The sequence below is a fragment of the Heptranchias perlo genome, chromosome 5 (assembly GCF_035084215.1).
Source record: "Heptranchias perlo isolate sHepPer1 chromosome 5, sHepPer1.hap1, whole genome shotgun sequence".
NCBI classification, from domain to species: domain Eukaryota; kingdom Metazoa; phylum Chordata; class Chondrichthyes; order Hexanchiformes; family Hexanchidae; genus Heptranchias; species Heptranchias perlo.
The window spans coordinates 112,463,934-112,608,112 of NC_090329.1; the positions used below are offsets into that span (position 1 = coordinate 112,463,934).

General features: G+C 43.3%; 2 protein-coding genes across 4 annotated transcripts in view; one reads left to right on the forward strand and one right to left on the reverse strand.

Annotated features, from left to right (window-relative positions):
* LOC137322192 (adenylate kinase 9-like) overlaps nt 1–320 on the reverse strand; it is an 11,878-nt gene extending 11,558 nt beyond the window's left edge. Inside the window, exon 1 of the mRNA XM_067985305.1 lies at nt 204–320. Coding sequence (XP_067841406.1) covers nt 204–320 — 117 coding nt within the window. The remainder of the gene's footprint in view (nt 1–203) is intronic.
* Nucleotides 321–24,437: 24,117 nt separating this feature from the next.
* On the forward strand, nt 24,438–120,927 carry fig4a (FIG4 phosphoinositide 5-phosphatase a). 3 transcript variants are annotated; one of them, XM_067985021.1, is made up of 24 exons: nt 24,438–24,597; nt 28,229–28,369; nt 30,575–30,673; nt 33,976–34,099; nt 39,500–39,656; nt 40,985–41,035; nt 47,843–47,994; nt 49,370–49,504; nt 60,993–61,093; nt 61,543–61,705; nt 63,061–63,158; nt 67,906–68,039; nt 69,915–70,031; nt 70,706–70,751; nt 84,781–84,929; nt 86,623–86,789; nt 90,183–90,321; nt 93,369–93,427; nt 94,049–94,199; nt 101,766–101,849; nt 102,963–103,158; nt 108,370–108,449; nt 110,995–111,084; nt 120,283–120,927. In XM_067985021.1, exons 2-24 carry the CDS (start codon nt 28,307–28,309, stop codon nt 120,458–120,460), a joined length of 2,733 nt encoding a protein of 910 aa, XP_067841122.1. In that variant the 5' UTR covers nt 24,438–24,597; nt 28,229–28,306; the 3' UTR covers nt 120,461–120,927. The 3 variants fall into 3 exon arrangements, with proteins under 3 accessions (XP_067841122.1, XP_067841123.1, XP_067841125.1); XM_067985022.1 differs by lacking the exon at nt 24,438–24,597 and adding an exon at nt 24,703–24,789; XM_067985024.1 differs by lacking the exon at nt 24,438–24,597 and adding an exon at nt 24,894–24,911.
* Nucleotides 120,928–144,179: the final 23,252 nt, after the last annotated feature.

A 144,179-nucleotide genomic window follows, 5' to 3' on the forward strand; every position in this document is an offset into this window, starting at 1 on the left:
CCCCTCAAACTCATACCGTCAGGATGGGAGGCGCCAAAGCTGCATTCATCACTTCATCCGAGGACGAGCAACATCACCAGCCTCGCCAGGCACGCCGTCCACCTCTGTCACGTGGAGCTCCACAACACAGTGCTGCGCCACAGGCACCTGCACAACAGCACGGAGGGCAGCAACAGAGAGAGCGGCATCGCAGGAGGCACTACCCTCGCCACATGGTCTACAGACCGAGGCTCAGCTTCCCGGACCTCTCTGAGGAGCAGTGCAAATGGAGGCTCAGACTTAGTCGCCAGGTAGTCGCGGACATCTGCAGCCTCCTTCATGCCGAGCTGCTCCCGGCTGGCCCAAGCAGCATCTTCTTACCTGTCGCTTTCAAAGTCACCACTGCCCTCAACTTCATTGCCTCCGGATCCTTCCTGCCACCGGGGACATCGCCGGGGTCTCTCAGTCGTCTGCACACAAGTGCATAAGGCAGGTCACCGACGGCTTGTTTTGCAGGGCCTCGCACTATATCAACTTCCCCATGGATGACCTCAGCCAGATGGAGAGGACAGTCGGATTCCACGCTGTGGCTGGCTTCCCATGGGTGCAGGGTGTAATCGATTGCACCCACATAGCAATACGAGCACCTCCACACGAGCCAGGACTGTTCATCAACAGGAAGGGTTATCACTCCATCAACACTCAGCTCATCTGTGACGACCGCAAGAGATTCCTTCACGTGTGCGCCAGATGCCCTGGCAGCTGCCACGATTCCTGGAGTCCAACATCCCGCCCCTCTTCCACGTACCCAAAACCCGCAAGGGCTGGCTCCTCGGGGACAAGGGCTACCCCCTGCACACGTGGCTCATGACACCTCTGAGGAACCCCACCACTGAGCAACAGCGTTGATATAATGACAGCCACATCGCTACCAGGTCTACAATTGGGCATGCGATAGGACTGCTCAAGATTCGCTTCGGGTGCCTTCATCGTTCTGGGGGAGCGGTTCAATACTAGCCAGACAGAGTGGGATGCACAACATGGCACAATAGAGAGGGGTGCCCCTGGGGGAGGCCCCATCCACATCTGCCACCCATATTGAGGAGGAGGAGGAGGAGGCCGAGGAGGAGGAGCAACCCATGGGCAGAACTGCGGTTCACCTGGCTGCTTGTGAGGCCAGGGAGTCACTGATGTGTGAACGGTTCTCCTAACATCAGACAGTGTGAAGAGTCTCGTCCTCACCACCAGTGGATACACCAGCCCCCTCCCCTGCCCCCTGCACAAAATAGTCATGCTATTACACCTACACCCAATGTAGAGTGACCCAATGGGTGGCATCAAGTGTGGGTGTTCATGGTGAACCTCATGAAAGGGACTTATTGCAGAAGCCAGTCAACAATGGTCAAGACGTGGCAGTAGTGGTGATAATAATAAGATTTATTGTGAGTGGAAAAAAAATCAAATATAATTAAAAAACATGGCAAAGCCTCAAACACCCTTGTGCATCCCCTTTGCGCTCACAATACCTTTGCCTTACGCTTCCGACTACTCCTACGTGGTGTTTCTCCTGTGGCTGCAGCAGAGGTAGTGGCAGGTTGCTCTTGTTCATGCCCTGACCGATTAGGTGCTATGGGCCTACGCCCTCCAAAGATTGCTCCACATGCACCTGTGCAGGGGCAGACTCAACCACCTGGACAGGAGGCAGCATTGCGGGTACTGGTTGAGAGGGGGGCAACGGGTGAGACGTGGAAGCACTTTGAGTGGCGTCCCCACTTCCATGTCCCCTTTCACCATCATCCCTCTCCTGAGCCAGGCCCACATCACTCCTACCACTCTGCTGGACGACAGTTTGGAGGACATGTGTGAAGCCTTGTAAGGCCAGTGCTAGTGTATCTGCCTGCCTGTTTAAGGCGGCAGAAAGTTGCTCACCGAGTCCGAACAGCCATTGTCAGGGCCTCAATGGCCTCATTGTTGAGCCGTGCTTGAAGCTCCATGGAGGCTAGCCTTCCCTCCATCACAGACATTCCCGCACTTACCCGCGACACTATCTCAGAGATGCCCTCACATCCCTGTGACAGTATCTCAGAGATTCCCTCCTGTACCTGTGCCACCATTCCACTCATGGAGGAGTTGGACTCCTCCATCCTCTGCGTGATTGTGGAAAGTGCGCGTGGCACCTGTTCCAGCACCTCGCAAATGTGCTGCTGCCCCTCGATCATTCTCCTTTTCACGGATGGCCCCCAGGGTTCAGCATCTGTGTCCAGCTGAGCAGTGCCTGGAAAAGAATGTTCCCACCGACGCAGACTCTCCACAGCTGCCCCTGCCACCAGTGTTTGCTCGTGCTCACATGTATGTGGTGACTCACCATGTGGAACCCCAACTAAGTGACGACGGGGACCCACCGAGGTGTGTGTATCTGCATTGGTGGATGGCTTGCTCAGATGTGACGGTGCCCCCTCAGAGGCCGGCAGGTCCTCTGAGGAATTGCCCTCCACCCGTCATGGCAGTCGCTGAAGGCCCTATAAGAGAACAGAAGGCAATATTAAGCATGATGACAGATGTTGAGGTGCTGAAGATGGCAAGGCATGTTAACATCATTTGCTATTGTGAGTCCTGAATGTTAAAGTTCTGTCACCAGATGTTTGTAGGGTGTCAGTCTTGGCGTCCCCCACGGACAGGCACTCGAGGGTGCAGCTCAATTCGAGAGCCTCCTGCTCCGGATCCGTGAGGACGACCTGATGTTGCGGCCCCCCTCCCGTGCATTCTGGGCTTTCTTCTCCTATAAGGGGAGAAAATAGAGAGGCGTGACTGAGGGATAGTGATGTGGCCAACTCCTGAATGCATTGGTTTGGGTGAGGCTGACCATGAAAGTGATGCATCAGGGGGTGAGTATGAGACAGTGACATGACATTGTATGAGGATTGGGTTGAGTGGTAGTGGTGGGATGAGTACTGGGAAGGTAAGTTGAGGATGAGGTTTGAGTGATGTGATAGAGTAATGCTGGCAGTGCAGAAGGAGTTGTGGGGTGGGGGCAGTGATATGGAAGACGGAGTGTAGGAGAATGAGTAAGTTTACTCACTTTGGCTGACTTAGTTAGGTCATTGAAGCGCTTCCTGCACTGGATCCAGCTGCGGGATACGTTGCTGCTACTGCTGACCTCCTCTGCCACCTCGAGCCACGCCTTCTTGGTGGCAGAGGCAGGCTACTTCCTCCCTTCCGCCGGGTAGAATTTCTCTCTCCTCCTCCTCACCCCATCCAGTAACACCTGGAGTGAGGCATCATTAAACCTGGGAGCAGCCTTTCCCCTGGGCTGCTCCATGCTCCTCTTTTGGTTGTTTGCTGCAGGAGCAGCATTGGAGGACTGCCCCTTTAAATAAGGCTCCTCCAGGTGACAGCCTGTGATGCGGTTTGCGCAGTCCGCCCGCTGCGCAGGTTTCCAATGGGAAACCCGGAAGCCAAGGTAAGTGGCTTCAATTTACCTGCTATCAGGTGGGGAATTTTACTGGGCGGGTTACCCACACACCCAGTCGCCCCCCCCCCGCTGCCAACCCGCCTCCCTGGTAATATCGGGGCCATATTTTCAGTACTCAAAATCCATCCACATTCAAAATAGTAGTACTGGCAAGGTACCAGGAATCCACAAATTATTGTAACGGCAATAATCTCCTCATGGCATTGTAAACTGTAACAGCAAAATTCAAATGGTTTAAAACTGTCATCTCTTGAGATTACAGCCTTGCAGTCACTGTCATGGTACACATAATTTTTAAAAACATAAGATACTACTGAGCTCATGGGTCAATTAAATACCATTCTTTGGCAACCAGGGGTGCCAAGACAGAATGGCAACATCAAATAATTGACGATTGCAATCCAATCATCATAAATTTGCTGAGTGATAATCAACAGTGGACATATACTATACTTTTTGATAGATTTTTAATGGTAGAATTGACAGCACTTTACCAGGAATACATATTAGCCACAGTTAAACTACCATTTTTGTATCAATTGCACAGTATAACTCAGGGATTAGGTCTGTGATTTGACTTTCTAGCTATCAAAGTAAGAGATGTAAAATCACCTAAAGTAGATAATTTCACATTACTTGGATTGTGCACCTGATGTAGTATAACTTCAGTGTGAAGTTCAATCGCAGTATAACTTGGGTCTCAAGGCTGAACATCACACTCTACAGCTATCAGTCTTAACACCAATCTAAAGCGTATTACCTCTATAAATTTCAAAAAATGCCTTACTTTGAGGAACTTTGGTGTTGCACTGCTCATTTAATAAATGTATAGTAACAATAGAATGAAAACTAACATTAGGATACCATACCTATAATCATCACCTGCATAGATACACTCTTTTATATATGTATAGGAGAGGCCCATCAATTTAAAGTAACTATCGAAAAACATGAAAATGGCCTTTTTTGATAAGTATTTTGAACTGGACATTTCTACGAATTTACAGATTATCTATTTAAACAACATTTATTTTTATAGACAAAATAGTAAGATTACCACTTGCATCAACAAAATTGTTTTGATTATGCCTCAAAGCAAAATGGGTTGCATAAATAAGGTTGACAATTTGATTGTAGATCATCTATCTTTCAGCCTGTAAACTTGAAAACCAAAGATCCCTTAAAATCAGGGATCTTTTGCTTTGCTATGCACAGCATCATGAATATCCAAATAACCTAATATTTTAATTTTTATATTATTCTAAAATGAGTTGTTATGGTTTCCATATTTTTATTGTTCTTTTTATTGTGCTTTTAATGCAAAGGTTAATTAAATGTAGATATTATGCTTTCCCTGTATTTAAAGTCAGTTCTTTTGACTTTAATATGAAATTGCAATGATAAGCTGGGCCCTGGCCTTATGTCGGGGCTTTGTAAAGAGCTGAGCCTCTGCCCACCCCAAAAAAGGCCAATGGCATAGGAGAAGGCTATGGGTGGGGACTCCCAACACCAGGGCCTAAATTTTAATCCAGAGCCGGGAAGACGGCGGGAATTCCTGACGGGAAAAGGACGCCGTTTATTTTTTTTGTACGTTTCCCGCCTGACAGGCCAGCTTGATTGATGGGCTGGCTCTCAGTTGGAGGGAGTCAAGGGTCACTGGGGGGGGGGGGCTCAGTCATCGGGGTCAGGGGTCATAGGGAGGGTCGGAGAACGCAGGGGAGGGTCGGAGATCGGGGGGGTCAGAAATCGCGTTTGCAGGGTCGCTGCAGTTGGGCTTGTTGGGCCTGGGGTAAGCATTCCTGCTCCTCCGGGCCCACAAGCTGTGCTATAACGGCACTTACCTGCAGTTTTGGGGCTTCTCGCCTCCTCTCATGCGGTCCCCAGGGGTTAAAAGCAAAAAATCTGTCAAAATGGAGGCCCACAGCCTCCTTGAAAGTTTTTAATGACCAACCCGCCTCGAGAGTCATCGGGGGTCACCGGAGGCGGGGGGTGAGGGGAGGCTCAGTCATCGGAGTGGGGGGGGGGGGTGTCAGTCATTGGGGGGCTCAGTCATTGGGGTCAGGAGTCATAGGGTGGGTCGGAGAACGCGGGGGAGGGTCGGAGATGGCGGAGTGTACTGTGTGGCGGGGGAGTACACCCTCTTGAGAGCGGGTTGGTCGCCCACCCCTCGACCCGCCTCCGTTAAAACCGGAAGTGGCCAGGTTGGGGATGGGTTTTAGATTTTAAAAATTTGTACTGCCCCCTGCCCACCCATTTTTCCCATTTAAAATCATGCCCCAGGAGGCCCTAAGTTCTGCCTCTCAGTAGATAGGCAATGATCAGTAGTTGGTACACTGAGCGAGATCTAGAGAATGGCAGAAGTCAGACCCTCCAGGGAAGGGAGATCCAGGCACAGCTTGTGGTCTGAATGCCCCAAAGTGGCGCCAAATTTGCCATTCCCCTCTTAAGTCACTCTCTTAGGCTGAATCACACCATGCACAATATTGGTATCTTGTTCAACCCTAAACTAAGCTTTAAACCCCACATCCTACCAATCGCCACAAGCGCCTCCTCTTGCATATCAGTTCCCCCACTGCTGAAATCCTTATGTATGCCTTTGTCACCTCCAGGCCCAGCTACTCCAATGCTCTACTAGTTGGCCTCTCATCGTCCACCCTCCATAAACTTCAACTTGTCCAAAACTCTGCTGCAGCAGCCTGTCTTGCATTAACTCCTGCTTGCTATTCACCCCCATCCTCATTGACCTAATTGGTTCCCAGTCCCAATTCATTAAATTCAAATTCCTTGTCTTTGCCTATAAATCCCTTTATGTCCTTGCTCCATCCTATCTCTGTAACTTCTTCCAGCCCTATATCCCCTCCCAGATGCTCAGTTCCTCCTCCCAAATGCTCAGTTCCTCCGTCTCTGGCCTTTTGTGCATCCCATCCATCCTTTGCCCCACCATTGGCGACACAGCCTACAGCCATGCCATTCCTAATCCTTCTTTTTACCATTAGAAAGATATTCAAAATCAATCTCTTCAACCAAGTTTTTGGTCACCCCTCCTAAGTGCTTCTAGCCTTCCTGCCTCGTGTCCATTTTCCTTGTTCTTGTTTAGGAATTACTTTAGGACGTTTCATCATATTTAAAGGAACTATATAAATGAAAACTATTCTTGTTGTCTAGTCTAGATATTTAGTATCTTCCTTTTGGTACAAATTTGGAGTTTAACTTAAACACTTTGACAGTATAATAACTGGTATTTATCTCACATCAAGAGGAATAAAATATTAGGCTTAACGTATTGCTGTGCATACAGTCTTCTGAATTCATCGTTTATTTATGGCAAAAATTTATTTTAAAATTCTATTTATTCTAGACATAGTTTTAAAATAAACCACTGGTCTAATAGCAAAGCACTTAATCCTTCATCATCGCTGGGTCAAAATCCTGGAACTCCCTAGCTAACAGCATTGCAAAAGCACCTTCGCCACGCAGACTGCGGCGGTTCAAGAAGAAGGCACAACACCACCTTCTCAAGGGAAACTAGGGATGGGTAATAAATGACGGGCTTGCCAGCATCCCATGAATTAATTAATTTTTTTAATTTAAAATTCAGTTAACAGGTGGGTCTTTTATTTACATTGAGTTACATCAAAACTATAGCACAGAAACAGGCCATTCGGCGTTTATGCTCCACACGAGCTTCCTCCCTCCCTACTTCATCTAACCCCATCAGGATACCCTTCTATTCCTTTCTTCCTCATGTGCTTATCTACCTTCTCCTTAAACGCATCTATGCTATTTGCCTCAACTACTCCTTGTGGTAGCACGTTCCACATTCTTACCACTCTTTGGGTAAAGAAGTTTCTCCTGAATTCCCTATTAGATTTATTAGTGACTATCTTATATTTATGACCTCTACTTTTATACTCCCCCACAAGTGGAAACATTTTCTCTATGTCTACCCTATCAAACCCTTTCATTATCTTAAAGACCTCTATCAGGTCACCCCTGAGCCTCCCCTTTTCTAGAGAAAAGAGCCCCAGCCTGCTCAATCTTTCCTGATAAGCATATCCTCTCAGTTTTGGTATCATCCTTGTGAATCTTTTTTGCACCCTCTCCAATGCCTCTATATCCTTTTTATATTATAGAGACCAGAACTGTGCAGAATACTCCAAGTGTGGTCTAACCAAGGTTCTATACAAGTTTAACATAACTTCTCTGCTTTTCTATTCTATCTCTCGAGAACTGAAACACAGTGCTTGGTTTGCTTTTTTTATGGCCTTATTAATCTGCATCGCCAAATTTAGTGATTTGTGTATCTGTACCCCCCGATCCCCATTTAGACTCTTATTATCCAAGCAGTATGTGGCCCCCTTATTCTTCCTACCAAAATGGAATACCTCATACTTATCTACATTGAAATTTATTTGCCAATTACATGCCCATTCTGCAAGTTTATTAATGTCTTCCTTGACTTTATCACAGTCCTCCTCAGTATTAACTATTTCCCCCAATTTGGTGTCGTCCACAAATTTTGAAAATGTACTTCCGAACAAATCGTTAATGTAAATTGTGAACAGTGGTCCCAGCACCAACCCCTGTGGAACACCACTTCCTACCTTTTGACAGTCTGAGTAGCTACCCTTAACCCCCACTCTGTTTTCTAGCCAACTTGCTATCCACACTGCTACCTGTCCTCTGACCTTAGCCATGAGTCTACTATGCAGTACCTTATCGAAGGCTTTTTGAAAATCCAAATATATTACATCTACTGGATTACCCATGTCTACTCTTTCTGTTACTTCTTCAAAGAATTCAATATGGTTGGTCAAGCATGACCTTCCCTTCTGAAATCCATGCTGACTATTCTTTATTATATTTTCATTCTCGAGATGTCTTTCTATGACATCTTTGGGTAAAGATTCCATTATCTTTCCTACCACCGTGTTAAGCTAACTGGACTTTTTAAAAATAGAAATAACATTAGCTGTCTGCCAGTCCTCTGGTACTATTTCCTTTTCTAGTGAATTTTTTATATATATATATATATATATATAAAATAGTGCCTCTGCTATCTCCTCCCTAACTTCTGTTAATATTTGCGGATGCATTCCATCAGGACCAGGGGGTCTTATCCTCCCTAAGTTTGATTATTTTGTTAATTATCTCCCCCCATTCTATCTCAAATGTTTTAATATCTTTTTCAATCTCTTCATCTAATGTCCTACCCACCTTGTTAGTCTCCCTGGAAAATACGGAGGCAAAGTGACTATTCAATATTTGTGCCATTTTGCTACATTACCTGTGAGAGAATCTTGTGCATCCCTTAGTGGACCTATCACTATTCTGATTTTACTTTTATTATTTATGTGTCTGTAGAATTGCTGCAGGAGTTCCTCAGGGCAGTGTCCTTGGCCCAACCATCTTCAGCTGCTTCATCAATGACCTTCCCTCCATCATAAGGTCAGAAATGGGGATGTTCGCTGATGATTGCACAGTGTTCAGTTCCATTCGCAACCCCTCAAATAATGAAGCAGTCCGAGCCCGCATGCAGCACGACCTGGACAACATCCAGGCTTGGGCTGATATGTGGCAAGCAACATTCGCGCCAGACAAGTGTCAGGCAACGACCATCTCCAACAAGAGAGAATCTAACTACCTCCCCTTGACATTCAACGGCATTATCATCGCCAAATCCCCCACCATCAACATCCTGGGGGTCACCATTGACCAGAAACTTAATTGGACCAGACATATAAATACTGTGGCTACAAGAGCAGGTCAGAGGCTGGGTATTCTGCGGCGAGTGACTCACCTACTGACTCCACAAAGCCTTTCCACCATCTACAAGGCACAAGTCAGGAGTGTGATGGAATACTCTCCACTTGCTTGGATGAGTGCAGCTCCAACAACAGTCAAGAAGCTCACACCATCCAGGACAAAGCAGTCCGCTTGATTGGCACCCCATCCACCACCCTAAACATTCACTCCCTTCACCATCTGCGCACTGTGGCTGCAGTGTGTACCATCCACAGGATGCATTGCAGCAACTCGCCAAGGCTTCTTCGACAGCACCTCCCAAACCCATGACCTCTACCACCTAGAAGGACAAGAGCAGCAGGTACATGGGAGCAACACCACCTGCACGTTCCCCTCCAAGTCACACACCATCCCGACTTGGAAATATATCGCCGTTCCTTCATCGTCGCTGGGTCAAAATCCTGGAACTCCCTTCCTAACAGCACTGTGGGAGAATCTTCACCACACGGACTGCAGCGGTTCAAGAAGGCGGCTCACCACCACCTTCTCAAGGGCAATTAGGGATGGGCAATAAATGCTGGCCTCGCCAGCGACGCCCACATCCCATGAACGAATAAAAAAAAGAATACTTTGACTGGCGCGAATGTTGCTTGCCACATATCAGCCCAAGCCTGGATGTTGTCCAGGTCGTGCTGCATGCGGGCTCGGACTGCTTCATTATTTGAGGGGTTGCGAATGGAACTGAACACTGTGCAATCATCAGCGAACATCCCCATTTCTGACCTTATGATGGAGGGAAGGTCATTGATGAAGCAGCTGAAGATGGTTGGGCCTAGGACACTGCCCTGAGGAACTCCTGCAGCAATTCTACAGACACATAAATAATAAAAGTAAAATTTCTTGTTATATTCCTTGATAATTTAATCTTGTAGTTCCTCTTTGCTTTCCTAATTGTTTTTATTGATTTCTTTCCTAACTTCTTTGTATTGGTTTTTGTTACACCCTTGTTCAAAAAAGGGTGTAAGGATAAACCCGGCAACTACAGGCCAGTCAGTTTAATCTCGGTGGTGGGGAAGCTTTTAGAAATGATAATCCGGGACAAAATTAATGGTCACTTGGACAAGAGTGGGTTAATTAAGGAAAGCCAGCACAGATTTGTTAATGGCAAATCATGTTTAACCTAACTTGATTGAGTTTTTTGAGGAGGTAACAGAGAGGGTTGATGAGGACAATGCAGTTGATTTGGGTATATGGGCTTTCAAAAGGCATTTGAAAAAGTGCCACATAATAGGCTTGTCAGCAAAATTGTAGTCCATGGAATAAAAGGGGCAGTGGCAGCATGGACACGAAATTGGCTAAGTGACAGGAAACAGAAAGTAGTGGTGAAAGGTTGTTTTTGGACTGGAGGAAGGCATACAATGGTGTTCCCCAGGGGTCGGTACAAGGTCCACTGCTTTTCTTGATACATATTAATGACTTGGACTTGGGCGTACAGGGCACAATTTCAAAATTTGCAGATACCGCAAAACTTGGAAGTGTAGTAATCAGTGAGGAGGATAGTAATAGACTTCAAGAGGACGTACTCAGGCTGGTGGAATGGGTGGACACATGGCAGATGAAATTTAATGCAGATAAATGCAAAGTGATACATCTTGGCAAGAAGAATGAGGCAAGGCAATAGAAACTAAAGGGTACAATTCTAAAGGGGGTGCAGAAACAGAGAGACCTGGGGGTATATGTGCACAAATCTATGAAGGTGGCAGGATAGGTTAAGAATGCAGTTAAAAAAGCATACGTGATCCTTGGTTTTATGAAAAGCCATATAGTACAAAAGCAAGGAAGTTAAGTTGAACCTTTGTAAAACATTGGTTTGGCCACAGCTGGTGTATTGTGTCCAATTCTGGGCACTGCATTTCAGGAAGTATGTGAAGGCCTTGGTGAGGGTGCAGAAAAGATTTACTAGAATGGTTCCAGGGATGAAGGACTTCAATTACATGGATAGACTGGAGAAGCTGGGGTTGTTCTCCTTAGAGCAGAGGAGGTTAAGAGGAGATTTGATCCAAGTTTTCAAAATCATTAAGGGTTTAAAGTAAGTAAAGAGAAACTTCCCATTGGCGGAAGGGTCGAGAACCAAAGGACGCAGGTTCAAGGTGATTGGCAAAAGAACCAAAAGTGACATGAGAAAAAACTTTTTTACGCAGTGAGTAGTTATGATCAGGAATGTGCTGCCTGAAAGGGTGGTGGAAGCAGATTCAATCAAGGCTTTCAAAAAGGAATCGGATAAATACTTGCAGGGCTATGGGGAAAGAGCGGGGGAATAGGACTAACTGGATTGCTCTTACAAAGAGCCAGCACAGGCTCGATGGGCCGAATGGCCTGACGCTTGCTCCACTTCATTCCCTGGAACTAGATCCAGCAATGCCTTGTTGAGCCGGAAACATACTCCTTTTTTTTCCTTCCATATCTTTCCTGAACACCTTGTATCCCTTTTTTGAGCCAGGTCTCTGTTATCGCCACTACATCATATTTCCATTTGGCTATTTGCGCCTGCAGCTCACCAACCTTATTTACCATGCTTCATGCATTTACACACGGGTACTCTAAACCTATCTTAGACTTTCTCGCATTCTCTCTGAGTCTGATCCCACCTAATACTGTACTATTTCTTACTCTAATGCTATCCATCTCTCCCAATCCTTTGTGCACCTTGTTTCTCCTTTCTAATGCTACATATTGGTGCCCATCCCCCTGCCAAATTAGTTTAAACCCTCCCCCACAGCACTAACGCTCGCTATGAATTATTGTCTCCAGTTCCCCCGTTTTGTTTTGGACGCTGTGCACATTGCTGTACAGGCAACTTAATTTATTTTTAGTAATTGTTCCCACACCCCCTTTGTTTTTAACAATCATTTTGCACTTATGTTCTATAACTTGTTGCCTGACTGTTTAAGTTACCCTTATTCCTTAACTTGGTCTGACCTTTACTCTCATTTCCTATTTCTTTTTTCTTCAGACTTATGTTATCTTCCCCAGATCCTTCCTCCTGTCTTATCAGTTTAAAGTCCTACTGACAGCCCTATTTATGGGACAGCCCAAGTCCCATTCCAGTTCAGGTGAAACCCGTCCCAACGGTATAGCTCCTTCCTGTCCCAGTACGGGTGCCAGTGTCCCATGAAATGGAACCCCTCTTTCCCACACCTGTCTTTCAGCCACACGTTCACCTTCCTGATCTGTTTATCCATATGCCAATTAGCATATGGATAAACAGATGTTGATGGTGGGAGATTCGGCGATGGTAATGCCGTTGAATGTCAAGGGGAGGTGGTTAGACTCTCTCTCTTGTTGGAGATGTAAGGAATCTTACAACACCAGGTTATAGTCCAACAGTTTTCTTTGAAAATCACAAGCTTTCGGAGATTATCTCCTTCATCAGGTGAGTAAGTGAATGAGAGGTTCTCAAATCGCATATCTTATATTAGGCTGGGACACCATCACACCAATCAAAGGTGTCGTTGGTGTTCAGACAGGTTAGCCACGGAAAACAGTAGGTCCCAGTATACTGAATACGATGGTAGTCATGATGTGGAGATGCCGGTGATGGACTGGGGTTGACAATTGTAAACAATTTTACAACATCAAGTTATAGTCCAGCAATTTTATTTTAAATTCACAAGCTTTCGGAGACTTCCTCCTTCCTCAGGTAAATGTTTCAGGAGCTCCTTGAAGCCTACGCATTTATACATATAGAACAATACATGGTGTTTACAGACTGCCCCTGCAACTGCCCGTTGCCAAGGCAATCACCGTGTTCAGACAGAGAGGTGTCACCTGCAGAACCCCCGAATACACATTCAACAAAAAAACAAACAGGGAAAAAAAACAGAGAAAAAAAACAGAGAGAGGCAGAAACATCCGGAAGGCAGAGAGAGCCAGCAAATGACCCATTATATTAAAAACAGATAACATTTGTTCGCTGGTGGGGTAACGTGTAGCGTGACATGAACCCAAGATCCCGGTTGAGGCCGTCCTCATGGGTGCGGAACTTGGCTATCAATTTCTGCTCGACGATTTTGCGTTGTCGTGTGTCTCGAAGGCCGCCTTGGAGTACGCTTACCCGAAGGTCGGTGGATGAATGTCCATGACTGCTGAAGTGTTCCCCGACTGGGAGGGAACCCTCCTGTTTGGCGATTGTTGCGCGGTGTCCGTTCATCCGTTGTCGCAGCGTCTGCATGGTCTCGCCAATGTACCATGCTCTGGGGCATCCTTTCCTGCAACGTATGAGGTAGACAACGTTGGCCGAGTCACAGGAGTATGAACCATGCACCTGGTGGGTGGTGTCCTCTCGTGTGATGGTGGTATCTGTGTCGATGATCTGGCATGTCTTGCAGAGGTTACCGTGGCAGGGTTGTGTGGCGTCGTGGACGCTGTTCTCTTGAAAGCTAGGTAATTTGCTGCGAACGATGGTCTGTTTGAGGTTGGGTGGCTGTTTAAAGGCGAGTAGTGGAGGTGTGGGGATGGCCTTAGCGAGGTGTTCGTCGTCATCGATGACATGTTGAAGGCTGCGGAGAACATGGCGTAGTTTCTCCGCTCCGGGGAAGTACTGGACGACGAAGGGTACTCTGTTGGTTGCGTCCCGTGATTGTCTTCTGAGGAGGTCTATGCGATTCTTCGCTGTGGCCCGTCGGAACTGCCGATCGACAAGTCGAGCGTCATATCCCTTTTTTACGAGGGCGTCTTTCAGCGTCTGTAGGTGTCCATCACGTTCCTCCTCGTCTGAGCAGATCCTGTGTATTCGCAAGTAATCCTGCGAATACACAGGATCTGCTCAGACGAGGAGGAACGCGATGACTACCGATTTCAGACAACGCTAACATTGCCGAGTTCAGAGAATACATAGCATTGACACTACCGAGTTCAGAGAATGCATAGCGCCAACACTGCCGAGTTCAGACAACGCACAGCGCTAACATTACCGAGTTCAGAGAACGCACAGCGCGAACACTACTGTGTTCAGACATCGCACAGCGCTAACTCTACCAAGTTCAGAGAACGTGGAGCACTAATACTTCCGAGTTTAGAGAATGCACGGCGCTAACACTACCAAGTTCAGACAACGCACAGCGCAAACACTAATGAGTTCAGACAACACACAGCGCCAACACTACCGAGTTCAAAGAACGCACAGCACTGACACTACGGATTTCAGAAATTGTGCAGCATTAACACTACTGAGTTTAGAGAACGCATAGCACTAATACTTCCAAGTTCAGACAATGCACAGCGCTGACACTACCGAGTTCAAACAACACACAGCGCTAACATTACCAAGTTCAGAGAACGCACAGCACTGGCACTGCCCATTTCAGATACCACACTGAACTAACATTATGGATTTCAGAGAACGCACGGCGCCAACACTACTAAGTTCATAGAACGCACAGCGCCAACACTACCGAGTTAAGAGAATGCATAGAGCTAACACTACCAAGTTCAGACAAGGCACAGCGCTAACACTACCTAATTCAGAGGACACACAGCGTCAACACTACCAAGTTCAGAGAACGCACAGCGCCAACACTACCGAGTTCAGAGAACGCACAGTGCTAACACTACCGAGTTCAGAGAGCGCACAGCACTAACACTACTGAGTTAAGAGAATGCACAAAGCTAACACTACCAAGTTCAGACAAGGCACAGCGCTAATTCTACCTAATTCAGAGGATGGTAGCCATTCGGTGGTATATTCGGTGGCCCTGTAGGTGACACATCTCTGTCTGAACACTTTGATTGCCTTGGCAACGGGCAGTTGGAAAGACTATCTGTAATCACCAGGTATTGTTCTGTGATTTATAAATGCGAAAGGTTCGAGGATTTCATTTCCACATTCACCTGAGGAAGGAGGAAGCCTCCGAAAGCTTGTGATTTTCAAATAAAATTGTTGGACTATAACTTGGTGTTGTAAAATTGTTTACAATAATTCAGAGGACACACAGCGCTGACAGTACTGATTTCAGAGAATGATGTGGAGATGCCGGTGATGGACTGGGGTGGACAAACGTAAGGAATCTTACAACACCAGGTTATAGTCCAACAATTGGACTATAACCTGGTATTGTAAGATTCCTTACAGATTTCAGAGAACACACAGCATTAACACTACAGACAATGCACCGCGCTAACACTCTGTAGTTCAGAAAACGCACAGCACTAGCACTACAGAGTTCAGAGACCGCACGGCGCTAACATTACTAAGTTCAGACATCACACAGTGCTAACATTACCGAGTTCAGACAATGCACAGCGCTAACACTACCAAATTCAGAGAACGCACAGCGCTGGCACTACCGATTTCAGACAACAACAGTGCTAACAATACCGAATTCAGAGAACGCACAGCTGTAACACTACCAAGTTCAGACAATATACAGTGCCAACACTACCGAGTTCAGGGAATGCACAGTGTTGACAATACCGAGTTTAGGGAATGCATAGAGCTAACACTACCGAGTTCAGAGAACGTACAACGCTGACACCACCGTGTTCAGACATCGCACAATGCTAACAATACCGATTTCAGAAAACGTACAGCGTTAACACTACCGAGCTCAGACAATATACAACACTAACACTGCCGAGTTCAGACAGCATACAGCACTAGCACTACCAAGTCCAGAGACTGCACAGTGCCAATACTACCAAGTGCAGACAACGCACAGCGCTAACATTACCGAATTCAGCGAACGCACAGCGTTAACACTACAGAGTTCAGACAATGCACAGTGCTAACACTACCGAGTTCAGGGAACGCACAGTGCTAACACTACCGAGTTCAGGGAACGCACAGTGCTAACACTACCGAGTTCAGGGAACGCAGAGTATTGACACTACCGAGTTTAGAGAACGCACAGAGCTAACACTACCGAGTTCAGAGAATGTACAACGCTGACACCATCGAGTTCAGACATTGCAGTGCCAACAATACCAATTTCAGAGACTGCACAGTGCTAACATTTCCAAGTTCAGACATCGCACAGCGCTAACACTACTGAGTTCAGAGAACACACAGTGCTAACAATACCGAGTTCAGAGAACGCACAGCGCTGCGCTATGGATTTCAGAGAACGCACAGCGCTGTCGCTACCGAGTTCAGAGAACGCACAGCGCTGACACTGCCAGTTCAGATAACGCATAGCTCTAACACTGCCAGTTCAGATAACGCATAGCTCTAACACTATCAAGTTCAGAGAACGCGCAATGCTGACATTCTGGTGTTCAGAGAACACACAGCGCTAACATTACCGAGTTCAGAGAACGCTGTCACAGAAGATGTCACTTATGACTTTGATTAGGGCTGGAACCTGATCGCGGAGGTTCAAACATGGATTTGCGGGAAAGATGGCAGACAGGTATGTGGCCAACAGACAGCAGTATTGCCTTCTACTCCACAGCTGCAGATAATGCAATGTCTTTTGGAATACAGGCGATAGTTGTTGGGAGTTGCAGGCAACACAAATTGCACAGTGCCTCCTCTTGACTCCTACAGCTGCTCTGCCAGTTAGGTTATGTGTATCTATGAATGCTGCTCATCCTCCTTCCACTGCTCCTTCTCTTCCTCATTCAAGAAAAAGAGATCACAAGATAACTATGGATGAGCAAGACCATTTGGCTCGCCTTGAATCAAATGTGTGAAGAATGATTTCTTGATATCATTTCTACATTTGTATCTATGTTGTTTTCTCCTACACTAGTGGTGGCAATGGCTAAATGCAAGCACACAGAGGTGCGATTCTGGAACTCGGATTTGACAGGGAGTCACGTCTACTATCTTGAAACTGCAGTTTCTGAGTAATCAAGGCTACCTTGTAAGATTTCCATCTATGGAACATAACATAAGAACATAAGAAATAGGAGCAGGAGTAGGCCAATCGGCCCCTCGAGCCTGCTCCGCCATTCAATAAGATCATGGCTGATCTGATCCTAACCTCAAATCTAAATTCATGTCCAATTTCCTGCCCGCTCCCCGTAACCCCTAATTCCCTTTACTTCGAGAAAACTGTCTATTTCTGTTTTAAATTTATTTAATGATGTAGCTTCCACAGCTTCCTGGGGCAGCAAATTCCACAGACCTACTCCCCTCTGAGTGAAGAAGTTTCTCCTCATCTCAGTTTTGAAAGAGCAGCCCCTTATTCTAAGATTATGCCCCCTAGTTCTAGTTTCACCCATCCTTGGGAACATCCTTACCGCATCCACCCGATCAAGCCCCTTCACAATCTTATATGTTTCAATAAGATCGCCTCTCACTCTTCTGAACTCCAATGAGTAGAGTCCCAATCTACTCAACCTCTCCTCATATGTCCGCCCCCTCATCCCCGGGATTAACCGAGTGAACCTTCTTTGTACTGCCTCGAGAGCAAGTATGTCTTTTCTTAAGTACGGAGACCAAAACTGTATGCAGTATTCCAGGTGCGGTCTCACCAATACCTTATATAACTGCAGCAATACCTCCCTGTTTTTATATTCTATCCCCCTAGCAATAAATGCCAACATTCCATTGGCCTTCTTGAAGCAGTGACTGTTGCCACTACAGAAGTAACAACAACTCTTATACTCACCTCCTAATGTCTGGCTGGTGGCTACATTGATCACCTGGTCTGCCACAATCGCCAGGGTCTTCCTCCCTTCATATCCTGCCTCCCTCATTGCACTGCAGATAAGGTTCTGGACTCCTCCAATTGTCCGGTCATCAGCACCATGAGAGAGGAGAGTGTCTCCATACCTGCATGTGAGACCAATGCTCCTGAATCATTGATCTTTAACAGCCTAGGCCTCTAGGATCTTGGTCTTAGAATTCCCAGCTGAGGCCTCTTGCTTATGTCACCTCCAGGGAGAGACAGATGTCTCGACAGATGTCTCCTCAAAGTTGCCTACCATCTCCTCCTGCTCACTGCTGATTGGGAATCCACCCAGTAATATCTGCTCTGTGTCAGTAATACCGCCTCCCTGAACGGGTGTATCTGAGATGCTGCATGAGAAAACAAGATAGCACAACAGAATAGATGGATCAGGTGCAGATGCTTCTTTCTCTAAGCATTCAGCACCTTGGAGGGATGCAAATGACAACCAACTAACCTGTGCATCATAAGGTTGTGCCGCTCTTCAGTATCACAGTGCGACCCTGCACCTCGTCAAGAGCTGACTGCAGCCATTATAAAGGTTTTACAGTGATTCTCACAGAATTTTGGCCCTTGCCCAACCGGAGGTGGGTGATAATTGTTTAAGTGTCACGCACCAAGATACTAAGAGACTGTAAACCGAAGTACCCACTGTCACTAATCACTCTGAAAGCTGTAGTGATTGATGGGGCATTGTGTGTGGGGCATGGATTGTTTTATTGTTCTCAGGTTTATTGGCTAGAAAGTGGGAGGACACCTTCTACATTACAAAGCGAATAGTGACACTGTGTCCTAACTTCCGGATCTCGGGCCGTCCGGTGACATCACTTGCAGTCCATGCACGAGAAATCAACTCGCTGCCACGCATGATCAAGGTTTAAAAGCGGTGGTGGTGGGGTGGGGGGGGGGGGGGGGGGGGGAAGAATCATGATCCAGGTCTAATAGAAGGGACGGGGGGTGAGAGGTAGAATGTGATCCAGGGCTAATGGAAGAGGGGAGGTGAGATAGAGAGAACGTGATCCATCACCCCGTCTGGATCACGCTCTCCCTCTCAGACGTGAATCATGTTCTCCCCACTCCCTCTGCTTTCCGCCCCATTCCCCGTGCTGTGCATCATTCACCTCCCCTGTGCTCTGCATCGCCCCCCAACCCTGTGCGCTGCATCACCACCCTCCCCCCACCCCGTGCTCTGAATCAGGCCCTCCCGTCACCCCCTTGCTCTGCTCCCTCCGGCTCGGCTTCATCTCCACCCCATCCCTGTGCTCTGCATCGCTTACCCCACCCCGTGCTCTGTATCTCCCCCCCCGACCCAGCGTTCTGTATCCCTCCCCCCGCCCTCTGCATCCCTCCCCACCCTGCACTCTGCATCACTCTCCCCCGCGCTCTGCATCCCTCACCTCCCCGCGCTCTGCATCCCTCATCTCCCCGCGCTCTGCATCCCTCACCTCCCCGCGCTCTGCATCCCTCACCTCCCCGCGCTCTGCATCCCTCACCTCCCCGCGCTCTGCATCCCTCACCTCCCCGCGCTCTGCATCCCTCACCTCCCCGCGCTCTGCATCCCTCACCTCCCCCGCTCTGCATCCCTCACCTCCCCGCGCTCTGCATCCCTCACCTCCCCGCGCTCGTGCTCTGCACCCCCCCCCCCACCAAAGCCGCCCCGTGCTCTGCATCGCTCCCCAACACCCTCCCATGCTCTGCATCTCTTCTTCCCTCCCCCAACCGCGCTCTGCTCCCGCCGGCTCGGCTTCACCCCACCCCCCCATGCTCTGCTTCGCCATGCTCTGCTTCATCCCTTCCCAACCCCTGGTGTCTGCTTCACCCTCACTGACCTCTGCATCACTCCCCCTGTGCTCTGCATTGCTACCATCCCCTGTGCTCTGCCTCTCTTCCCCCACTCCGTGCTCTGCATCTCTCTCCCACCCACTGTGCTCTGCCTCTCTCCCCCACCCACTGTGCTCTGCCTCTCTCCCCCACCCACCGTGCTCTGCCTCTCTCCCCCACCCACCGTGCTCTTCTTCACCACCCCTTCCCACCCCATGCTCTGCTTCTCCCCCCAACCCATGCTCTGCACACACCTCCCCCCAGGCTCTGCACTCCCCCTCCCCCATATTCTGCATCACCACACCCATGCTCTGCAGCTCTCCCCCCCCAACAGCGTGCTTTGCTTCACCCCCCATCCCATGCTCTGCTTCCTCCGATGCTGCACCCGCCCCCCCCCCCAGGCTCTGCACTTCCCCAAACCCCCCCCCCCCCCCCCCCCCGTGCTCTTCCTCCCCCTCCCAATGTGCTCTACATTCTACCCCCCACCCCCCGTGCTCAGCATTCCACACCCATGTGCTCAGCATCTCTTCCCCCTCCCCCCCCAGGCTCTGCTTCGCCAACCCCCGTGCTCTACTTCGCCACCCCCCGCCTCCCACCCATGCTGTGTTGCTCCCCCCACTTCCTGCCCTGCTCCCTCCGTGTTGTTTCACCCCCGTCCTCAGCTCCCTCCGGGGCTTCAACTCCCCGCTCCCCCAACCCCCCCACATTATGGCTTCCTGCATTAGCTGCATTTCAAGTTCAGATTTTGGGTGAACGGCAGCAAGGAGGGCTCAGTGCAGTTCGGAATTCCGATCTTGCCGCGCATACTTATCCGCTGGAACCTTGAAAACCAGATTTTCTCATTCCCTGGCAATGTTCACTCCTGATTTTTTCCCCTCACATATGAACCATATTTGTACTCTTAATTTTTACAATTATTATTTGTTCGTCCTTTGACATCGAAGAAGACAGTCAAGATATCTAATTTACTGCACTGAGTTCTTTGATGACTGAGGAGACCGATTTTTTGCTAAGAATGAGCGTCAACAGAGTGAACAGTGGATCCCAGGTTGGGGGTCTTCATTTTTCAGGTGAGTCTTCCTCAGCTGGTCTTTACAATCAGTGTCAGCTGCTTGACGGGCCTTATAATAGGAGGTGCCTTCATGGATGGTTTCTCGCTATGCTATCTTAGCTTGAGCAAGTTGTTCCCACTTACGGACGTCTATTTTAAACTGTTTCAGATTCATTTTCCAGCAGCCTTCATATCTCTTTTGCTGTCGACCACAAAATCACTTCCCATTTGTCAATCCACCATAAAAGATCTTCTTCGAGAGATTTGTTCATCATTCAGCCAATTCGATTCACTCCACGTGATATCAAGAAACGGCTGAGTGCACTGGATACAGCAAAGGCTACGGGCCCCGACAACATCCCGGCTGTAGTGCTGAAGCCTTGTGCTCCAGAACTAGCTGCGCCTCTAGCCAAGCTGTTCCAGTACAGCTACAACACTGGCATCTACCCAACAATGTGGAAAATTGCCCAGGTATGTCTTGTCCACAAAAAGCAGGACAAATCCAATCTGGCCAATTACCGCCCCATCAGTCTACTCTCAATCATCAGCAAAGTGATGGAAGGTGTCGTCGACAGTGCTATCAAGCGGCACTTACTCACCAATAACCTGCTCACCGATGCTCAGTTTGGGTTCCGCCAGGACCACTCGGCTCCAGACCTCATTACAACCTTGGTCCAAACCTGGACCAAAGAGCTGAATTCCAGAGGTGAGGTGAGAGTGACTGCCCTTGACATCAAGGCAGCATTTGACCGAGTGTGGCACCAAGGAGCCCTTGTAAAATTGAAATCAATGGGAATCAGGGGGAAAACTCTCCAGTGGCTGGAGTCATACCTAGCACAAAGGAAGATGGTAGTGGTTGTTGGAGGCCAATCATCTCATCCCCAGGACATTGCTGCAGGAGTTCCTCAGGACAGTGTCCTAGGTCCAACCATCTTCAGCTGCTTCATCAATGACCTTCCCTCCATCATAAGGTCAGAAATGGGGATGTTCGCTGATGATTGCACAGTGTTCAGTTCCATTCGCAACCCCTCAAATAATGAAGCAGTCTGAGCCCACGTGCAGCAAGACCTGGACAACATCCAGGCTTGGGTTGATAAGTGGCAAGTAACATTCGCGCCAGACAAGTGCCAGGCAATGACCATCTCCAACAAGAGAGAATCTAACCACCTCCCCATGACATTCAACGGCATTACCATCGCCGAATCCCCCAACATCAACATCCTGGGGGTCACCATTGACCAGAAACTTAACTGGACCAGCCATATAAATACCGTGGCTACAAGAGCAGGTCAGAGGCTGGGTATTCTGCGGCGAGTGACTCACCTCCTGATTCCCCAAAGCCTTTCCACCATCTACAAAGCGCAAGTCAGGAGTGTGATGGAATACTCTCCACTTGCTTGGATGAGTGCAGCTCCAACAACGCTCAAGAAGCTCAACTCCATCCAGGAAAAAGCAGCCCACTTGATTGGCACCCCATCCACCATCTTAAACATTCACTCCCTTCACCACCGGCACACTGTGTACCATCCACAGGATGCACTGCGGCAACTCGCCAAGGCTTCTTCGACAGCACCTCCCAAACCCGCGACCTCTACCACCTAGAAGGACAAGAGCAGCAGGTACATGGGAACAACACCACCTGCACGTTCCCCTCCAAGTCACACACCATCCCAACTTGGAAATATATTGCCATTCCTTCATTGTCGCTGGGTCAAAATCCTGGAACTCCCTTCCTAACAGCACTGTGGGAGAACCTTCACCACACGGACTGCAGTGGTTCAAGAAGGCGGTTCACCACCACCTTCTCAAGGGCAATTAGGGATGGGCAATAAATACTGGCCTCGCCAGCGACGCCCACATCCCATGAACGAATAACAGAAAACATGACCTGACCCTCTTAGGCCATGCCTTCGTGATCAGAGCATTTATGCTTGACATGTCAAAGCTTTTAAAAACTTTGGTGTCAGAGAATGTGTTTTGTCATCTGATCATCATTAGTTATCTCAGGCAGCTTAGGTGAAAGTGATTCATGTGCTTAATGTGGCATGCAAATGTTGTTCAAGTTTCGCAGGGATAAAGCTGGGTCATCAGAATGGCAGCCCTGTATACTTTGAGCTTGGTCTGCAGGCTGATGCCTTTCTTGTCCCAGAGGCACTAACATAGTTTGCCAAGAGCTAAGCTGGCTTTGGTGATTCTATATCGATATGGACTGCTCTAGACAGGGTCCTACCCAGGTAAGTGAATCTGTCCACAGCCTGAAGCTTATGATCACCGATACTAATGATAGGTGGAGTGTAATTCTTGTCTGGGGCTAGTCATGCCAAATTGCAGGCAAGCTGTTGCAAGGTGGTTCTTGATAGTTTGCATATCATCCTGGGCAAGGGCCACAAGAACATAGTCATCAACAAATCGGAGCTCATAACAAACTTCTTCCAGCCCTGATGCTTTAGCTTGTAGTCTTATAAGGTTGAAGAGCTACCCATCAGTCCTGAATCTGATTTTGACTCCAATTTTGAGATTATTGAAAGCCAGGAGGAGCATTGCAGTAAACAAAACGCTGAAGAGTGATGGTGCAAGGATGCATCCTTGCTAAACACCATTTGTAATGGGGAAGGAAATGGAATTGTCCCCATGCATTGCCCGAGGGGGTGGTGGAGGCAGATTCAATCATGGCCTTCAAAAGGGAACCGGATAAGTACTTGAAAGGAAAAAAATTGCAGGGCTATGGGGATAGGGCGGGGGAGTGGGACCAGCTGGATTGCTCTTGCAATGGGCCAAATGGCTCTTTCGGTGCTGCAACATTTCTATGATTCTATGGTCCATCTTTCAAGCCAACATAAGTTTGTTAGCTTACAGTTTCTCTCGATTACAATACAAAATGTGGGATGCAACATTAATCAATACATGCTCACACAATTTATTTTAATACTTAATATACCTTTTGTTTTCCTTTACTCAGAACTTTCCTTTGATATTTTTACTTAGCATGTTATGAAAATAGTTAATTTGCAGAATTCATTTAAAAATCTTTTAATTCATCTTCCAACTGACTATTCCAAGTTTAATAATCCCAGTACTCCAAGAACATGTCTCTTGACCTTTTGTAAACAAATAGTGCTAAATAAAAACTATGCATGTTTGTTTACATGTTACGTTATTCCATGAGAAATCAAAATTTGGTCTATTAAAGTTGCTCTCAGCTTTTCGCGTAATTTAACAAGATGTGATACAAAGCATAAATAGTTAGCTGTCTATAAGTTGCATGCAATTCATGCAACATTCTAATTTTTAATAACATTGCATGATTGCAATTATATTTTTACGCGCATTCGACCTTTTTGTTAACTTACAGTTTCTCTCGATCGATATTACCTCTTCCATAATCCGCGTTGCACTGATTTTGACTCGGTAGCTATAGAAACGCTAGCACTGGATGCGAAACGAGTCGTTGCGCGTGCGCATTACCCACATTGCCCTCTGGGAATTGTAGTTCTGCGGCTCCACTCCGCCCACAAAGTTGGACCATTGGACTACAGTTCCCAAAGTGCACTTTCTTTTTTACTATTTCGATTCCCTCTTTAACAAAATTCTTACATTAGTAAGAATGTTTAACTTTAGAATACCCTTTTCGGGCAATGTTTCGATGGTTTGGAGAAGTAGAGTTCCTTCGCTATATTCTGTAAAGGGAATAAAAACGACATTTCCCCCCTCGCCCACCGCATTCAAAAATTGCGTTTCGTACCTGGCATAAGTTTGCCTCGTGAGCGATCCATAAAACGGTCAGCCCGTCGGTGTTTGTGGGGGCGTACGATGCTTTTCTGAGATTGGCTTCCCAGAAAATGTTTACAGATTTCATCGTGAGTAGTAGTGTTGTGGCTTATTATTTCTAGGAAGTATTCTGAATATGAACCGGCGAGCAGGGATCGTTTTCAATTTCCGCTCCTGCAGACACAGTTCAACTTGTGAACAGATCAGCTTGCTTGTCGTGAACCACCACCTTTCTCGTCGGGGATTGTGGCTCTTTGGTTTCCGATACACCCCACGTGATAGTTAAGATATCAATTAAATTATGAATTATTGTTATATGCAAGAGACTTGAGTTTCCGTTCGAGAGGTTCTTCTCGCTGGTTACCGGTTTCGATTCCCCACCCCTTCTTCCTTGTCTTGTTAGGTATGAATAAAACGGGAACTGGCTTTTGCCATTGATGGCCTCGTTGCTTCTTCGACGCCAAGTTTTCCGTTAAGAGAAGCTTGAGCGGGTTCACGGACCGTTGACAGTTTGGAGGCGCGTGACTTTTCAAACCTTGGTCTCGAGGAGGGTGACAGGCTCTACGTTGCATGAGGGCGACTACTAATAAATACATATAGCGAGCCAACATGGCACTGGGTGCTGCATCCGTTTTACTATCTTGAGTCTGCGGGCGAATTTATTGAGGCTCTTTTATGTAATTCATGGAATTTTGCAGAAGGTAAAATGGGCATTGCAATGCCCACGCTGCCTCTCAGGGGGAAAAAAACTATCCCATTCTGTGCAGCGTGTACCATAAATTGTTCTTGCAATCCAGTTTTCTTTCTGGAGTTTGCAGCATTTTGAAACGATTTGTTGCACCAAGGTGGAACTTGCTATCACATGGAATAGTTGATGTGAATAGCATTGATGTATTTAAGGGAAAGCTAGGGTTAGTATATAAGGGAGAAAGGAATAGACGGATATGTTGATCGGGTTGGTACGGTGGGAGGAGGCATGGTTGGGCTGAATGGCCTGTTTTAAAATCTATGTATGCATGGATGGTAAAGCAATGGTCACTACTGATGAGTAGCATGATCAGAAGTCATTCTTCTTTGGGTCAATTATTTGTGATGACAAAACAAACCATAGCAGATACATGAAGATGAATGGTAAGATTGCAGATTTAGGGACTGGACAGTACAGCATACATACCAGTGTCTCCAGGAAGAGCCATCAAATGTAATATTTCATTAATTGCACCCTTCTCTGGTCATGGGAGGAAAGAGCAGAGCTCGGTCCACATGTAATTAAATGCATGCACAGAACTCTACATGTCTGCTCACTGGCTGAGATTTTTTTTATTGACTATCCTGTTGGCTGTCTCATTACTCTTTATGGAACCTTGATGTTTCCTAATGTAACAACAGTGACTACACTTAAAAAAAATACTTCAGGATGTTCCAAAGCACTTCACAGCCAATGAAGTTGTGAAAGATGCTATATAAATGGAAGTTCTTTCTTTCTAACCCCAGTGTAGGTTCACTCTTGGGTGTTCCCTGATGTGCAGTTTACATTCATGATACCTAGACTAGGTACACACTAGTGAATTGCCTATTTCAAAATCACAGGATTCTTACTAAACCTTTAGCAAGTTGCAAATTTAACTCACTCATGCTCTTGTGGCTTTTAGCATTGACATGCTACTTTGTAACTTCCTGCCAGCCTTGGTGTGCAATATAGATGCAGGAAAATTATGACTTTTTCCTCTCTACACATCCAAGTCAAGTGTTATCTTCTGATTAAAAAATAATCAGCTTTTTCTAAGAAAAACATTGTGGAAAAATTGCCGATTACATTGAATTTAACACTCTCTAATGTTTTCAAAGTATGACCAGAAATTGTTGTTGATGGTGTTGGTAGACAGAGCCCATATTCTTGTATAAGAAATAGGAGCAGGAGTAGGCCATACGCCCCCACCAGCCTGCTCTGCCATTCAATAAGATCATGGCTGATCTTTGACCTCAACTCCACTTTCTCGCCCGATCCCCATATCCCTTGATTCCCTTAGAGTCCAAAAATCTGTCTATCTCAGTCTTGAATCGTAGAAAGGTTATAGCACGGAAGGAGGCCATTTGGCCATCGAGTCCACGCCAACTCTATGCAAGAGCAATCCAGTTAGTCCTGCTTTCCTGCCCTTTCCCTGTAGCCCTGCAAATTTTTTCCTTTCAAGTACTTATCCAGTTCCCTTTTTGAAGACCATGATTGAATCGGCCTCCACTACCCCCTCAGGCAGTGCATTCCAGTTCCTAACCGCAATATACTCAATGACCAGTCCACAGCCCTCTGGGATAGAGAATTCCAAAGATTCATGACCCTCTCCAAGTGAAGAAATTTCTCCTCATCCTAAACGGCCGACCTCTTATCCTGAGACTATGCCCCCTAGTTCTAGACTCTCCAGCCCGGGGAAACAGCTTTCGGCATCTACCCTGTCAAGCCCTCACAGAATCTTTTATATTTCGATGAGATCACCTCTGATTCTTCTAAACTCCAGAGAGTATAGGCCCATTCTACTCAACCTCTCCTCATAGGACAGCCCTCTTATCCCAAGAATCAGTCTAAGGCAAGTATATTCCTCCTTGGGTAAGGAGATCAAAATTGTACACAATACTCCAGGTGTGGTCTCACCAAAGCCCTGTTCAATTGCAGCAAGACTTCCTTACTCTTGCACTCCAACCCCCTTGCAATAGAGACCAACATACCATTTGCCTTCCTTATTGCTTGCTGTACCTGCATGTTAACTTTGTTTTGTGTACAAGCACACCCAAATCCCTCTGAACACCAACATTTATTGTTTCTCACCATTTAAAAAAATATTCTATTTTTCAATTCTTCAATCTGGTTAAAACAAATTAGCACCACGGTACCGGGATGTGTGGTAGCATAGTGGTTATGTTAGTGGATTAGTAATGCCGAGGCCTGGACTAACGTTCCTGTGAACACGAGTTCAAATCCCACCATGGCAAATTGAGAATTTGATTTTCAGTTTGGAAATAAAAAGCTGGTATTCAACCGTTTCACTACAGGAAACCTGCTGTCCTAACCCAGTCTGCCCTATATGTGACTCCAAACCTACTTTAGAGAACAGTGAAGAGTCAATCAAACAACTAGGGATGGGCAATAAGTGACAGGATATGTGCATCACTATGGCTGAAAGTCAAAAGCAAAATACTGTGGGTGCTGGAAATCTGAAATTAAAAACAAAATGCTGGAACTACTGAGCAAGTCAGGCAGCATCTGTGGAGAAAGAAACAGTTAACTTGAGCAGTACATTCTGCCAAAAGGCCATCGACCTGAAAAGTTGCTGCACAGGTGCTGCCTGACTTGCTGAGTATTTCCAGCATTTTCTGTTTTTAAGCCAGTTCAAGTGCTGGGTTGCTCTGGGATTAAAACATGCAACCTTCTGGTTTGGACTACTTAAGCTATTGGACTGAAGGCCAGCTTTAGAATCATACAGCATAGAAAGAGGCCATTGTGCCTGTGCCAGCTCCTTTGGAAAAAGCTATCCAGTTAGTCTCACTCCCTTGCTCTTTCCCCATACCCTTGCAAATTTTTCCTTTTCAATATATATCTAATTCCATTTTGAAAGTTGCTATTGAATCTACTTTAATGTGAGTCTTATTAAATCTGCAAAGAGTGACTGCTTGACTTGTATGTGCTATGAGATACTTACTGTACTTTTTGTTTCTTCACTGTTTTAGGTACTATGCTATCCAGTAATCTGATCTAAGAGGAATGGTGATGTGGTAACGTTGTCAGGAGTCAGCTTTGTTGCCACCATGCCAACGGTGCGACCAGTCATTAGCTGTATACAGAAACTGGTTCTGTATGAAACTCGAGCAGTACGTTCAATTTTCAATGTTTGCATGCTTTGTCAGTGAATTTTACAATTAGTACGTATTGTGCCTATGTTTCTGCTTTCAGAGAGGATTGAATAGTACAACTCATAGAGTAAATAAGAGGAAGTGAGTTACCTAATTTACTACTGGGCAGGGTTTCGATTTTTTTTGCATAAACCCTTGGCATTTAAGTTTCCTCTATTCAAATTTTTAGTTAATATTTAAATCACTTGTTTGAAATATTGTGTTGCTATGGCTCCTCTTGTGCTTTGCTCTCTCAGCCATTCTTCCTGGGTAAGACATAAGAATGAGTATTGGTGGTATGAGTTATTGCACATTTAGCCAAGATAGGCGACTTACAAGTGTCAGCCTCCTACTAGCTGCTTAGTATTTTGGATTCACTGGGTGTTGAATGAGAGCAGGGCAGATACAGAGACTGGTGTTGCACCAGTTTATTAGAGGACTTTCAGCAATACTTAGTAAGCACCTCTGTCACTGGGATGTTCTTTCTGGAATAACTCTTTCTGGTGGAAGTGCTTAAAATGAACCAGTTTGCAAATATTTTGGTTGGTTGTCAGTGTCCAGGGTTCTACAAGATGAATTCCTGATGGGATACCTGAAATTGGGTAGGAAGTGATCTGATGGTATGAACCTCTCTATGGGAGAATCGAAGCCAATTTTAGTCAGCCAACTGGGAATCAAACTGTGGACCTTCCTGATCTACATTATCCAGTGCATTTTACAATAAGCTGGAATTTTTCTTTAAAAGATCTGTCAAGCACACCTCAGAGGACTAATTTTAGTAGTAGACAAAATAGACGAGTACAGTTGTGGCTAGAGCTAGCTTTTGTGAAGTTGGGTCTTTTTGTTTCTCTTCACTGCCAGCTACCTCCAAAATATTCCATGGTTACTAGAGAAAGTGGCTTACTTTTAGTGACCTATCTGAGAGAGTGGTTTGGATGATTGCCCTCTTTCTTCCCATCCATCCTTAGCCCCATCTCCCTTTTTTTAAAAGACAGCAAAATGGTCTTAATTTTATGCTTTTTTTTTATATGACTGGGCAAATCCACAACTTATGGAAATTGTAAAACCTTTTTGGAACCATTGGCCTTTGGTGCATAACTGTTAATTTAAACATTGATGAATATGTGCTTAATATGAGAAAGCTCAACAGCACCAATCAAAATAGCACAACATGTATTCACTGTTCCGAAGAATGAATATTTTCATGGTGCTAAATTTAAACTTTTGATACAAACTAGCTATAGATTGAAATTCAACTACTTTCATATTGTTTAGTCTCTTCTAATACTTTTAATAATCTTTCTCCATAGCTGTTTTTAAAAGTTGGCAAATCTAATTTTGCAATTACCTCTAAGAAATTAGAAAATCCAACCCATCTAGTTTGTTGTCAGAATTTTCAGTGTCTCCAACTGAGTATTGTTTGATTAACCATTATTTTAAAAAAAAATAATTTTAATGTTTTACATAGCAAGATAGTGTTGGAATTACATGTGAATATTTGTTATAACTACATCAGGAAATGCTGAACCTGCTGCGGTTCTTTTCTCTAGCAAAGAGATGGCTGAGGGGGTGACCTAATAAAGGTCTTTTAAAATTATGATGGTGTTTAATAGGGTAGATGTAGAGATATTGTTTCAACTTGGGGGAGAGGGGAGTCCAAAACTAGGGGCCATAAATGTTAGCGTAGTCACTAATAAATCCAATAAAGAATTCAGGAGAAACACTGTACCCAGAGAGTGGTTAGAATGTGGAACTTGCTACAACATGGAGTAGTTGAGGCGAATAGCATAATTGCCTTTTAAGGGGAAGCTAGATAAGTGCATGAGAGAGAAAGGAATAGAAGGATATGCAGATAGGGTGGCAGGAAGCTCGTGGAGCATAAATACCAGCATAGACCATTGGGCTGAATGGCATGTTACTGTGCTGTAAATTCTATATAATTCTTTCAAGTTTAAATTTGAAAAATATTCATGTTTGGATGGTAAAGTAGAAGTTTTGTTTGGCTACAGAGCTTTGTTAGCACAAGGTCTCAATATGTGGAGTTGGAAATCAATCCCAGGATTTCTTCAATGCAAGACTTTTTTAGTCTTAAAGGGTTAAGCAAAAATTGAAGACAATAAAGCTACTGTGTTTTTAATGTGAATTGAAAAAAAACATTTGATTTTTATTTTTTCCTTTTTTTAGAGATATTTCCTGGTTGGGAGCAATCATGCAGAAACCAAATTCCGTGTCCTAAAAATAGACCGTACAGAGCCTCAGGACTTGGTGGTTATTGATGACCGTGTAAGTGCTACTAGAGGGAATGGGGATAATTTGTTTTGTTATGCAGTGTTGCCAAAACATTTGTGCACTTCACTAGGGTGCCATTACAGGTACTGGTCTCACACTTGCAGAGTGCAAAGCACAAATGATTTTTTTCTCCACAATGTTGCCCATCTCTGCAGCATTTCCCTAATTCCACTCTACCTCAGCCCCACCACCACTGAAACCTTATCCATGCTTTTGCCACTCTGAACTTGATTTTTTTTTTCTCGTATGTTCTGACACAAAAACAGAAAATGCTGAAAACCCTCAGCAGGTCAGTCTGCATCTGTTGAGAGAACAGACAAGTTAACATTTCAACTTGTGCAGTTGCACCCTTGTGCAGCGTTTTGCTTCTTGTTTATATTGTTTAATTCACTGCTAGATGGGTCTACACCTGAAACATTAGCTTGCCCATTCTCTCCCCAAATGCTGACTGATCATCTGCACTGTGTTGCTTTTTCTCCTAAGTCCTTCCTGCCAACCTCCCATCTCCGCCCTCCATAAACGCCAACTTGTCCATCTCCTGTCTTGCACTTAAGTCCTGCTCGCCCATCACTCCCACCTCTGCTGACATGCATTTGGCTTCTGTCCTCCAACACACTGGCCCAGAATTTGCAGTCAAAATAATGGTGAGGCTAACAGCGCTTTAGCCTCACTGTTATTTATGCGCAAATCGCACAGCAACTTCAGGCGAGGGTAGATGCGCAGTTAAACGCAAAAATCTTTAAGTTGCTGTACAAGATGCGTTCCTCTGCCGTTGGCTTCGCAAAACGGCATCTCGCTGTGTGACTCACCATTCAAATGCACTAAACGGTGTGAAGTTCCTATACTTGTGTGGTAGATACGAACTAAACTCCCCACAGAAAGTTAGAGCTTGTCCATTTCAGTCTTAAGTACCCTTTTTAATGGCGTGATAAGTCTTAATTACTGCCAAACAACCTCTCTGGAACTGAAAATTAACTATTGTAAGTGTGGAGTCCCATTCCTTCAGGTTTTAATTTTTTTTTTATTCATTCATGGGATGTGGGCTTTGCTGGCAAGGCCAGCGTTTATTGCTCATCCCTAAATGCCCTTGAGAAGGTGGTGGTGGTGAACCGCCTTCTTGAACTGCTGCAGTCCGTGTGGTGAAGGTTCTCCCACGGTGCTTTTAGGTAGGGAGTTCCAGGATTTTGACCCAGCGACGATGAAGGAACAGCGATATATTTCCAAATCAGGATGGTGTGTGACTTGGAGGGGAACGTGCAGGTGGTATTGTTCCCATGTGCCCACTGCCCTTGTCCTCCTAGGTGGTGGAGGTTGCGGGTTTGGGAGGTGCTGTTGAAGAAGCCTTGGCAAGTTGCTGCAATGCATCCTGTGGATGGTAAACACTGCAGTCATGGTGTGGCGGTGGTGAAAGGAGTGACTGGATGGGGTGCCAATCAAGCAATCTTTTTTTAGGAGTTTTTTAAAATTTCTCTTTCTGTACCTGATTGACATTGAATTCACCATTCTAATTTACACTTCCTTGTTCAGACTCTGCGCTGTTCGTTTAACAATCCTTCAATCTGATTGGGTAAAGAGATACACAGTTGCTTTCCCTGTTCACATGGATCCCAGATGCCCTGTAGAGGGTGCTGAGCAGTTTCCATCTCGCAGATTCAGCAACTTGCAGTGCAAAATATCGGGGAAATTGAACAGGCAAGTCTAATTAACGGAGGGTGCCATTTGTTGACTGGCTACAGCAAATTCTGGGCCATCGAATTTGAAGACCTTGTCTTCAAATCTCTCTGCAGGCTTACAGCACCCTGTCTCTGCAATCTGCTCCAGCCTTCTAGTCTCTCCTGCACACTTCTTTAGAAGTAAAAAAACTTGCATTTATATAACTCCTTTCACAAACTCAGGAGGTCCTAAAGTGTTTTTCAGCCAATTAAGTACTTTTTGAAGTGTAGTCACGATTGTAATGTAGGAAACGAGGCAGCCAATTTGTGCACAGGAAGGTGGTTAAGGGATAATTATTGACCAAGACATGAGGCGACCTCAGCGCAACTGCTGCTGAAACCCTCATCCGTGCCTTTGTTACCTTCAGACTTGACTATTCCAATGCTCTCTTGGCCAGCCTTACATCTTCCACACTCCATAAACTTCAGCTCATACAAAACTCTGCTGCCCAAGTCCCGCTAATCTTTCGCCCCTTTCTTTGCTGATCTACATCAGTACTCTGTCCCCGACACCTCAAATTTAAGATTCTCGTCCTAGTATTTAAATCTTTATGGCTTCATCCTCTCTAACCTCCTACAGTCTCCCCCGAACTCTCCGTTCCTCTGACTCTATGCATCCCCCCCCCCCCACTCACTTCGCCATTGCATTGGTGGACATACCTTCAGCCGCCTCGGACCACACACTTGAGATTCCCTCCACCTCTCCTCTCTCTCCTCCTTCAAGACTATCCTTATAATCCACCTTTTTGACCAAGCTTTTGGTCACCCCTCCAAATATCTCCTCTGGCTCGGCATGCATTTTTGTCTGTTTATCCTGCGCAAAGTGTTTTTCTACATTAAAGGTGCTATGTAAATGCAAGTTGTTGAGAAGTGAGAGGGATGCTGCTCAGTGGTGGGAGGGTATTAATATTGCTGCTCATTGAGGGGGTGGAAGAGGGATGTAATTAGAGCATGACAAGTTTACATAGGCAGTTTCTATTGTAAATGTAGATAGAATTTATAAGAAAAATATAAATGTACAGACAGAGCTTATGACTTTATAATGACTGAAGTACATCTGTGCACTCTAATGCAATTATCCCCCACCCTCTAACCCTGCTTCATCCAAAGACTGCATTTGGTCTGGACTCCCCATGTGCAATGTCACAGGAGATTGACTAGTGTCAAATATTTAGGTGCAAAATATTCATTCAAACATCTGATATTAAAAAAAAAGTAACGAACAGGTAACTGAATTCAATGAGCCAATAGATGTGAATTTGGGAACATAGGATTTGCTAGATTAAAAAAGACCATGGTTCATCTAGTTCGCCTTCTACCATCCGAGCAGACGAATTTTGAGGATGTGTCCTCAAAAGGTGCATGACCCTCATTTCCATGTTATGACCTGTGCTCATTCCAGGCAGCCACTATGGCCACAAAGAAAGCGCCCTGACAAATTTAGCAGCGGCTCGGACACACACGCAAATCAAGTGCAAGCCTTCCCACTGCTAAATTTGTCATAGTTGATGCCAATTTACGCTCATAAAATGGGCACAACGATTTTGAATTTCTACCCGTGATTCTAAAATACTTTTATTTTAGCATGTATACAACCAGCAAGAAGTTCGGGAACTTTTGAGTCGTCTTGATATGGGTAATCGAACGAAGATGGGGCAGAAGGGATTATCTGGCCTTTCACGAGCTGTTTCCGCTTTTGGCATTGTTGGTAAGAATTTGCAAAAATCTATTTCTACAATGACCTTGCTTGGAAAAGTCTCCATCCCACTTTTCAGTGCAAAGAATTATCTGGAACATACAGCACAGAAAGAGGCCATTTGATCTAACAACAGGTCCATGCTGGTGTTTATGCTCCACACGAGCCTCCTCCCACCCTTCATCTAACCCCATCAACATATCCTTCTATTCCTTAATCCTTTGTGTGTTTATCTAGTTTCCCCTTAAATGTATCTATGCCAGTCGCCTCAACTACTCTTTGTGATAGAAGGTTCCACATTCTAACCACTCTGAGTAAAGGAGTTTCTCCTGAATTTCCTATTGGATTTATTAGTGACAATTTTGTATTTCTGGCCCCTAGTTCTGGTCGCCCCCGCAAATGGAAACATCGTCTCTACGTCTTCCCTACGAAAACCTGTCCATACACCTATCACCTCTCGCCTCTATCAGGTCACCCGTCAGTCTTTTTTCTAGAGAAAAGAGCCCCAGCCTGCTCAATCTTTTCTAATAGGTATAACCTCTCAGTTCTGGTATCATCCTAGTAAATCTTTTTTGCATCTTCCCCAGTGCTTCTATATCCTTTCTAGAATATGGAGACCAGAACTGTTCACAGTACTCCAAGTGTGGTCTAACCAAGGTTCCATACAAGTTAACATAACTTCCCTGCTTTTTAATTATATCCCTTTAGAAATGAACCCCAATGCTTGGTTTGCTTTTTTTTATGGCCTTATCAGTCTGCATCCCTACTTTTAGTGATTTGTGTATCTGTTTCCCCCCCCCCCCCCCATCCCTCTGCTCCTCCACCCCGTTTAGACTCTTATTTTACCAAATAGTGTGTGGCCTCCTTATTCTTCCTACCAATATGTACCACCTCATACTTCCATATTGAAATTCATTTGCCAGTTACACGCCCATTCTGCAAGTTTATTAATGTCTTCCTGTATTTTGTCACAGTCATCCTCTGTGTTAGCTATACTCCCCCAATTTAGTGGCGTCTGCAAATTTTGAAATTGTACTTCTGATTCCCGAGTCCAAATCATTTATGTAAATGGTGAACAACACTGGTCCCAGCACCAATCGTTGTAGAACACCACTTCCTACCTTTTTGCCAGTCTGAGTAACTACCTATAACCCCTACTCTCTGTTTTCTGTTTTGTAGCCAGCTTGCTATCATTCTGCTACGTGCCCTTCACTCCATGTGCTCTGACCTTAGTCATGAGTTTACTATGTTGTATCTTATCAAAGGCCTTTTGAAAATCTAAATATATTACATCTACATTACCCTTGTCTACTCTTTTTGTTACTTCTTCAAAGAATTCAATAAGGTTGGTCAAGCATGAAATCCATGCTGACTTCTTTATTATATTTTTGGTTTTGAGACTTTTTCTATTACATCTTTGAGAAAGGAAAGATAATGGAATCCTACCACTGATGTTAAGCTAATTGGTCTATAGTTTCCTGGACTTGTGATTCCTATATTTTAAAAAAGGAGATAGAACATTAGCTGTCTGCCAGCCCTCTGGCACTATTCCCTTTTCTAATGAATTTTTATATATATGTAATGTGCCTCTGCTATTCCTTAACTTTAACTTTAACTTTAACTTTTAATATGCATGGATGCAATCCATCTGGACCAGGGGTTTTATCCTCTCTAAGTTTTAGTTTATCAATTATCACTTTTTCTCTTTTTTCCCCCCCCCCCCCTTTCTATCTTAAATGTCTTTTTATCTTTTCTGATTTCTTATGTAGATTACGTAACTGTGTGATAAAAGCAAGCCTGTTGCCAGTGGACCTAGTGCTACAGAGTGCAGGGTGACGCTTGATCTGGATACCCTATAGGCATTACTATGCAAAGTTTTATGATGAGGGTTTTTGCATAATTATTTTTTGACCTGCTGTGTCTATGACCACAGGCATTGCACTTAATATGCAAACTGTTATATTGGGACCTAATTGGCACAGATTCCATAGTCATAAAACACCAGAAAATTACCCTTGATGTTGGGAATATACCAGGCAGCAACTGTCAAACAGGAACAAACACTATTGAAGTTCAGAGCCTACCAATCAAAAATGGTCATTTAGCCAACAGCTAACAATAACAAGGAGCAGAAGGGAAAACCATGAAATTCACAAGAAAATGCTTAAACATGTCTCTATTAATCCTTTTGTGGTAGGCTTGAATTGTCTCCTAGCAATCTTTTTTTAATCAGAGCCTATTCTGAGCAGCCTAAGGCTTGAGATATGAGGGCAGAAATCACTCCTGAAATAATGGAGAGCTCAACAGCGCTCTCCATTGTTAGTGCTGAAATGGAGGAGCAAGTTCCGGCGTTCGCTCATGCGCAGTGAATCGCAGAAATCTGGAACTTGCCCCGAGTGGTTCGCCAGTGATGTGACAACTTCGAATTAAAGGGAAATTGCGCGCTGCAATCAGAGAAATTGAAAAAGTGCAAGCTCGCATATCTGCCCAGCTGGAAAGTAATTAATTACACCACCAAATAGGTATGCTTAAAAATACTAGGTCTAAACTAAGTTTTAACGGTCTTAATGACTGCCAAAAAATTAACTTTTTAAAATGTGGAGGAGGATAGCCTCAGTCTGCAGGACGATATAGATGGGTTGGTCAGATGGGCGGAACAGTGGCAAATGGAATTTAACCTGGAAAAGTGCGAGGTGATGCACTTTGGAGGGACTAACAAGGCAAGGGAATACACAATGAATGGGAGGACCCTAGGCAAGACAGAGGGTCAGAGGGATCTTGGTGTGCAAGTTCACAGATCCCTGAAGGCGGCGGAACAGGTAGATAAGGTGGTAAAGAAGGCATATGGGATACTTGCCTTTATTAGCCGAGGCATAGAATATAAGAGCAAGGAGGTTATGATGGAGCTGTATAAAACACTGGTTAGGCCACAGCTGGAGTACTGTGTGCAGTTCTGGTCGCCACACTACAGGAAGGATGTGATCGCTTTGGAGAGGGTGCAGAGGCGATTCACCAGGATGTTACCAGGGCTGGAGTGCTTCAGCTATGAAGAGAGACTGGGAAGATTGGGTTTGTTTTCCTTGGAGCAGAGGAGGCTGAGGGGGGACATGATTGAGGTGTACAAAATTATGAGGGGCACAGATAGGATAGATACTAAGGAGCTTTTTCCCTTCGTTGAGGGTTCTATAACAAGGGGACATAGATTCAAGGTAAAAGATGGGAGGTTTAGAGGGGATTTGAGAAAGAACTTTTTCACCCAGAGGGTGGTTGGAGTCTGGAACTCACTGCCTGAAAGGGTTGTGGAGGCGGGAACCATCACAACATTCAAGAAGCATTTGGATGAGCACTTGAAATGCCATAGCATACAAGGCTATGGACCAAATGCTGGAATATGGGATTAGAGTAGACAGGGCTTGATGGCCGGCGCGGACACGATGGGCCGAAGGGCCTCTATCCGTGCTGTATAACTCTGAGTGTTGGTTCACTGCTCTATTTCTACCCCATGGGGTTCTACAAAGCTATTGCCCTGTCAGCTAAATAGAGGGTCAACAAGGTAGCAGATTGTATCTCCCAGAATACAGCAGTATAGTAATTTGCACTACAACTCCCAGAATGCAGCTTAAGGTAGCCTCCCCAAAGTCAAATAAATACTACTGTACTTTGGAACTGGATGGGCAGGAAGCACAGCACACCAGGATTTTATAATTGGCAACATAATTGGCCATTTACAAAACATACCAGGGTTTGATCTTGTAGTGTAAATGTAGCCTATGTGATTGTGTCTAAGATTGAAGTGTTAGACCACACCATGCTGTTTTTCTTCTCCCTTCCCCTCCTGAAGGCAGCAAGTTGTAGTGCTGCCCTTGGTACCTCACCAAAGTGATAATTCTTCTGACAGTTCTTCATGAGGCTGTTTAACAGTGCCAGGCACCACAGATGTACTGTTTTTTTTAACCTTAACTGATGGATACATACAGAAGTCCCTGGATGGTAGTTAATAGACATGACATTACATAGGCTCAAGAGTAGGCTATTCAGCCCCTTGAGATGTTCCACCTTTCAGATCATGGTTGATCTCTACCTCAGATGAAACTGCATTTACCCGCCTTTGATCCATATCCCCAGATACCCTTACCGACCAAAAATCTTATCAAAATCGGTATTGAAAATTTCAATTGACCCAGCATCCAAAGTCTATTGGGAGGGAGGGGAAGAGGTAGGGAGTTCCAGATTTCCACTACCCTTTGTGTGTAAATATGCTTCCTGGTTTCATTTTACTTTAAGATTGTGCCCCTTTGTTCTGGATTTCGGACCCCCCCCCCCCCCCCCCATCAGAGGAAATAATTTCCAAATCTATCCTATTGAATCATTTTATTATTTTAAACGCCTCTATTAGATCACTCCTCAACCTTCTAAACTCAAGATACAAGCCAAGTTTATGCAATCTGTCTTCATAATTTAACCTTTTAAGTCCTGGTATAATTCTGGTCAGTCTGCACTGTATCCCCTCCAAGGCCAATATATCCTTTGAGGTGTGGTGCCCAAAACTGAAAGTAGTACTCCAGATGGAGTCTGACCAAATCTGTACAACTGAAGCATCACTTCCTTCCCTTTGTATTCCAGTTCCCTTGAAATAAAGGCCATCGTCCTATTAGCATTTTTGATTACCTTTTGTACCTATCCACCAGCTTTTAGTGATTTGTGTACACGGACACCCAAATCTCTCTGCTCCTCCACAGTCCCTAGTTTCTCACCATTAAGAAAATATTGGGATTTGTCTTTCTTGGATCCAAAGTGGATGACCTCAGACTTTCCCCCATTGACCTCCATTTGCCATTGTTTTGCCCACTCATTTAATCTGTATGTTCCTTTGTAACTTCCTGCCCCCATCTGCACAACTTACCATGCCTCCTAACTTAGTGTCAACTGCAAACTTGGGTACATAACACTCATTTCCTTCATCCAAGTCATTGATGTATGTGGTGAAAAGCTGAGGCCCCAGTATAGATCCATGGGGAACTCCACTTGTCACATCCTGCCAATCAGAGTGTGTTCCCTTTTTAACCTACTCTCTGTCTTCTACCTTCTAACCCATGTTACAACAGCTATTTCCAATTTTGTGCACATTCATTTTTCGCCCCTTCCCCAATCCGAGATATTGAGGCTAATTGTTACACTTGAACCAATGTCCTGGCTGAAAGCAGGTAACTTGGCACAGATGAGCCAGTGAATGTGTGATCTTCCTCCTCTATATGGCTCAATACCATCCAGTGCCATATTTTTATCCACTGAGCTATCAATTTTTATTTAGACTAAAATTAAAAATGCAGTAAATATCTTTTTACATGATTTTATTTTTGTTATGATACAAACCATTATGTTGAAGGCTAACGATTCATATTTTTTGCACAGGGTTTGTCAGATTTTTAGAAGGATATTATATTGTATTAATAACTAAAAGAAGAAAAGTTGCAGATATTGGTGGCCATTCAATTTATAAGATAGAAGACACCAACATTGTCTACATTCCAAATGACTCTGTTCGAATTGCCCATCCGGATGAAGCCAGGTAAGTGAGCACCAAACAATTTAGGACAAGTACAAGTTTTTGATCTATAATACAAAAGATGTGAAACCATTCTGCAGTTAACCTAAAAATTAATCACTGACTCACATTAACTTAAAACCCTATATCCTATCCATCAGCAAGACTACTATTTTTACCCACCTTAGCCCTTATCTCATTCCAATCACTGTTTCGAAACTCTCATGTCTGTCTTTTACACCTCTAGGCTTAATTCCTTAAACACTCTCCTTATTGGTTCTCTATGCTCTCCCTACATAATCTCCACTGTTTACATCCTGTTCCACACCGTCAGGCTCCACTTTCGTTTCTGTTCTTGCCAACCTCCATTTGGCTCTCAGCATCCCCAATGCATTGAATTCAAAATCCTCATCCTTTTTTTACAAAATCCTTCCAATGTCTTTTTCTCCCACTCTTATTTTTGGAATCTTCTTCAGCCCTGCTTGAAAGCATGTGTCCTCTACTTTTCTTGACAGCCAATTCCTTATCCACCTCCCAACTTCACCCTGGGATATCTACTACCTTCAGTTTGTATTGCAGTCTTTTAATGTGAAACTTTGTATCAAAAGCTTTCTGGAGTAAGTAGCGTAGCATAGACGAAGGAGGTACAGTTATACTATGTCATGCAGCTTTCTAATGTTTACTTGTAATGTCACTTCCTGGGGGGGGGAAATGTCGAGATTTGTCACACAGGTTCTGCCCCCTTCTGAAATGCTGTAAGTTGCCACTTACCATGTCTTTTTTCCAATAGATTCTCGTTTGTTCCATGGAAGTTTACAGCACAGGAGGTCGTTTGATCCATTGTGGCTGGCCAGCACTGTCCTAGATAATTGAAAACAGATCCCACTGCCTAGCTTTCTCCCCATATATTGCTGTATTGTCCCCAGCTCCAAATATTATTCCTAATGATCCATTCTACTACTTTGCTAGCTACTGACATAAGACAAATGAGTTTGTAATGAGTCTTTTAGTTTATTTTATTGCCTTTCTTGAAAGTAGGTACCATGTAAGCTTGTTCTCAATTCAGTGGGATCGCCACGTTATTCATTAACTTTCCCCATAATGACTGAAAGCACTAAGTAGATTTGATTCCTAGTCATGCATAGCATCCTCAATATATAGTATCTGGACATTTATTGGAGTTGAGCCTTCTAAAATGTCTGGGACCGAAATGCAAGTGATAGCAAATCACTTTAGCTGATCTGTTAGGAATATTCTGTCAAGGTGAAAATGAAATTACAGCTTCCTTTTCATTAATGTCCCTAAATGTTCAACTATAAGACTGGTAAAGTTAAATATTTTAATTTTTCTAGGTATGTGAGAATTTTCCAGAGTGTGGATCTTTCCAGCAATTTTTATTTCAGGTAATCCATTGCTTATATTTGTGATTTCTATGATTAAATTAATATTGCAAATTGTTTTCATTCCAGCATCCTTCATATTCCAAAGGAATTAGATCAGGTTATTAATGGAGAATCAGAAGGAAAATCTCTTTTTACATTTTTTTGACATTGGGAAATTGTTAATGAGATGCCCATCGCTCCTTCCTCTATATAAATGTGTCTACCCTGGGCCAGTACACAAATTGTTCTCCTGTTGGCAATTTTTTATTCTCCATGCCGTTGCCTATGGTCAAAGTTGTGTGTTCGCATTACCCAACTTGTGAATTTTTTTTAATAGTATTTTGCCTTGTAAATGCTACTGCTGCTTCTGTTGTGGGGAAAATAAGTCATTTGATAGTTGAGTTCTGATGCTACATTGCATCAGATGTGGTAGAAGGTGCATTATGATCAGTGACTATGATAATTGCCTATAGAGAATGAAATGAAATGTGCTGGATATGCCTGAACCTTCCAGCTTCTAATGCTGGAATTGACTCCAGTGACTGGAGAAGATGTAGAGTGATAGAATGTGCTACGGGATTCAGATAACTTAGCTGGTAGCTTTTTGACACGAAACTAGTCCCACAAGAGTGGAAAAACTGGTACCTGAAAGATTTGATCCTCCAGGAATGCTGGAATCCATTATTAAGGAAACTGTAACAGGGCACTTAGAAAATCATATGATTAGGCGGAGTCAACATGGTTTTATGAAAGGGAAATTGTGTTTGACAAATTTATCAGAGTTTTTTGAGGATGTAACTAGCAGGGTTCATAAAGGGGAACCAGTGGATGTAGTTTATTTGGATTTTCAAAAGGTATTCGATAAGGTGCCACATAAAAGGGTGTTACGCAAGATGAGGGCTCATGGGTTTGGGGGTAACATATTTAGCATGGATAGAGGATTGGTTAATGGAGAGAAAACAGAGAAGGGATAAACGGGTCATTTTCAGGCTGGCTGGCTGTAACTAGTGAGGTGCCGCAAGGATCGGTGCTTGGGCCTTAGCTATTTACACTCCACGTTAATGACTTGGATGAAGAGACTGAGTGTAATGTATCCAATGTATTTGCTGACGATACAAAGCTAAGTGGGGAAAGTAAGCTGTGAGGAGCACGCAAAGAGTCTGCAAAGGGATATAGACAGGTTAAGTGAGTGGGTAAGAAGGTGGCAAATGGAGTATAATGTGAGGTTACTCGCTTTTTGGAAGGAAGAATATAAAAACAGAATAATTTTTAACTGGTGAAGAACTATTAAATGTTGGTGTTCAGAGAGACTTGGGTGTCCTTGTACAAGAAACACAATGTTAGCCTGCAGATGCAGCAAGCAATTAGGAAAGCAAATAGAATGTTGGCCTTGCATGGGGGTTGGAGTACAAAAGTAAGGAAGTCTTACTACAATTGTACAGGGCTTTGGTGAGACGTCACCTGGAGTATTGTGTAGAGTTTTGGTCTCCTTATCTAAGGAAGGATATACTTGCCTTAGAGGCAGTGCAGCGAAGGTTCGCTGGATTAATTCCTGGAATGAGGGTTGTCCGATGAGGTGAAGTTGAGTAGAATGGACGTATACTTTCTGGAGTTTAGAAGAATGAGAGGTAATCTAATTGAAATATAAGATTCTGAAGGGGCTTGACAAGGTAGATGCTGAGCGGTTATTTCCCATGGCTGGAGAGTCTAGAACTAGGGTACATAGTTGCAGGATAATGCTGAGATGAGGAGGAATTTCTTCACTTGGAAGATTGTGAATCTTTGGAATTCTATACCCCAGAGGGCTGTGGATGCTGAGTCGTTGAATATATTCAAGGCTGAGATGGACCGATTTCTGGACTCTAGATGAATCAAGGGTATTGGGGTTCGGGCAGGAAAGTGGAGTTGAGGTTGAAGATCAGCCATGATCTTATTGAATGGCAGAACAGGCTCGAGGGGCCATCTGGCCTACTCCTGCTCCTATTTCTTATGTTCATATGAATACTTCTCCTCTCAAATCAATGATCTTGGTACTGGACAAATGTGCAGGACCTCTAGTGCAACACTAGATCAACTTCCATACTGGCTGGCCCTGAACGTTGTTACTTACTCAGCTTTTGGTGCATCATCTTTATTGCCATTGTTGTCTTGCAGGGTGGTTGTGATGTCCTTTAGCCCTACTTCTTTCCAAATGTTCATTGATGAGTAACTGGATAGAAATAGTGTTGGTGCTAAACCCAAATTGTTAGTGTTTCTCTTCCCTTTTTTAGCTTCTTTAAGTCCTAACAATGAATAGTGCCAGGATAAGCTTTAACCCCCCTTTATTCTCCTCCTCTTTTCTTGCCCCTCACTTCATTAATTGGTCCAAGAATCACAGAGCAGTTCCTCATCATCCACGTTAGAAATGAATTGGATCCAAGAAGTACTGAACATCTTTTAGATCTTATTGCTAACTATCCCCTAAATAATTACTTTCTCCCTTAAATAAATTTCCTTTTTGAGGAAACCCTTCAATGGCTTAAGATATCATTTAACAATATAATTTGTTCCATCTGTGGCTGAAATAGTTTATTATGGGAATAGGAACCATTTCTAGGAGGAGACTGAGGAAGTTATAGACACTTGCATAGACTGGGTCTCCCTTTCCCTTGACTGGTTCATCCACATGGGCATTTAATGGTTGTAAGGCCAGAGTAGCCTCGAGCACAAATGCATCAGCCCTGGAGAGTTCTGCCCTGGTGGTTTCACTGGGTCAATCTACTTTAACTGATTTGGAATTCATATTTTGTTAGCCTAGATCAGCAATTGTTATGATCATCAGATTGAACTGACTGCCTTGTCTATCCAACCACATCCACAGACCTCATTCTAAATTCCTACCATAGATACGTGAGAATTTAATTAGATGTTATCTTTCTCTCTATCCCCTATATATGAGTGTAATGTAGGTTTTGATCATGTGGATGCCAAAAGAATTTTGATCTAAATCCTGAGCAGGACTAAGTCTATTCACAAGACCAAACAGCTCTTTTAGATCTACCATTTCCAGGCAGAGGTTAGTAAAACAACTTGTCAAATGTGGTCTGCATTATGTCGGCCATTTCACCAGTTCTACTTCGACACCTTGGACTAATTCTGTGAAGGTCGCCTTTTAGATGACAATTTTCAGGGCTACTATTTTACTCAATTTTTAATAGTTTTTAAAATATAACACCCATCTCCTTCATTCTTCAAATGGAAACATATACTAAATACCACATAAATAATTCCAAACTGCTGATCACCATTGGCCGCCAAATCAAAAATCAGAGTTTTTACGCAGCAGGTTTTATGTTGGATAAAGGCAGAGTCACATGGCCACTGTTCCAGTATTAAAAACTGCTTGAAGAAACTGCCTGTATTCTCTCCATTGGCAATAAGGATTATTTCTGTGGTATGTAGGATATATTTACATTTGAAGAATGAAGGAGATGGGTGTTAATTTTTAAGAACTGCATCTATTTTTATCAAATGTGGCTTAGATGCACTTTTCGTCTATGATTTTTTTAAAAAATTTATTCATGGGATGTGGGCGTCGCTGGCAAGGCCAGCATTTATTGCCCATCCCTAATTGCCCTTGAGAAGGTGGTGGTGAGCCGCCGCCTTGAACCGCTGCAGTCCATGTGGTGAAGGTTCTCCCACAGTGCTGTTAGGAAGGGAGTTCCAGGATTTTGACCCCGCGACGATATATTTCCAAGTCGGAATGGTGTGTGACTTGGAGGGGAACTTGCAGGTGGTATTCTTCCCATGTGCCTGCTGCCCTTGTCCTTCTTGTTTGGGAGGTGCTGTCAAAGAAGCCTTGGCGAGTTGCTGCAGTGCATCCTGTGGATAGTACACACTGCAGCCACTGTGCGCCGGTGGTGAAGGGAGTGACTGTTTGTTTGTTTGGGGAGTTGATGGGGAGCCAATCAAGCAGGCTGCTTTGTCCTGGGTGGTGTCGAGCTTCTTGAGTGTTGTTGGAGTTGCACTCATCCAGGCAAGTGGAGAGTATTCCATCACACTCCTGACTTGTGCCTTGTAGATGGTGGATAGGTTTTGGGGTGTCGGGAGGTGAGTCACTCGCCGCAGAATACCCAGCCTCAGACCTGCACTTGTAGCCACAGTATTTATGTGGCTGGTCCAGTTAAGTTTCTGGTCAATGGTGACCCCCAGGATGTTGATTGTGGGGGATTCGGCAATGGTAATGAAATTGAATGTCAAGGGGAGGTGGTTAGACTCTCTTGTTGGAGATGTTCATTGTCTGGCGCAAATGTTACTTGCCACTTATCAGCCCAAGCCTGGATGTTGTCCAGGTCTTGCTGCATGCGGGCATGGACTGCTTCATTATCTGAGGGGTTGCGAATGGAATGGAACACTGCGCAATGATCAGCGAACATCCCCATTTCTGACCTTATGATGGAGGGAAGGTCATTGATGAAGCAGCTGAAGATGGTTGGGCCTAGGACACTGCCCTGAGGAACTCCTGCAGCAATGTTCTGGGGCTGAGATGATTGGCCTCCAACAACCACAACCATCTTCCTTTGTGCTAAGTATGACTCCAGCCACTGGAGAGTTTTCCTCCTGATTCCCATTGACTTCAATTTTACTCGGGCTCCTTGGTGCCACACTCTGTTAAATGCTGCCTTGATGTCAAGGGTAGTCACTCTCACCTCACCTCTGGAATTCAGCTCTTTTGTCCATGTTTGGATCAAGGCTGTAATGAGGTCTGAAGCTGAGTGGACCTGGCGGAACCCAAACTGAGCATCGGTGAGTAGGTTATTGGTGAGTAAGTGCCGCTTGATAGCACTGTCGACGACACCTTCCATCACTTTGCTGATGATTGAGAGTAGACTGATGGGGCGGTAATTGGCTGGATTGAATTTGTCCTACTTTTTGTGGACAAGACATACCTGGGCAATTTTCCACATTGTTGGGTAGATGCCAGTGTTGTAGCTGTACTGGAACAGTTTGGCTAGAGGCGCGGCTAGTTCTGGAGCACAAGTCTTCAGCACTACAGCCGGGATGTTGTTGGGGCCCATAGCCTTTGCTGTATCCAGTGCACTCAGTCGTTTCTTGATATCACGTGGAGTGAATCGAATTGGCTGAAAACTGGCTTCTGTGACGGTGGGGATATCGGGAGGAGGCCGAGATGGATCATCCACTCGGCAGTTCTGGCTGAAGATGGTTGCAAACGTTTCAGCCTTGTCTTTTGCACTCACGTGCTGGACTCTGCCATCATTGAGGATGGGGATGTTTGCAGAGCCTCCTCCACCCATTAGTTGTTTAATTGTCCACCACCATTCACGAGTGGATGTGGCAGGACTGCAGAGCTTTGATCTGATTCGTTGGCTGTGTAATCGCTTAGCTCTGTCCGTAGCATGTTGCTTCCGCTGTTTAGCATGCATGTAATCCTGAGTTGTAGCTTGACCAGGTTGGCACCTCATTATTTTAAGGTACGCCTGGTGCTGCTCCTGGCATGCTCTTCTACACTCCTCATTGAACCAGGGTTGATCCCCTGGCTTGTTGGTAATGGTAGAGTGAGGAATATGCCGGGCCATGAGGTTACATATTGTGCTGTAATACAATTCTGCTGCTGCTGATGGCCCACAGCGCCTCATGGATGCCCAATTTTGAGCTGCTAGATCTGTTCTGAATCTATCCCATTTAGCACAGTGATAGTGCCACACAACACGTTGGATGATGTCCTCCGTGCGAAGACGGGACTTCATTTCCACGAGGACAGTGCAGTGGTCACTCCTACCAATACTGTCATGGACAGATGCATCTGCAACAGGTAGATTGGTGAGGACAAGGTCAAGTAGGTTTTTCCCTCGTGTTGGTTCGCTCACCACCTGCCGCAGGCCCAGTCTGGCAGCTATGTCCTTCACGACTCGGCCAGCTCAGTCAGAGTGGTGCTACCGAGCCACTCTTGGTGATGGACATTGAAGTCCCCTACCCAGAGTACATTCTGTGCCCTTGCTACCCTCAGTGCTTCCTTCAAGTGGTGCTCAACATGGAGGAGGAGGAGGACTGATTCATAGGCTGAGGGAGGACGGTAGGTGGTATTCAGCAGGAGGTTTCCTTGCCCATGTTTAACGTGATGCCATGAGATTTCATGGGGTCCAGAGTCAATGTTGAGGACTCCCAGGCCCACTCCCCCCTGACTGTATATCACTGTACCGCTTCCTCTGGTTGGTCTGTCCTGCCGGTGGGACAGGACATACCCAGGGATGGTGATGGAAGAGTCTGGGACGTTGGCTGAAAGGTATGATTCTGTGAGTATGGCTATGTAAGGCTGTTGCTTGACTAGTCTGTGGGACAGCTCTCCCAATTTTGGCACAAGTCCCCAGATGTTAGTGAGGAGGACTTTGCAGGGTCGACTTTGTCGTGTCCGGTGCCTGATGGTCCGTCTGGTTTTCTTTTTTGTGACATTTTTTTTAAGCGAGATTTTACAACTGAGTGGCTTGCTGGTCCATTTCAGAGGGCAATTAAGAATCAACCACGTTGCTGTGGGTCTGGAGTCACATATAGGCCAGACCAGGTAAGGACAGCAGGTTTCCTTCCCTAAAGGGCATTAGTGAACCAGATGGGTTTTTACAACAGTCCAGTAGTTTCATGGCCATCATTACTGATACTAGTATTTTAATTCTAGATTTTATTTAATTAATTGAATTTAATTAACTGAATTTAAATTCCCCAGCTGCCGTGGCGGGATTTGAACTCATGACTCAGGATTATTAGTCCAGTAACATAACCACTATACTGCCGTGCCCATATTGATGCCAATATTGCTTTTTTATTTCTTTTTAGCTACAGCTATGATCTGACTCATTCCCTTCAGTTCAATCTGACCGTGTTGAAAATGCCCAGTGAGGGGTTAAAAAGTGAAACCATTGGACATGGTCGGCAGGAGAGCTTCGACATCTTTGAGGATGAGGGTGTCTCTGCACAGGATGGAAGTGGTGAGCATTAAACATTGTGATAGATGCAGGTAGTTTGTTGTTGGATAATAAAGATATGCATGTTTGCCTGTCCCTTTTCTCCTGAGATTACTGTGCAATTATCCTTTTCCTTATTGCAGAATTCACTAGTTCAGTAGGTTAATAAGAACATAAATTAGACTAATTACACTTCAAGATTTAATTGCATGTTCACATTCAAAATAGCTGAAAGATGTTCACTGTGATGCACAGAGCCCCCACCAGATCTATCTACATCAAGTGGAATAATTTTTAATTAAAACTATTTAGTGAAGAATGACAATTTTTTTTTTAAATAGCTGCTGAATTTAAAATGTTTGTTTTAAAATTTCTGTTGCAGAAGTGATGACATTAAAATCTGGTGCTTTGTAATTATTGACACAATGAGCTCCTTGTTTGGGTCAGGACTTCCTGGGGGAATGCTGAGTAAAAGCTAGATGTTTTTGAGGGAAGAGTACTGTTGCCTCACTCTGCTGTTGCAGCTCCAAATAGGCCTTACAGAGCAGTGTGGGCACAGAGCTGGGAACAGATCACTTGCCTGCTATGTTGGAGACTAGTGCATCCAGAAAGATGCTAAGGTTTTGTTTCTTCCCCACCCAATGTAACACTTTTGCGCCCATTACTCTACCTAGAAGTGCACTCCATGCGTTGATTACTATGCGAAAAAGAAATTTACTCATTTCAACCTGCCTCCCCTTGTCTTATTCAGCACTAAGTCTACTCGGACTCACTGGACATTTCAACTGCATTCATAGTACTTGTGTCATCCATTTTTTCCTTCATGTGTGCAGTACTTTGCACTTGTCCAAATAAACTTCATCTGCTCCTGTCCAGGCCAATGTTCCCACCCCAAGCACTACCGCCAAAAACTGACTACAGTGGTCATTCATCTTGTTGCTGTGCATGCACCCTCATAAAACCCTAATTGCACAATATAATTTGTTCTATTTTAAATGCTCTGGGATGTTTCTGATTGAGATGCTATATAAATGCAAGTTTGTTTTCTTAGTAACTGTAATGGAAATTGTCGGTGTTAGGTCTGCAACTGTACTGGATATATTAGTGTTCTTTACTATTTTTTAAAAAAAAGTAAACTCACCAGTTACCTGAAAGAAAACCATACCATTTTTGGGGCCAGTGCTTTAAAATTCTGCACTACTCCATCCCCTTCTGTGCTACATTCTCAAGATCTGAATGAGAACATACTAAACATCACAACCATTATTCAGATGAAAGATTGTCTATGAGCAATATCACTGGAGTTCAGCTGGTAATATATACTATATTTTAATGTACTATATTGTTATTACTCATTGTATTTTAATGTTTAAGGTGATAAAATATTTATCATTTTCAGCTCCTGGTCACTATGGCATTCAGAATGAGCCCTACCTCAAATATGCTTGGAATGGTTACATCTTAGAAAGAGTCAAAGCTGCTGTCCACCATAACTGGTTACTGTATATTATTCATGGATTCTGTGGTCAATCAAGTATCCTTTTCTAATATATTCTGTTCCATTTTTACATGATCATAAAATATTTCTGTCACAACAGAAGGGATTAAAATTTTCATTCACACTCCAGTTTCATAGCCAGACCTCCCTGTGGTTATGGGCGTGGATTGAAAAACTCCTTGGTTGTTCCATGAAGTATAAATGTAACCTAAAAGGGAGGGGGTGGAGAAGGGTGATTTAGCCTAACTTCACTAGTGGGGGAAAATGCTAGAGAATATTTCTTGGGATGCTACCAAATTTTGTCTTACTATTCCTTAGTACATCTGGATTCTAACACGGTTTAGAACTAATGGGTTATGTAACAGTAGAAGTATTAGACCGTTAACTAAATCAGTAAGTGACTGATCCATTGGTGATTGATCCATTGGATCTAATTAGAAGAGTTCCTTAAGGAAAGTTACGGTCCATGTAATTAGAGATAAATTAAGTAGCCTACCTGAATTTGTAATAGAAACCAGAATATGATGTGTGTATCTTGGCTGCATGAGAACCAGTGAAATTCAGCAGAGATCTGCCTATTATAGATGCCTACTGTTTACATTACTCAAATGAACTAAAGGATGGTATTTCTCATCAGCAAATCGTGCATTATATCAAGCTGTGGTAGCCAAGTAACTACTATGAACAAGATGGCTTTGTAGTATTCAAAGGGGACTGAACCAATTGAGTTGAGCCAGAAAGACAGATGAATTTTATTGGGGATAAATATACCGCGATGCACATCAGATTTAGAAACATAAACCATGTGCAGAAGTGGATGTCTATTGACAAAAATGGAAAAATAAAGTTTTAAATGACATTGACCGGTCAGTAAAAGTATGTATCTGGCCAGTGTGAGGCTGTTATGAAAATAGCTTAACAAATAATGAGACGCATCTCAAGAGAATTTTGCCTACGTAACAGAAGATACATTTCAAAAATAATTAATTGGCTGTGAAGCGCTTTGGGACATCTTGAGGACATCAAGAGCAATCTATAAATGTAAGTCACACTCATTCTTTTCCTCCAGCTCTCTTTCCAGATTAGTTATTTGCAATCTGTATAATTCAGTGGTGTGATGACACTTCAAATATGTACACTTTGGGGCACTAGCACCGCTGTTTTGCTGTGTGTTTAAATCTACCTCAAAATACCTTCAAATTGCCTTATATATTAGGAAAGGTCAAAATAATTATTTTGAAATTTTAAAAAATCTAGGGAGGTTCACAGCATTGAACTGTATTTAATTGAAGGAATGCTGTGCCCTAATTCTTTATTTTTGGAGGCATGGATAATTTAGATGTAAACAAATTATTTTTAATTAAATTCAGACATTTACATGCCTCAAGTGAGACTCTGTATGAATGCCCATCAAAAGAAGTTAATGCTACCTTAATAAATGTCTTTAAAATGAAGCTAGATGAATATCTGGTTAAGAACATGATTAAAAATTTTAAGCATAGACTTAACTCATCTTAGCCCCAGGACATTGCTGCAGGAGTTCCTCAGGGCAGTGTCCTAGGCCCAACCATCTTCAGCTGCTTCATCAATGACCTTCCCTCCATCATAAGGTCAGAAATGGGGATGTTCACTGATGATTGCACAGTGTTCAGTTCCATTCGCAGCCCCTCAGATAATGAAGCAGTCCATGCCCGCATGCAGCAAGACCTGGACAACATCCAGGCTTGGGCTGATAAGTGGCAAGTAACATTTGTGCCAGGCAATGACCATCTCCAACAAGAGAGAGTCCAACCACCTCCCCTTGACATTCAACAGCATTACCATCACCGAATCCCCCACAATCAACGTCCTGGGGGTCACCATTAACCAGAAACTTAACTGGACCAGCCACATAAAAAATACCTGTGGCTACAAGAGCAGGTCAGGGGCTGGGTATTCTGCGGCAAGTGACTCACCTGACTCCCCAAAGCCTTTCCACCATCTACAAGGCACAAGTCAGGAGTGTGATGGAATACTCTCCACTTGCCAGGATGACTGCAGCTCCAACAACACTCGAGAAGCTCGACACTATCCAGGACAAAGCAGCCCGCTTGATTGGCACCCCATCCACCACCCTAAACATTCACTCCCTTCACCACTGTCGCACCGTGGCTGCAGTGTGTACCATCCACAGGATGCACTGCAGCAACTCGCCAAGGCTTCTTCGACAGCACCTCCCAAACCAGCGACCTCTACCGCCTAGAAGGACAAGGACGGCAGGCACATGGGAACAACACCACCTACACGTTCCCCTCCAAGTCACACACCATCCCGACTTGGAAATATATCACTGTTCCTTCATCATCGCTGGGTCAAAATCCTGGAACTCCCTTTCTAACAGCACTGTTGGAGAACCTTCACCACACGGACTGCAGTGGTTCAAGAAGGCGGCTCACCACCACCTTCTCGAGGGCAATTAGGGATGGGCAATAAATGCGACGCCCACATCCCAAGAACGAATTTTTAAAAAACTGATCAAATGCTCGAAAGAACATAATTTGCAAAATGCGAATTAAAAAGCAAAAAAAACTGCAAATGCTGGAGATCTGAAACAAGAACATAAAATGTTAGAAAGTCAGCAACTGTGGAGAGAACAGATAAGTTAATGTTTTGGGCACCTCGACCTTCAACAGAACTGAATAAATGAAAACAACAAATATTATAATAGAAGCAGAACAAAGGGAAGCAGATGGGGAAAACATAAGCGGAAGTACTGGTGGGTGACCTTTAACCTACTTAAAAGAAAAACAGGGAGATTATTCTATAACTGAGATTATCTTGACATCAACGATGGACAGAAGCATTGAAGAAATAAAGCGCACGTGAAGTCAATGAAAAGTAAAAACGGACGACCAGCCCGGTCCTCAGTTTCCCGCTGGGCGGAATAGGTTAGAATTGCCTGCACCGACTCTGCTAGTCGTCTTCTGCAGCTATCCAGATGCTTCAGTTTTACTGACCTTCAGCATCGATACACCTGGATGCCACGAGATTCTTTTGCAGCCATGACAACCCTCCAGCGGTGCAGCCACATAAGCCAAGCAGGTCAATACCAAGGACAGAGGCCTGGACTAATAATCCAGAGAACGTGAAATCAAATCCTACCATGACAATTTGCGAATTTGAATTCAGTTTAAAAAAAATTTTTTTGAAATTGCTGGTATCAGTAAAAGAGACCAGTAAGCTGTCGGGCTGCTATAAAACCCAACTGCTTCACTGTCCTTTTAGGGAAGGAAATCTGTTATCTTTACCCGGTCTGCCCTATGTGTAACTCCGGTCCCACACACATGCGGTTGATTAACTGCGCTCTGAAGTTGCCTAGCAAGCCACGTGATTGTATCAAACTGCGACAAAGAATCCACACGGACTGCAGCAATTCATGAAGGCGGCTCACCACCAGCTTCTCGGCAACTGGGGATGGGCAATAAGTGCCGGCCTTGCCAGCAATGCCCACATCTGAGAAATTAAAGATGACATGGACCCCTTTTCCTAGAACACAATACTGAATTACAGGTTTTCACCTTCACGTCTTTATTAGGTTTCCTCCCACTGGTTCAGCTAGTCATATGTTCTTTATTTCTCTAATATCTTTGATCTCTTTAGTGTTTTGAGTCAGCCTGGCCCAGTGGTAGCACTTTTGCCTCTTGAGTCATGGGGGTTAAGTCCCACTCCAGAACTTTGAAAACAGATATACCGCTTTGGATACTGTTGGGGGAGATGGCTTATCAGGGGAAAGCAGCAACAGCCAAGTTTGTGGCACCACTGGTGGCTCTGCTGCACAGGAGGGGAGGAAGAAGAGTGGCAGGGCTATAGTGATAGGGGATTAAAAAAAAAGTACAAAGAAGGTTCACTCGGTTAATCCCGGGGATGAGGGGGCGGACATATGAGGAGAGGTTGAGTAGATTGGGACTCTACTCATTGGAGTTCAGAAGAATGAGAGGCGATCTTATTGAAACATATAAGATTGTGAAGGGTCTTGATCGGGTGGATGCAGTAAGGATGTTCCCAAAGATGGGTGAAACTAGAACTAGGGGGCATAATCTTAGAATAAGGGGCTGCTCTTTCAAAACTGAGATGAGGAGAAACTTCTTCACTCAGAGGGTGGTAGGTCTGTGGAATTTGCTGCCCCAGGAAGCTGTGGAAGCTACATCATTAGATAAATTTAAAACAGAAATAGACAGTTTCCTAGAAGTAAAGGGAATTAGGGGTTATGGGGAGCGGGCAGGAAATTGGACATGAAGCTGAGTTCGGATCGGTCAATGCCCTGTGGGTGGCGGAGAGGGCCCAGGGGCTATGTGGCCGGGTCCTGCTCCGACTTCTTGTGTTCTTTAGATTTGTGGTTGGGATCAGATCAGCCATGATCTTATTGAATGGCGGAGCAGGCTCGAGGGGCCGATTGGCCTACTCCTGCTCCAATTTCTTATGTTCTTATATTAAGGATATATCTACTCTCAATTGTCAGCAAAGTGATGGAAGGTGTTGTCGACAGTGCTATCAAGCGGCACTTACTCACCAATAACCTGCTCTCCGATGCTCAATTTGGGTTCCGCCAGGACCACTCGCCTCCAGACGTCATTACAGCCTTGGTCCAAACATTGGCAAAAGAGCTGAATTCCAGAGGTGAGAGTGACTGCCCTTGACGTCAAGGCAGCATTTACCGAGTATGGCACCAAGGAGCCCTAGTAAAATTGAGGTCAATGGGAATCGGGGGGGGGGAAAACTCTCTAGTGGCTGGAGTCATATCTAGCACAAAGGAAGATGGTAGTGGTTGTTGGAGGCCAATCATCTCAGCCCCAGGACATTGCTGCAGGAGTTCCTCAGGGCAGTGTCCTTGGCCCAACCATCTTCAGCTGCTTCATCAATAACCTTCCCTCGATCATAAGGTCAGAAATGGGGATATTCGCTGATGATTGCACAGTGTTCAGTTCCATTCGCAACCCCTCAAATAATGAAGCAGTCCGAGCCCGCATGCAGCAAGACCTGGACGACATCCAGGCTTGGGCTGATAAGTGGCAAGTAACATTCGTGCCAGGCAATGACCATCTCCAACAAGAGAGAGTCTAACCACCTCCCCTTGACATTCAACGGCATTACCATCGCCGAATCCCCCACCATCAACATCCTGGGGGTCACCATTGACCAGAAACTTAACTGGACTAGCCACATAAATATGGTGGCTACAAAAGCAGGTCAGAGGCTGGGTATTCTGCGGCGAGTGACTCACCTCCTGACTTCCCAAAGCCTTTCCACCATCTACAAGGCACAAGTCAGGAATGTGATGGAATACTTTCCACTTGCCTGGATGAGTGTAGCTCCAACAACACTCAAGAAGCTCAACACCATGCAGCCTACTTGATTGGCACCCCATCCACCACCCTAAACATTCACTCCCTTCACCACCGGCACACTTTGGCTGCAGTGTGTACCATCCACAGGATGCATTGCAGCAACTCGCCAAGGCTTCTTTGACAGCACCTCCCAAACCCGCGACCTCTACCACCTAGAAGGACAAGAGCAGCAGGCACATGGGAACACCACCACCTGCACGTTCCCCTCCAAGTCACACACTATCCCGACTTGGAAATATATCGCCGTTCCTTCATAGTCACTGGGTCAAAATCCTGGAACTCCCTACCTAATAGCACTGTGGGAGAACCTTCACCACACGGACTGCAGTGGTTCAAGAAGGCGGCTCACCACCACCTTCTCAAGGGCAATTAGGGATGGGCAATAAATGCTGGCCTCACCAGTAACGCCCACATCCCATGAACGAATAATAAAAATATATATTTCAACGCCATACTAAGGGAAAGTCATTTTATGGAAAAATTTAATTCATTGGTTGTAATGTTTTGGGACATCCTGGGGAAGTCCAAGAGGGTAAATAAATGTGAGTTTTTCATTTTCTTTATCATTAAGATGACCTCAACATCAAACAGTCACTGAATAATCTCCTGTTTTCATTTTATGTGCACCATAGTTTGTCTATGGTGGGGTGTGGACTTAATGGGCTTGATTTTCGCACCCCCAAGCGGGTGCGTTCGTGGCGGGGGGGCTGCGAAAATCGGTGATTCCCGATGCGGGTCTGGAGCCCGGCTCCAACCCGCCCACTTCCGCGTTCCCCAGTGACGTGCTGACAGCCCCCGCATGTGGGACTCCCACCGGCAATTAAAGCCGGCGGAGTGCCACTTAAACTAATCATTAAGGGATTTCAGGTCATTTAGAAACCTGATCAACATGACTTTTTAGGAGGGGTGGGATTTTGCAAACAACTGGGACTGTTTCCCGTACTGGGGGAAACACTCCCAGTTCAAATGGACGTGTTGCAGCCATCAGCCTGTGGCAGCTGCAAAGGTCCATTTGACTGGTGGGTGGAGGTGGGGGGGGAGTTGGTGTGTGGACCCTCACTCACTCACTCACTCATTGCAAGAGGCCACTCTGTCACTTTGGACAAAGTTTGGCCCCCACCACCCTCCTCCTAACAATAAAATTCACCAACTTGCACACTTACCCCGGTGTCCAGACTCATGTACCTACCTTGCGGACCCCCTCAAATGTACATCTTACGGATGGGGGCCGCCGTAGCTGCAGTCATGACCTCCTCGGAGGACGAACAGCATCACCAGCCTCGCCGGACACGCCGTCCACCTCTTTCACTTGGAGCCCCACAACACAGTGCTGTGACACATCCACCTGCACAGCAGGAGGGAGGGCAACCGCAGAGAGAGATGCGTCGCAGAAGCACTACCCTCGCCACAAGGTCTACAGACCGAGGTTCAGCTTCCTGGACCTCTCCAAGCAGTAGTGCACACGGAGGCTCAGAGTCACTCAACATGTAGTCGTGGACATCTGCAGCCTCCTTCATGCCGAGCTGCTCCCGGCTGGCCCGAGCACCATCATCTTACCTGTCGCTGTCAAAGTCACCACTGCCCTCAACAACTTCTCCTCCGCATCCTTCCAGGGTGCCACAGGGAACATCGTTGACGTCTCTCAATCATCTGCACAAAAGAGCCCTGCAAATACACCCACACCCACACCCTCTTTGCAGTGACACAATGGGTGGCATCAGGTGTGGGTCTTCATAGTGATCCTCAGGAAAGGGCATTATTGCACAAACGAGACAAGATTTGCAAAGACGTGGCAGGAGTGGTGACAATATACGTTATGTGAGTTGATCAGAAATTAAATATAGGTTAAAAACCATGACAAACCCTCAAACACCCTTGTGCATCCCCTTCATGCTCACGACACGTTTGCCTTATGTTTCCTATTGCACATATGTGATGCATGCCCTGTGGCTGCAGCACAGGTAGTGGCAGGTTGAGCGAGGCTGACCGTGAAAGAGATGCATGAGAGGGTGAGTATGAGATAGAGCCATGAGATTGTATGAGGATTGGGTTGAGTGGTAGTGGCGGGATGTGTACTGGCGAGGTGAGTAAGTGCAGGTAAGATGAGGATGAGCTTTGAGTGGATGTGAAGAGTGATGTGATAGAATAGTGTTGGCTGTGCAGAAGGAGATGTGGGATGGGGGCGGTGATGTGGCAGACGGAGTGTAGGGGAATGAGTAAGTGTACTCACTTTGGCTGACCTACTTAGGTCACTGAAGCGCCTCTTGCACTGTATGCAGGTGCACGATATGTTGGTGGTGCAGGTGACCTCCTCTGCCATCTCGAGCCAGGCCTTCTTGGTGGCAGAGGCAGGCCGCTTCCTCCCGCCCACCAGGGGGAAGATCTTTGTCCTCTCTTCCTTCCCCCCCCCCCCCCTCCTCCTCCTCCTCACGCCATCCAATAATACCTGGAGTGAGGCATTATTAAACTCGGGAGCAGCCTTCCCCCTGGGCTGCTCCAAGCTGTAATTTTTCGTATTTCCTGCAGCATCAGTCAGTGGAGGATTGCCCCTTTAAATAGGGCTCCTCCAGCTGACAGCCTATGCTGCGCATGCGCAGTCTGCCCACTGCGAAGCTTTCCAGCGCGAAACCCGGAAGCGCAAGTAAGTGGATCCAATTAGCCTGTGATTCCGTGCAGAGCACCCCGATTTCACTGGGCGCGTTACCCCGCGCCCAGTCGACCCCCCCCCCCCCGCTGCGAACCTGCCGCCCTCTTAATATCGGGCCCAATGAGTCATTTGTCCATTCATTTCATACTTACAATCAATACTGTTTTATAGTATGGTTAACTTGAGGGAAAATATCTTATACCACTTTGGACATAGTTGCACTGTGGCAGTTTTTTTTCTACCACTTTTTTGCAGTTTGCATTCACAACATTTTACTGGTATAACTATTATAATTTACTTTGATGTAAAGGCATGGAAGTGAAGACTGTTGTGCCACCAGATGTCAGCATCACTGGCTAACAGAAGAAGAACCTTGTACGCAGCAGCTTCTCTGACTGGCGGCACATAACGTTGGTCACAATTTGGCTTTACCATCTGGTCCACCTCCTAGACTGGTGTTAAAGAGGGGGGTGTCAGGATACTAGCCAGAGGTTCTGTGTTTTTAGGGATGCCTAAATGACAGTTTTGTCAACCCACACAGGACTCTGCATCTACTGTGGTAGTTGGTGTGCTTCATATTTAACCTTTTTGTAGATGTTGATTTGCACTGAGCTTCAAACAGTTCAAGCTTCAGATTCTGCATTGGTTCATAGATGCCATTTCTTATTTAAGAAAAAGCCTTAATCATTGGTTGAGAAAGCTCCTTATGCTTCCTCAGGAACTCCTTTTCTACTAACTCTTCTGTATTTCAAAATCTGCTTCAGATTTTTGCAGGTGACCATAGTCTTGGTATTCTCACTTCTTATCCTTAGCAGTACAGGTCGTTCTCAAGCAGCTACCGGTTAGCGCTGGGGTGCATTATACGTCTTTCAAGAAAGGAACAGTTAATTCCCATTGATATCCAGGAGGCCAGTGTAGTGGCACTGTACTATATAGATCAGAGATATTTGGTTTGATTTCAGGCAGGGTGGTAATGGAGGTTCTAAAGTTTTCTGCTGGCTTTTTTTTACTTATGTCATTCTTCCTTTATGTCCTTTTATTTAAGGATGTTAGATGACAAAACTCTGGATAAAAAAGTGGAAAGACTAAATCCCTCACCTTAAAAGAAACTAGACGCCATATTTCAAATCACTTAAAAAGTTTAGTGATTTATTATCCACATCACTGTCTGAGCAATCCATTTAAAGTTTTTTTTTTAGCAGTTCTCTCCAAAAATTATTTAAATCTATTCCCCCATGTTTACAGGATCACCATTTTGAATCAAAGCATTATTGGCTAGTCATTTTTGTCATGCATTTCATTTATATAATTCCTGTAAAGTAAACCATGCTGAAATGTAACCAACATTCTGAACAAGCATCATGAATGTCTTGTTTCTTTATAAAATTTACAATCTTTATGTAACCCAGAATGCATAATGTCTTTTGCATTATGTAATTAAAATTAGATCTCCCATGGTGGTATACTCAGTTGCAGTTTGGAGGGTGGAATACTTTGTTTCATATATGGTACCTGTACTGAGTTGATGTCACTTTCTTCATCGAGGCCTTGCAGTTATTGCTAGAGGGCTTCATGTCATGGTGGGTGTAGGGACTGCAAATACTCAGGAATGGGCTTCAGACCAGCCATGTTGAGTTTGCATGGGTTCGTTGGTGGTGCTCGCGAAGTGGTTTGTGCTTTCTGGACACTTGGCATTGAGAAAAACTTCACTATTATGGCTGTTGTCTCTCTGAGGCACCGTTGAGAGGATCAGAACCCTTTGGAACAGCTGTTCTACTCGTTTGCCTTGTGTCTTTTTTTCTCTGTGGTGTACTTTCTCTTTACTCTCCCTTTCTGTCTATTTACTCTCCTATTTTATTTTTCTCTCTGCTGCTCTGTACTTTTTTGTATCTACCTCTTGCCCCTTTCTCAGCTTCTTACTGTATTATTCTCCTTCTGTCTGAGAGTGTTAATGAGGAAGCAAATAAGAGCATGCGGAGTATCTGGATCTGGTACCAGCTAGAGAGACAGAGTTGTCATTGAGCGTATGCCTTTGGTCTGCTGTACATGCCTTGGTGTTGAGAGGAATGTACCAGGGTTCAGGTTATTGAGTGTGCATGGGGGTGGTGGGAGAAGAGGAAAGATTGAAATGACTCAACAGTGGAATGGGAAACTTTTTTGCAAATTATTAAATTTTTCATGTGGTTGTGATTTGTTTTAGGGGTGTATAGTAAGATAGGTCATGAACTCTCTTGTTCACTGTGCCGTACTATTTTAGCAGAATGTGATGGGTTAACATAAGAAATAGCAGTAGGCCCTACAGCCCTCAAGCCTGCTCTGCCATTCAATAAGACCATGGATGATCTTCAATCACAACTCCACTTTCCCGCCCTGTCCCCATAGCCCTTGATTCCCTTAGTGTCAAAATCTATCGATCTTAGTCTTGAATACGACTGAGCATCCACAGCCCTCTAGTGTAGAGAATTCCAAAGATTCACAACCCTCTGCGTGAAGAAATTTCTCCTCATCTCAGCCTTAAATGGCTGACCCCTTATCTTGAGACTATGCCCCCTAGTTGTAGACTCTCCAGCCAGGGGATACAGCCTCTCAGCATCTACCCTGTCAAGCCCCCTCAGAATTTTATACGTTTCAATGAGATCACCTCTTTCTTCTAAACTCCAAAGAATATAGGCCCATTTTACTCAATCTCTCCTCATAGGACAACCCTCTCATCCCAGGAATTAATCTAGTGAACCTTCGTTGCACAGCCTCTAAGGTAATTAAGTATATCCTTCCTTGGGTAAGGAGACCAAAACTACACAGTATTCCAAGTGTGGTCTCACCAGAGCCCTATATAAATGCAGCAAGACGTCCTTGCTCTTACACTCCAACCCTTTTGCTACAGAGGCTAACACACCACTTGCCTTCCTAATTGCTTGCTGTACCTGCATGTTAACTTTCTATGATTCATGTACAAGGACAGCCAAATCCCTCTGAATACCAAAGAAGGTTGAGTCAAAAAAATGACCCAATATGACGTACGCTATTGATAAGGTTGTCTGATGTGATTGGTTGAAGGGAAGTGTCTATGGGATCTGTTTGGTTGAAGGGACAATAATTTCTGGTTCCACAGTGTGATGGGCGGAAAAGACACCATAACACCACAAAACTAAGTGTGTTCATGCAGGAACAAGATTTTTAATAATACACTAGTAAATTGCTGATAATATTGCCCATGGACAGTTAATATAATAGTGTTTATAGATAATATGGAGACAGAATTGGAAGAGAAGCTTCAGAAACTCACTCTACAGTTACCTAGTGGCCAGAGCCTGCAGAATGTTGACACAAGTTGCAATGGTAAATGTTGACACAAAAGCATGACCAAAAATTGTGACAGCAGGAAGTAAGATTTGTGAACAGGAAGTCTGTACCCTATGCAAAATTTTTAGGAATATAAGATAATGTGAAATTAAACTGTTTTCTGTACAGCTTACCTTAACTTCACTGTCAGAAATGCTGATCTATGGTCGACCAGTTTACGTTACCTTGATAGCTAGAAGATCCTGCAGGTTTGCCGGAACACGTTTCCTGAAAAGAGGTGCAAATTGTGAGGTACGTACACACAAGTCACAGAAACCTTTCGGGAATCCATATTTGGAATGCTTCTAATGTTCACAGTAAAGATTTTGAAAGCAAATAAATTTTTTAAGTCACAGTAATAGCGTGCAACTTTGTGCATACAGTACTATAAATCCAAACTGTCGACAGCAGGCACATGGGAACAGCATCACCTGCACGTTCCCCTCCAAGTCACACACCATCCCGACTTGGAAATATATCGCTGTTCCTTCGTCGTCGCTGGGTCAAAATCCTGGAACTCCCTTCCTAACGGCACTGTGGGAGAACCTTCACTATACGGACTGCAGCGGTTCAAGAAGGCAGCTCACTACCACCTTCTCAAGGGCAACTAGGGATGGGCGATAAATCCCAGCGACGCCTACATCCCATGAATGAATTAAAAAAAAGGTGTGCTACATTGATTATATTTTTCACTTTCCTAGGGAGATGTGGCCAATGAAGTAGAGACTGAGCAGATAATTCATGATGCTTCTGTGATGTCCTTTTCTGCTGGGAGTTATTCTTCCTATGTACAAGTTCGAGGTTCTGTTCCACTCTACTGGTCTCAGGACATTTCAACTATGATGCCCAAGCCACCTATTACGTGTAAGTGTTTAAGAATTTTGTGACTATCTCAAATAGCTAAACCAAATATTTTTAGGTTTTGCCTTTTTTAAAAATTTGTTCTCTGCGTATGGGAGATGCTGGCAAAGTTGCATTTATTGCCAATCTCTAGTTGCACTGATTGTGGGCATTCGTGAACCACAACAGTTCCTGTGCTGTTGGTGCTCTCACAATGTTGTTAGGTAGAAAATTCCAGGATATTAATTCGTGAGTTCCACCCAATTTGCTTAAGTACCATGGCTTTTCTGATTCACAGGCAGACTTCTCTGAGAACAATTAAGAATGTGGTCCCATCCAGAATGGCCTTCTTGACTTGCATAGATGGTCAGATAGGAAGCAGCAAAATCCATAGTTTCAAAAAAGATAGGGTTCTAACAATTGATGTTTCCTGCAGTATTTTCCAGAAAAGCTTCTACTTTTGATATTTAATGCTAAAAGAAGCATTTTATTTTCAGTAGAAGAAACTTCAATGCTCAAAAAGCAAAATACTGCAGATGCTGGAAATCTGAAACAAAAACAGAAAACACTGGAGACATTCAACACGTCAGGCAGCATCCGTATGAGAAAATACGAGTCAGTTGATGTGTCATGTTTAAACCCTTCTGAGGAAGGACTTATACCTGAAACGTCCACTGACTCATGTTTTCACAAACTTCAAAACTCAGTTTTCCTGCAATGGACACAATCTCAGTAGGTTGGTCTTGGTCCTATCCACAAAGCTGCTATCTGGAGCAGCTTGCAGTCTTTTACTGATGTGCATTTTGAAAGAAAAGAAAGACTTGCATTTATATAGCCCCCTTCATGACCTCAACGTCCTAAAGTACTTTACAGGCAATGAAATCTGAAGTTGTAAATCCTCAGGGTCCCTCTGCCAACTTCTGCACTAATTTTTAGGAGTAAGCTGAATGAATGATAAATTACCTACTATTGGCATGGTCTTTCTCATTCTTTCTAGTTCAACCTCCACATAGAAAGCTATCGCCTGGCCTACTCCTCATTTCTCTATTTGATTTTAAGATGGATCATTGTTTACTATGTGTATTTTAATACTTACACTTGCGATCTCCATGCTATCTCCTCATAACTAAGAAAGTATGTGAACATTACCTCACTAATATATGTTGCAAAGTTCTTCAAGGGATGATGTCATTAGACAGTGTTCCCTTGTGGATAACCAGAGATCAATCGATCTATATCTATATTAAATTTTGTTCAAAGAACGAGGAAGGCTGTACCCAAGGTATATAATAGAACAATTTTCTTGAATTCAAGTTTTTATTCTCCCTTCCTGTTTACAATAAAACAAATTTATATTTCTGTTTTCCGTTCTCTTACAGTGGACCAGGCAGACCCATTTGCCCATGTGGCAGCCCTTCACTTTGACCAGATGCTTCAAAGGTTTGGCTCCCCCATTATAATCCTGAATCTAGTTAAGGTGAGTTTCTCTATTTTTCAAAACACCATATTGGAGGGCATGTTAATGTAACTAACAATCTGCTGATTCTCCAACTTTTCTCCCTTTTTTTCACTTCCCAATTTTCTCTCCTCCTTCAGACACTTATGCTGCCCCCCCCCCCCCCAAAACCAATGCTTCAGCTGAGAGCAGCACGTTTGTCACAACTGGGGATTGTACCTGGGACCTTTCTAGCCTTCATCTAAACCGAGGAGGCTCATTCATGTTATTTGATAGAATAAATAAAATAGTTGGGAATAATATATTTTTTGTTTTGCATAGCAAATTTTTATGTTCTGGAATGCACTGACTGAAAGAGTGGAGTGGTGGAAGCAGATTCATTAGTAACTTCCAAAAGGGAATTGGAGATATATTGAAAAGGTGAAATTTGCAGAGCTATGGGGGAAAAAACAGGGGAGTGGGACTAATTGGATAGCTTTTCAAAGAGCTGGCACAGACCCGATGAGCTGAATGGCCTCATTCTGTGCTGTATAATTCTATGATAATTAAGAAAACGGTTAGGAAGAATTTAAACTAAGGAAACAGTGAAGGGATAACAGTGTGGACTAATTATTAGGAAGAAGTAGTGTGAATCTTCCTGACATAAACTGGACACACGATGGAGACATTCTGTATGTGCAAGGGTGTTTATTGACGCACCTCAAGAATCTTTTCTTTAAATAGCAGGTGAGGGAACTTACAAGGGGAATGCAATATTGGATTTGCTCCTAACTAATGAGAAAGGAGTAATGAACCAAGTTGAAGTAAGGGAACATTTGGGGTGTGATGATCACAAAGTTGTTGGCCCAAATATTCCCATAATGGTGAGATTGGTACTGTACACTGTAAAGCTAGCTCACTGCTCCCAAATTTTGTTGGTTTTCTAATTAGAATACACCATAGCAAGCACCGCAGCGAATCAGGCACTCCATGTTGATCTAAGAGCTGAAGTGATGGCGCATTCACCATCCGGAGCTGCAGAAGGTTTTCAGTGAATGGAAGTGTGACGACTTCTTATAAACATTAAGCTGTTGTGTCCCTTTTTCGAGTTTTGAGATCTTTGTAAGTTTCACTGCTGTGTGTGATCTAGAATCCAGGCAACTAAAGGCCTGGGGTGAAAGGAGGGGATGCTCAAAAAGCAGGAACAAGGAAATGGAGAGTTCAAAGGGGATATAGGGCTGGAAGAGATTGCAGAGATGAGGATGGAAGGTGGGTCCATAAGAGTGATTTTAGCATTTGACCTGCCCATGTGCATAATGTTGGACTTTTCCACATTTCTTTTGCCAAACATTGGCCCAATCCTCCAGCAAATCTAGATCTGTTTGTAGCAGTTGAGCATCCTCTACGGTCCTAAATTTTGTATGGGAGAGACTAATGCTTTGGTAAACAAAGATGGGCATATAATAGTTGTAATTGACTACCTAGGAGGAAATGTTCAAGGCAAAGAAAGAAATGCATAAAGTACTGTAATAAAGGTAAGAAATTGTGGGGAATCAGCTGCTATATTTTACTGTGTGGCACGTTATTAATAAACTTCTAGAATTTGAAATTTGATGAAAACATTGGCATTACTGGTATCACAGAAACATGGAAGATGGTCAGGAGCCAGAGTAAAGAATGTTTTTTGAAAAGATAACCTTGTTATGCTAAATAGAGGAGTGGCATTAATATTAGGGGTGATATAATGGGTGCATGTAATAGTAGAAGGAAGGTAGCAGTTACCAGGACAGAAAAATCAGACAGTTGAGTAATCTGTAGATGGAAGAATTTGAAGGATTGTTGTGTGACTGAGAAGCACTATGCTCTCCAGTACTTGCATAATGAGATGAAGCTTCTCATAGGCACTGCATTAGTTTGGAAGGAAAAAAAAATTCAAACAGTATGTTAGTCATTATCAACGTACCCAACAGAACAGAGCTCTTCCAGTGCTTTGGGAGAGGACGGTTAATTGGCTGACTTACTAAAGTATTTATTTGACTAAACTGACTTTCCTTTTTAACCTATTGGTGAATTTCTTACATTGCAGCTACTTATTTTTCAGAACCTCCATTAATACTTTCGTGTGGGTGTCATTGAGTTCATTTTGCTAGAAAAAGAAGCTTGGTTACATTGCTGAGGAAATGGCTGGCAATGCTGCTAGAAGAGTTGCAATCCTCAAAGCACAATGCTACTCGTCACCCTCATGATTACAGGGATGTGTATTATATCATTTAATGTGTGAAATTAAAAATGGAAGAGAGAGAGACATGGGGCTCGAATTTAGCAGGCCTGCGGGTTCCCAGCGGGTGGTCCTCCGGGAGCGTCGAAAACGCGAACGGCGAAATTAGTGGGTTGCCCACGCGATCGTAGCAGGCAACCCACTAATAGGAATCAATTACCTGCTCCTCCGGGGTCCACGGCGCTGGCCTGCGCGTCGGTCGGGCTGCGCATGCGCAGTACGATCTGTCAGCTGGAGGCTCTCTAGTTAAAGGGGCAGTCCTCCACTGACAGATGCTGCAACCAATGGGACAAATTGCAGCATGGAGCAGCCCAGGGGGAAGGCTGCTCCCAGTTTAATGATGCCTCACCCCAGCTATCATCAGATGGGGTGAGGAGGAGGGGGAGGACACAGATCTTCCCCCCGGCGGGCGGGAGGAAGCGGCCTGCCTCTGCCACCAAGAAGGCCTGGCTCGAGGTAGCAGAGGGGGTCACCTGCGCCACCAACATATGGCCCACCTGCATACAGTGCAGGAGGCGCTGCAATGACCGCAGTAGGTCCGCCACAGTGAGAACACGAAGTCTTTCCCCTACACTCCGTCTGCCACAACACTGCCCCCACCCCAAATCTCCTTCGGCACCGCCAACACTATTCTGTCACATCACCCTTCATGCCCACTCACACCCCATCCTCATCTTACCTCCACCTACTCACCTCGCCAGTACTCATCCTGCCACTAACACGCGACCCAATCCTCATACAATCTCATGGCTCCATCCCATACTCACCCTCTCGTGCATCTCCCTCACGGCCAGCCTCACTCAACCTGCCACCACCTGTGCTGCAGCCACAGGGCATGCATCACATATGTGCAGTAGGCAGGGTAAGGCAAACGTCTCGTGAGCATGAAGGGGGTGCACAAGGGTGTCTGAGGGTTTGTCATGGGTGTTACCCATATTGAATTTCAGAGCAACAAACAGCACACATTATATTGACACCACCACTGCCATGTCTCCGCGAATCCTGTCCGTTGCGTCCAATAATGCCCGCTCCTGGGTATCACTATGAGGACCCACCACTGATGCCACCCATCGTGTTACTGCAGAGTAGGTGCAGGTGTATTTGCAGGGCTCGTCCGCGCAGACGACTGAGAGACATCGGTGGTGTAGCCGGCTGCACCCTGGAAGGATGCGGAGGAGAAGGTGTGGAGGGCAGTGGTGACTTTGCCAGCGACAGGTAAGCAGTTGGTGCTGGGGCCAGCCAGGAGCAGCTCGGCATGAAAGAGGCTGCAGATCTCCACGACTACATGTCGAGCGAATCTGCGCCTCCCTGTGCACTGCTGCTCGGAGAGGTCCGGGGAGCTGCGCCTCGGTCTGTGGACCCTGTGGCGAGGGTAGTGCCCTCTGCGACGCGTCTCTCTCTGCGGTAGCCCTCCCTCCTGCTGTGCAGGTGGGCGTGCAACAACACCGTGTTGGGGGGATCCACGTCTCTGCGGCGGACGGCGTGGACTGCGAGGCTGCTGGTGCTGGTCATGCTCTTCGTCCTCCGAGGGTGTCCACACACCACCCAACTGGCAGGTGTTGGTCTGAGGGGTTGTGCAGGGTAGGTGTGTGGGTCCTCGGACTGGGGCTGCGGTTTCGTGTCGGTCTGTCCTCTGGCTTGGCGGGGGGTGGTGGGGGGCAGGGGTTGCCCTATGTGACGCGGTGGCCTCCTGCGTGGGTGAGGGCTCTCCCCCGTGGAGCGCACCTTGGCACCTGCCACAGGCTGCTGGCTGCAACACGCCTGGTTTGAAAGGTACTGTTTCCCCCAGTGTGGGAAACTGACTGCCTTGAACCTAAAATCCCACACTTCCTCTTTTGACAGCTGCTTCAGCTCATTAACTGACCACAACGAGCAAGGTAAGTACTCTCAAGTGGAACCCCGCTGGCTTTAATTGCCTGCGGGATTCCCACCAGCGGGGCTTGCGCGCGCAGCCCCGCACATCAGCGCGGTACCCGGAAGTGGCCGGGATTTCGTCGCGATCCGGTCACGTGACCGGAGATCGGGATTTTCGGGGCCCCCCCGCTGGAAACCCGCAGGTAACCCGACCCTAAAATCGAGCCCATGCACTCACAAAGAGAAGATCAGCTGCAGAGTTGGCCATTACTGAATCAGGATTGCTGGATCATGCGTTAGGCTGTGGGAAAATTGTGACTTGCTTAGTGGGTAGCCCTGTAAGCACTAGGGTCAAATATGAGATGCAGATGTCTCAATGACCCCATATTTTATGCCATTTTTAATGAAAAAATGAACACTATTCCAATCGGCCATTACAGCCAACAAAAATGCATGGTTTTCTGAATCACAGAACTTTTACTAATCAAATATTAATGTGAAAAATAAAATTATTGAATCCTGTACATGCAAATAATTTAACACTTTTTTAAAAAAATTCTTATAGCACTGACTTCGTAAATGCTCTTACATTTTAACATTTGGATATTTAGATATCAAATATTATAATTTTCAAAGTGCCATTATAATTTTTTTTAGAAACGTGAAAAAAGAAAACACGAGAGGATATTGAGTGAAGAGCTGTTTTCTGCCGTTACATATCTGAACCAGTTTCTACCACCAGAGTATGGCATTCAGTATATTGCATGGGACATGGCCAAATACACAAAAAGGTAAAACATTTACTATAACTCTGATTTGGAGATCGTACAAAACTGTTTTAAAAGCAGTTCAGTTCATTTTTTTGAGTTCCTGATCAAATTGTTTTGTCTCACTGTTTAAGCTCTTCACAGATTCTGTTTATTTTTAATACAAAAATTTTCAGAATAACCCCTTTTGTACACTTAAATATGTGCAATTTAATATGGAATTTTATAATGCTTATAGTTTCTAAGTATCATTCACCTCTTTGTAGTGATGTAATATTATCTCCCTTTACATATTTTAATTAAATTATCCAGAAAATGTTCTTGGATGTGACTTGATCAAGGATTTTGGTGACATGGTGCTGTTTAGTTGCTGGATCCAGAATTTGAATTCAACCTACACCAAGATGAACATCACCTTCTCCTTCCTGTCTCTGGCACTTTGATAGTCCTACTCAGAAAGGTGTTTGGGATACTTGGCAAGGAAAGTTCACATTGTTGCAATGTAGGGTTCTCTTATGAGCTTGGACTTGTACACTAATTCGAATATAGGGCCTTTCATACTATATCTATCTCATGCTGCACCTCACTAGGTAACATTTTACAGTAACACTAGGTCCCAAAAATGAAAAAAATGTTCTATTTCCCCAAGCCCTAAGGGGCACAACCATTCACTAAAATGCATCTCTATATGTAGAGTATGTGGTTATAACCAGAGTTGAAGGCAGAACTCATAATAAACAGGCTAATGTTTTGCTCTTCCAGCTCTATCATTTTAAATTGATCGCATATAATTATGATGGCAGTCATCTCTCTGAAGGTTATGATGTGCAGTTAATCCTGTTGCTAGTGGGCATTAATGATTCTGTGCTTTGAACTTTTAAAAGGTCTAATAATTAACCCTGATTGTGATGAATTGCTTGCTGGAATTTATGTGGGATTTTCAATATGGCCTTTGTCTATCAGATGATAGAAAACATCACCACCTATTAAACACATTGCAGACTAAAACAACAATTTCAATTTATTAAATAATATAAAAGTTTAATTTATTTTCAAACCAGATAGTTACACAGAAGCAGAAAACATGTAACAAGTAACTGGTAGTACAGTATTTGATGCACGCAATAGTAAAGTTGTTCCAATATCAATAATGAGTTCAAAATCGTCATAGATCTATCCAAAACCTTAACTTGGTCTCTGCCAAATCATTACATAAGCAATGATCATCTCTTCAGTATCCCAGCATAAAACTAGGCAGTCAAAACGTTCTGTAATAAAATCCCAGTTCTTGTATGGTTTTCAGAGATTTAAAAGACTCCCAAGTACTGCCACTTAGGATTGCTACAGAAGTTAAAGGAAGACAGCTGTCTCAAGTTTAAGTACAAACTGACATATTAGCATCCCCATGCAACAAGCAATCTCCAGTTACAATCAATTTATGTATACAGGCAACTACGTTACTCTGGAGATTGCCCTTCTGCTCCTCCCCTCAGGAAATATGCTGTCTCTAGACAATTTTGTATATTTTTCTGAACCACCAACAAGACACAGGAACTTTGCCTCAACCACAGCTAACCAAAGTCACATTATTCCTTCTAACAATTGTCACATCAAGAAAATCATATACTACAGAAATATTCCCGTGTGCGGATGACAGAGTGCTGCTTCCATCACAGATGCCGAAGGATAACGATCTTACTTTCTGCAGCACTGTCCTCAATCTTCCCAATGAGGCAACGTTATTATAAAAATAGAAATAAAATACTGCAGATGCTGGAAATCTGAAATAAAAAGATATTCTCCATCCTTGGATGTATAATTAATTTTAGTGTTGATATTTAATAGATGTGTAAATAAAACTTTCATTAGGTAACCATTCCTTCATCTGTCTGTTTCTAGTAAATTGTGCAATGTCTTGGATCGGCTGAATATAATTGCAGAAGATGTAGTGAAAAGGACAGGCTTCTTTGTAAATCATCCTGATTTTTATTGTAACACCTTGCGACCAGATGAAAGGTGAGACTGAATGCAAAGTGAATTGGATAGTTGGTGGCTGCTAGTTAGATACGTACCAGTGAGCCGAATAAGACACGAGACATAAAGTTATGGTCACTGGTTGTGAAAAGATTATATCATACCATTACCTGTGAATTATACAGTTTATCATTTTTTTAAATCCACATGTTCATTGTATTAAAAGGATTTTTATTACGTTTTTACTTTGTGTATGATTTATACTCCATCCCACAGGAAGAGCTGTGTTCAGCAAAGTTGAACCATAACAACTTGCATTTATTTAGAGCCTTTAACAGGAAAAATCTCCCAAAGTGCTTAACAAAGGCATATTCAGCATCTTAATCCTTGTTCATAAATCCCTTAATGACCTTGACTCTGCTCTGCAATCTCTATTCGCTCTGTTCCTCTGATTCCCATGTTCGGCTCGTGCTCCCTCCCTTTTCCCCTCCATCAGTGCTAGAGCTTTCTGCTGCCTTGGTCCTACTCTTTTTGAACTCCCTCTAAACTTCTTCGCCTCCCCACCTCTCTCTCCAGCTTCAATAATCTTCACAAAGCCAATCTTTCCGACCATGCTTTTGGTCACCAAATGTTTAAAAGCTCTTTTTTTAAATATATATATATATATATATATATACATATATTCATATTCATTGCATCTTTCATATTTTTCACAGATGGGATGAACTGGGTGGACGTATTCACAATACTTGTCGCTTGCAGGTAATGAAAGGAATTGGTAATGTACTAGTTATAGTGTATAGTCTAGTCACAACGAGCATGGAGTTAATTATGAATATGAACAAGGTGGCTTTACATTATTGAGCAGCATACTTCCTCAGTATAATACTAGTTAATTGTATTGCAACACAGTTACTTTTCCAGTTAATTTCAGAATCATCTGGTTAGTTATGTTGATTAACATTGTATTGGTGATTATGTAGGGAATAAAATAAGTTTTATGCCATATTTAACCAGTTTAAAACGTGTTATACTGCATACATCATTTTAATAACAAAAATGTAAAGCTATCTGTTAATGTGTGGACAGAAGCCTTGAAGAGAAGTTACTGTGGTAGTATTAAGCTTATAAATGTTTCAGAGGATTTAGAAGAGTTCCAATGTTTCCATTAGGGTTTATATAATGAATACAACCAATAAAGAGAGGGAGAGTGGAGTCAAGTAAGATCTAGTGCACCGAGTACTGAGGATTAAAGATTCAAAATCCAAGAATTGTAAAATATGCAAAAAAAATTATTGCTGCTGAAAACTTTATGTAAAATTTAATATCTTCATAGGATTGTTGGAATAAACTTATGTTTTTCTAGTTTTGATTTAGGTACAGAAATTCTACTGTAGTCCTCAGAGGAGATCTTGCCAGTGATGCTGAGTTACAATGGTGTATTGACAAGTGTGAAAAACCCATAACTCAGCAGCATTGTTATGTTGCCCTTGAATTCTGTATCATAGCATCAGGTAGACAAATATGCAATCAGCAAAATCACCACTGTAAATACAAATTTATACAGTTTTTAAAAATAGTATGTATGAGGAAGTGAGTCAGTGATGATGCAGTGGTCACAGTTTGTCTGGACAGTCAGGTAAAGTGAATAAACCAGACACACACAAGCAAACACGGTTATAGTCTTGTCCAAAAAAACCTTAGGATTGATAAAAGCATTTGTGATTTTTATACCCTTCAGAGAGGCTGTGGAGATGATCAGTGAGATGGGGTACTGTAAATTTAGATTGCAAAAAAAATGGTTGAATAGCAAAATGTCAGCCTAGGAATAAGGTTGGAACCAGAACGACACTTTAGTCTTATCGTTTTTTGATCACTTATTTTGATCAAATGTCGCTCATTTAATTCAATATCAAAATTGTTGGGTTATTTCCTCAGATTAGGTGTAGTATCTTTTAAAATTGTTTTCAGACAAATGGTTGATTTTTGGCAGTTGTCACTTGAGTAAATAGCAAAGTCGCTGGGCTCGACTCCAGTTGAAGTGGAATCATGGGGCCAGGGGAGAGTGAATTCTTGTATATCTTTTAGTACTGTATATAGTATTTTTAATCTCCCTTTAAAACATTTCTTAGTAAATTTTCCATCATAAGGCAAGTTACCAGATTTGTCGGGTTACAATTGACATCTACTAAACTAGACATCTGGTTTGCACTAATTTAATCTGCTGTAAGTGCATTACACTGTAATTCAATCTGAGACAATTCAGAAGGCAATCATGATTCCTTTGGTCTTGCGGCCATCTGATCGCCACCCACATTCCACATGACAATTACTGTCGTATAATTCAATCCTAGTATGTAGCTTTCTGTAATGTAATGCTAATAGTTGTATCTCTCTGTATCTTTTGGCACCCTGATGTTGAATGAAGACAGTTGTGGAACCAACCAGGGGACGGGCTATTTTAGACCTTGTCTTGTGTAATGAGACAAGGTTAATTAGTAATCTCATAGTAAGGAATCCTCTAGGGAAGAGTGATCATAACATGATAGAATTTCACTGAGTTTGAGAGTGACATACCAAAACCAGAGTCTCAAACTTAAACAAAGCCAGTTACAAAGGTATGAGGGGCAAGTTGGCTAAGGTAGATTGGAAAATTACATTAAAAGGTATGACTGTAGATAAACAATGGCGAATATTTCATAATTCTCGACTAATATTCATTAAGAAATGAAACACTCCATGGGAAAAGTGATCCATCCGTGGCTAACTAAAGAAGTTAAGAATAGTATTAGATTAAAAGAAGAGGCTTATATTGTTGCCAAGAAGAGTAGTAAGCCTGAGGATTGGGAGAGTTTTAGAAACCAGCAAAGGATGACCAAGAAATTGATAGAAGTAGAAAATAGGATATGAGTATAAACTAGCAAGAAATATAAAAACAGATTGTAAGAGCTTCTACAAAGCTATGTAAAAAGGAAGAGAGTAGCGAAAGTAAATGAGGGTCCCTTAGAGGCAGAGACAGGAGAAATTATAATGGGGAATAAGGAAATGGCAGACATTCAACAAATATTTTGTATCTGTCTTCACAGTAGAGGACACAAAAAACATACCAGAAATAGTGGGGAACCAGGGGTCTAACGAGAGTGAGGAACTTTAAGTAATTAATATTAGTAAAGAAAAAGTACTAGAGAAATTAATGGGACTAAAAGCCAACAAATCCCCTGGACCTGATGGCCTACATCCTAGAGTTCCAAAAGAGGTGGCAGCAGAGATAGTTACCCTGACATCAGCCGTCGGGAAATGCTGGAATCCATTATTAAGGACATGGTAACAGGGCACTTAAAAAATCATAATCTGATTAGGCAGAGTCAACATGGTTTTATGAAAGGGATTGTAAACAATTTTACAACACCAAGTTATAGTCCAACGATTTTATTTTTAATCCCACAAGCTTTCGGGGGCTTTCCCCTTCCTCAGGCGGTGTGGCACTTCCACACCGCCTGAGGAAGGGGAAAGCCCCCGAAAGCTTGTGGGATTAAAAATAAAATCGTTGGACTATAACTTGGTGTTGTAAAATTGTTTACAATTGTTAACCCCAGTCCATCACCGGCATCTCCACATTATGAAAGGGAAATCATGTTTGACGAACCTATTAGAGTTCTTTGAGGATGTAATTAGCGGTAGATAAAGTGGAACCAGTGGATGTAGTATATTTGGATTTTCAAAAGCATTCGATAAGGTGCTACACGAAAGGTTGTTACACAAGATAAGGGCTCATGGGGTTGGGCGTAATATTAGCATGGATAGAGGATTGGTTAACAGACTACAGAGTAGGAATAAACAGGTCATTTCCAGGTTGGCAGGCTATTACTAGTGGGGTGCTGCAAGGATCAGTGTTTTGGCCTCAGGTATTTACAATCTATATTAATGACTCAGATGAAGGGACCGAGTGTAATGTATCCAATGTATTTGCTGACGATACAAAGCTAGGTGGGAAAGTAATCTGTGAGGAGGATGCAAAGAGTCTGCAAAGGGATATAGATAGATTAAGTGAGTGGGCAAGAATGTGGCAGATGGAGTATAATGTGGGGAAATGTGAGGTTATTCACTTTGGTAGGAAGAATAGAAAAGCAGAATATTTTTTTAAATGTTGGTGTTCAGAAGGATTTGTGTGTCCTTGTACACGAAACACAAAGTTAACATGCAGGTACAGCAAGCAATTAGGAAGGCAAATGTAATGTTGGCCTTTTGTGCTCCAACCCCATTGCAATAGAGTAAGGAAATCCTGCTGCAATTGTGAGAGCACACCTAAGGAAAGATATGCTTGCCTTAGAGATGGTGCAACAAAGGTTTACTAGATTGATTCTTGGAACGAGAGGGTTGATGTATGCAGAGAAATTGAGTAGAATGGGCCTATTCTCTCTGGAGTTTAGAAGAATGAGAGGTGATCTCATTAAAACGTATAAAATTCTGAGAGGGCTTGACAGGGTTGTTGCTGAGAGGCTGTTTCTCCTGGCTGGGGAGTCGAGAACCAGGGGGCATAGTCTCAGGATAAGGGGTCGGCCATTTAGGTCTGAGATGAGGAGAAATTTCTTCACTGAGGGTTGTGAATCTTTGGAATTCTCTACCCCAGAGGGAATCAAGGGATATGGGCATCGGGCAGGAAAGTGGAGTTGAGGTCGAAGATCAGCCATGATCTTATTGAATGGCGGAGCAGGCTCGAGGGGCTGTATGGCCTACTCCTCCTATTTCTTATGTTCTTAATAAAAAGAAACTGATTTATTAATGGAACAGTACAAAGAAGGCTCACTCGGTTAATCCCGGGGATGAGGGGGCGGACATATGAGGAGAGGTTGAGTAGATTGGGACTCTACTCATTGGAGTTCAGAAGAATGAGAGGCGATCTTATTGAAACATATAAGATTGTGAAGGGGCTTGATCGGGTGGACGCGGTAAGGATGTTCCCAAGGATGGGTGAAACTAGAACTAGGGGGCATAATCTTAGAATAAGGGGCTGCTCTTTCAAAACTGAGATGAGGAGAAACTTCTTCACTCAGAGGGTGGTAGGTCTGTGGAATTTGCTGCCCCAGGAAGCTGTGGAAGCTACATCATTAAATAAATTTAAAACAGAAATAGACAGTTTCCTAGAAGTGAAGGGAATTAGGGGTTACGGGGAGCGGGCAGGAAAGTGGACATGAATTTAGATTTGAGGTTAGGATCAGATCAGCCATGATCTTATTAAATGGCGGAGCAGGCTCAAAGGGCCGATTGGCCTACTCCTGCTCCTATTTCTTATGTTCTAGGTACATTGTCTGATTTGGAGAACCAATGGAGAAGAAATAACATAGAACTTGTCTGAAACTGTATACTATATTTATGTGCATGAAAATTTACATTTAAGTACAAGATTTTTTTAATATATTTGTTCCCGTGATGTGGACCCCGCTGGCATTTTCTGCCCATCCCTATTTCCTCTATGGGCATTAAAGTTCAACCACGTAGCCTGGGATTGGAGTCACGTGCCAAACCGGGTAGGGGTGGCAGGGTTTCCTTCCATTTAAGTTGGGTTTTTCACAACAGCTTAGCTTTCGTGGTTATTTTACCTGATGCCAGGCAAATAATCACCAAATGTAATTCAATTTCCTAACTTTTTGTGGTGGGATTTGCACTCTCAACCTCTAGATTACCAGTCCGATACCATAACCATTAAGTAACCGTATGTACTTAAAGAAACGTACTTGAAAATTAAACCATGGTTTAAAAAATAGCTACCTACGGCTATCGTTTAAAGCCGGCGTTTAACTAGGAGCGGGAAGTGAGCGCTCGCCTCAGCAGCTTGACGCCTGGGAGATTTTCATATCACCGGTCAGCTGCGCGCTCGAAATGGACAGGAACCAGTACCTGGCTGGCTGGCGGGCGGGAGTCAGTTGGCCACAGGCCTGCCCCGAAACAGTCAACAACATAGGTCGCAGGGAGGGGATTTCAGGAGGATCTCCTGTTTTGGAAAGGGGGAGCAGGGACAGGGGACACCTAAACTCGTCCCACGAGGGAAAAGATTTTTTTTTAAAAAAACAACTATTTGGGACGTTCTGGCCTGGGATCCTCTTCCCACTGTCTTCACCTGGCAGGAAAGCTACAATGACTTCCCAGCTCATGTCACCAGTGAAAATTGCAGTCCAGACCGATGACTTCATGACAATGCCGGCTTCAGGCGGGCATCCTTGCCGCCTGCCCAGAACCGGTTCAAATTCAAGACAGCGGAATGGTGCGGGACACCAGTGGGCTAATCTTCCGGCCGATGTTAACTGTTCTTCATGTTTCCTCAGGTTGGTAGGGTTAAAATCGCCACTTTTAATCTTTTTTTTTCTCCTCAAATCTGGATTTTTAGCACTTGCAAAATTAATAATCTGGCAGCTAATAATGTAAAGCTTCCACTGCTATATTTAAAACTCTATCCTCAATTTGTTTTTATAGTTCAATGAAACTGTATTCAATTTGCAAAAAGCAGTTTATGATCAAACTGAGGATCTGTCCTGTTTCAGATCGCAAGATTCTCTATTACATATTTTTGAATGAAATCTTAACTGGGTGACTATCCTGGGACTTAAAAATGCATTTAAGCCTTAAGGGAAACTTTTTTGTAGTTGAATGCAAAGTCAGACCATCTGGTTTGACAACCCAGAGACCTTTTGACCTCTTGTTAACCAGGTTATGCATTCTTTGTAGAATAATAGATGCTTCATTTGGGAATTCCTATCAGACAGGTGTTAAAGAAGGCTGTTAATTGCTTGTGACTGCTGCCCCTTCAGGGATTCTCCTGCTAGGACAGGCAACTGTTATCTCTGATTGCCCATCAAGTCGTTGAAAATGTGATTTGACAGCTGCATACTCAAAAGCTTCCTATCGGATTATGTAGCAGTGTTTGGTCAGTTTTGTTAGTCACATGATTCAACCATTTAGCTTCCTGTCACAGCAGAACTCCCTAGTGCTTAGAGCTCATGTATGACTTATAACCTCAGTTAAAGAATTCTTTAAAAGGCTTCCTTTCAAGAGTCACATTGATTTGTTACGATAGACTCCAAGAACAAATGAATGTGCCTGTGAAGGTTGTAATATTATGCTAATTGATCTGTTCTATTTTATTTTTGTATAATTGTTCTTAATAGTGGGTGGATAAATGGCAAACCTAATTCAATATAGCGAAGTGTAAGGTGGTTCATATTGATAGGAGAAATAAGGAGGCTACTTATTCCTTGGAAGGTAAGAAACTAAATGGGGTAGAGGAGCAAAGAGATCTGGGAATACAGATGCATAAATTGCTAGAAGTAGCACACCAGTTGATAAGGCCACAAAGAGTGCAATAAAGTACTGGGGTTCAGAGGAATAGAATACAAAATCAGGGAAATAGGAACAGGAGTAGGCCATTCAGCTCCTCGTGCCTGCTCCGCCATTTGATAAGATCATGGCTGATCTGTGATCTAACTCCATATACCTGCCTTTGGCCCATATCCCTTAATACCTTTGGTTGCCAAAAAGCTATCTATCTCAGATTTAAATTTAGCAATTGAGCTAGTATCAGTTGCCGTTTGCGGAAGAGAGTTCCAAACTTCCACCACCCTTTGTGCGTAGAAATGTTTTCTAATCTCGCTCCTGAAAAGTCTGGCTCTAATTTTTAGACTGTGCCCCCTACTCCTAGAATCCCCAACCAGCGGAAATAGTTGCTCTCTATCCACCCTATCCGTTCCCCTTAATATCTTATAAACTTCGATCAGATCACCCCTTAACCTTCGAAACTCCAGAGAATATAACCCCAGTTTGTGTAATCTCTCCTCATAACTTAACCCTTGAAGTCCGGGTATCATTCTAGTAAACCTACGCTGCACTCCCTCCAAGGCCAATATGTCCTTCCGAAGGTGCGGTGCCCAGAACTGCTCACAGTACTCCAGGTGCGGTCTAACCAGGGTTTTGTATCGCTGCGGCATAACTTCTGCCCCCTTGTACTCTAGTCCTCTAGATATAAAGGCCAGCATTCCATTAGCCTTCTTGATTATTTTCTGCACCTGTTCATGACACTTCAATGATCTATGTACCTGAACCCCTAAGTCCCTTTGGACATCCACTGTTTTTTAACTTTTTTTACCATTTAGAAGGTACCCTTTTTTGATCCAAAGTGGATGACCTCATTTGTCTACACTGAATTCCATTTGCCACAGTTTTGCCCATTCACCTAATCTATCAATATCACAAATAAATTTATATACAACATACTTGGAATACTGTTTGCAGTTCTGGCCTCCATACTACAAAAAGAATATTGAAGCACTGGAGAAAATCTCTTTTGCACTTTCAAGGATCAGGAAAGATTGAGCTGAAGTTTTTTCTCTAGAAAAGAGAAGATCTTAAAATTATGGGGTTTGATAGGTGGATGTTGAGAAACTGTTTCCACTTGTGGATGAGTTCAGAACAAGGGAGCATAAATATAAGGTAGCCACTAACAGATCAAATAAAGAATTTAGGAGAATTTCTTTACACAGTGTTGCGAATGTGGAACTCGCTACCACATGGAATGGTTAAAGCTGGTAGGACTGATGTATTTAAGGGGAGGTTTACTGCATATGAGGGATAGAAGTAATTAGAGTGGGAGGCTCGTATGGAGGATAAACACGGCATAGACCAGTTGTGCTGAATGGTGTGTTTCTGTGCTGTAGATTCTATATAAACCTAATTAGTTGTCTAGGCTAAGCTGCACAATCTCTGTCTGGTGTTTTTCCAACTATCCAAATCCGATCAGGAGTACATGATGGTATCTCATACTATTTTGGTGCATATCGCAATGGTAAAAGGGTTTATTATTCACCCTGTGTGCTGCTAACTCGCATATTTAGCATACATGATCAAGGGGCCGATTTTCAGATGGCCGAGTGGAGGCGGGGGGGGTGGGGGGGGAGACTCGTAAGATGGGGGAATCCCGGAGCAGGTCCGGAGCCCAACTCCAACCCGCCCACTTCCGCGTTCCCCAGTGACTCGGGTGCGTGCGCAGCTCCCGCATGCGGGACTCTCACTGGCAATTAAAACCGGCGGGATGACAATTCACATATTTATTTAGACAGCTGAGGTCCTTGACAGATCTCATTGGCAAGGGTGCAATTTTCAAGTATCCTCAGCGTGTTTCCCATGCTGTGGGAAACACTCCCTGTTGAAGCAGACGTGTTTCGGCCAGAAGCCAGTGGGAGAGGCAAAGGATTCTTTGACAGGTGGGGGGAAAACCTCATTTATTGCAGCAGGGCACTCTGTCACTTCAGACAAGCTTTTGGCTGCAACACCTTTGTCTTTCCACTCAAAATTATTAATTTATATCCTAAACTCTTCTGTGCAAACACATTTAACTACTTTGCGGACCCCCTCAAACTCTCACTGTCAGGATGGGGGGGGGCGCCATAGCTGCATTCATCACTTCATCCGAGGACGAGCAACATCACCTGCCTCGCCAGGCATGCCGTCCACCTCCGCCACGTGGAGCTCCACAACACAGTGCTGCGCCACAGGCACCTGCACAACAGCAGGGAAGGCAACAACAGAGAGCAGCATCGCAGGAGGCACTACCCTCGCCACAGGGTCTACAGACTGAGGCTCAGCTTCCTGGACGTCTCTGAGGAGCAGTGCATACGGAGGCTCAGACTCAGACTCTCGGCTGGCCCGAGCAGCATCATCTTACCTGTCGCTGTCAGTTACCACTCCCCTCAACTTCTTAGCCTCCAGATCGTTCCAGGGTGCCACCGAGGACATCGCCGGGGTCTCTTAGTTGTCTACACACACATGCATAAGGCAGGTCACCGACGGCTTGTTTTGCAGGGCCTTGCACTATATCAACTTCCCCACGGATGACCTCAGCCAGACGGAGAGGACAGTCGGATTCCACGCTGTGGCTGGCTTCCCACGTGTGCAGGGTGTAATCGATTGCACCCATATAGCAATACGAGCACCTCCACACAAGCCAGGACTGTTCATCAACAGGAAGGGCTATCACTCTGTCAACACTCAGCTCATCTGTGACCACAGCAAGAGATTCCTTCACTTGCGCGCCAGATACCCTGGCAGCTGCCACGATTCCTTCATCCTCCGAGAGTCCAATATCCGGCCCCTCTTCCACGCACCCAACACCCGCAAGGGCTGGCTCCTCAGGGACAAGGGCTACCCCCTGCACACGTGGCTCATGACACCTCTGAGGAACCCCACCACCGAGCAACAGCGTCAATATAATGACAGCCACGTCACTACCAGGTCTACAATTGAGCATGCTATAGGGCTGCTCACGATCCGTTTCAGGTGCCTTGATCGTTCTGGGGGAGCGCTTCAATACGCGCCAGACAGTGTGGGAGGCATTAGTCGTCTGTCGTATCCTGCACAACATGGCACGAGAGGGGTGCCGCTAGTGGAAGCCCCATCCACATCTGCCACCCATATTGAGGAGGAGGAGGCAGAGGAGGAGGAGCAACCCATGGGCAGAACAGCGGCTCACCTGGCTGCTCGTGAGGCCAGGGAGTCACTGATATGTGAATGGTTCTCCTAACATCAGACAGTGTGAAGAGTCCAGTCCTCACAACCTGGACAGGCGCGGCCACACCAGCCCCCTCCCCTGCCCCCTGCACAAAATAGTCGTGCAATTACACCTCCACCCACTGTAGAATGACCCAGTGGGTGGCATCAAGTGTGGGTGTTCATGGTGAACCTCATGAAAGGGACTTATTGCACAAGCCAGTCAAGAATGGGCAAGAGTTGGCAGTAGTGGTGATAAGATTTATTGTGAGTGGGAAAAAAAAATCAAATATAAATTAAAAAACATAAAGCCTCAAACACCCTTGTGCATCCCCTTTGCACTCAAAACCTTTGCCTTACGCTTCTGACTACTCCTATGTGGTTCTTCCCCTGTGGCTGCAGCAGAGGTAGTGGCAGGTTGATCTTGTTCATGCCCTGACCAATTAGTTGCTTTGGGCTGACGCCCTCTGGGTTTCGTGCCCGTGAGGGCTCCACCTGCACCTGTGCAGGGGCAGACTCTGCCATCTGGAGAGGAGGCAGCATTGCGGGTACTAGTTGAGAGGGAAGCAACGGGTGAGACGTGGAAACGCTTTGAGTCGCGTCCCCACTTCCATGTCCCCTTTCACCATCATCCCTCTCCTGGGCTAGGCCCACATCACTCCTACCACTCTGCTGGATGACAGTTTGGAGGACATGTGTGAAGCCTTGTAAGGCCAGTGCTAGTGTATCTGCCTGCCTGTTTAAGGCGGCAGAAAGTTGATCATCCTGAGTCCGAACGGCCGTTGTCAGGGCCTCAATGGCCTCATTGTTGAGCCATGCTTGAAGCTCCATGGAGGCTAGCCTTCCCTCCATCGCAGACATTCCCGCACTTACCCGCGACACTATCTCAGAGATGCCCTCACGTCCCTGTGACAGTATCTCAGAGATTCCCTCCTGTACCTGTGCCACCATTCCACTCATGCAGGAGTTGGTCTCCTCCATCCTCTGCGCGATTGTGGTGAGTGCGCGTGGCACCTGTCCCAGCAACTTGCAAGTGTGCTGCTGTCCCCGATCATTCTTCTTTTCATGGATGGCCCCCAGGGTTCAGCATCTGTGTCCAGCTGAGCAGAGCTTGGAGAAGAATGTTCCCACCGACGCGGACTCTCCACAGCTGCCCCTGCCACCAGTGTTTGCTCGTGCTCACGTGTGTGGTGACTCACCATGTGCATCCCCAACTAAGTGACGACGGGGACCCACCGAGGTGTGTGTATCTACGCTGGTGGATGGCTTGCTCAGATGTGACGGTGCCCCCTCAGATGCTGGCAGGTCCTCTGAGGAATCGCCCTCTGCCGTCACGGCAGTCGCTGAAGGCCCTATAAGAGAACAGAAGGCAATATTAAGCATGATGACAAATGTTGAGGTGCTGAAGATGGCAAGGCATGTTAACATCACTTGCTATTGTGAGTGCTGAATGTTAAAGTTCTGTCACTATCCATTTGTCGGGTGCCAGTCTCTGCGTCTCCCACGGACAGGCACTCGAGAGTGCGGCACAATTCGAGGGCCTCCTGCTCCGCGTCCATGAGGACAACCTGATGTTGCGGCCCCCCTCCGGTCTTCGCCCTCTCCCGTGCATTCTGGGCTCCCTTCTCCTATAAGGGGAGAAAATAGAGTGAGGGACGGTGACGTGGCCAACCGCTGAATGCATTGATTTGGGTGAGGCTGAGATGCATCAGAGGGTGAGTCTGAGACAATGCCATGTCATTGTATGAGGATTGGGTTGAGTGGTAGTTGTTGGATGAGTACTGGGGAGGTGAGGAAGTGCAGGTTAGTTGAGGATGAGGTTTGAGTGGTGCGATAGAGTAGTGCTGGCAGTGCAGAAGGAGTTGTGGGGTGGGGGCAGTGATGTGGCAGACGGAGTGTAGGAGAATGAGTAAGTGTACTCACTTTGGCTGACCTAGTTAGGTCATTGAAACGCTTCCTGCACTGGATCCAGCTGCGGGATATGTTGCTGCTGCTGCTGACCTCCTCTGCCACCTCGAGCCACGCCTTCTTGGTGGCAGAGGCAGGCCACTTCCTCCTCCTCACCCCATCCAGTAACACCTGGAGTGAGGCATCATTAAACCTGGAAGTAGCCTTTCCCCTGGGCTGCTCCATGCTGCTCTTTTGGTTGTTTGTTGCAGGAGCAGTATTGGAGGACTGCCCCTTTAAATAGGGCTCCTCTAGCAAACAGCCTGTGATGCAGGTGCGCAGTCCACCTGCTGCGCAGGTTCCCAACCTGGAAGCCACGGTAAGTGGCTTCAATTTACCTACGATCGCGTGGGGGACGCACCGATTTTACTGGACAGGTTACCCAGTTGCCAACCCACCTCCCTGGTAATATCGGGGCCCATGTTTCAGTTCATAGATCGTTTAGGTTTGTCTACGCAAGCTGACTCTTGCGGAGAGTGCCAATAAATATATTTGGGAAGTCGCCAGAAATGTAACACTGATTGTCAGTTAATCTGAGCTAATTTGGAGTTTGTGAATCTTTGGAATTCTCTACCCCAGAGGGCTGTGGATGCTGAGTCGTTGAGTATATTCAAGACTAAGAGTGATAGATTTTTGGACTCTAGGGAAATCAAGGGATATGGGGATAGGGCGGGAAAGTGGAGTTCAGGTAAAAGATCAGCCATGATCTTATTGAATGGCGGAGCAGGCTCGAGGGGCCGTTTGGCCTATGCCTGTTCCTATTTCTTGTGTACAGAAACTTGTCAGCCTTTACTATCGGACCAGGAATGGAGCTTGAACCTACAAACTTCTGACTCGGGCTGGACAAGAGTGCTACTAACTGAGCCAATCTTACATGACCCTTATGAATAAAATGAACACGTGGACAATAATCACTGGGATGAGAATACAAAAATTATTTAAACTAATTTGAAAGGGAACAATAACTAATTTATAAAAGCAAAATAATGAGGATGCTGGAAATCTGAAATTAAAGCAGAAAATGCTGGAAATACTCCGGGTCGGGCAGCATCTGGAGAGTGAAATAGTTTATGTTTCAGGTCGATGATCTTTCGTTACAACCGGAAGAAGTAAGGATTTAACAATTATTAAGCAAGTACAGAGCCAGGGAAAAGTGGAGGGAAGGAAGAACAAAAGGGAAGGTCTGAAATAGAGTGGAGGGCAGGAGTGATTAAATGAGAAAGGGGATGATGGTACAAGGCAAAGGGAGTGGTAATGGGACAAGTAAAGAAACAAAAGGTGGGTCTAGAGGAGCTGTAAATGGCAACATCAGAACCATTACCAGCACCTGCTGTCCGAAAAAATAGGCATGATGTGGAGATGCCGGTGATGGACTGGGGTTGACAATTGTAAACAATTTTACAACACCAAGTTATAGTCCAGCAATTTTATTTTAAATTCACAAGCTTTCGGAGACTTCCTCCTTCCTCAGGTAAATGTTCAGGAGCTCCTTGAAGCCTACGCATTTATACATATAGAACAATACGAAAAAATACATATAGAACAATACGAAAAAAATACATATAGAACAATACGAAAAAATAGGAGCAGTGGTTATGATCTGAAGTTATAGAAATCAAGATTGAGTCCAGAAGGTTGTAAAGTGCCTAATCGAAAGATGAGGAGGTGCTGTTCCTCGAGCTTCCGTTGAGCTTCATTAACTTCAATAGCTAATTAATCATCAGTTTTTCACACTTGTGAAATAAATTTAGTAATCCTCCAGTCACTCCTAGTTGTACTTGTAGGTAATTCTTTTGCAGACTTTGACACTTATGAAGCCTGCATATGTAAACAAATGCTTGTACAGCTCTTAAACCAACTGTCATTTATTTGTCAGTTTGTAACAGAAATTTAACTTGCCCGATTTCTTCAATTTGAAGTTTACATTTATAATTTTCATAATTGAAAAGTTTAAAACTGTACCATACAACTAGATCTTCTCTATGTAATTAATACTGTCTGTATCTCTGTTTTAATAGACATTTTTTTAAAGTCTGTATTGACTGAAAAATTATGCAAGAGAGAGGTATTTTTATGTACCCTTAAAAGACAGTTTTATGCTTGTTCATCATTTGCAGATTTTATCCTTACTTAAAAACAAGGTATCAAAAACGTTAATTCTTTTTGACGAATCAAGGGTTTCGATATGCGACATGTTCGAATATTTTTGACCCTACTAATAGGGAACTGGAATGTTAGTGGTTGGTAACTAGATACGTTATGCTCCTTACAATATAGCTTATTATGTTGCTCTGCCTAAATTCTGTTTCAGACTGGTGTTCTAAGGACAAACTGTGTTGACTGTTTGGATCGTACAAACACTGCTCAGTTTATGGTGGGAAAATGTGCTTTGGCTTGCCAGCTGTATGCTCTAGGTGTAATTGATAAACCAAGACTGCAATTTGACACTGATGCTGTTCGGTAAGCATTAATCTTGCTTTTATGAATTCCAGCTGCTTTAATTTGTTCAATTTACTGAATTTCTTTTGTTTCCAAATTTTTTCCCCCCCTCTTCATATTGATTTTGTAAACCAGCTTATCTTCATTTTCCCCCTTCCCAGACCTCCCAACCCCAGCATGCACGGACCAACTGCAGGACTGCCTCAGTTTCCCCCTACTTTTCTTTTTCCAGCTGACATTAGCTAACCAGCAGACTAGATGTGGAACCTTTGTGTCTGTCTGGCTCAGTACCATACTGTATGCAAACATTTACCCAATACAGGATTTAAAGAATCAGGAATCTATAATTTTCCCTCCAATGGACTACTGCACAAAATCAAATTTAAGAATTGATAAATTCCAATTAAAACAGGCAGATTTAAGGAAAAACCAGGCTGCATGCACCACATGGAATGGAAAAGGAGGCCCACGTTTGATACCTGGCCAATGCTGTTTGTTGTGAGCTAGGGTGGCAGAAGGAGGCACTACAGCTGGCCTCTCCACCCCTGAACAAGGAATGGGAAAAGGCAGACTGGGGTTTCTGCTCCCGATAACTAACTATTCAGTGACACACCTGCAGGAAAGTGTGTACCTGTGGATGTCTCTGGTGAGGATGTAATTGGGCTTGTTTGTGATGTCTCCCATACTCACATAATCTACTGATACTTCTGCAAGCTCACATATGAAGCCACTTGGGCAATGTACTGTAGAAGTGCTGGTAACTATGCAAGCATACGCCCCTGTAGGTCACTCTCCAAGGCAGGAAGAGAGAAAATTGGAGGAGGATTTGCTACTAGTTGCTGTTTTCCAACTGACTACAGCACATGAAACCTTTTGGATACACAAATCTTTGTGATTATCAAATAGTGTTATGTATGGGCCGAACTTTCACAAGCTTGTTTACCTCACATTTGTGTGTAAAATTAAAGTGTGCACTTTTTTGTGCTCATCAAGGTTAGGAATACAAGTGTAGGAATACTGTACTTTTTAACCATAGTGTTTACACCTAATGTCCAGTATAGCATTGGTTTGATGTAGGATAAAGCTCCTCCACAATAACCAGAAAAGTACAAGCTGGGAGATGGATTATATATACATCTTGATTTACTATGCTACGCTATTTGTCTTGATCTGAATCTCAGAGGCTAGCTAAGATCTTTGCACAGACTGCCCTTAGATGCCATAAAGATAATCTCACTGATCCAGGCTGGATTCAAACGCAGGCCATAGTGGAGGAAATAACAGCATTCTAACCAGTCTCCCTATTTTTTTTTATATAAATAGGATGGCATTCCTGAGTCAGAATGGTGTAAGTTTTTGCTTTTCTTTTTTGGCCTCTTCCTTTTTCTCTCTTTCCTGCCCCCATTCAGAATTTATCTCAAAACATCCCTAAGTAAATGGCTACGGCTCTAGTGCAGGACATTACCAGTGTTGGGGGGGAAAAAAATTCTCTAAAGGGTAGTTTGTGAAAAGAGCCTGGCCAGACTCTGAGATACGGGATCAAGGCATATACGGTGTTTATGTACGTGAGAGATACGGAAGGGCATGCGAACACGAAAGAAAGTAAAATTAAAATATCCACAATGCAAAAATGGAAAATTCAAGTTTTCCAATTTTAGTATCTCAATAAAGGAAGTCATGTGATTGATTGATTGTTGGAGTAATTTATTGATAGATTATTTGAAGAGCTGTATGAAGATCATGGTGATACACTATCTTTGCAATATGGGGGTTCACAGCTGGTACATCGGGTGAAAACTTACAGGAAGATTGCACCCTGGACACAACATTCCAAGGACATCATGCAAACCCTCTCTAGGTACTACAGTAATGCATTTTCAGGTAATATATGATGTGTGTTTAATGTTTCAATCATTGAGATGCTGTTCAGCAATCATCTCAAGCCTCACATTTTTGTACTTCAAAGCTCACATTTTTGTGCCTCAGCTACTAATAGATTCTTACTGGCATCGGTCTGAATTTTTCTTCCTTTTCCTGTGTTTTTCAAAAACGTTAAAAGTGTTGTTCAGAGGTAGCTAGGGAGGACTGCACATATTAACTATCTGTATCATTGAAAATGGGATTCTATTGAAAATATCTGCTGTTCGACTGGTTGTGTGAAGTGTACCAATATAACATTTAGGATTTTTTGGCAGTTCAAATAAATGCATTTCCCCTCCCAAACCATTCCTAATTTGATAACTACAAAAAACATTTTTTAGAAGAAATTTAACAAACTCTTACATCAAAATATAGTCAGTAAAGGTAATTTTTTTAAAACTTTGCAAGTTTTAGTGTGCACACAGAATGATTGCAAAGTTGAACTCAAACCAAAGATTTGACCATGAAAGAGTGTATACATTTTAAAAAGTTATGAAATGATTGCAGCATTACCTTTTTGTCAGCTTCCATCTGTTTTGATTTTTACCTTGACCTCTCCACACCTACCCTCGGTTCCACAACCGTTGCTAACAATTCAACTTTGTCATGGATGAGCTAGAACTTCCTCCAGCTGAACATTGGCAAATACTTAACCTGTCTATATTCTATTACCCTCCCTAGCTGCTTACTCAGACTGAACCTGACCATGCACAATCTCTGTTTCATGCTCTTCCCCAAGATGGGCTTCAAACCCTACATCCAGTCCATTATCAGGACTACCTATTTCTTTGTTCAAAGTATTATCTGTCTCCATCCACTGCCACCGAAAATCCTCATCCATGCCTTTTGTCACTTCCAAGCTCAGCTTCTTCAATACCTCGCCCAAGCTCTCCCTTACACACATTCCTCCAGGACTCAACCTCCATTCTTCTGAATTGATTCTTCTTCAGCATAAGTAGAAGAAAGAAGAACTTGCATTTATGTAGCACCTTTCACGACCTTAGGGCGTCCTAAGGTGTTTCACAGCCAGTGAAATACTTTTGAAATGTCGTCACTGTTGCAATGTAGAGAAATGCAGCAGTAAATTTGCATACAGCAAGGCTCCACAAACAGCAATGAAATAAATGACCAGATGTAATCTGTTTTAGTGATGGTTTAGGGATAAATATTGGCTAGGACACTGGGAGAACTCCCCTAATTTTATTAAAATAATGTCATGGGATACTCTTCAAATAATGTCATGGGATCTGTTATGTCCATCAGAGAGGGCAGACAGGGCCTCAGCTTAACGTCTGATCTGAAAGACAGCAACTCCAACAGTGCATTACTACATTGAAGTGTCAACGTAGTGTATGTGCTCAAGTCTCGAGCGGGACTTGAACCATGACCTTTTCACTCTGAGGCGAGTGCTACCACTGAGTCACGGCTATCCCAAACTAAGTCAGTCTCTGTCTCTGCCTCTGTGTGTGTGGCCTTGCTAATCTCCACTACTCCCAACCCATTGATTATCCTTGTGCTCATTTGGGGGGGAAAAAAATCCCACTCAACCTCCATTCTTCTGAATTGATTCTTCTTCAGCATAAGTAGGAGAGTATTCAGCCATCATAAGCCTGCACTCTGTCATTCCCTTTTTTAAGTTTCTTCCTTGCTACATCTCTGCCCATCTTTAAAAAGCTTCATGGAAACCTATCTCTTTGATTATGTATTTTAATAGAATCTGAAAAGGGGGAGGGGAAAAGCACAAGAAAACTGCTGCAATCTGAAAGTTACATAGTCCTCAGACTATGCACAACATTGGCACGGATGCATGATCGCCTGCCCCTCGCTGAGTTATTTCAATGATTCAACATGTCCAATCAATGTAGAGGAGCAATCAAGAATGTTGACCTACATAGCCAAATTGTAGAATATAAGTGAGTCATAATCAAATTGTACAGTGCCCTAGTTAGACTGCACCTTATATACTGTGTTGATTTCTGGTCACTGAGAAGCAAGGGAGACATTTAAGTGCTGACGGCAATGCAGAGAAGAGCCACACAGCTGATCCCTAGTTTCATACCAATCTTTCAGTTATTACCAGTTTATTTTGTTCAGCAAATGCTGAACTATTTTAGTACTTAAAGGACAGAGTGTACACCTAATCAGCTTTGCAAATTACATGGTAATGAAAGAGAAAAGATAAATTACATGGTAATGAAAGAGAAAAGATAATCAATGTTTCCATTTTTGTCTGTAATTTTGTCTTGATTCTACGGCCTTCTGACTCAGAGGCGAGAGTGCCACCACTGAGCCAAAGCTGACACCTAGGTTGACATGATGACATGCAGTACTATTTTCTAACTTTAACAGCTCCTGTGAGGCCAAAATCACACATGTCTTTAATAATGGACTATATGCAGCTTACTGAAGGATCGGTTTGAGACTGTCGTGTGATGCCCCACTATTTTCAATTTGTCAAGGAACCATAAATTCACAGTGCTTCCTGCTGGCACAGTACCTTTTGGAATCTTGAGACCACTCGCCATTTTTAATATACAATAGATATGTTGGGGGACTAATGTAGGTCAACAAGAATGGGAGTAGTGATGGTCTAACAGGGCTTAGTACAGCTCAAAATCCTGAGTGTTTTGAACAAGTTAGAGTTTACAGAAGGTGCAAGACAGGAAGCCGGCATTGAGGACATTGCAGAAGTTGAAGCTAGAGGTAACCAAAGTGTGGACGATGGGTTCAGTGGCATTGGGAGTAAGTATGGGGCAGGGGTAAGTTGGAAGTAAGCAGCCTTCATGATGGATAAGATGTGGGTTTGGAAACAATCTTGTTCACCTTCAGCAAGTAATGGTAGAGGACAGGAGTCTGTAACAAGGAAGTGGAATTCATGACCGGGCCCAGAAACAATGGCTTTGATCTTCCGACCGTTCATTTGGAGGAAATTTTGACTTGTCTAGACAGCACAGAGGTGATTGAGGGAAGGGTGAAGAGGTGGGTGTCAGCAATGGTCCAAAGCAAGTTTTCAGTCTTAACTGCCATCCAGAGGAGAGACCAAATGAAAACTAGCCATTTTCCCAGTGGGAAGGAGGCAGATGCATGGCCTTGGGTTATTCTAACTCCCCTTTTCTCCCCCAACCCCCCCACCCCCCTTTCTCCAGTGGTGGTTGCTGAAGACTGATACTAGACCGCCAGGCCCAACCACTCCTCCAAGAAACTTTGCATATGGTGCCACATCACTGGGAAAAGAAATAATCAATATGAAATCGCAAGTCAATTGGGCCATCCAATCTACAAACAGCAGAAACCTATGGAATATGCAGATCCTTTTTTTGTACATTTCATTGATTTTTTTTCCTTATGTTACAGATGCTGATAGACAGGATGCTATAAATCTGTTTCTTGGAGTTTTCCAGCCGATGGAAGGAAAATCTCATCTTTGGGAACTTCCTACTGACTATTACCTGCATCATAAGAACACAATGGCACTTTTGTCTCCAAAGAGAAGGTAATGAATGACCTGTGGTTTCTACTTTATTTTGAAGGTTCATTCAACTGGCAAATCTTTTTTTTTTCCTACACCTTTTTTGATTTATATTTGCAGATGACACAAAACTTGGAAGTGTAGTAAACAGGACATAGACAGGCTGGTGGAATGGGCGGACACATGGCAGATGAAATTTAACACTGAAGTGCGAAGTGATACGTTTTGGCAGGAAGAATGAGAGGCAATATAAACTAAATGGTACAATTCTAAAGGGGGTTCAGGAACAGAGAGACCTGGGAGTATACGTACACAAATCTTTTGAAGGTGGTAGGGCAGGTTGAGAAAGCGGTTAAAAAAGCATACAGGTTTCTGGGTTTTATAAATAGAGGCATAGAGTACAAAAGCAAGGAAGTTATGTTGAACCTTTATAAAACACTGATTCTGCCACAACTGGAGTATTGTGTCCAATCCTGGGCACTGCACTTTGGGAAGGATGTGAAGGCCTTGGAGAGGGTGCAGAAAAGATTTACTAGAATGGTTCCAGGGATGAGTGACTTCAGTTACTTGGATAGACTGGAGAAGCTGGGGTTGTTCTCCTTAGAGCAGAGAAAGTTGAAAGGAGATTTGATAGAAGTGTTCAAAATCATGACTGGTTTAGATAAAGTAAATAAAGAGAAACTGTTCCCATTGGCGGAAGGATCGAGAACCAGAAGACACAGATTTAAGGTGATTGGCAAAAGAACAAAGGCGACATGAGGAAAAACTTTTTTATGCAGCGAGTAGTTATGATCTGGAATGCGCTGCTTGAAAGGGTGGTGGAAGCAGATTTAATCGTGGATTTCAAAAAGGAATTAGATAAATACTTGAAGGGAAAAAATTTGCAGGGCTACAAGAAAAGAGGCAGGGGAATGGGACTAACTGGATTTCTCTTACAAAGAGCTGGCATGGGCTCGATGGGCCGAATGGCGACCTCCTATGCTGTAACCATTCTATGATTCTATATAATAAAGTATCTCCAAGATTCAGCATAATCTCAAAGCTTAATTTCGAAACTATACAAATTCAAATGTGGGCTGCATCACTTCCATCCTGAAACTGGACAAACACTATTACATTTCTATGATTTTACTTGAAATTTCTCATACTTACAAGCTGTTTTTTTTGTTAAATGTACAACACTATCTCACAATTACCTGCATTTCATTTTGTAATAAGCAATCTAAAGACAATCAGTGCACCAAAGTGGTCTACAGAGACCCAACGTTCTGCATGATCTGCACCTATGGTATTGGTACACTTAGTTGGGGATCACCCGTACCGTTCCAGGCACATAGAAAGGAGAGAGAGCTTGCATTTACGTAGCACCTGTCATAACCTCAAGATGTCCCAAAGCGCTTCACAGCCAGTTACTTTTCAAGTGTAGTCACTGTTGTGATGTAGGGAAACACGCCAGCTAATTTGTGCACAGCAAGGTCCCTTAACCAGCTATGAGGTAAATGACCAGATGATCTGTTTTAGTGATTTTGGTTGGGGGAAAAATATTGGCCTGAACTCCACTGCTCTTCTTTGAATAGTGCCATGGGGTCTTTTAAGTCCGCTTGGGAGGGTAGATGGGGCCTCAGTTTAATGTCTCATCTGAAAGATGGCATCTCCGATTGTGCAGCATTCCCTCAGTACTGCATTGAAGTGTCAGCCTAAATTATGTGCTCAAGTCTCTGGAATGGGGCTTGATCCCACGACCTTCTGACCGAGGTGAGAGTGCTACCACTGAGCCATGGCTGATATAATTGGACTTAAAACTTTTAGTAGTTTGGTTAGCCTTAAACTACTCTGAAGGTGTGTTCATCTTTGTTGGCTTGACCATTGCTGCTTACCTGGTCCATATTCTCAGTGACATTGAAATTGGATGGGTTTAATAAATCACTGAGAATATGGATCAGCAAAACAGCAATAGTCAAGCCAACAATGAGGGACTCTCTCACTTCTATTTCAGTGATTCTCCACTTAGTAGTAATTTATCACACCTTTACAACTGGGGCTACCATGAGATGGATGTCATGCTGTTATTTCAGAACAATATGTTGCAATTCTGCTGACAACTTCAGGATAGTAGAATATTTACCTATAGTCTGCTGGTGTCTTTGGAGGTGTAGTCTCTTCATTCTGTTCTCATGTCTCCTCTAATCACTGGCAAAGGTGTGATTGGCTACATGGTCACTTTTCGTGCTGTAATCTCTATGATCTGTCATGAAATTTAAGCACTTCTTCCAGAAAGCTTTGACTTCATTTCTGCAGCCATGAGGAAATTAGTCCTTGATGTGGCCTGACTTTTGTAGCCCATGCCATGGCACTGGTAAATTGCACAACCAAGCATGCCGGCATCAACTCTTTTAATCATGGTCACTGATGTATGAATGGTTAATCATTTTAACTCAGCAAAATTGAATATAAGAAGAATTCTCTTAACATATTGCCGAATATGGTTACTGAGGAGACTGTCCTGGTATGGTGACTCAACAAAATAGAAATTTTAAATCACAAGAATAGAAGATGAAAAAGACCATTCAATCCATCTTGGCTCATGCACCCAGGAAAGTGCTACAGTTTTGCGTCCTCCCGCCCCCCCCCCCCCCCCGACCCCATAGCAACCAACTGCTTCTTAAATGGTTTGATGGTTTTATCTCCACTACTCTTATGGTTCTATGTATTGATCAATCTTTGTGTGAAGAAGAGTCTTCAACTTGCCTTTTTATTAGTTTGAACCTGTGTGCACTTGCCTACTCTCAAGGCGTACCTTTTTCTATAATGTTCATGGTTTACTTGCCTCTAAGATGACCTGTTTTGCCTATAAGGCTGAAATGGCCAACTTTCTCCATTATTTCTGGTCACATCAATCAAATATGATTTTAAATGGAAGTTTGTACAAGCTATAAAGTGTTATGAGTTTAGATTGTGTTCATAATTTCTTTTAAACTTATAAGCAAAACTTTAACTTTTTATTTGTCACAGTTAATTCTATATCAAATGTTGTAAATACTTGCCAATGTTTTTTTTTTAATTTCCTGAAGCTATACTCATTGGTGGACACCGGAAGTACTAATGAATCTACCTTTGCCTTATGATGAAGGTAGGAATAAATAATGTACATACTATAATATTATTGACCAGTTCAGTATTCTTAATTTAAAAGTATTTGACAGGTTATATATAATTTAGTGGTGTGGTATCAAAGAAATTAAAAATTTGATTTACAGGGCCACTTAACCAGTTTTTATCAGTCATCACTTTTTTTAAAAATTGAAAATGCATTAATGTATCTACCACATTCAAACTCAGCAATTGGCCTTCACCATAAGGAAACAAGAAGATTGTATAGTTTGCACAATAAAGTGTTGTAGGAAAGTTTTTGTTTATAAAACTTGATGTTTGTCATATTGAATACTATAGCTATATAGTTAATAAACTGTGAAATATTTAAAAGATGCACCAGTGCCTTTTTACTGTGAATCTTTAAAATTAATTGTGGCTACCTTAACACAAGTAACTTTTTTAAACCTTTCTTGATTCAAGTAAATATGGCTGCTGCATTTATAAAACTCGACCAGTTTGTATGTTAAAACTGCAGCCTAGAATATGTTACTAATCTATAATGTATTGCATAGTATTGTTTACAACTGTGCATTACAATTCTTCAGTTGGTGGAAACACAATGATAAAATATTTTCCTCTCTGCTTTTCATCTCTTCAGTTCCTTGCACTGAGAACCTTAAAAAGATAACCGTAGTGAAGAAGTCAGATAAATCTGATGAAGAGATAGATGTATACACTGAATTCTTCAGGCCATACGAGCTGAGCTGTTTCGATGATACATTTTGTCTGACAATGACAAATTCAGCTAAGTATGTAATGTAATCTATTCACTCCTTTGGGTAACCACTGCTCTTCCCAATGTTCCAATTTTAATGCAAATTTATTTTATTAAGACTTTTTAAAAATTTATTTTAAGAATATTTGAGGATAATATCCTACAGTAACTTTATCCTTGATACTGGATAAACACTACAGGATGAATTACCTGTGTGATATGTAGAAACGTCAATGATATTTCTACCACTTCAGAAAATAGCCCCTGAGTGGCTGCCTCCACCCCGCTTTAGCTGATTACGCCTCCACTATAACTAGTAATTTATTAGGTTTGGCAATTGTTCCACTGCAGGCCTCATCATTTGGTGTCGAGCACTTAGACTTTATAGCAAGGAATCTATCATTGAGGAAAAAGTCTCTAACGACCGTTTGGGTTCTAATTCCGAATGCTTACCCCTTTAGTGAGGAGCCCATGTCACATAGTACAACATCACTGTTCAGTTATTTTTGATAGTTGGAATCTCCTATCTGTCTGACATAGTCAATCATTGATTGATTAGCAAAAATGAAATGTTAGAAATATCACATTTTCTATATATTGCGCCAATAATTCAAATCTATAGCATTTGGCCTGTATCCCAGACCAACCTACATGAGCCAGAGCCACAGCCACCATTGATTGGCCCAGGTTTTGTAAAATAATTACAAGGCAACATGTAATTGTTTTGGAAATTGAGAACTTTTAGGGCTTTAAACTTAAAAAAGGTGGGGGGAGGGATCAAGTGAGGGTAAATTTAGAAATCTAAAGAGAAAAGTCAAGGCAACAGAGCAGTGTAGCGATTTGGGTAAAGATAAGCAGAGTGTGGCTGGAAGGGACAGAGAGTTTAACGGTAATAGCACATCAGCGAATAAGGTCAAAGTAGGGAAAAATGGTAAAAGGTTTAAAATTAAAGGCTCTTTATCTGAATGCATGAAGCATTCGTAACAAGATAGACAAATTAGTGGCACAAATAAGAGATAAATGGGTTTGATCTAATAGCCATTACAGAGACATGGGGCCCGATGTTAGCAGGGCTGCGGGTTCTCGGCGGGGGGGCTATCGGGCGCGTGAGTAACGCGCCCAGTGAAATTAGTCAGTTTCCCGCGCGATTGTAGGATCCAATCCACTAATTGGATCCACTTACCTGCTCCTCCGGGTTCCTCACTGCTGATCTGCGCGTCGGGCGGGCTGCGCATGCGCAGTAAGATCTGTCAGCTGGAGGAGCTCTATTTAAAGGGGCAGTCCTCCACTGACAGATGCTGCAACAAATAGCAAAAATTACAGCATGGAGCAGCCCAGGGGGAAGGCTGCTCCCAGTTTAATGATGCCTCACTCCAGGTATCAATACATGGGGTGAGGAGGAGGGGGAGGACAGAGATCTTCCTCTCGGCGTGCGGGAGGAAGCGGCCTGCCTCTGCCACCAGGAAAGCCTGGCTCGAGGTGGCAGAGGAGGTCACCAGCGCAACCAACATATCCCGCACCTGCATACAGTGCAGGAGGTGCTGCAATGACCTCAGTAGGTCAGCCAAAGTGAGTACACGTAGTCTTTCCCCTACACTCCGTCTGCCACATCACTGCCCCCACCCCACATCTCCTTCAGCACTGCCAACACAACTCTGTCACATCGCCCCTCATACCCACTCAAACCTCATCCTCATCTTACCTGCACCTACTCACCTCGCCAGTACTCATCCCACCACTACCACTCAACCCAATCCTCATACAATCTCATGGCTCTCTCTCATACCCACCCTCTCATGCATCTCTTTCACGGCCAGCCTCACTCAACCTGCCACTACCTGTGCTGCAGCCACAGGGCATGCATCACATATGTATAGTAAGCAGCGTAAGGCAAACGTGTCGTGAGCATGAAGGGGATGCACAAGGGTGTCTGAGGGTTTGTCATGGGTGTTACTTATATTGAATTTCTGACCAACTCACATTACATATTATATTGGCACCACTACTGCCATGTCTTCGCGAATCCTGTCTGGCTTGTGCAATAATGCCCTCTCCTGAGGATCACTATGAGGACCCACAACTGATGCCACCCATTGTGTCACTGCAGAGTGGGTGTAGGTGTATTTGCAGGGCTCTTTTGCGCAGACGACTGAGAGACATCGGCGATGTCCCCGGTTGCACCCTGGAAGGATGCGGAGGAGAAGTTGTTGAGGGCAGTGGTGACTTTGACAGCGACAGGTAAGAAGAAGGTGCTCGGGCCAGCCAGGAGCAGCTCGGCATGAAAGAGGCTGCAGACGTCCACGACTACATGTCTCTCTCCACCCCCCCCCCCCCACCCCCACCCCCAACCTGTCAAATGGACCTTTTCAGCTGCCACAGGCTGATAGCTACAACACGTCCATTTGACCTGGGAGTGTTTCCCCCAGTGTGGGAAACAGTCCCAGTTTGCTCTAAAATCCCACATAATCCTTTAATCAGGTCAGTTAATGACCTGAAATACCTTCAAGTGGAACCCCGCTGGCTTTAATTGCCTGCGGGATTCCCACCAGCGGGGGCTGCGTGCACACACCGGCGCGTCAGCAGGGAACCCGGAAGTGCACGGGTTCGGGCGGGCTCTGGTATCGCGCCGGGATTCTCCGATTTTCGGAGCCCCCCCGCCAGGAACGCACCCGATAGCGGGTGCTAAAATGACACCCATGGTTGCAAGGTGACCAAGGTTGGGAACCAAATATCCCAGGGTACTTGATGTTTCGAAAAGACAGGCAGAATGGAGGGGGGGACGCCATGATAATAAAGGATGACGTAAGGACAGTGGTGAGAAAGGATCTTGGCTCGGACGATCAGGAGGTATAATCAGTATGGGTGGAGATAAGAAACAAACAGGGGCAGAAAAAATACTGGTGGGAGTAGTTTATAGGCCCCCTAACAGTAGCTATACCGTTGGCCAGAATAGTAATCAAGAAATAATACGAGCTTGTAACAAAGTTAATGCAATAATCGTGGGGGACTTCAATCTCGATTATAGACTGGACAAATCAAATTGGCAAAAGTAGTATGGAAGACGAGTTCACGGAATGCATTCGAGACAGTTTCCTAGAACAATACATCGTGGAACCAACCATGGAACAGGCTATTTTAGATCTTGTATTGTGTAGTGAGACAGGGTTAATTAGTAATCTCACAGTAAAGGATCCTCTGGGGAAAAGTGATCATAATATGATGGAATTTCACATTGAGAGTGACGTACATCAGTCCGAAACTAGAGTCTTAAATAAAGCCAATTACAAAGGTACGACGGGCGAGTTGGCTAAAATAGATTGGGAAATTAGATTAAAAGTTATGATGGTAGGTAAGCAAAGGCAAACACTTAAGGAAATAGTTCAAAATTCTCAACAAATATACATTCCACTGAGAAATGAAAACTCCAAGGGAAAATTGATCCATCCGTGGCTAATTAAAGAAATTAAGGATAGTATTAGATTAAAAGAAGAGGCATATAATGTTGCGAAGAATAGTAGTAAGCCTGAGGATTGGGAGAGTCCAGCAAAGGATGACCAAAAAATTGATAGATGGAGACAACATAATATGAGAGTAAACTAGCAAGAAATATAAAAACAGATTGTAAGAGCTTCTACAAGTATGTAAAAAGGAAGAGAGTAGCAAAAGTAAGCGTCAGTCCCTTAGAGGCTGAGATAGGAGAAATTATAATGGGGAAATAAGGAAATGGCAGAGATGTTAAACAAATATTTTGTATCTGTCTTCACAGTAGAAAAAGCATATCAGAAATAGTGGGGAACCAAGGGGCTAATGAGAGTGAGGAACTTTAAGTAATTAATATCAGTAGAGAAAAAGTACTAGAGAAACTAATGGGACTAAAGCTGACAAATCCACAGGACCTGATGGCCTACATCCGAGGGTTTTGAGAGGTGGCTTCAGAGATAGTGGATGCGTTGGTTGTGATCTTCCAAAATTCCCTAGATTCTGGAACAGTCCCAGTGGATTGGAAGGTGGCAAATGTAGCACCGCTATTCAAAAAGGGAGGTAGAGAGCAAAAGGGAAACTACAGGCCAGTTAGCCTGTCATCAGTCGTTGGGAAAATGCTGGAATCCATTATTACGGAAGTGGTAACAGGGCACTTAGAAAATCATATGATTAGGCAGAGTCAACATGGTTTTATGAAAGGGAAATCGTGTTTGACAAATTTATTAGTTTTTTGAGAATGTAACTAGCAGGGCAAATAAAGGGGAACCAGTGGATGTAGTATATTTGGATTTTAAAAAGGCATTGAATAAGGTGCCACATAAAAGGTTGTTATGCAAGATAAGGGCCCATGGGTTGGGGATGATATATTAGCATCGATAGAGGATTGGTTAATGGACAGAAAAAAAAAGAGTAGGGGTAAACGGGTCATTTTCAGGTTGGCAGGCTGTAACCAGTAAGGTACTGTAAGGATCGGTGCTTGGGCCTCGGCTATTTACAATCTATGTTAATGACTTGGATGAAGGGACCGATTGTAATGTATCCAAGATTGCTGATGACACAAAGCTAGATGGGAAAGTAAGCAGTGAGGAGAACGCAAGGAGTCTGCAAAGGGATAGAGACAGGTTAAGTGAGTGGGCAAGAAGGTGGCAGATGGAGTATAATGTGGGGAAATGTGAATTTACTCACTTTGGTAGGAAGCATAGAAAAACATAATTTTTAAATGGTGAGAAAATATTAAATGTTGGTGCTCAGGGATTTGGGTGTCCTTGTACAAGAAACACACAGTTAGCGTGCAGGTACAGCAAGCAATTAGAAAGGCAAATTGTATGTTGGCCTTTTTTGCAAAGGGACTGGAGTACGGCAGTCTTGTCACAATTGTACAGGACTTTGGTGAGACCACACCTGGAGTACTGTGACAGTTTTGGTCTCCTTATCTAAGGACATACTTGCCTTGGAGGCAGTGCAACAAAGGTTTACTAGATTGATTCTTGGGTTGAGAGGGTTGTCCTACAAGGAGATATTGAGTAGAATGGGCCTATACTCTCTGGCATTTAGAAGAATGCCAGGGAATCAACCCTGGTTCAATGAGGAAGATAGAAGAGCATGCCAAGAGCAGCACCAGGTGTACCTAAAAATGAGGTGCCAAGCTGGTGAAACTACAACACAGGGCTACATGCATGCTAAACAGTGGAAGCAACATGCTATAGACAGAGCTAAGCGATTCCACAACCAACGGATCAGATCAAAGCTCTGCAGTCCTGCCACATCCAGTCGTGAATGGTGGTGGACAGTTAAACAACTAATGGGAGGAGGAGGCTCTGTAAATATCCCCATCCTCAACGATGGCGGACTCCAGCACGTGAGTGCAAAAGACAAAGCTGAAGCGTTAGCAACCATCTTCAGCCAGAAGTGCCGAGTAGATGATGCATTACAGCCTCCTCCCGATATCCCCACAATCACAGAAGCCAGTCTTCAGCCAATTCGATTCACTCCACATGATATCAAGAAATGGCTGAGTGCACTGGATACAAAAAAGGCCATGGGCTCCCACGACATCCCGGCTGTAGTGCTGAAGACTTGTGCTCCAGAACTAGCTGCGCCTCTAGCCAAACTGTTCCAGTACAGCTACAACACTGGCATCTACCTGACAATGTGGAAAATTGCCCAGGTATGTCCTGTCCACAAAAAGCAGGACAAATCCAAACCGGCCAATTACCGGCCCATTAGTCTACTCTCAATCATCAGCAAAGTGATGGAAGGTGTCGTCGACAGTGCTATCAAGTGGCACTTACTCACCAATAACCTGCTCACCGATGCTCAGCTTGGGTTCCGCCAAGACTACTCGGCTCCAGACCTCATTACAGCCTTGGTCCAAACATGGACAAAAGAGCTGAATTCCAGAGGTGAGGAGAGAGTAACTGCCCTTGACATCAAGGCAGCATTTGACTGAGTGTGGCACCGAGGAGCTCTAGTAAAATTGAAGTCAATGGGAATCAGGGGGAAAACTCTCCCGTGGCTGGAGTCATACCTAGCACAAAGGAAGATGGTAGTGGTTGTTGGAGGCCAATCATCTCAGCCTCAGGACGTTGCTGCAGGAGTTCCTCAGGGCAGTGTCCTAGGCCCAACCATCTTCAGCTGCTTCATCAATGACCAACCCTCCATAAGATCAGAAATGGGGTTGTTCGCTGATGATTGCACAATGTTCAGTTCTATTCGCAGCCCCTCAGATAATGAAGCAGTCAGAGCCCGCATGCAGCAAGACCTGGACAACATCCAGGCTCGGGCGCATGAGTGGCAAGTAACATTCACGGCAGGCAATGACCATCTCCAACAAGAGAAAATCTAACCACCTCCTCTTGACATTCAATGGCATTACCATCGCCGCATCCCCCACCATCAACATCCTGGGGGGTCACCATTGACCAGAAACGTAACTGGACCAGCGACATAAGTACTGTGGCTACAAGAGCAGGTCAGAGGTTGGGTATTCTGCGGCGAGTGACTCACCTCCTGACTCGCCAAAGGCTTTCCACCATCTACAATGCACAAGTCAGGAGTGTGACGGAATACTCTCCACTTGCCTGGATGAGTGCAGCTCCAACAACACTCAAGAAGCTCGACACCATCCAGGACAAAACAGCCTGCTTGATTGGCACCCCATCCATCACCCTAAACATTCACTCCCTCCACCACCGGCACACCGTGGCTTCAGTGTGTACCATCCACAGGATGCACTGCAGCAACTCGCCAAGGCTTCTTCGACAGCTCCTCCCAAACCCGTGACCTCTACCACCTATAAGGATAAGGGCAGCAGGCACATGGGAACAACACCACCTGCACGTTCCCCTCCAAGTCACACTCCATCCCGACTTGGAAATATATCGCAGTTCCTTCATCATCGCTGGGTCAAAATCCTGGAACTCCCCTCCTAACAGCACTGTGGGAGATCCTTCACCACACGGACTGCAGCGGTTCAAGAAGGCGGCTCACCACGACCTTCTCAAGGACAATTAGGGATGGGCAATAAATGCTGATCTTGTCAGCGATGCCCACATCCCATGAACATTTTTTTTTAAAAGGCAATCTCATTGAAACGTGTAAGATTCTTAGAGGGCTTGATAGGGTAGATACTGAGAGGTTGTTTCCCCTGGCCTGAGAGTGTGGAACTAGGGGGCATAGTCTCAGGATAAGGAGTCAGCCATTTAAGACTGAGATGAGGAGGAATTTCTTCACTCAGAGGGTTGTGAATCTTTGGAATTCTCTACCCCAGAGGGCTGTGGATGCGGAGTCGTTGAGTATGTTCAAGGCTGATATAGATAGATTTTTGTACTCTAGAGGAATCAAGGGATATGGGGATAGAGTGAGAAAGTGGAATTGAGGTCAAAGATCAACCATTATCTTATTGAATGGCAGAGCAGGCTCGAGGGGCCATATGGCCTACTCCTGCTCCTATTATGTTCTTCTTTCAAACATAAAGCTGCACATTGCTTACTTGAGAAATGTGCTGTTTGTCGACACATGACAAAAGTTGGAAGGTTTGCTGTCGTGCATGTTTTTCAATCAGAATAATATAGTGCAATATTATTCCATAGCTTTATTTTACTGTGTTTGTCTAAAGGGACTTCATGCCAAAGAATGTTGGGATCGACCCAAGTCCTTTCACTATTCGCAAGCCAGAAGAAACTGGCAAATCCATGCTGAGGTAAAGAACTGATAACTGGATTTAGTTGTCTGTCATTTTTATTTATACCAACCTTAGACATTTTGCATGTGGCTGTCATTATTAATTTTTAGGAAAGAATTTATGAGCTGGAGGATGTATTAAAAACTAAATAAAATATAATTATTCTTTGCTCTTTTTTTCTTTTTCAGTTTCAAATTAATTGCTCTGCCAGCCTCTTGTCCAATCTCTCTCTCTTTCTCTCAAGCCTTCCCCTAAAGTTCTTCAACATTTTCTCATCCCTCATCATCATGGTTGTGAGTTTTGTGACTTGGCTCAGGAAGTGAATTCTGACTCTAACTCAAAGAATGGGTACAATGCTACCAGCCAGATCACATTTAGTGTTAGTGGCAGTAGAACAGCTAAATACTGGCACCACCTCTTGTAATTCCTTTAAGGATGTGCTGCCAAAAACACTTCAGTAGGTAAAGATGATCAAGCAACTGAAAGTATAGAGAAGTATATTTCAGTGCTAAGTCCCAAAATTAAAATGTGACTTTCACATCCTTGGGAAGCTCCAAAATACTTTACATCCAATGGATTACTTTTTTGAAGTGCAGTCACTTATGTAAGCAAACTTGGCAGCCAATTTGCTCACAGCAAGAGCCCACAAACAGCAAATGATGAATGACCAGATAATCTGTTGTTGATTGAAGAATGTTGGCCAGTTTTGGAAGAATTCTTCATATAATTCAGTGGGATTTTTTATGTCCGTTTGCATTTAGAGGATTTTTTAAAAGCAGAAACTCTGCTTGTTAAATTGTGTCCTTTGTTTGCAATTTGAATTCCTGGCTAAATTTCAATATTGTCATATTCTCAGACCTAATGTTTTCAAAAACTTCAATTTCAGACACTCACTGTAAATGTTATGAGATTTATCCTGCACACCTTGTAATTTGAGTTTTAAATATTTACCATCAAAAAAATTTAAAATTCCATGCAAATGGTCACTCATCTATAATTCCAAACAAACCATTCCTGATAGCATATTAAAATATTTTTATTTTAGAACAGATACCGGTGTATTTAGTGTTAACTCTGCAATACGTGTGGAGAATTTGTACAATTTACCTCAAATACTTTTTTTTTGTTCAGTAACAAGACCAATAGGGAAGAAGCTGTTTTGCAACGTAAAACAGTAGCAAGTGCCCCACCACCACCATCAGAGGAGGCTGTTTCTAGTAGTTCTGAGGATGATTCAGGAACTGACAAAGAGGAGGAAGGTCCGGTTTCACAGCGGTCAACACCAGTAAAAATTACAGAATTGGGGGATACTACCAAAAATCCTGAGGTAAGAAATATATTTTATGCAATTGAAAAGAAGCAGTTCTTCATTATGGCACAGATTAGAAGGATGTGGTTTCAGCTAGCCCATTTAGAAGCAAGATACTTCTTATTGAAGGGGGGGGGAGGGAAAACTGGAAGAGCAAGTCAACCTAAATAGCTGTCGCACATCTTCTGTATCCAATTGAAGGGTTGCATTGGCAGAGGACCTGGGATCAGATCACCTTACTGCCCCTGGACTTGGGAATGATCTCAAACACCATAAAGGAGAAGAAGGGTGGGGGGGGGGGAGTTAAAAATGGGAATCAGAGGAGATGGCTAAATTCAATTACCAGTTTCTTTTCATAGCTTAACCCAGTTAATCGGTGAAGGATAACTTTCGGAGAAGGTTAGTGTCCAACTGAGAAAGCTGCTGGTGTCGGTAATTCAAATAGCTTTCTTAAATGTAAACTCAAAGGGGCACCATTTAACTTTTTCTTCAGTGGTGAAAATGTAACTTGGCTGAGTCAAGGCAGAGAAAATATTGTAATGTGTCAGTAACCATCAAGTAAGCTCTTTTTTTCTCTAATAGTAGGACTGCATAGTAGTAGTGCTAGGTGAGATTAAGCATCACATCCACTAAACTCACGAGTCTGTAAGGTAGGAAACTAGCATTGATAGCCATATTTTTCAGCTAGGCTACCACTAAGTAACTAAACAGCTATCAGCAGTTCAAGAAGAAAGCCCACTACCACCTTATCAGGGCAACTAGGGATAGGCAATGAATGCTGGCCTTGGCCAGCAACGTCTACATCCCAAGAATGAATAAATGAAATTTTAAAAATTCAAATGTGTCTCTTTCAGAATCTTAAACTCATCATTTTAGTTTGGTTAATATTTAAGATACAGTAGTTTTTCATCCTAGCTGAGTGTGTCCTTTGCAGTTGGAAGCATTCATTTAGTATTTTTATGTGAGTAAGGCATCGAAACGTGTTGCTGTTTAAAACAAATTTTAAAGCACTGACCTCATCCAGGACTCTTGGTAAGTTGGTTACAGAAAGTAGGGATTAAAGGTAGCTGCTCAGACTGGCAAAAGGTGGGAAGTGGTGTGTTCCACAAGGATCGATGCTGGGACCACTGTTGTTCACTATTTACATCGGAAGTACAATTTCAACATTTGTGGACGACACCAAATTGGGGGGTATAGTTAATACTGAGGAGGACTGCAACAAAATATAGGAAGACATTAATAAACTTGCAGAATGGGCATGTAATTGGCAAATGAATTTAAATATAGGTAACTGTGAGGTGGTACATTTTGGCAGGAAGAGTAAGGAGGCCACATACTCCTTGGAAAATAAGAGTCTAAATGGGGTAGAGGAGCAGAGGGATCTGGGGGGACAGATACACAAATCACAAAGTAGGTTAATAAGGCCATTTTTTTAAAAAAGCAAACCAAGCACTGGGATTCATTTCCAAAGGATAGAATTGAAAAGCAGAGAAGTTATGTTAAACTTGCATAGAACCTTGGTTAAATCGCACTTGGATTACTGTGAACAGTTCTGGTCTCCAAATTCTAGAAAGGATATGGAGACACTGAAGGTGCAAAAAAGATTTACTAGGATGATACCAGAACTAAGATGTTATACCTCTAGAAAAGAGCATATTGAGGGGTGATCTGATAGAGGGCTTCAAAATTATGAAAAGGTTTGATAGAGTAGACCTAGAGAAAATGTTTCCACTTGTGGGGAGACCAGAATGAGGGTTATACATAGGAACAGGAGCAGGCCATTTAGTCCCTCAAGCCTGTTCCACCATTCAATGAGATCATGGCTGATCTGTGACCTAACTCCATATACCCGCCTTAGCCCCATATCCCTGAATATTTTTGTTAACCAAAAAGTATTATCAATCTTAGATTTAAAATTAACAATTGGGCTAGCATCAACTGCCGTTTGCGGAAGAGAGTTCCAAACTTCTACCACCCTTTGCGTGCAGAAATGTTTCCTAACTTCACTCCTGGAAGTCCTGTCTCTAATTTTTAGGCTATGTCCCCTAGTCCTAGACTCCCCAACCAGCAGAAATAATTTCTCTCTGTCTACCCTATCAGTTCCCCTTAATATCTTGAAAACTTCAATCAAATCACCCCTTAATCTTCTAAATTCCAGGGAATACAACCTTAGTTTGTGTAACCTCTCCTCGTAACTTAACCCTTGGAGTCCAGGTATCATTCTAGTAAATCTACGCTGCACTGCCTCTAAGGCCAATATATTCTTCATAAGATGTGGTGCCCAGAACTGAAATCTTTGGACCTCCACTGTTTCAAGCTTTGCACCATTTAGAAAGTACCCTGATCTATCCTTTTCAGATTCAAAGCGGATGACCTCACACTTGCCTACATCGAAATCCATTTGCCACAGTTTTGCCCATTCACTTAATCTATTAATGTCTCTCTGTAATTTTATGCTTCACTGCTCTCTACACTGCTTACAGTGCTGCCTATCTTTGTGTCATTGACAAACTTGGATATGTGGCTCTCTAAACCATCATCTAAGTCGTTAATAAGATAGTCTCTAATAAATCCAATAGGAAATTTAGGAGAAACTTCTTTACCCCGAGAGTGGTTACAATGTGGAACTCTTTACCATAAGGAGTAGTTGAGGCGACTAGCATAGATGCACTTAAGGGTAAGCTAGATAAACACATGAAGGAGAAAGGAATAGAAGGACATGCCGATAGGGTTAGATAAAGTGGGGAGGGAGAAAGCTGGTATGGCGCATAAACACCGGCATGGCCCTGGTGGGCTGAGTGGCCTGTTTCTGTGTTGTACTGTCTATGTAATTCTATGTAAAGTTTGTGCTTTACACACTTGGTATATCTGTATTTATTTATAGCAGGTGATGGTGTTATTTCTATGAATCATTTAGTATTTCACAGATATTACATGAAAACAAATTGTACTGTGGGAGACGAAATGATCCCACGAGAGCATAATAGCAAAATTAACTGCAATTTTAATTATTGCCTAATGTGTGGCCAGAACAAAATTTATAGTAAGGAGCTATTAGACCCAATCTATAACACACTTTTGGCACTAAACATAACTCCACTTTCAACTTTGTCTCCTGAGAATTATTAAGTCAATTTATTCAAGAAAAATTACTGGTATTCCACATGTGTAAGTTACGCCACATCGTACTATACTTTTTATTGATAATGGTGTTCCCCAGGGGTCGATACTAGGACCACTGATTTTCTTGCTATATATTAATGACTTGGACTTGGGTGTACAGGACACAATTTCAAAATTTGCAGATGACACAAAACTTGGAAGTGTAGTAAACAGTGAGGAGGATAATGATAGACTTCAAGAGGACATAGACTGGTGGAATGGGCAGACACATGGCAGATGAAATTTAACGCAGATAAGTGCAAAGTGATACATTTTTGCAGGAAGAATGAGGAGAGGCAATATAAACTAAATGGTACAATTCTAAAGAGGGTGCAGGAACAGAAAGACCTGGCGGTCTATGTGCACAAATCTTTGAAGGTGGCAGAACAGCTTGAGAAAGCGGTTAAAAACGTATATGGGCTCCTGGGCTTTATAAATAGAGGCATAGAGTACAAAAGCAAAGAAGTTATGTTGAACCTTTATAAAACACTGGTTCGGCCACAGCTCGATTATTGGGTCCAATTCTGGGCACTGCACTTTAGGAAGGATGTGAAGGCATTAGAGAGGGTGCAGAAAAGATTTACTAGAATGGTTCCAGGGATGAAGGACTTCAGAAGCTGGAGTTGGGGTTGTTCTCCTTTAGAGCAGAGAAGGTTAAGAGGAGATTTGATAGAAGTGTTCAAAATCATGAAGGGTTTAGATAAAGTAAATAAAGAGAAACTCTTCCCATTGGCAGAAGGATTGAGAACCAGAGGACACAGATTTAAGGTGATTGGCAAATGAACCAAAGGCGAGATGAGGAAAAACTTTTTTACGCAACGAGTGGTTATGATCTGCAGTGCACTGCCTGAAAGGGTGGTGGAAGCGGATTCAATCGTGGCTTTCAAAAAGGAATTGGATAAATACTTGAAAGGGAAAAATTTGCAGGGCTATGAGGAAAGAGTGGGGGAATGGGACTAATTGGATTGCTCTTACAAAGAGCCAGCATGGGCTAGATGGGCCAGTGGCCTTCACCTGACTGAAGGTAACCATTCCATGATTCTATGATACATGCAGGATAACTAACTGAAGAAGGAAATTACAATACTTAATTTTGGTCTGGTTTCCTCAGCCTTTGAATGTAGGTTATCCTCCCTATGTCAAGCTCCTTGTCCTTCCCAATCTGATCTGAAGTGTTTGAAAAATTATATGGTGTGATATTCTTTTGCTATAAATTACTGTTCATCTCATCGCTCCTTTCTCATCTTTTAGTTGAAAAGAATTGAGGATAACAATGGTTATGATTCTCTTACTGGAGACTAATTGACATTTAGAGGCTGCCACATTCAAAAGATTTTTTTAAATTATGTATGTGATTTCTCCACTGTATAACTGAGTTATTATGTTGATATGTGGAGAGCTTTGAAATAATTAGAACTGCTATACCAAAGGTATTACTTTTTGCAGCATTAATGTTTTACCTTCTAGCCAGGTGGATACATTCTGAAAATGGTAACAAGTATTTTTTTCTTGTCATTTCAGGATGCTGCACATTTTAACCCTTTGGCTATGCAAGATTAATAATGAAAAAATTGCACTTCTAAAGTAACTAGTAACATTTTGGCTCCTGCTGCTAGTTGCTGTGATTTTTTCATTTGTCAAATAAATATAATATAATTTTTAGGAAAAAATTGGCTGCACTTTATTTAACAAACTAACACGGATATCCTCCCTCTTCTTTCCTCCCTCCCCCCCCCCCCAGTGATTAATCAAAAGTCCCCAAATTTTTGAACTTACAATTATAGTATAGGAATAAAGATGAGTACACAAAAGTTGAATTTAACATTTCCTGCAAACTTTGAGATCAATTTATGTATAATAGGAGTTTGCTTTTGGTAGCCAGCTGTTGTAATCTTGTTTCCTTCAAGACTTTATCCTGTGAAAATACTAACATAATCAAGTAAGTGGACAATTGGAGCATGGATAATGAAGATTCCAACGTGTAGTCAGGTAGCATTGGGCAACTTGTTATGTGATGAGGCCAAAGCATGGAATTAATGTTAGATTTTGTTTTGTGGTAATTTGCAGGATTCCAGCCAATCTCCAAAAGAGATGCATATCATGAATCTTGCAGGGATTCCATCAGAAGATGATCTGATATACAAAAGGTGAGATAAAAATCTTGGATGAGTTACAAGGCAAAAATGTAATTGAGTGCTTCAAATGACTTAAGGAACTGGACCAATGTTCAAATAACATTTATAAATTCTGAACCCCCAAATTAAATTTGAATAGCCTTGAATTTTTTTAAAATTGAATTTTCTTTTGTCTGTTGCATAATGCTTACTCTCTAATTTTCATGAGTATTTCAATGGCTCAGTACTGTGCAATATATAACTGACTTATGTCATTTTACTTGGCTGAGTGACACATAGAAGTTAAAAAATCAATAAAGCAGATTGAGTACTCACAACATGAACTATTAGACATAGGAATGACCCATTAGGCCAACAAGCCTGTTCCCTTTTTGTAGGTGAGCTATTTTCTCATTATATCCCTCAATCCCATCTCTCCCCAGAAACACATTTTAAATGTCTCTTGAACCCATTTCTATTGTCTAATTCAATAGCCTGCCCAGTAACTTATTCTACAGCCCCGTGGGTGGAAAAATTCAGCCTGACTTCCCTTTGTATTCCTAATTTATTAATTTTTAACTTGTGCACTCTGATATTTGAAACTTTCATCATAATGAACAATTTGTCTAGATAAATTTATGAATTCCATTCATAATCTTGTAAACTTTATTTAAATCCTCAAAGTCTCCTCTTCTAAAGAAATCAAGCCAAATTAACTTACAGCTTAAATTTTTGATACTCTGAATCGTCATCATTGTTTGTCTCTGTACCCTTTCAAGAACAGCAATATCCTTCTATGTGGTTAGAACTGCACACAGCACTCCAGGTGGGGTCTGACCACAACAATAATACAAACTCAAAAAGCAAAAAAAACCTGCAAATGCTGAAAATCTGAAACAAAACAAAGTGCTGGCAACACACAACTGGTCATTTGGCATCTGGTGAGAGAAAAATGCTGGCTGACCTATGGCGTGTTCCCTGCATTTTCTTGTATTAATACAAGCTATTTTGACTTGTACTGAATCTCTATTCTAATGCAATCCAGTACCTTATTTGCCTATTTTTTTTTTACTGCAGCTAGATAGCTTTCATAGATTTAACTATAACATGAAGAATTCTTCCCTGATTTGCACATTGTACCATTGTTCTACCTAACACTAAGTCCCCTCTTTTGGGCAGCGTGGGGTCGGCGGGGAGGTTATATTTGTGTGCGCAAGTGGTGTAGGTGTTTTGAGTAGCTCAAAAAGAAGTCATTTTCCACTTTTTTTTTAATATACAGTTTAAGCCATTAAATAATAACTGAATTAGTGGTGTTTAGGATGTTTTTTGTGTCACCTGAGGGGAGCTGATGTTTGCAAAACGGGCAGAGAGAGATGTTTATTAGGCAGTTCAATACTGATATTGAACAATGCAGCTGTAGGCAGAAAGTCTAAGACCATCCCAGATAACGTCAGGTGCTGGTCATTGGAAACTGGACAGTGGTACCCAATGATGACCAGAAAAAATACAAATCTACTGTGGGAAGCAAGGAGAGATTACATTTTTATAATCTGTAAATAATTGGAAAAAAATGGAGGGAGGAGGAATTAAAAGACTTGCATGATGCTGTGAGAGGTAGAGCACAACATTATTTTATAATGGGAATGAGGGGTTTTGCAGAGGGAATAAAGTTGCACAAGAAAGTTCCTTGAATCTTAACTAAGCTTTATGAAGTGATAGCCATTACAAATTATCTGTGAGGCTTGTATATTTCAGTATCCAACCCTGTTATATTTTTTTCACATCAGCCACATGATGTATTGTTTCAGTAAATGTGCTGTGTTACAGCGATGGGCAAACCGGTGTAACATTTAGGCTATAGCAGGACCACAGTAAATGTCAGAAACTACACTCTAGGTTCCAGATTACCTGTGAGCAATTCCACGGGAGGTCTACTAGTCCATTGTAAAATTACATTAGAACCAAGTAATCCAGAACAAGACCAATTCGAAGGGATGCCTTTGCAAGGTAGGACTTCACTGTGCTAAATGCTGGTCTACCAAAACCCATGGATTTACCAAAGGCTTTCCAGCCTTCAGGCAGGCAACCCAACATTTGTATTTTCCATGATTTTGCTATGCCAGTAAAACTGTTGAGTTCCAATTTCACAGGCCTGATAGGTCTGTTGTCAGTACTGCTCAATCTTCGATGGACTCCTCTATCAGCCATCAAAATTATTAGACCAGCTATCATCATCAGCACTGCCGTTTGCAGCAATTCTGAAACAAAAAATTAGGTAATTTATTTTAAAAATTGAAATAGAAATAAAGCTGAAAGAAAGTTGTGCGTACCTGTTGTAAGGAGTTTGGTTAATGACATCTTAAACCTGAGCATACTACCAGTTGCTAATGAAATGTAACACCAGTCTGCAAATAAGCACCTGTTCACAATTATATGGCTAAGTAAACAGTATTGGATTTTGTAATCAATTAGTCTTTAGATTCAGAGATGATATCCAAATATGCATGCCAAAGATGACAAGCTGTCTTCAGACTCCCCATTTGAAACAATGTTTTAACATACTTATGTTTCACAATAGATTTGTTTATTTGGGTCAAAGCCAGCGTAAGGTTGATATATACAGCCAACAATCCAGTGCAAAGCAACTAGACAACATGATGACCATCTTGTGAGTATCGAGCAATAGTTACAGTTTTTTGTTTTTACATGTTGCCTAAATCATAACAAACTTATGTATCAGCAAGTGTAAGGGTAAATGTTGGTTAATAAGCCTGAAGCACAACAAATCTACACAGAAGAAATATTGCCAGTGAACAGAACCTTTTCTCTTTACTCTGTACGTTGTGTAAAATTATATTAGACACAAAATAACTGGAAAAAGTCTTATTTTTCAGATACTTATCCCCAATGTTTTTTCAGCTTTGCCTAGGCTGATCTACATAGTCTTTGTTTTGGCATAATCCTGTTATCCCATTATCACTCCTTGTTTGACAGGACTAAAGATGTGATAGTCTCTTCATATGAATCTCTGCAGCAAAAATTTCATTAGTTCAAGAAGGCAGCTCACACCACCTTCTCAAGGGCAATTAGGGATGGGCAATAAATGCCAGCCTCGCCAGTGACGCCCACATCTCATGAACGAATATATTTTTTTTTTAAAGTTCGGGTAACCTCTTTTCATTGCTCATCGCTCCCTCGTAATGTCCTCCCATAGTAGATGATGATGTTGCTTCTCTCATCCAGTGACCATGTCTGTTTCCACTTCTGGACTGACTCTTCGCCCAGTCTTATGACTGTCAGCCTAGCTAATACCTCTGCAGCACAACTGGACCTCAACCCAAGGTTTGGCCTCTACATGGGTTTTAGCCCACATCAGTAAGTCCATTTTGAATGCTCTCGGGGTCACTACCTCACTGGCCCAGCTCCTGAGAGAAAACACACAGGTCGTGGTATAGTGCCAGCTGCTTTCACCCTGCAACTGTTTCTCCAACACTGTTTTTGTTCTGGGTCTCGCTGGGGTTACAAATGCAATAGAAGGTAGAAACAGATTAAATTTAATGGGGACAAACTTTAATTCACTTTTTCCTCCATTGGTAGTTTGAGTGAGAGTTGTTTAGGGCTACACTTCCTCACTGTTGAGTAAGCCAACATGTCAGTAGTTGAATTGTGGGGAGGAGGGAATGCAGATCAGTTACAAACAGTGCTAGATACACCGGTTGTGTTTTTTATTATTCGTTCATGGGATGTGGGTGTCCCTGGCAAGGCCAGCATTTATTGCCCATGAGAATGTGGTGATGAGCCGCCGCCTTGAACCGCTGCAGTCCATGTGGTGAAGGTTCTCCCACAGTGCTGTTAGGTAGGGAGTTCCAGGATGTTGACCCAGCGACAATGAAGGAACGGCGATATATTTCCAAGTCGGGATGGTGTGTGACTTGGAGGGGAACGTGCAGGTGGTGTTGTTCCCATGTGCCTGCTGCCCTTGTCCTTCTAGGTGGTAGAGGTCACGGGTGATAAACCAGTAAGTTTCTGCAAGTAACAAGTTACAAAAATCAAGCTTCTGCTGCTATTAAGATAGTTCCGGAGAGCTGAGGGCCCAGTTGGGATTATGTGTTTGAAGACTGCAGTCTGTCTCAAATATTTCTGTGTGAGTTGAGAAGTAAAGGTTTTTTTTGGCCAAGCAGGTGTGTGACGTGACCATAAACCTTAACAGCTTCCAAACCTAATTTCTGGAAAATCCACATAAATTAAGTTTCCATTTGCCTGATAGAGAATGCTTTCTCACTCGGGCTGCCCCGTCCGGCCTCGCCCTCGCAAAATTGGATCTCATTGCGCCCGTATAACGGGCCTAAAATGGGCGCAATGGGAGGCAATTTTAGGAACCAAAGACCCGCAGCCACATAACTCCTGAAAGATGTCCGACCTGATATTGGAGCTGGCCTGCTCAGCTCCAGATTCTTCAGCTTTGCCAGGATGAGCAGGAACGCTCCCCGACTCCACAGCATTCCAATTGCCCGTACCCCCCACCCCCCCTTCGGATTGCTGCCGGCGAGGCAAGCCTCCTGATAACCATTTTCTTCAAATGAGCGAGCTGGCTGTGGAGGTGCCGGCAGCCCACCCAGTTAATACTAATGAGGCCTGGGGCCCAATTTCAGGCCACCCTCGTGCCCAAAAACGGCCCTTAGGAACTTCAACCCCATGCTCTCTGAATTGCTAGTCTAGTACCATAACTATTTGGCTACCGTACCCATCATTAAAATCGTGTTTAGTTCAAATATCATAATTCATAAAATCAACAAATTACGATTAACTGATGCTAATTGCCTCAAATATGACTGAGCAGAAAGGAAAGCTACTGATAAGCAACAAATAAAGCAAATAGGAAAGCTACAAATGAAGCCAGCTGCAAAAAAGCTAAAGTAAACAACTAGGAAGCAGGATAAGGTATCCAATAAAGTAGCTCAATGTTTTTTTGAAAGTACTTTCAGTCAGCATGTGGGACTTCAAGAAGCTTGATTCATGAGAAAAAGGTTTTTTTTATATATGTGGTGTGAAAAGTTGCCTGGACCAGGTATAATTACTGCAGTATTTTGGATGTCTTCATTTCTTTCAGTTTAGCTGTATTTCTAGGCTTGGGCTGTTTGAAGTATTCACAAAGAGTCTGAAAGTATGGTCTCGTATTTAGTGACATTTTAACATCTGCTGCAGTCTAGCAGATCTTTGCTATAACCTGGATCCCAGTCAAGAAATCTGATTTGAGAGCCAAAGGAGGAAATAACTCTGTAGGTGCCATTTTGCAGTGTTGATATCTCCTTTAAGGCAAGAGGACTGGTTTGTGTCACCAATCTGTTGAAAGCAGCCTTTTTCATGGTCCTCTAATTGCAAACCTTCTCTTTGGCACTTTGTAGATCAAGAATGCACTACATGTTATTTGTAAGGACATTTTTTGATGTGCTACAGTTGCAGTAGTAATTCTCACTGCAGAGCACCAAATGGAAAACCATTGAAGAAACTTTGTTATAGCATTGTGCATCTAAGCTCGATAATCTCTGCTGTATAAGGTACAGAAGAAAGTATGGAACCAGAAAAGACCCATCAAGCCTTTTCCTACCACAGATAAAGTCACTTCCTGACATGTCATTTCTTTTTCCTCATTGTCAAGAGCTGACCATTCTTTCTAACATTCTTATGGAAAGCATGTGCAACTGATTTTTGTTTTTAAATGTATGTTTATAATTAGAGTTTAAAATGGCGCAGGTGTCAGATTTCAATTACTGTTTGAAATTTAGTTGCGTCCAAGTGACTTTTATCGTATTTTTAAACACTATCATGTTTGACGACAATAAGCTGAACTTGTATGAATAGCAAACCAATTTAAGTTGCTTACTCCTATCCGGCATTTGCCTATCTAAGTAGTGTTAGATGTATAGTTTTTTTTAAAACTGTTTCACTATCTGCTCAGGTTAAGGAAGCATTTTTTTTTATTCGTTCACGGGATGTGGGCGTCGCTGGCGAGGCCAGCATTTATTGCCCATCCCTAATTGCTCTCGAGAAGGTGGTGGTGAGCCGCCTTCTTGAACCGCTGCAGTCCGCGTGGTGACGGTTCTCCCACAGTGCTGTTAGGAAGGGAGTTCCAGGATTTTGACCCAGCGACAATGAAGGAACGGCGATATATTTCCAAGTTGGGATGGTGTGTGACTTGGAGGGGAACATGCAGGTGGTGTTGTTCCCATGTGCCTGCTGCTCTTGTCCTTCTAGGTGGTAGAGGTCGCGGGTTTGGGAGGTGCTGTCGAAGAAGCCTTGGCGAGTTGCTGCAGTGCAATACAGATTGTGAACACTGGGGGTGAAAAAAGGAATGTCTTGCATTTATATCACATCTTTCCAACATCCAAAGCACTTCACGTATAATTAATTACTCTATGAAAACAGTGATTGCTATATAAGCAAACACGGAGCCATTTTGCACAACAGTATCAACCTGCAAACCACAATCCAACAATGACTAGTTAATCTGTATTTGGTGATTGAAACGAGAATTTTTGCCAAGACAACTTCCTGCTTTTATTCAAATAACATTCATGCAGATGAGACCTTGGTTTAATGTCATATCCGAAAGACGATGCCCCCCCAACCTCCACAATGCAGTATTCCCTCACTACTGTACAGGGGTGACAGCCCAGATTATGTGAAGTACTGGAGTGGAGCTTGAACCCACAATAGAAATTAATTGTTAATGGCAGTTTTAATTTTAACATGGTCTGCAAAAGCCTGTGTAGTAATGCAGTCTAAATGGTCATACTCTTCTAGACAAATATGGTTTCAACAAAATTGTAAATGTAGGGTTTTTTTTTACTTTTGTGAATTTTGTGCCCATTGAGGTGAGGATGTTAGTTTTGCAGAATGAACAGTTTTTTGTTGCACATCCAGAACCTCTGGGTCAGGTATACCACCGTTCTATAGAGAGTAAAGCTTCCTCCACTTTACTCCATCAATGTACTGCACCACAGTGACATTTCCATTCCCCACACCAGCCACCTTCTGAGTGAGATTGCCAAAGTAGGAGCAGTTTGGTCCTACAAGCTCTGCCCACTTGGAATTGGATTGAAACCGCATAAACTCAGTTCACAAGACTCGTGCAGATGGCAGCCAGATAAGATGTTCATCCATTAGTCTAGGCTGGATTTGAAGCCAGATCTAAGAGTTGAAAGGCTGGTGTTTAGTCCACTACTTGAGTCCTTAAAATTGTACAATTTTGCGCACACTTTATGAAGCTAATGAAGAAGTTAAGTTCGAAGTCATGTTCTCAAAGCCTTTTTTTTCTCATGTGAAAAACAAATAGCTTCTGCAATGAATTATAAAATTGAGCATACACATGGACAGAGATAACAAGCTGTAAGTGTGATTGCTATATAAATGAAACCTTTTATATTTGAAATTCCTTTATAAAAATATAAATAGTAAAAGGATAGTCAAAGGAAGCTTAGGGACAAAAAAGGACATCTTGTGGAGGCAGAGGGCATGGCTGAGGCACTAAATGAATACTTCGTATCCGTCTTCACTAGAGAAGAGGATACTGCTATTGTAGCAGTAAAGAGGAGGTAGTAGTGATATTGAATAGAATAAAAAGGAAGTACTTAAAAGATTGGCAGTACTCAAAGTATAAAAGTCACTCAGTCCAGGTGGGATGCATCCTAGGTTACTGAGGAAAGTAAGGGTGAAAATTGTGGAGGTTCTGGCCACAATCTTCCAATTCTCCTGAGATATGGGGACGGTGCCGGAGGATTGCAAATGTTACACCCTGTTCAAAAAAGGGAAGAGGGATAAACCCAGCTATTACAGGCCAGTCAGCCTAATGTCAGTGGTGGAGAAACTTTATAAGAATAATCCAGGACAAAATAAATTGGCACTTGGAAAAGTATGGGCTAATAAATGAAAGTCAGCACAGATTTGTTAAAGGAAAATAATGTTTAACTAACTTGATTGAGTTCTTTGAAGTAACAGAGGGGTTGATGAGAGTAGTGCAGTTGATGTTGTATACATGGACTTTCAAAAGGCATTTGATAAAATACCACATAATAGATTTGTTAGCAAAATTAAAGCCCAAGGGCTTTAAAGGGACAGTAGCAGTATGGATACAAAATTGGCTAAGGGCCAGAAAACGGAAAGTAGTGGTGACTGGTTGTTTTTCAGACTGGAGGGAAGTATACAGTGGTGTTTCCCAGGGGTCAGTATTGGGACTATTGCTCTTCTTGATATGACCTGAACTTGGGTATACAGGGTATAATTTCAAAGTTTGCAGATGACCCGAAACTCTGAAATGTAAACAATGTGGAAGATAGTAACAGACTTCAGGAGGACATAGACAGACTGGTGAAATGGGCAGACACATGGCAGATGAAATTTAACGCAGAGAAGTATGAATTGATACATTTTGGTAGGAAGAATGAGGAGAGGCAATATAAACTAAATAGTACAATTTTAAAGGAGGTGTAGGAACAGAGAGACCTGGGAGTGCACGTACACAAATCTTTGAAGGTGGCAGGACAAGGTGAGAAGACCGTTTTTTTTTTAAAAGTGTATAGGATCCTGGGCTTTATTAACAGGCATAGAGTACAAAAGCAAGAAAGTTATGCTAAACCTTTTATAAAACACTGGTTACGCCTCAGCTGGAGTATTGTGTTCAATTCTGGGCACCGCATTTAGGAAGGATGTCGAGGCCATGGAGAGGGTGCAGAAGAGATTTACTAGGATGGTACCAGGGATGAGGGACTTCAGTTATGTGGAGAGACTGGAGAAGTTTACGAGACCTGGGTGTCCTTGTACACCAGTCGCTGAAAGCGAGCGTTCAGGTGCAGCAAGCAGTTAGGAAGGCCTTCAATGCAAGAGGAATTGAGTACAGGAGCAGGGATGTCTTACTGCAGTTGTACAGGGCCTTGGTGAGACCACATCTGAAGTATTGTGTGCAGTTTTGGTCTCCTTATCTGAAGAAGGATGTCCTTGCCATGGAGGGAGTGCAACGAAGGTTTACCAGACTGTTTCCTGGGATGGCAGGTCTGACGTATGAGGAGAGATTGGGTCGACTAGGCCTATATTCACTCGAGTTTAGAAGAATGAGAGGTGATCTCATCGAAACATATAAAATTCTAACAGGACTAGACAGACTAGATGCAGGGAGGATGTTCTCGATGGCTGGGAAGTCCAGAATCATGGGTCACAGTCTCAGGATATGGGGTATGCCATTTAGAACCGAGATGAGGAGAAATTTCTTCACTCAGAGGGTGGTGAACCTGTGGAATTCTCTACCACAGAAGGCAGTGGAGGCCAATTCATTAGATGTATTCAAGAAGGAGATAGATATATTTCTTAATGCTAAAGGGATCAAGGGATATGGAGAAAAAGCAGAAACAGGGTACTGAGTCAGACGATCAGCCATGACCATTTTGAATGGCGGAGCAGGCCCGAAGGGCCGAATGGCCTACTCTTGCTCCTATTTTCTATGTTTCTAAGTTGTTCTCCTTGGCACAGAGAAGTTTATGGGGAGATTTGATAAAGGTGTTCAAAATCATGAACAGTTTTGACAGAGTAAATAAGGAGAAACTTTTTCCAGTGGCAGAAGGGTCAATAACCAGAGGACACAGATTTAAGGTGACTGGCAAAAGTGCCAGAAATGACATGAGAAAAAATTTTTTTACACTGCAAGATGTAATGATCTGGAATGCACTGCCTGAAAGTGTGATGGAAACAGATTCAATAGTAACTTTCAAAAGAAAATTGTATAAATACTTGAAAGGGAAAAATTTATAGGGCTATGGGGAAAGAGCAGGGGAATGGGACTAATTGGATAGCTCTTTCAAAGAGCCGGCACAAGCATGATGGGCCAAATGGCCGCCTCCTGTGCTGTACCGACTATGATGTGCTGGATTAAGCATAAATTTATGCAGCAAGACAATGTAGATTACATAAAACCTTGTCAACAAACACAATTACAGGCTCTTATGTTTGCACAGCATGCTATTATGTGCTAAAACATAAAAATGACAAAAGTCCCACAAAAGCAAACTATAAAATCAGATTTTGAAAGGTTAGTTATTATAACAGTGCTGATAATTAAGTGGTACTGTACATTCCCATTGCTGTAATCACTGTGTATTGGACCTTGATTCCAATTTAATAATGCTCTATAATTTGGAAAATCTTGGGAAATTGTACTGTACAAATTACTAAAAAAAAGTCCTTTTTCATGACACATCATGCACACACAGACTCAATTCCCCCTGCTGCACATCTTCGTTGGGCTGGAGAGCTGCTCCCAAGTGCTTTCTAAAGGTACTCTACAGTCAACCATGAGAAGGTGCGCCCAGAGGGACCAATGACCATTTGATTACTTTTTTCCCACTCTGTTTGTTTTTCTCCACACTGGGGAAGTTTCTGGCCTTCACCCCATACTGCAGTATATGAAATGTTCTTCGCATGCGAGGGGGAGGCTACAGTTTCAAGGACTTGAATGCAAAATTACCAATGCTGGCTGTAATTCCTGCACAAAGAGTAGAATTCTTAAGTGAATTCAAGCCATATGATTCCTAACTGGAAACTTCAAGAAAGTGACTTTTTTTATAAAATCACTTAATTGAATCTATGTCCCCTTGTATTACTCTTGCTGCTTAACAAAATAATGTTCTAGATTTATCTTTTCTATTCTTTTACCTATTTTAAAAACGTCTAATAAGATCACCACTCTTGCACCTCCATTCCAGGGTGAAAAGCCCAGGTTTCTTCAGTTTTTCCTCATAACTTAGACCCATGACACTAAGGATTAGCCTTGTGGCTCATCTCTGCACTACCTCCAACACTTGAATGTCTCCCTTATGCCTCAGCAACCAGAACCAGCCACACAAATACTGTGGCTACAAGAGCAGGTCTGAGGCTGGGTATTCTGTGGCGAGTGACTCGCCTCCTAACTTCCCCAAAGCCTTTCCACCATCTACAAGGCACAAGTCAGGAGTGTGATGGAATACTCTCCACTTGCCTGGATGAGTGCAGCTCCAACAACACTCAAGAAGCTCGACACCATCCAGGACAAAGTAGCCCGCTTGATTGGCACCCCATCCACCACCCTAAACATTCACTCCCTTCACCACCGGCACACAGTGGCTGCAGTGTGTACCAACCACAGGATGCACTGCAGCAACTCGCCAAGGCTTCTTCGACAGCACCTCCCAAACCCACAACCTCTACCGCCTAGAAGGACAAGAGCAGCAGGTACATGGGAACAACACCACCTGCGCATTCCCCTCCAAGTCACACACCATCCCGACTTGGAAATATATCGCCGTTCCTTCATCATCGCTGGGTCAAAATCCTGGAACTCCCTACCTAACGACACTGCGGGAGAATCTTCACCACACGGACTGCAGCGGCTCAAGAAGGCGGCTCACCACCACCTTCTCGAGGGCAATTAGGGATGGGCAATAAATGCTGGCCTTGCCAGTGATGCCCACATCCCATGAACGAATTTTTTAAAAAACTGGACACAGTTTTTCTATCCTTCAGTCAACTTTTTATATATTGAGTTTATCCTGAAATCCTAATTTTTTGGGTTTAATTAACAGCCTTTCATGTGGAACTTGGTTAAATGCCTTGGGATCTTTTACATCTACCTGAACAGGCAAGGCGTCGATTAAATGTCTCATCTGAAAGACGGCACCTCCAACAATGCAGCGCTCCCTTAGTATTGCACTAACATGCCAGTTTAGATTATGTGCCCAAATCCTGGAATGTGGCTTGAACTCATCAACCTTCTAATTCTAAGGTGAGAGTGCCACCACTGAGCCAAGCTGATGCTGACAGGTTGGTTTTTTTTCTTATTTAGGGGACCGGTCTCTTCATTTCTTCAAGACAGCATTTATGAGATGCATCTGGCTGACCTGGACAGAAAATCAGCAGAAATTTTTGGTTCCCATATCCAGACAGGCAAAGGCATGATGCAACCCATGTGCAAGGATGACCTGATTGTCTACAGAGAGTACATCAAAAACAGATACATGTGAAGAGACTCAGCAAGGCAGTCCTGGACGTAACAAATTACTGCCCTTTTTGTTCAACAGAGCTGATTACTCGGGACAATTGTTTTGTGTCCGGGAAATGGCAATTTCAGAATATAATTATCTCTTCTGCAATCCAGTCATACAATTGAATTCAGATCTTAAGTACTGCATTATGTATTTTGCCAAGATAGTGAATTGATGGGCTGAAGTGACATTAATCGACAATGGACTTTACAATGAGTTTGCCCTGAAATATTCTGTGGTGTGTGTCTTATCAGTTTTGCTTTATTAGAACCACAATATAAGTTATTTGAAGACTGAATGCAGAGTTATTTAAGTGACACTTCTGCAACTTAATATATTTTCTGTGTTCAGATTATGTTAATGCATTCTATTGTTGCTCATTATTGATAACATTTATCTTTTTTTCCCCTTTGCTCACATTAAAGAAAACAACTTCAAACTTAAAATTGTTTTAGGTGTTTTGTTTATCTTGTTTACCTTTGTTCCAAAAATACTTCATTTTCCAGAACAGTAAGTAAATTCCACCTAATTTTTTATTTTTTTAAAGTATAATGACTTCATCAAACCACATTGGTTACTCTTGAAAACAGAGTGCCTTTCAGTTCTTCATAACAGTGTTTATGTTGTAGGGTTTGAGAGTTTGCATATTGCCACTTTCACAGCATTAGAATGTGATAAAATTACTTAGAATGAAGTGTTTACCTATGGGTGACGGGTAAGTATCACCCACCTAAGTTCTCGATAGAAGACATATCTTTCTATAATTAGGCATCATTACTGCCTGAAAACTGTTCTTTTAAAAAAAAAAAATCCCTTGATCTAAGTGTATTCTCAGAAACTTGCCTTGTTTTGTGCCAGAAGAATCATCAAGCACTGGAAAAATATGTATGGTTAGATTTTATGTTGTTTTCCTCCTATTCCCCCGCCCCACCACAGATTATTTGTTTTTACCAACCCTGAAACTTCATGGACTGGGGAACTCAGCTGAGCTGCAGATTTCTCTGCATTAGATAGCATTATTACTCCATGATTAGATAGGAGGAGTCCTGATTCAAATAAAGAGAGTCTGATAACATCCATTTCAGTGCTGCCCTTTATTCAGCCCCACCATCCCAACCTCACCCTATTAAGATGAGTACATTTTAAGTATGTGCAGCCTAAGGGTTTAAACTCTTCATCATCTTCCCATTGGGTGGTCAGGCCCACTACTGTTTACAATACTGGTCATTCTGGAAAATGTCAATTAGCAATCAGACTTTATGCGAATAATCATTTCAATTTATCGCACCAGTAATTTGTCATGCCTGATTGGGTACAGTATTCGCTTGAATGGAGTGGACTGTAGAATCCAATCAGTGAATATTTCTGTTTGAGTGAACAGAAATTAAAAGTCCAAAATACTGATCCCTGTCAAGTGAATATATTTCTGAACATTATAGGCTACAAATTCCTTTCTGTATATGTACCAGACTACAAATATGACATTTTTTAGATTTTGGAAAATCTTCCATTACATTAGAAATGTGCAAGAAATATTAGTATCTTGTTAGAAATTCCAGTTTTGTGGATGCTACCAGTGTACACTCATAAGCAGTTTTAATGATACACTACTTCATTTTGGTCTCTAATACCCCAATAGCAAAAACTGGACAAAGTAGATTTTTCAAAAAAGATTCTGTGCCCAGCATGCCAATAGCTATGTTTTTTTTGTTTTTATTTTGCTGTCACAGCTTTGGCTGAGGATCCAATTGGCGACCAGTTTTTTTTGTTATGTGCCAAACTATAGCATAGAAACAGGATTACACTGTAACTTGATAGACAAATCGTATAACATCCCAAGCAATTATTTTGAACCATAACAAGGAAAGCGATTATCTCATTTATATATGAGTAGATTCTGCATTGCTGTGCATCAGGCAAGCAGATGTACAACACATATAAGAGGATCACAGAATTGGTACAGCATTCCCTACTAGGCCACAAATTTATAGATTTGCATTTAATGAGCAGAACTGCTTGTGTCTATTTTGTGCACTAGCCTCATTAAGGCTTGTGAGTTGATGCAAAAATATTTTTAAAACACCTAGATCAGTTCTGTAGCTTTTACACCTGATTGCTGTTTTTTTCCTTGTACAGCCTTTTGTAATGGTGTGAAGGAGCTACATGGCTTTTAATTTTTATTTGCAAATCCTTAAGGCATTGTTTTAGTACTGTAGTTTTTATTAGATACTTGCATATTTCTGAATTTTATTTTTGTAACAATTTTGGGTGGAGGGGAAATTTTTATTTACTCTTTACAGTATTTCATGGTGGAAGTGATCAAGATGAGATGAACAGACCATATCTGCATCTCTTGGTATACCTACCTACTAATGACTCAGGACGACTGCCTCTGCTTGCTCCAGGTCATCAGGAACCTAGTTGCAGAGCTTTGCCATTAGCACCAAGGACATTTGCACCCAATTTGCAACAGGGGGATTCCACTGCTGGCAAAGTTACCACTGCCTTCAACTGTTATCCCTCTGGCTCATTCACAGCCAGCACTGCAGTATCAGCTAATGTGCTGCCCATTGACTAATCAAACAGTTGACTGGCACACGGGCAGCATAGGCAACACTTTTCATCTTTTCCGCTGAATAGCATAACTCAGTTGCATTTCCCAAAGTCAGTTGCCAGTTACCACGTGCCTGACCTGGATCATTAAGTGACAGTGTTTCTGTTACAGCGCTTTAATGTTTGAAATGTATGGAATGTGTGTGGCAAGGCTTTCAATTGTACATTGAATCTTGTGTGCTCGGCTGAGATATATATTGGGTATAATAAAAGAACTGTAAGGTTGCAGCATAGCCCAGAAGTAAATGTGGAATAAGTTGACAGAAACCACTTTATTTTGGAATCTTGTGCCATCTACTTGATGGTTGATTCTTATCCTGCCAGATTATTTAAAGTGTGCTATCTTCAGTAGGATCTAATCCCGGGTACTGTAGATAAGGGTAAGTCTGACTGCCACCAGCTCCTGAGCATCATATACTGTCATCCTCTGAGAAAAGCCTTACCTGTATTACAATAAATAGGACTTGTTGAATAATTACTTTGTGTCAGTCTTCACAGTAGAGGAAGAGGATAATATTCCTGACATTCCAGGGATATCAATAATGAATCAAGGACTGGAACTCACTAAAGTTAAAGTAAGTAAGAAAACAGAATTAGAAAAAGTAATGGCACTAAAGATTGACGAATCCCCAAGACCTGATGGTTTCCACCCCAGGGTTTTAAAGAAAGTTGGTGAGGAAATTGCAGATGTTTTAGCCATAATCTTCCAAAGCGCACTCGATTCAGGAATTGTCCCTTTTTTTAAATTGGAAAATTGCAAATATAACTGTTATTTAAGAGAGGTCAGCAAGAAACCAAAAAACTATAGATCTGTTAGTCTAACATCTGTTGTGGGGAAGTTATTGGAATCTATAGTTAAGGCAATGTGACTGAGCACTTAGAGAAATTTGAGTTAATTAGAGACAGCCAACATGGATTTGTAAAGGGTAAGTCATGTCTAATGAACCTAATTGAATTTTTTGAAGTAACTAAAGTAGTAGTGGACAGGGGAATGTCTATGGATGTAGTTTATATGGACTTCCAGAAAGCATTCGATAAGGTTCTACATAAGAGACTCAGCTAAAATTAAAGCTCATGAAATTGAAGGCAGGTTATTGACCTGGTTAGGAGATTGGTTAGGCAGTAGGAGACAGAGTAGGGATAATGGGCATGTACTCGAATTGGAGGAAGTGACTAGTGGTGTCCCACAAGGATCTGTGCTGGGCCTCAACTATTCACTATATTTATTAATGACTTAGATAACATAATAGTGAGCCATATATCCAAGTTTGGTGGCTTGGTAAGTAGTGTCGGTGGGAGCATAAAATTACAAAGAGACTTTGATAGATTAAGTGTGTGGGCAAAACTGTGGCAGATGGATTTCAACGAAGGTAAGTGTGAGGTCATCGATTTTGGTCCAAAAAAAGAGATCGAGTTTTTTTTTAAATGGTGAAAAGCTAGGAACAGTGGAGGGCCAAAGAGATTTAGGAGTCCATGTACACAGATCACTAAAATGTAGTGGTCAGGTACAAAAAATAATCAAAAAGGCTAATTGAATGCGGACCTTTATGACTAGAGGGCTAGAATATAAAGGGGAGGAAGTTTTGCTGCACATATACAAAACCCTGGTTAGACCATATCTGGAGTACCGTGTACAGTTCTGGGTACCACAGCTTAGAAAGGATATGCAGCTTGTAAATCTGCACTGCATTCCTTCCCAGAACATTACCAGGGCTCCAAGGGTTAAATTATGAGGAAAAATTACATAAACTAGACTTGTGTTCCCCGGAATCTAGAAGGCCAAGGGGTGATTTGATTGAGGTTTTTAGGATTTTAAAAGGAATTGATAAGGTAGATAGACGGAAACTTTATTTGCTGGTGGGGGGCATCTAGGATAAGGGGACATAACCTTAAAATCAGAGTCAGGCTACTTATGAGAGAAGTTAGGAAACACTTCTTCACACAGAGTGGTAGAAATGTGGCACCCTCCCACAGTAGATACTAACTCAATTAATAATTTTAAATCTGAGATCGATAGATTTTTGCTAGCCAAGGTTATTAAGGAACATGAAGCTAGGGCGAGTAAATGAATTAAGGATTCAGGTCAGCCATGAGCTCCTTGAACGGCGGTTCAGCTTCGAGGGGCTGAATCATTAAATAAATTTAGCTACATCATTAAATAAATTTAAAACAGAAATAGACAGTTTCCTAGAAGTAAAGGGAATTAGGGGTTACGGGGAGCGGGTAGGAAATTGGACATGAAGCTGAGTTCGGATCGGTCAAGGCCCTGTGGGTGGCGGAGCGGGCCCAGGGGCTGAGTGGCCGGGTCCTACTCCTAATTCTTGTGTTCTTTAGATTTGAGGTTAGGATCAGATCAGCCATGATCTTATTGAATGGCGGAGCAGGCTCGAGGGGCCGATTGGCCTACTCCTGCTCCTATTTCTTATGTTCTTATGTCTACCTCTCTTCCTATGTTTGTAAAATAACAGCACTATCCACAAAATCTGATGGTACAGTATTTTATAAACCTTCCAGCAAAAGGGGTTTCAAACTGCATTTCTTTTTTTAAAAGTATTTTCTCTACACACTGCCTGGATCTCCCTGAACTATTGATCGTACCCTGCGGTGAAGGTAGACAGGTTCCTTCTTCTTGGCCTCCTCCAGTGCTGCTGTGAAGCTAACTGCTTGTAACTGGAGCCATACATGGGCAGCCATGGATAATTTGCCCCCAAATGTTTTTCTCCCTCCTTATGAAGAAGGATTGTCTGATACCATCTGATTGTCAACCATATAATGAGACTGGTAGCTCAACATGCAGAAGATTCAATGCTTGACACAACTTTCTATCACTTTATAGCATAGAATGTTGGGGCTTTGCCTCACAGGGCCATCTTACCTGCCCTATCACATAATTGTTCCCTTTCGTGCATATCTTACATTCAAAATAGCCATTTTGATGGTGCAGCATGTTGATATGTTACAATGTGTCCGTGCAATTTCCAGCACAATGAGTTCTTGATTTTTGCCAAACTACTTGGGGAAGGTGCTGAGCAGCAGATGATTGCACTCTTGCAAGGAGAGAAGTGAAATTTACGACATACCTCCACCTGGGAATATTTACAGCAACACAGCATTGGCAGGGGTTTGGAAGAAAATTGCCTGCCCACCACTCTCTTCGGGAATGGTGTGTGCCACTTAAAAATTTTTGAAGAATGGGAGGGGAATAAAAGAAATGTTCATTAAATTCAGGAAAAAAAAATTATATTAACCATTTGATTGCTATTTTTTTTATTCGTTCATGGGATGTGGGTGTCACTGGCAAGGCCAGCATTTATTGCCCATCCCTAATTGCCCTTGAGAAGGTGGTGGTGAGCCACCGCCTTGAACCGCTGAAGTCCATGTGGTGCAGGTTCTCCCACAGTGCTGTTAGGAAGGGAGTTCCAGGATTTTGACCCAGCAACGATGAAGGAACGGCGATATATTTCCAAGTCGGGATGGTGTGTGACTTGGAGGGGAATGTGCAGGTGGTGTTGTTCCCATGTGCCTGCTGCCCTTGACCTTCTAGGTGATAGAGGTTGCGGGTTTGGGAGGTGCTGTCGAAGAAGCCTTGGCGAGTTGCTGCAGTGCATCCTGTAGTTGGTACACACTGCAGCCACGGTGCGCCGGTGGTGAAGGGAGTGAATGTTTAGGGTGGTGGATGGGGTGCCAATGAAGCGGGCTGCTTTGTCCTGGATGGTGTCAAGCTTCGAGTGTCTTTGGAGCTGCACTCATCCAGGCAAGTGGAGAGTATTCCATCACACTCCTGACTTGTGCCTTGTAGATGGTGGAAAGGCTTTGGCAAGTCAGGTGGTGAGTCACTCGCCGCAGAATACCCAGCCTCTGACCTGCTCTTGTAGCCACAGTATTTATGTGGCTAGTCCAGTTAAGTTTCCGGTCAATGGTGCCCCCCAGGATGTTGATGGTGGGGGATTCGGTGATGGTAATGCCATTGAGTGTCATGGGGAGATGGTTAGACTCTCTCTTGTTGGAGATGGTCACAGCCTGGCACTTGTCTGGCACAAATGTTACTTGCCACTTATCAGCCCAAGCCTGGATGTTGTCCAGGTCTTGCTGCACGCAGGCATGGATTGTTTCATTATCTGAGGGGTTGCGAATGGAACTGAACACTGTGCAACCATCAGCGAACATCCCCATTTCTGACCTTATGATGGAGGGAAGGTCATTGATGAAGCAGCTGAAGATGGTTGGGCCTAGGACACTGCCTTTTTGACTAAGGTTACACAAACTCTTAGTGACTCGGCCTGCGGGAATTAAACAGAAAAATTTGTACCTACTTATTGTGTCTGATGGATACCAGTTAACAGAGAGCAAATATTAACACTTAATTGCTTTACTTACACACTGGTTCTAGATAAATTACTGCTATCTACTTAAACAAAATTGTATGTTTTAGGAATTTGTCTCATGAGTAGCCTGATTTTCCACTGAGAGCAAACCTCTAACTTATTGGGCTGGTAGGGCAGCTAGCAACAAAGACGTGAGCGTGGCTGAAGTTAATGGTAATGTTACAGTAAGTATATTTTCATTGCTATAACATTGAACCATTATAAACAATTGACAGTTTAGTGAAAGATTTTTCCTTCTTAACTTTATTGGAAAATGTCTGCAGCAAATCTTTTAGTAGAAACAGCATAAAACGGATTTGAGTGGTCCAAAAAAACTGCCATCCCAGCTGAAATCAGCTAATTCACCACCGACCAGGGACTGGACATGGATCTTGGTCTGTATGGCTCAATGCCATTCCATGCATTTACTCAGTGAGCTATTAAAAGCACACAATTTTTTTTAGAAAGTTGAGATTAACTAGAAATCTTACCACCATGCTATATTTTCATCAGCTGTTCATATCCTGGTCAATGCTTTCTATGTCTGATGTCAAGGGAATGTTGTGTGGCGCAGAATCAAAGCAGAAAAAGAATCAATGAGGGTTGCAGCTGCTGCATACTACTGGCCATTGCTGAAAAGTGCATGTGTATAGATGTAGGGGTTAATGCCTTAGAAGAAGGGAAAGAGAAAGAAACAATTAGGGCTGAGAAAATCTTAATATTCAATGGATTCAACACTGTACAAGTACCAGAAGACAACTGCACCCAAAACTACAAGGTATTTTAGAAATTAAACATTTTCTACAATCAAACAATGCAGGATGATGCACTTCATAAGGAGTCCATTACTGTGTAGAGAGCCCTTCAGTCCATGGTGCCAATGAAACTCTTTTTTTTTAAAAATGCTTCCAGCATGCAATTCAATCACCGGAACATGTTACTGCCCTGGAGTGTTCTACCCTCTGCACATGTAGCCATTTAGAACTATTCTTTTAAAATTGCAAGAAAGACAAAACTAATAAAAGCAGGTTGGTATTAATAGGATTGTTTGTACTTGTGTGAGACTGCTGACCACCCAACTTCCCTTCATGCTCTCCATGCTAGTCGACATTGTAAATGGTTCCCTTTCCTCCGGTACTGTCCTGCTTCCTTTCAAAGCAGCCGTCATCATCCCCTCCCCCTGCTCAAAAAGCCCACCCTCGTCACCTCCGTCCTTGCAAACTACCACTCCATATTTAACCTCTCTTTCCTCTCCAAAGTCCTGCACTGTGTTGTCACCTCCCAAATTCATGCCTGTCTTTCCCGCAACTCCATGTTTGAATCTCTTCAATCAAGTTTCTGTCACTGCTACAGCACTGAAACGGCCCTAATTAAAAGGCAAAAATGACATCCTCTGTGACCGTGACAGTGGTGCATTGTCCCTCTTCGTCCTCCTCGAGTTCTCTGTAGCCTTTGATGTGGTTGGCCACACCATCCTTCTCCAATGCCTCTCCTCCATTGTCCAGCTCAGTGGGACTGCCTTCATTTGGCTCCACTCTTACCTATCCGATCATAGCCAGAGTATCTCCAACAACGGTTTCTCTGGAATTCTCTCCCTTAAACACCTCCACCTTCCTCTTCTCATTTGAGACCCTACTTAAAACTCACCTCTTTGACCAAACCTTTTGTCACCCCTCCTAATATCTCCTCATTTGGCTTGGCGTTCATTTTTGTCTGATTATGTCTCTCTGAAGTGCCTTGATCTACGTTAAAGGTGCTATTTAAACGTAAGTTGTTGATATGGAAAATGTTAAGCAACCTTTCTGACTCATAAGCAACTAAATTCCTTGTGGATTCCCTTATAAAATATTTTCCATGCCAAGAATCCTATAGAATTCAGTTATATATAAAGCTCATTCCCAAGTACGGCGTGTAAATGCATCTCTAGATCAATTAATTCATTTTTTAAAAATAAAATGTAGCAGCTGGTTAGACCTTTGTGTTGATGATTTCTGCATATTCATTATACTGGCTACTAACACTGAAGACAGAGGAACTATCAGCTTGTACTTTGTACGTTTCCTAGGAGACAAGTTGTTTGTTAATAAGCTGACAGGCGTAGATCTGTGTGTGGCCTTTGTATTCGTTATGGTAATGACTTTCCCGGGTACGCCCACACAGCACAGTGTTTTTTTTAGATGGCTCTTTGAGGGCTATCAGTAAAACTGCATAGGAACAGTCTGCTTCACTTTTTCAGATTTACAATCAAATACGCTCACATATTGCTCATCTAATTTAGTTCTGTTTACACCCTGATGTTACAAGTCCTGGATTTGTCCCAACACATCTGCTGTGTTCACAGTGCAGAGGCAGTTTCTATAAGCAGACCGAATCTGCTGTGAACTGAAACCTGCACCCTTATATATGCTGTGTCAGAGATAACAATAACATATAGCGCCATTAAGTGAGAAAATGTTCCAAACCACTTCACCAAAGCCATAATCAAAAAATGAACGCTAAATCAAAGAAAGAGATATTAGTAGGGGTGATCAAAAACTCAGTCAAAGAGATGGGTCTAAAGGAGATGGGGAAGTTAGTGAGGCAGAGGGATTTAGGATGGGAATTGCAGAATGGGGGGCCTAGATGGCTGAAGACAAAGGGAAGGAGGATCAAGACTGGAGTCAGAGGAAGAGAGAGTTTGGGGGAGGTTGTATCGCTGTATTGTATGTAATGTTTCCCTGTCTGAACACCATTCAAGTTCTTTGATTGCTTTGATAACGGGCAGTTAGAAAGATTATCTGAATCACCAGGCATTGTTCTCTGACTATATATGCTGTACTTTTATGGAATCCCACACTCACCTGACGAAGGAGGAAGCCTCCGAAAGCTTGTGATTTCAAATAAAAATGTTGGACTATAAACTGGTGTTGTAAGACTCCTTACATTTGGCTCAAATAGGTTATAGCAATAGAGAGGAGTACAGCCACAAAGGGATTGAAACACGAGAATGAGAATTTTAAATTGAGGAGTTGGAGGACCATAAATCAATGTTTTTTTTTATTCGTTCATGGGATGTGGGCATCGCTGGCAAGGCCAGCCTTTATTGCCCATCCCTAATTACCCTTGAGAAGGTGGTGGTGAGCCGCCTTCTTGAACTGCTGCAGTCCGTGTGGTGAAGATTCTCCCACAGTGCTGTTAGGTAGGGAGTTCCAGGATTTTGACCCAGCGACGATGAAGGAATGGCGATATATTTCCAAGTCGGGATGGCGTGTGACTTGGAGGGGAACGTGTAGGTGGTGGTGTTCCCATGTGCCTGCTGCCCTTGTCCTTGTAGGTGATAGAGGTCATGGGTTTGGGAGGTGCTGTCGAAGAAGCCTTGGCGAGTTGCTGCAGTGCATCCTGTGGATGGTACATGCTGCAGCCACTCTGCACCGATGTTGGAGGGAGTGAATGTTTAGGGTGATGGATGGGGTGCCAATCAAGCGGGCTGCTTTGTCCTGGATGGTGTCGAGCTTCGCGTGTCATTGGAGCTGCACTCATCCAGGCAAGTGGAGAGTATTCCATCACACTCCTGACTTGTGCCTTGTAGATGGTGAAAAGGCTTTGGGGAGTCAGGAGGCGAGTCACTCGCCACAGAATACCCAGCCTCTGACCTGCTCTTGTAGCCGCAGTATTTATGTGGCTAGTCTAGTTAAGTTTCTGGTTAACGGTGACCCCCAGGATGTTGGGATTTGGCGATGATAATGCCGTTGAATGTCAAGGGGAGGTAGTTAGATTCTCTCTTGTTGGAGAAATTCATTGCCTGACACTTGTCTGGCGCGAATGTTGCTTGCCACATATCAGCCCAAGCCTGGATGTTGTCCAGGTCGTGCTGCATGCTGGCATGGACTGCTTCATTATCTGAGGGGTTGCAAATGGAACTGAACACTGTGCAATCATCAGCGAACATCCCCATTTCTGACCTTATGATGGAGGGAAGGTCATTGATGAAGCAGCTGAAGATGGTTGGGCCAAGGACACTGCCCTGAGGAACTCCTGCAGCAATGTTCTGGGGCTGAGATGATTGGCCTCCAACAACCACTATCATCTTCCTATGTGCTAGGTATGACTCCAGCCATGGGAGAGCTTTCCCGCTGATTCCCATTGACTTCAATTTTACTAGGGCTCCTTGGTGCCACACTCTGTCAAATGCTGCCTTGATGTCAAGGGCAGTTACTCTCTCCTCACCTCTGGAATTCAGCTCTTTTGTCCATGTTTGGACCAAGGCTGTAATGAGGTCTGGGGCCGATTAGTTCTGGCGGAACCCAAACTGAACTTCGGAGAGCAGGTTATTGGTGAGTAAGTGCCGCTTGATAGCACTGTTGACGACACCTTCCATCACTTTGCTGATGATTGAGAGTAGACTGATGGGGCGGTAATTGGCCAGATTGGATTTGTCCTGCTTTTTGTGGACAGGATATACCTGGGCAATTTTCCACATTGTCGGGTAGATGCCAGTGTTGTAGCTGTACTGGAACAGTTTGGCTAGAGGCATAGCTAGTTCTGAGCACAAGCCTTCAGCACTACAGCTGGGATGTTGTTGGGGCCCATAGCCTTTGCTGTATCCAGTGAACTCAGCCGTTTCTTGATATCACATGGAGTGAATCGAATTGGCTGAAGACTGGCTTCTGTGATGGTGGGGATATCAGGAGGAGGCTGAGATGGATCATCTACTCGGCACTTCTGGCTGAAGATGGTTGCTAACGCTTCAGCCTTGCCTTTTGCACTCACGTGCTGGACTCCGCCATCATTGAGGATGGGGATGTTTACAGAGCCTCCTCCTCCTGTTAGTTGTTTAATTATCCACCATCATATACGACTGGATGTGGCAGTACTGCAGAGCTTTGATCTGATCCGTTGGTTGCGGAATTGCTTAGCACTGTCTATAGTAGGATATAGGATGTAGGATAAGTGAGGACGAGGTGATGGTCGAGCGGGATTTGGTGCAGGATAGGATGTGGGCAGCAGAGTTTTGAATGAGCTGAAGTTTATGGAGGATGGTAGGCCAGCGAGGAGGCAGTGGAAGGGTTGAGAGAAGTGATAAGGAGGCAGCGCTGGGTGTCAGCCTACTTGTGGATGTAGGAGGCGACAACACATTCAAGAACTTTGAAGAGGAAAGGCAGTTTTGTAAGGGAGGGGACAGTGTCTGAGGAGATAGAAACATATACAATGTTTTCATTGCACAATGGCTCTGGGAATTATATACTTTGAAATTGCAGTATCCTGCACATTTCCATTTTGTTTGTTTACATCGGGGTGCTCACATTGGACCTCAGAACATGGGGAGTCAACTGGCTGGATGGATATCATGAAGTATGAGGGACGTAGAGTCCAGGATGTTCAGAAGTCTGGGGGATGTGTCATGGAGTTTGTGAATGAAAAAGAAGAGCATTGCTGAAGCCACATTTATGGGTGAGTTTGTGATTGTTTTGTTTTTTTGTGTGAGCTGTGAGATAAATGTTAATTTTAGGGATAAACTGTGGGGTGGGTGAGGAACAATATTGCGACATTGTCTCAGAAATTGTGTCTTTTTTTTGGTAGAATGTGATTAGGGAGGCAATTTGAAATTATTTCATAAGGTGTTACATAATATTATTGGTTATTTTCTACTTTCATTATTCACCAATGAATAGCTAATTAGAAAATAGAAATATTGATGAAGAACAAGAAAAAACACTTGCCGAATGAAGAAGAAGAAAACTGAGGCACACAATAGTCACAAAGTAAAGGACAGGCTGAAATAAGATTAATTAAAGGAGAATATTTTGTTATGTTTAATACTAATTTTCAATGGCAAGCCATTGATAACAAAATGTATTACACTCATAAGCAGAATCATTACAACTCACACATTAGTTATTGAATTTTCCCCTCACACATGGGATTAAATCTATATTTAATATCTTACTCACCTAATTATATTTCCTTTTAAAAATAAGATAGTGAGAGGCCAAAGAACTGAGAAGCTTGACATTTCACTGTTTGGTATTCTGCAGTTGCTGAATAATGAAATGGTAAACTAACCTATTTAAATGAATAATTAATGAATTAGCTTTTGCAAAGATGAGAATAGCGGCTGCCATATTCAACATGAAAAGTGGACGTGGAGTGCAAAACTGCACACTTAAACAGAGACAATTTTATTCCTCAATATTTCAACCCCACATATGGTAAGAAAAATAAAAACTGTACTTTGAATGGAGGAAGGTTGGGTGATGTCGGAGCAGCGGGATTTGGGGACTCAAGTTCACGGGTCATTAAAAACAGCACCTCAAGTGGATAAGGCTATAAAAATGCTAATGAGATAATGGGTTTTGTGTTAAGAGGCAATAGAATATTAAAAGGGGAGATATAATGATGAATCTATTTAAACCTTACTAAGACCACAGTTGCTGTTCTGTGCGCAGTTTTTGGCTAAACACTACACGAAGAATGCTGAGGCAATAAATAAGGTTCAGCACAGCTTCACTAGAATGCTGCCTGGTGTGAGGAATTACAAATATGAAGAAAGGCTTGAAAACTTGGGGCTGTTTTCATTAGAACACAGGACTAATGGTGTGATTTGTTAGAAGTTAAAAGTTATGAAGAGTAGATAGAAACAGATTGTTTCCAGTGATTGACTGGTCTAGAATAAGGGGACGTAGATATAAGATTAAATGTTAAGAGATTTATAACAGAGAGGAGGAGAAACATTTTTTTTTACACAGAGGGTTGTAAAGTTCTGGAAGCTAACAAAAACAACAATTTGCATTTATATAGCGCCTTTAATGTAGAAAAATGTCCCAAAGCACTTCACAGTAGCATAATCAGACAAATAAAGCCAAGCCAAAGAAAGAGTTATTAGGTGGGGTGACCAAAAGCTTGGCCAAAGAGATAGGTTTTAAGGAGGGCCTTAAAGGAGGAGAGGGAGGTGGCGAGGCAGAGAGTTTTAAGGAGGGAATAACAGAGTGTATGGCCAAAACAGCTGAAGGCATGGCCGCCAAAGGGGAGGTGGAGAGTGGGGAATAAACAAGTGGCTAGAGTTGGAGGAATGCAGAATTCTTCGAGGCTTATAGGGCTAGAGGAGATTACAGAGATAGGAAGGGGTTAGGCCAAGGGATTTAAACATGAGGATGAGAATTTTAAATTTGAGGTGTTGGGAGACCGGTTGCCAATGTATGTCAGTTAGCACAGGGGTGATGGGTGAGTGGGACTTATTGAAGGATAGAATACCGGCAGCAGAGATTTGGATGAGGCAGATGATGTTACAGAGGTGGAAATAGGCAGTCTTTGTGATGGAGAGTATATGGGGTTAGGAGGTCAGCTCAAGGTCAAAAAGGATGGCAAGCTTGCAAAAAGGCTGGTTCAACCTGACAGTGGCTGGGGTGGGTGATATAATTGTTAGTGAGGCTATAGAATTTGTGGTGGTGGCTGAAGGCAATGGCTTCAGTCTTCCCAATTTTTAACTGGAGGAAATTGTGGCTCATCCAGGACTAGACGTCGACATGCAGTGTTACAACACAGAGGCAGTGAATTGGTCGAGAGTGGTGGGGAGAAGTAGAACTGGGAGTCGTCAGTGTACATGTGGAACTTGATCCCCTGACTTTAGATGATGTCACCATGGGGCAATGTGTAGATGGAGTAGAGGAGGGGACCAAAGATAGGTTCTTGGGGGACTCCAGAGGTAATGGTGTGCGGGTGGGAAGAGAAGCCATTGTTGGAATTGATAGAGATCCTCTGGCTACAGGCTATAGGAAGAATGAGAGGTGATCTTATTGAAACATATAAGATTCTAAGAGGGATTGACAGGGTAGATGCTGAGAGGATGTTTCCTCTGGCTGAAGAGTCTAGAACTAGGGGACATAGACTCAGGATAAGGGGGACAGATATTTAGAACTGAGATGAGGAGGAATTTCTTCACTCAGAGGGTTGTGAATATTTGGAATTCTCTACCCCAGAGGGCTGTAGTTGCTGAGTCGTTGAGTATATTCACGACTGAGATTGATAGATTTTTGGACTCAAGGGGAATCAGGGTGTGAGGATAGGAGTGGCTAATCATTCTTTAATATATATATATATATATATATATATATATAGATATTAATCAGGTTAAGTGAGGGGAGGCTGGAGGTTTTGGATTTCTGTTCACCAGCTAATGTGTTCTGGAGATAATCGAGGTGGTGGCCATAAATCCAACAAAGGGATATGGGGAATGGGCGGGAAAGTGGAGTTGAGGTTAAAAATCAGCCATGATCTTATTGAATGGCGGAGCAAGCTCGAGGGGCCATATGGCCTACTCCTGCTCCTATTTTCTATGTTCTCATGTAGGTAACTGAATGGAAAGTTGGCTTGGCAATAGGAAGCATAAATGGAAAAGAAACTGTCTGTGGGTGGTGACTAGTGGAGTTCTGAAAAGATTTGTCCTGGGCCATTCCTGTTTGTATTATTCACAAATGACTTGAGAAGAATGCTTGTTGAACAATATTATAAAATTTGCTGACAGTACCAAGTTATTTGCTTGGACTGCAGATGCAAGCAAAATAAATAACATTCAAAACTATCTGCACCTATTAAACATGTGAGCTAGGGAATACCGTATGAATTTTAATTTCATAAATATAGGAAACAGTAAATGTATAGAGGATGAGGGGTGCTCAATAGCATAAATGGAAAAGGAGAATGATTTGATGTGATTACTGATCATTCAGTGAAAATTTCCAGTCAACGTGAAGCTGTTACTGAAGGTAATGAAACTCTAGGATCCAACTTAAGAGCAAATGATTTGTCATGGTACAACATCTCATAATAAATGTTAGGATTTATATCACCTTAATGCATAACTTGCCTGTTAGTTTTAATATCAGCCCACCTAACAGTAAAGTAATTTTCCGCCTGGTTACTGCAACAGCTGGCTTTCTGCCTAGTTACTGCAACAGTGGACCTGCCGCCTGTTTTATGCCACGCCCGATTTTCATTTCCATCGAAGTTTATAGAAGTAATAATTGGGCTCTGTCTAAAACTGGTGGCCGATCCGCTACTGCTGGTTTTCCACCCAGCAATAAAAATGAAAATTCATCCCGTTGAGTCTATAAGCTCAGCTGATTCCTGTAAGTTGGCAAGCACTCAGCTCAGCAGCACTTTAATTCAGACTGTAATTTTAAACATTGTTTGTGAGCTAAGCATCTGTGACAATGAGACCAAGTGTTACACGATGAAAACTTCCTTTAATCTTAGATGAGCTGAAAGTGACAGTAGCACTTTAAAGCATGCCGCTGATTAAAATTTAAGTTCTGACCACCCATTCCTATAAGAAAATATCCTCCTGGTTACCCATGATTTTACCCACTTGCCTCACAACTGCCCACAATTTTCAGCTATTTTTGCTACTCCAAATCAGTTCCCATAGAACCATAAACATTTATGGTGCAGAAGGAAGCCATTCAGCCCAATGTGTCAATGCCAACTCTTTGCTAGAGCAATCCAAAACAAATCCCACTGTTCCATATTCTCCCTATAGCTCTGTATCTTCCACTGCTTCAAATGTTTACCTCTCTATACACTCTCACTTATACCATAATCTTGCTTACAACATGATATATTCATTACTCCTATGTTATGTAAAACTAGAATTGTTCTTCCTCATTTCTTTCTAATTTGTGCCCTGCAATGTTGTTTACAACTTTTTGATCCATCTACATCAGCACATCTCAATTCATCATTACTCTCTAGGTTAGTTCTCTATTGATATCTCCTGACCACCCCAGTGTTTTTATATTGACCAATTTATACACAAGTGGACACTATAATACAATTAAAGAGCTCGAATCAGGTTGTCCTTAGTCATTCCACATTGATAAGAATGAATCTGGTCCAAATTACCTGAGCAGTAAATTTAGCAAACAGGAAAATGCATCAAAAATGAGATTCTTAAGAGTACAAAATTAATATGTTCTTATATGAGGAAAAGAAATTATATCAAAGAATTACAAAGACAAAGTCCCATCTTCACAATGAGGACATCCTGCATCATGTGTTGTGGCATGACCACCATGCTAAGTGGGACAGACTAAAGAAAGCAGCCTAAAACTAGGCATCCACAAGGCAACAGCAGAATTATATATCCCCAAAATCTCTAATCTCATGGACCATGCATCACTCCTTAACCAACATCAATCCGGGAGACCAACCCTAGTTCAATGGGGAGTATAGGGTGAGCTAGGAGCAGCACCATGAGGTAACAATCCAGTGAAACTACTACACAGGGCTACCTGCATGCTACAAAATAAAAACCATGATCCACAGGGAGAGCTGCAGGTCCTACAACCAATGGATTAGAGCAAATCTCTGTATCCCTACCACATCCAATCAAGAATGGTGGTGGACAACCAGGCAATTAACAGGAGGAGGAGGCTTCATGTACATCCCCATCACCAGCCATGGTGGAGTCCAGCACATGAGTGTTAAGAAACAATGTTGAAGTGTTTATAAGGTCTTCAGCCAAAAGGACTGAGTGGATGACCCTACTCGGCCTCTTCCCGAGGTCCCCACCATCATAGATACCAGTGCCCAGTCAATTTGGTTTAGAACATAAGAACATAAGAAATAGGAGCAAGAGTAGGCCAATCGGCCCCTCGACCTGCTCCGCCATTCAATAAGATCATGGCTGATCTGGTCCTAACCTCAAATCTAAAATCATGTCCAATTTCCTGCCCGCTCCCCGTAACCCCTAATTCCCTTTACTTCTAGGAAACTGTCTATTTCTGTTTTAAATTTATTTAATGATGTAGCTTCCACAGCTTCCTGGGGCAGCAAATTCCACAGACCTACCACCCTCTGAGTGAAGAAGTTTCTCCTCATCTCAGTTTTGAAAGAGCAGCCCCTTATTCTAAGATTATGCCCCCTAGTTCTAGTTTCACCCATCCTTGGGAACATCCTTACCGCATCCACCCGATCAAGCCCCTTCACAATCTTATATGTTTCAATAAGATCGCCTCTCATTCTTCTGAACTCCAATAAGTAGAGTCCCAATCTACTCAACCTCTCCTCATATGTCCGCCCCCTCATCCCCGGGATTAACCGAGTGAACCTTCTTTGTACTGCCTCGAGAGCAAGTATGTCTTTTCTTAAGTACGGACACCAAAACTGTATGCAGTATTCCAGGTGCGGTCTCACCAATACCTTATATAACTGCAGCAATACCTCCCTGTTTTTATATTCTATCCCCCTAGCAATAAAAGCCAACATTCCGTTGGCCTTCTTGATCACCTGCTGCACCTGCATACTAACCTTTTGATTTTCTTGCACTAGGACCCCCAGATCCCTTTGTACTGCAGTACTTTCCAGTTTCTCGCCATTGAGATAATAACTTGCTCTCCGATTTTTCCTGCCAAAGTGCATAACCTCACATTTTCCAACATTGTATTGCATCTGCCAAATCTCCGCCCACTCACCCAGCCTGTCTATATCCCCTTGTAGGTTTTTTATGTCCTCCTCACTCTCTACTTTCCCTCCCATCTTTGTATCATCTGCAAACTTTGATATGTTACACTCGGTCCCCTCCTCCAAATCTTTAATATAGATTGTAAAGAGTTGGGGACCCAGCACCGACCCCTGCGGAACACCACTGGCTACTGGTTGCCAGTCCGAGAATGTACCATTTATCCCAACTCCATGTCACATTAAGAAGTGGCTGAGTGCTTTGGGCACAACAAAGGCCATGGGCCCTGACAATATCCTAGATGTAGTACTGAAGACCTGTGCATCAGAGCTAACTGCTCCTCTAACCAAACTGTTCCAGTACAGCAAAGACATTTCCACAGTGTGGAAGATTGCCTAGGTATGTCCTACCACAAAAAAAAGCAGGATAAATCTAACCTGGCCAATTACCACCCTATCAGCCTCTCCTCAATCATCAGTATGAGATGGAATGAGTCATCAATAGTGCCATCACGCGACACCTACTCACCAATAACCTGCTCACCGATGCTCAGTTTGGGTTAAGCTAGAATAACTGGGCTCCAAACCTCATCATATCCCATTGATGCAAGAGTTGGACCCCAGAGCATAGGTGAGAGTAGCTGCCTTCGACATCAAGGCAGTATTTGACTGAGTACGGCACCAGGAGCCCAAGCAAAACTGAGGTCAAAGGGAAAACCCTCCAGTGGCTGGAGTCATACCTGATTCAAAGGAAGGATAGGTGTGGTTATCGGAAACCAATCACCACACCCCAGGACATCGCTGCATGAGTTCCTCAGTGAAGCATCCTCGGCCGAACCATCTTCAGCTGCTTCATCAATGACCTTCCCTTCATAATAAGTTCAGGAGTGGGGCTGACAATTCCAGTGTTCAGCCCATTCACAACTCCTGGGATAATGAAGCAACCCATACCAGCCTACAGCAGGCTCTAGATAACACCTAGGCTTGGGCTGACAAGTGGCATTTGCACTAAATAAATGCCATGTAATGACCACTTTTTAAAAATTTATTCGTTCATGGGATGTGGGCATCGCTGGCGAGGCCAGCATTTATTGCCCATCCCTAATTGCCCTTGAGAAGGTGGTGGTGAGCCGCCTTCTTGAACCGCTGCAGTCCGTATGGTGAAGGTTCTCCCACAGTGCTGTTAGGAAGGGAGTTCCAGGATTTTGACCCAGCGATGATGAAGGAACGGCGATATATTTCCAAGTCGGGATGGTGTGTGACTTGGAGGGGAACATGCAGGTGGTGTTGTTCCCATGTGCCTGCTGCTCTTGTCCTTCTAGGTGGTAGAGGTCGCGGGTTTGGGAGGTGCTGTCGAAGAAGCCTTGGCGAGTTGCTGCAGTGCATCCTGTGGATGGTACACACTGCGGCCACTGTGCGCCGGTGGTGAAGGGAGTGAATTTTAGAGTGGTGGATGGGGTGTCAATCAAGCGGGCTGCTTTGTCCTGGATGGTGTTGAGCTTCTTGAGTCTTTGAACAAGAGAAAGCCCAACCATGGCCCCTGACCTTCAATGGCACTACCATTGCCAAGAGCGCTACCATCAACATCTTAGGGATCACCAATGATGAGCAGCTTAATTGGACCAATCATATCAACACTGAAGGACTTGGGCTATTTTCACTTGAGCAGAGAAGGCTAATTGGACTTAATTGGACTCAATAAAGGTTTTTTAAATTATATAGGCTTTGATAGGGCGAAATGGGGAGTCAGTGACAAGGGGTCATCAATTTAAAATTGTCACTGAGAGTTGTTGGAGTATGGAATGCTTTGCCACTTAGAATAGAGGCAGAGACCATGGCATCTTATAAAGGAAAATTGGATAAATATTTGAAGCAAATCAAGATATAAGGCTATGGAAAGAGAGCAGGGCAAATGAATTGGTTTTGGATTGCTCTAGCAAAAAACTGGCATAGATACGAGGGGCCGAATGGCCTCCGACTATGCTGTAAACTCCTATTGTTCTATAAAGACAAATGTAGATGAATCGCTGGAAATACTGTAATAATCTTCTAATGTTATTCATGAAAGATTAGAATAACTTATTTATCAGCAGTCTTTAAAATCTGTTCAGAAAGGCATTCTATGGAGCAACCACAACATTGTCCATTGATATCAACAGACTCTCAATGCATCCTTCAATTGAAAGGAGTACACTATACTTGCTAGGTGATGACACCAGACCCCACACTCATCCTTCCAATGCCTTTCACAGTTTCCCTGGAAATTTTAGAAAGGACCATCTCCTTGTTTTTAGGGGGTCCTGCCTGTTATGTCCTCTCCCAGTGGTTATGTGCAGCCTTTGCCTGCATGCAAAGAATAGTAAAGAGTATTAGAGGAATTGATCCCACATCTCTACCAGCACCACTATAACCACAACACTTCCCACCTGGGACCATCTACCACTTTGCAAAGGGAACAGACTGGCCTTTGTGTTGGCAGCACTGAACTGGAGCTGAACGTACAAGTACAGTCTACACCTCTGAATTCAAAGTTACATAATTCAAGTGGAACGTGGGGTCCGCCCCAAGTTCCTGGACTCTTGCAAGCAATCCACCCCAGATTCACCCTCTCCCATCCCAGGAACTTTGACCCTCATGGGTACATGTTATTGGAGCCTGCATCTGCTCCAAACACCTCAAGCTTTTTAATAATTCTTCCTCTACCGATAGCAATCTTCTGTACACACTCCACTGACTTAATATTTTTTTTTATGAGGATCATCCTTCAAAACTAAACATAACCAATCTTTCAATAATTAGGGGTCTTTTCTAATTGACTAGATTGGTTCCTGGAATGTGAAGGTTGTCCTATGAGGACCTATACTCTCTGGAGTTTAGAAGAATGAGAGGTGATCTCATTGAAACACATAAGATTCTGAGGGGGCTTGACAGGGTAGATGCTGAGAGGCTGTTTCCCCTGGCTGGAGAGTCTAGAAATGGGGGCATAGTCTCAGGATAAGAGGTCGGCCATTTAAGACTGAGATGAGGAGGAATTTCTTCACTCAGGAGGGTCGAGAATCTTTGGAATTCTCTACCCCAGAGGGCTGTGGAAGCTCAGTCGTTGAGTATATTCAAGGCTGAGATCAATAGATTTTTGGACTCTAGGGGAATCAAGGGATATGGGGATCGGGCAGGAAAGTGGAGTTGAGGTCAAAGATCAGCCATGATCTTATTGAATGCCGGAGTAGGCTCGAGGGGCCATATGGCCTACTCCTGCTCCTATTTCTTTTGTTCTTATGACACCAGTTTCCCAGTTTGATAAACCTCATTGCCAGTAAAAAGCAACTGTATTTGTTCTGTAATCATAATAATGAGTTTATGACTTCTTTTTTTAAAAATTCAATTCACTCAGCTCATTCTTTAAATGTCCCTTCAGGATACATAAGCTAGTTTGCAATATAGCCTATGACTAAAGCAATGAGTTCCTGAGCATTTACCACTATAGCTGAGACAAATAAAATCTCTTTAGTTTGTTCTGAATTAGCACACAGGATCCAGAAGAATACTTAGATTAATGATAATTCCAAGTTTTTTTATTGTTTACATTTCAAATTCCAATTGTAATGTTACCCTCCTTTACTGTTTAAATCAGAAATTGGGCTCATTCAGACTCTATTTCAGAACTGCATAAGAAATTAGGGACTCTACTTAGAAATTTGGACTAAATCAATAGACGTCATAAAACAACATAAAAAACATAAGTAGGAAATGACACAGATCTGGGGTAGAAGCTGGTTATTACCCGTTGTTGGGTACACAACCCCCAGCCAGGGAACCTGAGGCCAGTCCGATATTGGGCCTCCAGCCTTATTTCAATAATTTCCACCAGCTGCTGACACCTGTCATGCCTCCAGAGGCAGTTTGCCCATTTCAGCAAGAGGAATTTTGGGTGCTTGCCTTGCCAGCAACGGCCCTCAGGTAAGTCCTGAGGGAGGGCGGGAAGGACAATGGGAGAGGGGGGCTGATCATGGGCCGGCAGCAGCTCTCGGGAGTGCTCAGGAGCTGGGAGGAGCACTTCTGCTCCTGACTCTGCATCAAACTTGAAAAATAAATTTAACTTACCATTTTGTTGGCAGTCTGTTACTAGGCCGCATCCAGGCAAAAAAAATTTGAGCAGAGCAAGCCCGATTGCCTGCTCTACTCAGAGCAGCCCAATTTGACAGAGGGATCCTAAAACAGGTGTTAGGCCCCTCATTAACATATGCAAGGTGCAGCAGGAATTTAATTGAGTTCCAGATACACACAATGTCATAGTATTCTCCCCACACAGGACTATGCTCATAGACACAAGCGAGGAGAATTGAACTGACAAAAGAAAGAACAGACTTTAATTTAGTTTTGTTCTTCTTTTTCAAATCTTCCTTGCCATGAAAAGAGATTTCAAAAGACAGTCCTAGTACATTTATTGAGATGAAAGTACAGTTGCGTAACAAATGAATGTACAAAAAATATACTTGGATGTGCACTTGAAGTACTGTAACCTACAGGGCTACGGACCAAGTGCTCGAAAGTGGGATTAAGCTGGATAGCTCTTTTTTGGCCGGCGTGGACACGATGGGTCGAATGGCCTCCTTCTGTGGCGTAACTGTGGGAGAACCTTCACCAGACGGACTGCAGCGGTTCAAGAAGGCGGCTCACCACCACCTTCTCAAGGATAATTAGGGATGGGCAATAAATGCTGGCCATGCCAGCAATGCCCACATCCCATGAACGAATTTTTAAAAACTTTCTATGATTCTATGAATGTACTTTGAACTTTGCTGACAAATTTAATTGTATTTGTAATGCTCTTCTGATCATCTGTGAAAACCATTTAACATAGCATTAGTAGGGTAGACTTTGCAGCATAGAAGTGATTCTGAAACAACTTAGCTGATTATAAATGTTGTTTTAACAATAATATGTAGCTTGTAAACTGTTTCAGCTGTGAAGTTCCCTGCCACCTAATACTTGATACAAATCGACTTTTAAAAAATCCTCATTAAACAAAATGGTTATTTCCAACCTTTGAAATCCATCAATACAAATTTATGTGTCAGCTGTGACTCAGTGATAGCCTCTGAATCAGAAGGTCGTGTGCTCAAGTTCCGCTCTAGAGACTTGAGCACAAAAATCTAGGCTGACACTCCAGTGCAGTACTGAGGGAATACTGCACTGCCGGAGGTGCCGTCTTTCGGATGAGATGTTAAACTGAGGCCCCGTCTGCCCTCTTAGGTGGACATAAAAGATAACAGACATACCCCAAATTA

Bases quoted from the DNA above. Each gene is read 5' to 3' on its own strand.
- fig4a (XM_067985021.1), top strand. From the start codon at position 28,307: ATGCCAACGGTGCGACCAGTCATTAGCTGTATACAGAAACTGGTTCTG. The intron at 63,159-67,905 runs GTGAGTTTCTCT...AATTTTTTTTAG, and splicing joins TAATCCTGAATCTAGTTAAG to AAACGTGAAAAAAGAAAACA. The intron at 103,159-108,369 runs GTAAGAAATATA...GGTAATTTGCAG, and splicing joins ATACTACCAAAAATCCTGAG to GATTCCAGCCAATCTCCAAA.